Consider the following 144,179-nt stretch of genomic DNA (forward strand, 5'->3'; position numbering starts at 1 on the left):
GATCTTTCAGCAGCCTTGAAAAGAATAACTGCCAGGTGTGTGTGATAAGGCTGTGGTCCTTGGCAGCACTTTAGAGTAGTGTTCATGAGGAACTACTGGGGTAGTTCCTGGAAAAGCTGGATTTTATAGAGGGATTACAAGTATTTGTTCACCTAAATGAAGAGTGCTGCTGGTTCCCCTATGTCTTTCTAAAAACACAGTAAGAACATTGGGTTGAAAATGGCTGTCACTCAAAAGTATAAATTAGAAGGACTACAGGGTACTGCCAGTAAACTCTCTACCTCTTTTGCAGCTGTCTTTGAGTAATTATCCTGGTTACCAGATGGTTTAGTCAGGATTTGTTTCTCTTGATTGTTTTCAAAGAACTGTACACAAGTTGCAGTGAACAGTTATGTTAAAGGACAAAGAATTTGCACTTTACACAGAGAGTAAATTTTGAGTATCCATGAAAGCAAAAACATGAAAATTCTGCGAAGTAATTGGTAGGCAGAACCAGCTCAAATTTAGTTATCAGTTACTATCACAATGTGATCTTTGGGGTTTTTTTAACGAAAAATTGAGTATTTCTTTACATCATTAATGATTAAGTTGAAAAGTAAGCAATGACTGCAAAAGTTAGTCTAAGTTCCAGAGTTCATAGGATACACTTACTAAGGGGAATTTTTTCTATGTTTTTAGGTTAACCCAGAGAATCTGTGATATAGGAAGTAGAAACTATGTTGAATGAGTGCCACCAAGTGTCCTCCTGCAGAATATGAAAGCCCAGGTCTTTAGTGGGAGCAAAAACCAGACTGCACCATTAAATAATTTTGAATGAGACATCTCAGAGACAGAGAATTCTGTTAGAGTGAGAGGAGTTGCAATTTTTATTCCACTGAAGTGCAAGAGCAAACTCTGGAAAGCTGATAAAGGTGAATATGTGTGGTAGGGGCAGAACAAAAGGATAATCCTAGGTATCCATCCTGTTTGTCTCCCTGTTCCATTTTGCTTATCTTCTGGGTGAGTGATCAGCATTGACACTGGACTATCTGTGTCTGTGCTGCTCTGTGTCAGATGATGGTATGATACACCTTATCTCTCTTTGGCAGGGCTGGTACTTATCACAGGACCACCCAATAGGTAACATATGTTACAGATCTGGCTGTTAACAACTCCGTTTTAGCCCTTCTTCTGCTATTATTGTTCCCAATGCTGAACATATTAATAGCTGTCATGGGGGCAAGGCTGAGACTTGTGAGTATGAACATCAGAGATTCAACAGAAGAAATAAGCTAGGTGTTGTCAAAGGCCCGCCGAGACAGTTTCATCCTGAATTCCCTGTAGATTAAAAGTTCCTGAAGGATCTTTAGATTTTCTGTTCATACACAAGAGTGTGTCTAAAGAAGGAATATTTGTATCAGCCTTACAACTTTCTGAATTTCAGTTTGATTCAAGAAATAGATACTCAAGTGTGTTGAAATTCCAGTTGCATTTCTCTATGCTGTGTGTTGGGGCAAAAGAGTGATGCCAAACAGCCATTTTACATTGCACACAATAATAGCTGCTCCTTGCCATGCTGGAGTTCACTGCCTGAATTTCCACACTGCAGCCAGAAACCATGTCTAAAGCAGCTACACAAAGAGTTGTGGTAGGCAGAAAACTTAGTATCTCTCCTCAGAAATGTGAAGTGCCTTTTGTTCTGGTTAAACAGCAGAAGGGGAGTAGATTAGGACAAGGGTCTAGCCAAAGAGACTGTTTATTGAAGGGTTTTGGTAATGCACTTATTTGGACAGAAATAGTTTAGGTCACGAAATGTGCTGAAGCCTGCATACAGAAATTGAACTTTTTTTTCCTGGAATATATTTATTTATAGATACACTGATCAGTCACCCATTAAACTTGGAGGAGTGCCAGGGAGCAAAGACAACACCATATATTTTGGGGACTCTGGGCAGTGAGGAAGCACAGAGTCTCTGTTTAATGAGCAGCCCATTGTATGTCTCAGGACCTTTCCAGAGAAGTTAATGGGTGAACAGACTTCTGCTGGCACAATTTTTCCAATGTAGCACTCTTTGTTCTGCTCTATTTTATTTCACTATAAATTAACTTAAAATAGTGAGGTTTACCATTGTCTGAACATGCTGTGGAAAAACTCACCGTTGAAGCTCACCTTGAAACTCTCCTTTTTTGATGAAGAGTGGAACTGCAAAGTACAGAGACAGGCATCAACATATTGACCTTTATTTGAAAGGACTTTCACTATTTGTATAGGTGATAAATAGCTTGTGGTACCTATTTTGTCCAAAGGGGGCAACTCTCAAGTGATTTGCTCTCACTACATGTAAAATTTGTGCTGTTGATTTGGTATTTACCAGTATGCAGCGATATCTAAGCACCACTGTGTGATGTGCTGGATAACTAAACTGCCCTCTGTGTGTCAAGGCAAAGCTAGGTGCTAGATATATAACAACGAGGGGAGAAGTTCCTTTGGCTCAGATAAATGTCTAAGCTTTCGTTTAGTCAAAATTAATTTTCTATGCAGAACATTAAGTAATTAGTTTTCCTTTTCCTCTTGTGCCCTTCCCAAGCACAATAGACAAAGTTATCAGTATTCTTGCCAGTAATTCACCTATTATCTCAGTTTAAAAGTATTTCATTGTTTCATGGACAGTTTTTAATATGCTGGATAATGTTCCTGTCAGGCTGTGATATCTGGGCATGATCTCACCCTTCATTCAAGAGGAAAAATAAAAGCTTCTTCTCTGAAATGACCAACCTTACTACAGCTTTAAAAGCACTCTTTGGGGAGCTGAATAAAAGCAAATGGCAAACTAAAAAGTGTTGCTAAGGAACAAATCCAGATGCTTCCAGAACATACCAAAAAAAAAAAAAAAAAAAAAAAAAGGAAAGAAAGAAAAAGAAAAAGGTGCAGGGACACACCCACTAAATTGGACTAATGATTTCCAAAAGGAAGAGAGATATTCTATTATCCGATATTTCACTAAATAAGGAAATAGTAAGAAAATAAGAGCTTTGAGAGACAGTATAATTAATAAACATTAATAACATGAATGAGGTTGTTCTCCAGAGGAAAATATTTGCACAGGACCTGAATTTATAGTAAACATTCTACTTTAACAACGTCCATGGAAAATCACTTAAACAAGTTGCACAGTTGATTGGACACGTTGAGTTGGCGAGAGACAGGTGGAAACCCCACAGTAAAGGTGACGCAAGGAAAGTTGGTGCTGTCATGACAACTAATGTGTGATACGTGCAGACATGCCCTGCAAGGCAGTCCCACACTCCCAGCCATAGCAAAAGATGTTCTCAGCTTGCACTTTCCAGCTACTCAATAGTTGCAAGAGAAGGACCTCACAGCGGTGGTGTTCCCATGTAAGTTCTTAATGCACACAGCTTCAGGTGTTTGTTTTCTGTGTTGCCTATCAGCATTTCATGTCTCTACAGAGCTTAGCTGGTTGACAAGGCTCAGTTTTCCTTTGATTCTTAGTCTTCTAACAGTGTGGGGTTTCTCATTGCATGTATTAATGTATCTTAATATCTGGCTACAAAAGGTCAGAAGTTATACAAAACAGCTCATGAATAGCTGATGCCTAAATAAGTCTTATATTTTTTTTTAAAATGTGAAATCTTGTATGCATCAAAACTTGCTGCAAGAAACGTTACCTGTGAACAAGTAAATGGCCAAAGTACAGATCAGTGGGTACAATTTACCAGAGCAGAAAGCCATGGAATGCCTCTCAAAATGAGGTGGCCAGTATGTTTTTTGTCTTGGAAAGAAACTATGGTTACCTTAGGTTTTATTTGATTAAATAACATAGAAATATGTTGATTTTGTGGCTTTATTCTCTCAAGTTTCTTTTAATGCAATTATACCTCCATATGTCTTTGTAGAATATTTTTTCCCACGACAAATAGTATATGTATTTTATTACAGAGAATTACATTAAAAGGCAAAAATTATTTTAAATAATTACTTGACACAGAATGTAACAATGAAAATACTCCTCCTTTAACAATGAAAATACTTCCATTTCTAGCTAAAGGCAACAATAAAACACTGTTTATTTTGTTGAGGACAGCTTTACTAACACCATACTAATTGATGCTTAATCCAACTTAATTTGAATTATTTCTGCTAAAGGCATTTGGAATGGACTCTGGAATACTGGTTCATATGGAGGAAGATAGGTATTTCAACTTTTTTTCCTAAGGTGTATTGGACATCCCTTTGGCTATAGGGTGAAAAAATTTGTGTTCTTCAAAGAGCAGTTTCCTTTTATTAAAATCTGCAGTCAGAGAAACACAGCTTTCATTGTGCTTTCTCCTATCTGAGTCATGTTCTCAATGGGTGATTGATCAACACACTGTCAAGCCTGGACATGGTAAACTACAAAAGCAACATGATGAATGGAATTTAAAATGTGTTTCAAAATAGAGGTCCTTCTTTATGATCAAAATGAAAGAAAATATTCCATGAGCATCTCAGATCAAAAATAAAACTGCCAAGCTAAATATGACAAAGTTAGTTTAAGATTGTATTCTGCCATGTAGATATTGAAGAGAAAAATCAAACAGATCATGACAGACCAACAAATCAATTAAGCAATGTTACCTTTGGATCTCATCATTGCTCAAGCATCTTGAAAAGTCAAAAGAAAAGTTACGGTATTTGCCCATATTCCTGGACTAAAGTGTGTCTCCTGCCTCTCCTCCTATCATGTACCTCTAGTCCAGATCTCTGTGGATAGTGTCCTGAAGGAAGATGGCAGTTCTCCCTCCCTGAATGTGAGGTTTTTGATTACTGTGATTTCCTTGTATATTCAGTCTTCTTCAGTTTAATTACATTTTTCTTAATTTTTTAAGAAATGACACCTGGAGATATCACAATATTCTTCTTTCTTTAGATGCCTTTCTTTTTTCCCAGCTACTAACCTCATGTCTCATACTGCTTTACAAGGTAACACCTGCATTTACCTTCAGTCCTATGACTGTTCTTGCAGTTTTAGACTACAGGCTTTCTGGGATAATTCCTTTCTTAAAAAGTAAAGGGCATCATGATCTTGAGTAAGTGCTTAAACATAACAGCACAGTAAATAATGAATAATGAACAGGTTTTTTTTTTTTTTTTTAATCTGTAATAGAAAAGTTGGATTTTAATGTGACCGTTACTTGAAATAAGGATGACAACATTTTACAAAGTTACTGTCAGGAAGCTGCCATTAAGTAGTGGCCTGGTAGCAACACCTTGTGATCAATTCCCCAGGAGTGGCAGTTTCCAAGGTACCCCTGGCAGAATCTCAGTGCCGTTTTTCAGAATCCATCTTCTGGTTGATGAATGTTGGTGGCCTAACGCATGCTTCTCATCATCCAACATGTACATCTTGGATGTGCTCCTTGTTAGATTTTGTGGTTAATTATGTGTAACTCCTCAGCCAGACTGGGCAGGCCAGTGTGCTGCTGGAGTGGTGGAGAGCCCCAAGAACTCAGTGAGAGACCCTGCTCCATCCCCGTGTGGCTGTGTGTGTACACGGACACATTTCCCACTGAGGGATGGTCATCCCAGGAACGATCCAGGGTCACCCACTTGTGTTTGCCCGAGGGCTGAGCGTGCCCACGTGTGTGGCTGGCCCTGCCCTCTCACTGGCCATGCTGGGGCACACGGGTGGTGTCACCCTGACCTCCATCAGGCCACCAGCTCTGTCAGCCCTGGAGTTTCGTAAATCCTTTGCATCTCAACGGGTTGCTGTCAACAGGGAAAGTGACACAGCGCAGCAATTCCAAGATGTTTCAGATGTCTTCAAAATAGCATGTCTAAAAGCTAAAAAAACCAGATAATACCAATTTTTACTTTTTATTAGGAATTTTAGGTTGCACACATAAAGTTACTGGAAGCATGCTTTTGTAGTTTGGTTAATAATATCTTTTTTAATAAGTGGAGTTTTGAATGAACGGCAATTGTTTCCTTCAGTATCTTCTCACAGGAGGCTAGTCAGAGTTTGCATAGGCTAACTTAACTTTCCTGTGTCTCAAGAAGATAGATGCAAGGAAATCCTTTGATAAAGTTGAAATGCACGTTATTTTGTTTGGTGGATACTGTTGCCCCCTGGAGGCCATTTCTGGGTTTTCAAACTATTAGATTGAAACTTAAATTAAAACTTAGAAATGTTTCCTATGATAAACAAAATATTCCCTTTAGCAATTAAAAATATTGTGACTTTAATTAAAAGGGTTTATGAGCTTATCAGAGAAATAACTTATTTCTTACTATGCTAATTATTTTTCTACATTTGCTGTTTAGATTTACAAATTGCTAGAGAGTAAAATTTAATTGGTTTTTAAGGGAGATGAATATTTAATTTGAATACAGTACTTGGGAAAAATAAGGATTTTGTGAATATGTGTGTGTGTTTTTTAAACAGTGTAGATAATCAGCCTAGGGAGTATGAATGTCTCCACATGCACTGTAGACAGGATTGTATGCAATGCTCATAGAAGTTGCTCATTTTGCTCATGGAAGCTGCTTGTATTGGTTATATTGCTCATGGAAGTGCAAGGGAAAGGGATGTACAAGGTTGTGACTAAAGGCAGCACTGGCCTCACTCAGAGTTTGGAGGTGCTGTGTTGCACCTGGTTAGAAACAGAGCTAAAATCGAGGGCAGAGCTCAGAACTCTGTGTGGCCCCTGACAGCAAGGGCTGAGCTAATGGCCAGGTAACTCAAACCTCACATCCATCTCCTTCTCCTCAGCATGGTCTCCTGGAAAGGGAGCCCTGCAGGGCTTTGCTCTGGAGGCACATAGGGTGACCTGAAATGAGAGCGGAAACGAGATCCCTGCATTTGTGTGAAAAACATGTCCTCTTTTCCCTTCATTTCTGAAGAGTCTTTCAGCTTTTTGCAACGGTTTTGTGCACGGGTATCTGCAATTGAGATTCAGCCTAGACACCAATGAATGTCAGCCACTGACCACTGGAATAAAATCACAACTACAGACCCAGTTCCACTGTTAATAATTAATTGGATTGCTCATGCACAAATATTTTTTTTTCTGTGACTACAAGCCTGTTTCTAAATATTTAGTTCTTACTGGCATTTTTAAACATTGTCACTAATGGTAGGAATTAAGTGTTAAGTTATACATGTTAAATTGTTTCACTTTTGTAATTATTCCCTTGCCTATGCCTGTAATAGACTTTTTCTGCATAGGTGTTGTACCTGTCAGCTGGCGTTCTGATTTCTGCTGCTTTCCCTGCCTCCCAGAATAGTTTTGCTGTTCTGCACTCGGCTTCCTGCTCTGGTGAGCACCAGCATTTCAGGACATAGCCATGCTGGCAAGAAAATAACCCCATACTAGTGCAAAGAGGATCAGGTCTGTGAAGGGAGCAGAGTAAGGGCAGTGCCAGGTACTGCTTCTCCTGCATATTGTCTGACCCCGGTACTGCTGATGTGTCTGGTGGTTAATGAGCCATGCACCAGGACAGACTCCCTGTTCTAGACCCCTTCTTGGTATTTGGCTGTTTCTTGCCATCCTCACATCAATCCCATGTTGCTGGAAGTCTGGCAGCTTTCTGAACAGGCATATGGCAGGCATTTGTTTCTCCTTGCAAACTCGTTGTCTGCAGGCTGTAATTTCCCTCCTGATCCTGTTCTTTCTTTACTTCCTCTCCTCACCACTGCAAACTCGTTGTCTGCAGGCTGTAATTTCCCTCCTGATCCTGTTCTTTCTTTACTTCCTCTCCTCACCACTGGGTTCAGTACATTGTTTTATGCAAAATGTAATCTGGTCTGTTTGCACACAGCTTCATTAGCACTTCATGTAAGCTGAGTTACAGCCTTTAAAACTACTGAAAATCAAAGAAAGGGTGCCTGGTGAGGAGTGCAATATCTGGGCTTGAATTGGTTCTTTTCTGCCTGTAATGTCAGTATCACATGCAGTAGGTTCAAGTGTTATAATATAGGAGGGTAATATCAGTTGAAGTTATTACTGTTTTTTCTGGGCACACTTGTGAATAAAGGTTTCATAATAATCTGTGATGTCAGGAATTTGTAGCTGAAGCTTGATATTCTTCCTAATTAAAAGAATTAAATGTTCTGCTGGTGGAAATGTTCAGTCTGTGACATAGCTCAGCAGTGTTGATAAAGTGAAAATACTTAAATTTTGAGGATAATCTGATGATTTTAGTCTTATCAAATGAGATTACATTTATATGCCTCCACCTTGTTTTTACATATCTCTTGTGTATATTAAATTTAAATATTTATATGTAAACCAACATTAACAGTGTTCATTACTGTTCCTTCCAACATTCTAGCTTTAGAGATTAAGACATACAGAGAAATTAAGACAGAAAAGCATTGAGGATGCTCATGACAGTGAATGGAAAAGTCTTTACTTTCCTGCCTCTCCATAGGTTCCCTCTGTTTCTTCCTGCTGGCTCACAGCCTGTTTCTACATACCTAATCCCCCAGCCAGAATCCTTCTTATGTTGCTTTCAGTAGATATAAATATACATAAGCATAATTTAAAAAGTTGTCTCCAGTTCCTGAATGACCCTAGATGTCAGGTAAATGAAGTTGCCCCAGAGTTGCCTGCTGCACTCTTATTACAGAGGTGCTGGCACAGCCTGGGCAGGTGGGGACCCTGGCTGAGGCCACAGCCCAAGGGATCTGAGCAGCTCCAGGCTGAGGCAGAGAAGAACATCAGAGGAGGAGGAGGATGTTATATGGAAGGAAGGAGAGGGCTGCAGAGACTCTCACCCTGTGAACAAGCCAGTTCAGATGCAGGTGGCATGTGCAGTTCACACTTTTGAGAACATCTGGGACAGACCTGCCAAAATGGTCAGAATAGGTCTGATTGATGAACCTAAGATTGGGGTGTAAAGGGGCTTTTAAGGTGTTCATAATTAAGTTCCACCAGGCTGAAAATGGATGAAATATCCATTTACTATCCTTTTGAAAGGGAAAAGTATAAATCTATGCATTATTCACAGGCAGGAGGCTTAAAATGATGAACAAATGTTTTGGTTTCACCTGGGATACAGTTAATTTTCTTCTTAGTAGCTGTGGTTTGAATTCATTATGATACTAATGTTGATAACACACCTATGTTTTGGTTGTTGCTAAGTAGTGCTAACTCTAAGTCAAGGACAGCTGGCCTAAACTGAATGGCATGCCCAGTGTAAACTGGCTGGGAGCTGCTGATATCCGCTGGGAGATGGGCTGGACATCACTCAGCGGGTACCCGGTGAGCAACTGAGTTGTACATCACTTGAATTTTTGGGATTTTATTTATCTTTCTGTCTCTGTTGACTCCATTTTAAATACAGTTAGTGTTTTTATTATATTTTATTTCAATTATTAAACTTGCGTTCTTATGTAGGCCCACCTCCACTCCCCCACTGGTGTTTAGGGTGCAGTAAGCAAGTGGCCGTGTGGTACTTATTTGCCTACTGGGGTCAAACCATGGCCGGGAAAAATTATTATTTTTGCTTTCAAAATGTCATTTTTAACCTTGGTATGGTTGAGACTTTGGTAGTGAAGAAATAAAGACTGCATATGAAATGAGACCTCTTGAGAAAACAAAAGGACTCAGGCCTAGGACTTAAGCTAAAAGAAGGTGACCAAGGTCAGGGCAGATCAGCAGCACCATCTGAAAGATAAGTGTGCTCAGCTTGCTCTCCAGTGAAAGTGAACAGAGAGCCTTTACCACAGTATTTGACACACACAGAGTGCTTTCCCAGGAAAGCCTTTGAGAAATCTGAACAACCATTATGGGGAGGCTGAGGCACAGATGAAAAATGAGCTGTCTCCCCAGAAAGCAAACACAGTTTCAGAGATAAATAATACTGGTATGCTGACTTCTGCTCTGTACTTGTTCTGTTGGTTAAAAAGCTGGGGAGGGGGGAATGTAGATATTAAGGCCATATTTCTCTGGAGAAGAGAGGAACTTAAAATATCCACCTCTGTTTGGAAATATGCCTCTTTTTCCTGTTAAAACCTCCAGTTTTAGGTACAAGTCTTTAATGGTCACCACAAGAAAGGTTTAGGCTAACCATGACAGCTAATCCCACTTTCTGTTTCTCCTCTGACCACAAAATGCAAACCCTAAGAGGTTTGAGGCAACGATGAAGTGAGAGCTGCCCTGCCTGCATGCTGGGTATTTACAGCTACAGAAATATGAATAAAGCGTGCTCCAGAGGGGCGTTAATTGCCATCAGTTATGAATGCCACAGCAGGAAGGAGAACTAAAACCAGCGTGCAGCTTCTTTTGTTGGTGATGGAGGGCAAGCACAGCCACACGCAGAGGGCTTGTGGGAGAACGAGTTATTTGTAATTAACAGCAAGGAGGAGCTCTAAATTTAAGCAACTCTGTGGTGACCACAGTGCAGCCCAGGGGCTATCAGCACTGCCAGCATGGCCGGGGTTTGGCTTTGTCTGCTCTGGCAAATGGGTGGATAAATAGAAGATGGCACTGCTGCATGTGTGTGCATGAAGCAGCCAGCAAATTGGCAGGACTTCTAACACTTTTCTCCCCGTTAGAAGAGAAGTAGGAAAAAACCCATAATCAAATACAGTTACTGACACCTCTTGGTGTCGGGCATTGTGATGCACCAAGAGCCCCATCCTTAAGACCCCTGAAAATCAGTAGCTCAGTGTTCTTCCTTCTGGGCCTAAATTCCTGAGCTCAGTAAATCCCAAGCCTGTGCACAGCTGTTATGGTCTAAGTCAGTGTCACTGACTAAGGGAAAAAAACACACAAGACTTTTGGAAGGTCCCTTCATGTAAATTGCTTCGAATTAATTATTTACAGTTTACATTAGCAGCCACACTCTACACGACATCATTAAATTTTACAAGGCTGATGAACAGCTGCATCTTACACAATATTTTTTCATCTTTCCATGTAAGACACTAGTTCTTTCAAGGTTGTTCCCTAGGCAAGTAGCACTATTTTTTTCATTCAGCCACAGGGAAAGCTGCCATTTCTTCCCTGAAATAATATACCTCTCTTTACTGTGAAGTATTAACAGTATTTCTTAAAAGCTAGTTTACTTTGGCCTTACAGGTAAGGCGTGTAGGGGGGGAGCATGCTCTTGAAATAATTCAGCAGATGACTTTATTTCATAGTTATGGTTACAGCTTACAGTGCTAATGACTCATGGCATAGAAATCTTCTGTAGAATACCTGTTTTGGAGAAAACTCCCTTGCCTTCATTGTCATGTTAACATGGGAACTTAGGCAGCTGTTAGATCAAAGGCTCCAGGTGTTGCTCCTGCTTAGGGATTGGAGATGCTCTAAGCTTGGGTTGTGGTGTTGAAGTCAGTTTTGCTTACATGCAATCTGACACGACATGGGGAGAGCTGGTACCTGGGATCTGACTGGACCTCCAATACTTTCTATATAGAGGTGCTAAGGTAGACAGGATCTTCCACAATGGACTAGAAAGGACTCTATTCCATAGTCACACCCAGCTGAAGGTGAAGATCAGTGAGCACAGAAGTAAAATAAATTTTCCCTGTACTGCTAAGTGTGGAAATGTTAACTGGAATCCATATATCTGTGTGCCAATGACTGGAAAAAGCTGGCATAGCAGATGTACCTGGAGTAACTGTGTACCAGCCACACTTGGGCATCTGCCAGACTCTTAACCTCTCCCAGATTTAAAACTAAGAGACAAGGCCTGACAGTTCCTTCAATGTCTTGGAACACCTTCACAGCAGAAGTGATATGCCTGTACTTCCCTTCCCATTCTGGGCCCTCCTTCTTGAAGAGATCTGATGCAAGGACTTCCAAACCAGAGGAGAGATCAAAAAAGGGCAATGTGTCACTTGGGGGGAAGAATGATGGACAGGGAGAGACAGATGGGTGTCCTAGGGCACGGCTAGATGGCTTTTCCCAAACTGTCTTGCACAATTGTAATTTGTTTCTGACTTAAGGAACAACATCCAAGTGTGATTTGCTAATTGACAAATGGCAAGATATTATGTGTCTGCTCTTCTGATTTCTCTTCCTTAGAAGCAAGGATTCCTATAGGATACCCTCTGCTGCTCAGAAGAAAATAAACAATATTACCTGGGACAAAATGTAGCTTTCCTTTAGCTCTCTGTAGCACTTAGCTCATGGCAGTCAATGCCATTAGTCAGAGACTTCCACTTAAAGTGTCAAAAAATATTAATCATAATAAGGCATTCAATGTCTCTCCCCAGGTGTGCCTGGTCAGGATGCTGCTAAAGTCTTCTTGGGCAGGGATTATAGGGACAGAATGAGAAGGATGTTTTATTTGTGCTGTGGGTTAATTAGAAAACTTCTCACATAATTGGTGAATCTAATTAATTTGATTACTTTAGAAGAGAGTCCTGATTACACCTGGAAAAGAAAAGCCTGAAAGCAAATTATGGGTAATTTGATACAAGACCACTCAAGTTTATGGTTACATGGCAACTGCATGTTTTGCTGCCTTTTGAGTAAGAGTAGTGACTAAGACCTGGGCAGAGGGAGCAGCACAGAATGTCCATGGGTCAAAAATTGCCTTGTTCTGGTTTCTTGGGAGGAAGTCCTGATTATTTCAGGGAGTAAAAGAGAATGTTGCCATGGAAGGAGACTCACTGGTTGTTCCCTATTTTGTCTAAGCAAATTATGTCTAGAAATCATCTTTCCAATGATACTATTCATCAAACAGCTATTTGCCCTATGTCTAAACTCTATTATACAGTATTAATAAGCTTCTTTCTTAATTCTGTCTGTGGGTTTATAAATAACTAGATTTTGTCAGAGATGTTATACACATAAACTTACATGAGCTTGAAGTTTCTACAACTTTCAGCCACCCTTCTACACCTGTCCTTTGTGGAGATGTATTTCAAAAGCCATTTTCCCACCACTGGCTGAGCTGTGATATATGGGATGTCATAAGTAAAGCAAATAGATCCAAACTGATGCTTTGGTTCAATCAGCTGTTGGAGCTGGAGCTTATAGAAAATCCCTAGGGATGTGTGAACAGGCACATTGGTGAAACTACCAAAGAACAGAGCAATATGAAGAAAGTCTATATTTTAATATTACTTAGAGCTCTGGTAGTTGTCTCAAAGATTAGCCTGGCATGGGAACCGTTGTCTGAATTTAAAGAGAAGCCCTATCAAGCTAAACTGAGCTAAACACTTTTATTTTGCAGCATCTCCTTCCTTATAACACATTTACTAAACCTTGCATGTTAATATAATAAATATGCTGTTCCCTTAGCTTGCAAGCCCAGTCTGGGTTCTGGCAGCACAGGTTTGGGGAGCATGGTGTCCTGGGCATGTGCTGTCCCATGCCACTGCAACATGCAGCAGGGCATGGGCACAAGGCCTGGGATTCTCCATGGAGCTGGGAGGTTGTATGTGAGCATCTGGCTGCCTTCAGTGGTCAAACAAGGGTACTGTAGTGAAACAAAGGAAAAATGAAACCTCTTCTAGGATCTCTGTTAACACAACAGGGAATGTTTTCTTGTATAAAGTATTTTCTTTTGTCCGTGTTGACAATTATTGGCTTTTTGCCAAACTGATCTTGCATCTGCTACTGTAAATGTGTCAGGCACTGAATGAAAAGAAATCAAAGCTGCATTGACAGTACCTTTCATCACTGATGAGGAATCACACACAGAAATGGGAGGTAAGAGATTCAAGGCCACATTCTACTCCAGCTATGCAGAGACAATATGCTGAAGAACAATAAAGTGGGGCAGTTTGCTTAGAAAAGTCTCTCAGGGATGTGGGATTTTGGATATGTACCCCTAGATGTTTGGAAAGTAATAGCATTAAGTAATGGAGAAGAGAAGACACATACACTTCTGAAAAATGGCTTGTTTAGTGTCTGGTTTTCTTTATATCAGTCCAGGAAAGATATTGTGCAATACAGGTGATAGATATGTTGCTTTTACAATATCAAATGATGAAAAGTCAGTTCTTGCAAAACTCAAACTCAGGTTGGGTTGTGTAAGTGAACAGAATTGACAGTGTACATGATCTGATCATTAGTGGTAAGTTGTACGTGTGCTTCCATGTTTCTACAGTTTAGGGATTGGTAGCAGATTGTATCCTGCCCCATCAAACTTTCATGCAGTTGGTAGAGTTAGGTGGTGTGAGACAATTCTGTCAGGAAGATTTGGCAAGCAGAGTCACCAACTGCTCTGAACCTTGCCACATCAACCTGAGTGTTTGTGACACACAGAATTTTGATCTACAAAATCTGAAGTGTTCAGGTTTGCATGCAGACTGGCAGTCTTATCTTGCAGGCTTACCTTTATGCCATAGTTTAAGTCTTTAAGTAGGATCTCAATAAAATACAAATGTGAAGTCTTTGTGTAAGCATTATTAGTCTTCATTGGATATGTAATATATATATTAAATCTGAAGATATTCTGGCCACTTCAAACTGTCAAACCCATGCCAAAACTTACATCACACTATTTACTTGCTATAACTGTCCCATATAAACTGTAGTAATTCCACTTTAAATATATTATTTTCAATGCAGAACTAATATGACTGTAAGGCATGTTTGTTTGTATTTTTTTTTTTTTTCCTAATTCAATTGCTAAAGATCTGGCAGTTCTGTACCTACTAGCAGTACTGAAGTGTTTATAATCATGCCAAGCTGAACAGCCATAACATGCTCAGGAACACATCCAAAAAGAGCTAACACCAGCCTGCATATTTAATGGAGATTGTTTCTGTAAACAGAGAAAGAAATCAAGCATGCAAATGTTTGGGAACAAGTTTCTTAATTTATGGAACTCACTGCTGCCCAGTGGAAGTTGGTGAAGCTGTGACAGCTCATTCCCTGCAGCAGATCTGCCTTTTGGCTTCTGCAAATGTGTCTTTGTATGGGTAATGTGGCACAAACTGAATGTGCCCATCCACAGTGACTAATGTCCTCCCATGGGAATAGAACACCACTGTCAAAACCATAACTTTTGCAAAGTTACTGTGTGCTGCATAGGAACTGGTTTCTTTTTGGCAATGCAATACAATGATGCCACAGCATGCACTTATACTCTATTTCTTAAGAGTTTCTTCTTAAAGGCTCTCAAATTACATCAGTGGCAAAACTCCTATTGCCTGAGAACTATCTGGCCAAACCAGAATACATCTAAAAACTTCTGTATATATACTTTCAGATAAGAACATGAAATCACCTTTCAAGATGTTGCCATTGAAGACCCCAGCATGCCTTCAAGTCTTACTGATTCAGACCTCTAACAGGAACACTATTAAATACGTTCAGGAAAGATTTCAGTACTCATCTTCACATCTTTATATGGATTTACTGTTACTAATGGGTTTTCTGAAGCAGATAATTTTGCCAGCATGTGGAAATTAATTTGGCCCAAAAAGAAAAAGGAAAAGACCCATAGCTGTAAACCAGAACTACTTACAAACAATGAACTTGTAAAGGAAAAATGTTTGCCATCCCTTGTTCAAAACACAGTGTAACTTCTCTAAATTAATTTCTACTCATTTTATTGTCCCTGTTGGTTATGACATGAAGGAATAGAATCAAAGTAAGGCTTGAAAGACTTAAGTAAAGCATTAAAGCAGAGATAGTAAAGTGCTGGGACAGAATGCCTGGAGTTGTTGTGGAATTCCCATTACTGGTGTTTGATGTTTGCTTTATCTCTCCTAAAATAGAAAAAAACATTTGTAGACAATGACAGAGGTATTGATTTTGTCCTAAGAAAAATGAGTGGATGGCTTCTTGAAATTTCTTCCAGAGTCTAGCCATCTGTCCCTTAGATATTCTCTGTGATTACATTTTCTCAGGGTTTCTGCCTAACCTCTCCTATTTTATAAACTGTGTATAATAGAGGACTCAAATGTTGTTGTTGAATATTTGAGTGTAACAAGTTGTTTTTCATTTCTTTGATTTTCCAACTACATTTTTGTTGTTACATATTCCAAATAGCATGTGACCTTGTTAAACTGTGCTTCAGTAAACCATAATTTGGAATGAAGGATGTGGATTTGGATTCAGAGTTCAACAAAGAACAAACCAATCTCTTGCCGCTGTCCTGCCAAGGAAAGATGTGGTATATTTGAGCTGAGGGCCCTCAGAAGCCGCTCAGAGACCAGTGAGCCATCTCTCCAGCCACAAAGCATATGGGCTGGATCTTAGGGAGGGTATTAACCATGGAGTGATCTGGGAGGTCTTCATGCCTCAGCCTGGCTGATTAGCAGACTGCAAATCTTTACTCAGCAGATGAGCAAGTGAAATAATGGAAGACTAGTTCTTTTCATGTTAGGTAAGCAACATATTTCACTTTGCCCTTCAACCATGTTGCTTGAAGCCAAGTGGTTGAGTCATGAAGCCAAAGGAACCACTCTGGTCCCCTGTGACATTGAAAAGCTAAAACACATTTTCCAAAAATAGAATTTTGTGGAGACAGTGGGATGTCCTTTCTTGGAAAATTTTACAAAAATGTAGAATAGAGTAGAAATATAGAGTAGAATTTGAATTTTAGCGCACATATGCATGCATGTATGGACTATGTCTATGGCTAGGTAGGCCTATAGGCCAGACCTGAGTGCTGCAGCTCTTACAAAGATAATCCATTTACTTAATTTAGAATATGTGCCACAGATAAAGAAAAACACTTCGGGAGGACTTACAGATCTTGGTTGCACACGACCTTCTCTAAGCCTCAAATAGCATTAGCTCTGAATACAAAATGTCTGTGTGTTTTATCTCACTGCTAGCACAAGTGACAAGTGCCATTTCTGCAAGAAGCAGAGCAATTAGATTGCGACAAGGTTTTCCTTCTCCCATCAAAACTATAGTGGGTCAATCTGAAAAACCTGCTTCCTTGCCCACCCTTTGTGCTAGGAGCACACACTGATGCTGACAGATACTGGTTTAAGAGAATGGGTACCTTGGTCTAGGACAGGGGACCTAAGTGTTGGATTTCACATCACAGAACTGACCTTAAGAATCAGCTGTGAAAATAATACAACATTTAAAGTGAGGGAAAAGAAATATTTGAGTATCTAGTATTTGAGAAAACAAGTGTGGATTTGTGTGTGTGGGGGCAGGGTGTTCTTCCTGTTAGTGCAGGTCAGGATTCCCTTACAATTAAAGGCTGCCAGTCATGGTGTCCTGCCATAACCATGCTTTTTGTTTGCCTCCTCTCTCAAAAACAGGATTTGAGGAAGTAGAAAGACATGTGTGGATGTTTCAGGTTTTTGGGTTTTGCACAAGGTGCACCTGACGCAGTAACACTAAGCATCATTGATAGCAGTTTAAAGCTATCTGGTTTGTTGCTTTGTTCTGCCATTAACAAAATCTGAGAAGCACTCCAGAGCTGTGGCTTCAGCAACCAGCAGTGTGAGGCTGGCTGAGCTGTGTAAAAAGGGGGTTTGATTTTCAGTGGATGTCTCAGATACCAAGCCATTAGATCCCACCACAAAAGTAGCTGTGTAAAATGTTTGTGTATTGGCTGTGGCCTGACAGCAATGGGACCCCTCACTGAGTGGCTTGAAATATCCCACCTGGGCTAAGGCTTCTGTCTAACAAGCCTTCTTCCTCCACAGGATGGCAAGGCTCCTCTGTGTAAGAATGAGAAAGGGAAGAGTTATGTGGGAGTTTTCCCTTCAATGTTGCACTTGTACTTTTAGAAACTGGCATACATTTTCCTAGCAGGCTGCTGGCATGTAGGTTTACCACCAGAGGGGTAGGACAAGGAAAACAGCAAGGTCTAAGGCTTCTGATTACTTTTAGGGGTGTTGTTTGGCTTTAGGAAAAGAAAGACCTATAGTCAAACCCACAGCTGATGCCAGCTGGCAGACATCAATGATGGCAGCACTGGGAAGATGATTTACACTGTCTGGGCATCTGGCTCTGCAGAAGAGGAGTGTTTTGCATTGCAGAATATGACACAATTTAGAGCCTGCACACTCAAAAGTATTTTTAGTGTCAAGATTGCTGTTGGCCATTCTTCTCTTTTTGGTGTAATGTGCTTCCCACCTGTGACCTCTCCGAGCCATGCCAGGGGCAGAGATGTGCTTTGTAGACTTGGAAGTTGGTGACCACTACTGACTACCACATACATATATTTTTCAGCTAGTCTCACTATAAAAATCATGCCACAAATTCTTCCAATTTCACTCAAATCAGTGAAATCATGCAACCATGCTGCTTTTAAAAACAAGATGTTCTTAGGCATCTATGGCCATCTTAGGCCATATGTTTTGTTCAGAGGAGTTTCAGACCTGGCTGAAATCTTGCCCTGGTGTTTTTGTTATCTTTGCTTTATGGGATGTGTACTGTCAAACTAAGCTGTGAAAATGGGCCAAGCACCACACCTAGAAAAGCAATATCTGGGCACCCTCCTCAGCAAAGTGAGGGCATCACAGCCGCCTTTTGCTTCTGTGTGTGATTTGCAGGCAGACTGAACTTCCCCTTCTGAAGTTCAAATATGTTGCTCCTACACATGCACATGGCTTTTACAATCTTCACAGCCTAGAAGAGGCTAGGGGTTTGGTTTTTTGTTTGTTTGTTTGTTTGTTTGTTTGTTTCAGAAGAATCTTTAGCCACAGCAGATTTTTCCATTTTCTACAAGAAACACTACAGGACAAGAGTCAGTGTGAACAATGGCAGAAAAAACTAATAGGTTAATAGAGTCATAGAATAATTTAGGTCAGAAAAGACCTTTAAGATTATTGAGTAAAACCATTAACATAACATTGCCAAATAAACTCCTAGACCATGTTTCTATGCCCTATGTCTTCTAAATATCTCCAGGGAAGGTGACTCAATCACTTCCCCAGGCAGCCTGTTCCACTGCTTGACAACCTGTCTGCTGAAGACATTTTTACTAATATACAATCTAAACTTCCCCGGTGGAAATAGGGGCCATTTCCTCTTGCCCTGTCTCATTACCTGGAAGAAGAGACTACATCACTATACCCTCCTTCCAGGGAGTTGTAGAGAACAATAAGTCACCCCTGAACCTCCTTTTCTCCAGGCTAAACAAGCCCAGCTCACTCAGCTGGTCTTCACAGGACTTGTGCTCCAGATCCTACACTGGCTCTGTTGCCCCTCTCTTCTCAAGAAACTCATTGTCTTTCTTGTAATGAGGGGCCTAGAACTGAACACAGGATTCAAGGTGCAGCCTCACCAATGCTGAGGTCAGGGGAAAAGTCTCTGCCCTGTCCTGCTGGCCACACTGTTGCTGCCACAGGCCAGGATGACATCGCCTTCTTGGCCACCTGGGCACAGCTAGCTCGTGTTCAGCCACTGTTGAACATCACCACCAGATCCTTTTCCACTGGGCAGATTTCCAGACACTTCCTGAAGTCTGTGGCACTGCCGGGGGTTGCTGTGACTCAAGTGTAGGACTCGGTGCTTGGTCTTGTTGAACCTCAATCACTGGTCTTGGCCCATTGATCTGGCCTGTCCTCATCCTTTTGCAGATGCTTTCTACCCTCCAACAGATCCACACTCCCATCCAATTTGGTGTCATTTGAGAACTTACTAAGGGTGATCTCCTCACGCAGGTCAGGACTGGCCCTGATTGTGAGCCCCGGAGAACAGCACTAGTGAACATGCATCAGGTGGATGTAACTCCACTCACCAGTCTCTGGGTCTGGCCATACAAACAGTTCTTAACTCACCAAAGAGAGCACCTGCCCAAGTCATGGGAAGCCAGTTCCTCCAGGATAATATCTGGGAAATGGTGTGAAATGGTGTAAAATGTTTAGCTAATGTCCATGTGGACAACACTCACAGACTTTCCATCATCCACTAGGTAGGTCACCTTGTCACAGAAGGAGATCATGTTGGTCAATGAAGATCTGTGTTTCCTAGTTCTACCCTGACTGAGTCTCATCACCTGGTTCTCCTGTACTTATTGCATGATGGTACTCAGAACTGTCTGTTTAATAACATTTCCTGACACTGTGATCATTATGACAAGCCTATTGCTCCCTCAGTGCCTCTTCCCACATTTCTTATAGATGGGCACCACAATTTCTAATCTTCAGCAACCTCAGACCTCCTTGGCTGACCAGGACTGACTGACAGAAAAAAGCTCAGTGAAAGTTTCACCCACTATTATTTGGTGGATTCCTTCTGGTCCCACAGTCTTGTGTATGAAAATCATATAGCAGGTTGCTGAGCACTGTCCTTTGTATTATAGGGCTTAATTCTGCTCCCCATCCCTTTCTTCCAACTCAAAGGGTTGGGTACTTGGAGCACAACTGGCTTTTCTATTAAAGATTTAAGCAAAGAAGGCATTAAGCATCTCAGTCTTTTCCACATCCTTAGTCTCTATGTTTTTGCCCCGCATCCATTAAAGGATGGAGAGTTTCCTTAGCTCTCCTAGTGTTGTTGATGTATTTATAGAAACCATTTTCATTCCCTTTTACATCTACAGCCAGATAGAATTCTAGTTGGCCTTTGGCCCTTCTAATTTTCTTCCTGCAATATCTCACTGAAAAGCAGAAAAACTAAACTGACACTACAGAACCAACACCACATGAGTTCAGACAAGAAAATTCATCCACTCACACATCTTGTGTCTTACATAAGCTTAGAGCAGAAAAAACACATGCTCCTAGAGAACTCTCTGGTATAAGACTTCCTAACTACCAGCCAGGCTCAGAGGCTTGCCATGTTGGAGGTTGTTGCCTCTCTTTCTTCAGTAGACCTTTTAAGGACCTTCCATCCCTGGCTTTCCCTAATTGCTTTCTGCAACTTTATAATTCTCTTCCACAAAGCATCCTGTGGTGGTGAGTTTCTCCATTCCACGAAATGAGGGCTGAGTGAGGGGATGACATTCCTCAGCCTGCTGCAAGAGGATGGAAGCATAGAGAGGACAGGGAACCCCACTTCATGTCAGCACCAAGCACTGATGTGAAAATGAGAGATGTAAGGTGGAGTGGGATTTGTCTTGTGCCATGGAGTAGTGACATCTACTACTTAATAGATATTCTGCTAGCTTCCTTCCAGTTTAGAATGGTACAGAAGTCTGGTGCCAGGTCCTGGTCCTAGGTGAGTTGCTGACTTCTAGGATATTTGTAATATTGATCAGTTTTAGTCCAGCAGTAGCTAAAGGCCTTGGATTTGATCTGCATTGCTCAAATGCAGCAAAAAGACATCTCAGCTCACCACAGCTGGCCATCAGAACACTTAGTGAAAAAGAGCAGGCAGATTTCATTGGGTGCTGTAGATAGCCCCTACAATTCTTTACCTTTTCTGTATTTGCTGGATGCCTGGTTTGGTGCTAGACCATGCAGGTTTCACAAACACCTGTTAGATGACAACCAGAGAAATGAGGAGTACTAGTTACATTCTCAGCAACTTATGATACACTTTGAAGCACCCTCTGGCCTGAGACGAAGTACAGAGCTTTGTCTGATGTATCTGCCAAATTCATTTCTGCTCCTGATATGCCCAGAAGGTATGAGCTGAGTCAAAACTGAGACTTTTCTTGCCAGCACCAGACCCTCAGAAAGGCAACAGAAGTGTGTGTCTGCATGCTAGCCAACACACAGTGTCCCTGTGGAGGAGCTTAAAGGGGAGGGTGCCCAGATCACTGTCTTTGTTCTTTGCCTGCTCTGAGATGTTTCAAGTCTGAACCATTGCCTGACAGTGAAGAAAACAACTTCTTCCTCTGCTAGCCTCAGGGTGCTTTGAAGTAGGTTGCCAATTTTCCTACTAGTGATAGAAACCTAACTTTTTTTTTTTTTTTCTGTCAGTAGACAAGAATATGTTTGAATTATCACACACAAATGATAGTTTACAAATACAGATTACTTTTCTATAAGGACGGAAGCAATTTAGGATCTTAAGCTGCAATGGGCATCTAAAAGTGTGTTTCTCACAAGCACCTGTAGTGTCATTGATACTCTAGCTTTTCATATGCAAGTGTATTAGTCCTAAAAATGCTTTAAATTAATGCTTCTTATAAGCCATCTGCAAAAGCTGTGACATGCTGTAGGGGGAAAAAAAGCAAATAGTCTCTTTATACAGTAGGTACAAAAAAAGGATTTGTACCTTTTCAGAGTTTTAGATCAGAGTTGAAGAACTGCCAAGAGAGTTCTGCAGGCAGAAAAATCTTGTGGGAACAGGGGTGTAAATGGCCCAAGCTGTTGAAACAAGCCAAAACAAGATCATTTATTCCTAAATAATTACTTCAAATCAAGTTTGACATACATGCAATTGTGCCCATGGAGGGAGATAGTATAATGTATATAGTATAGAATAGGAAAACAAGACATCATGAGCAAAATTAATTCCTAGTATAGCTTCAGTTGAATTGGTAGATATTAGCCTGCAATGAATATGACTCATCATATAGAAATGGAAATTATATATGACTGCAATCCTTTCAATATATACAAAAAAGACCTTTTTCATATGTTAGTAATCACTTCCAATAATGATATTATTAAATGCCATATTTCCTAATGAGTTAGCTAGTGTGTTGTAAAAGCATTTATCTAAGAATTTTTTTGAAGTCTTAGGAGAGGTGTTGCAAAGAGGCACATCTGCTTATTACAATAGCATTTTCAAGTAATATCATAAACCATAGTAGGTTCTGAATTAATTTGAGAGAAAATGATTATTCTGCTAATATCCCAATAACAAACTACAGCTTCAAAATACAGCTGTCATGTCCCTAAAACTAAGATTCATGCTCTAACCTAGAATACATAGGCTTAACAGTGAATTCTGAAATAAAGTGTAGTACTACTAATAATGTAAAACTACTCAATCTAAACCAATAAACAGCTTCACAGAGGTAAAGATTATGAGGTGCATCTAGAGTATCAGAAGATTTCACACTGGTATTGCTGTCAAAGAAAACCAAAGGAGGGAAACATGTTATGATCAATAATCAAGAGAGGATGTTGTGCCAGATCCCTTTATGTGGGAATGGCACCTGGGGAGCAAATCTTCTTTTTCTGCCCAGCTAAGGTCTGTCCCAGTCAGCACATTGATCCAAAAGATACCTAAGAAGACGTGAAAGTGGTGGCTGAAACTTGCTAAGACAACTGGCTTAAACTTCTCTTTATATTTATGGGTATGTTTATGTTTATATGTTTGTGTTTATGTACTTTTTTTTAGTCCACTTCCTCTTACAGACAGCTTAGGGAGTGTATTGAAGTGAAATTAGGATAAAATTTGGATATTGTAACGAACTTTACAAGGAAGCCCTGGAGGGTAGGACACAGCTCATGCTTACCATTTGTCTCTACCAAGCACTGCTCATGATCTTTCCTATTGCTGCCAAGAGCTGTCAGGCCCACAGTATGACTACTAGGCAGACTAATAGCAGCATTGAGAAAATATGAGAAATATATAAGTACTCAGCATATGAAGGGAGGACAGTGAAAACTGGCTATTTTACTTTTTTTTTAGCCCCCTGTAAACACATAAAGTGTAAAGTGAATGTTTCCATTAAGGAAATAATAGTGAAGGAAATTCACTTCTTCAAGTGAAAGAAGTGTGAAAGAAATGCAGTCTAATTCTGCTTGGGGCAGCACCATCTTTCTTCCATGCTAGGCCTTCCTCCTTTTTGGACTTGCTGTGGCCAAGTGGCTGCAGTGTCACCCCTTGGACAGCCAAGGAAGGCAGAGAGGGTGTCTGGCAACCCCATGGGCAACTTGCCCTGACAGGCAGCTTTCCCCCGTGGTCCTGGCACAGGTCTGTGGGCTTTGGTGCCTGTCCTCTGCCATCCATCCTGTCACTGCTGAGGACACCTTGGCTCCTGCCCTCACCAGCCAGAGCCTTGCTCTGCCAGGACCAGGCGTTTCCCACTGCAACAACTGCAAAATGTCATCCAGCCTAGAAAAATTCCTAGGAGAAGGACATTTTCATGTCTGCTCCCCACAGCATATTTTTTCTGGAGAGATCAAAGAAGAAATCATCAACACTATTGGTTCTTGGCCTCTGAAAAGAGAGGCAGGTGATTTTCACAGACAGAGAAGGAATCTGTTTTTTTTGTAAATATTTGTTTTTACTAGAGGGATATTCTCAGTAAAGTCAGTGGTTCAGAACAGAGGTAAGAGTGGATAATTTCTTCATTTTTTCTGTGAGCTCACTGAGTGGTCTGTGGCTCACCAGAGACCCCAGGACAGTCTAGAAACATAGTTTTCCATATGTTTGTTTTCAAGTAAAGGATAAGGTCCTTGAGTTTGCTTGGGATGCACCGAGGCATGAAGAGTGTCACTTCAGTGCACGGTTGGCCAATTTGTCTTACTTTGCTCCTTTGAACAATAATTTGATCTATATATCCATAAAAGTTTTCCTGATTGTGTATGAATGTATGACTGATATACATAAAAGATGCAGTAAAGAACTGAAGATATTGAAAGGAAATCATATAAAACATTTTTGCATGAAACAGCTGTTTGTCAGGTCTCTTTAGCTTTATGCTAATTTCTGACAAGAAGCTTCAAATTTTTCAGTGCAAGAATATTGCTCTTTCAGCTATTATGTAAAACTTTTCTTTTAAGCCCAGGCATCAGCATTGCTCTCTTTTCTCTTCTTTCCGCATACATCTACATCAGACAGATTATACTCGTTCAGCAAGACACAGTCACTGCCTTTCAAACCTGTGCTATGTAGCATATTCTGCTTCTCTCTCATTTTTAATAAAACTTTTTTCTTCATCTACCTGTAGACCAGGAAAAGGACAATTTGGCTGCAAAATGACATGATCTGGGATCAAACAGGGTGGGGGAGAAGGGCTTGTGGAATGGGTAGAGCTTCACATTTGAGTTCACCTTTATCTTCCATCATTTGGGGTTTTCTGGGTTTAGCAGTAATTCAAGCAGCTCATTTTGACAGATTTAGAGTGTTTCATACTCTAATTGGAATCTCGTTGCTTAATTCAAACAGTTTCTCTGATCATGGCACTGAAAGGGAAGTCTTATGTTATACATAGCTTTGCATGAAAGAAAGGAAGTTTATGTGATTATGGTAATATTTCTTAAAATCCATCAGACAAAGAATAATTTAGGATTCATCTATTCATAACAGCAAAAGCTAATATTCTTTCCTACAAAAGATTTTCTGACATTAATATTTTCTTCTGAATTTATGCTATTTTTTCAGAGATTTTTTGGATTCCTTCACCATTACCATAGCCCAAACTTCTTTTTACTTTCTTTCTTTTTTTTTTTTTTTTTTTTTTTTTTTGGTCCTTTTTAATCTTTTCAAAATACTGTTTTTCCTTAAGTAAATAACACTGATTCCTTTAAGATGGCACCAGAGCTATCTTTCAGCTTTACAGTGGATTTATGTAAGTGTTTGAACAGAACATTCAATTCTGCTCTCTGTTTTGCAGCTAAACATTTTGATGATACAGAATAAATCACTTCCCTACAACTGAAGGTTTAGGATTTAAACAACTTTGCATATCCTTTCATAATTTGTAAATTTCTGTTAATGGTGCACGCCTATTTTGGCAATAGTGGAATAACATGTGTAAATGTCTGTTTATATATGTAATTTCTATTATTTCAGTAGGAGTGATTTTCCTTTTTTTCCTCCTCTGCTGATGATCCTCCTCTATTTCTTCAGCATCTTTCTTATCTAAAATGTTTCAAACCTCCCTAAATGTCATTTTGAACTGAGCTCACAAAAGGCTGGCAACAGCTTCAAATACTTAACTAGTTACTTGGGACCAAATCGTGTACTCCCTCGGCCTGACTTTGTTGAAAGCCATGCAGTTAAAAGAAGAAAAAAATTGGCATATAGCCCTGAGAGAATTGAAGAGTGACAACCATAGGAGCAGTGATTCAGATTAGTCTTTGTATTAAATTCACTGAAGCAATACATCTGGAATGTATTAAAACAATTTTGTTGTGTGATCTGTCAGCTCTGTGCTATTATTCTAGTCTTTAAAACCCTTTCCTCTAGGTTAAATTAGTTTTGTGATTGCAAAGTGACAGATGACAGGAGATGCTTTTCCTTTCCATCTTTGTCAGGGGAATCTGGCACATTTCATGTTAGGCTCAATACCTTTTAATTATTTTACTGTGGAGTTGAAAATATAGGAAAAATTGCTTGTAATAAAATTTGCAGATGACAACAGAAACAGGGAATTGCTTGAAAAATATGAGTATAGAGAAGGCAGGAAATTTCAGAATCAGGTCTTACTATTTGCCTTTTATTAATAATATAATATATATGAATAGTATCTCTGACCAGGGATGCCAGTGTATGTGTGTGTGTGTGTATGTGTATGTGTGTGCACACAAAGATAGAAATAAAAGTTCCCTTTTTTGTTAAACTTTGGTGACCTCTGGTGAGCTTCTTGCACACTCACTTCACCATAGAGCTCTTTGGCTGGAAGGGGGTTTGTCCTTTGGGTCAGAGAGGTGTTGGATGAGACCACCTGCTGAGGCCATTCTGTTCTACAGGTGTGTGCCACAACTTTCCTGTCAAACTTGGTAGTTTTGGAAACTTGGTTGGTTGGAGCTGGTTTTCTTTGTGGCCTGTTGAGTTTATGGCTGGGGAGCATTTCCTGGAGAGCTTTACAGGAAGTGACTTAGTGACCTTTTGGTTTATTCATTGTCACATGCAGACTGTGAGGAACAGAAACAAATAAGCATCATAGAATCAATTTGAAATGGTTTTGAGTTGCAGATCAAATAATAATAAAAATAGACCTTGAAATGTATGGACACTGGGCTACTCACTGTGAGAGACTTCTTTCTGCGCCCTTTAGTTTCACTTGGTCACTAGGTGTGTGTTTTTCAGTCTAACCTAAAGGGTGGGGGGAAAAGCTCAGCTCAAAACCCACAGTCTGACATGGAGAAGAGACACCTTTCCAAAATATAACAAAAGATCCCCACCAACATGAGAACTTGCTCTGCACATCATCATTCCTGTGATGACATCTAGAGCTTCATTTCTTCCCTTGTTGTCTTTACTCAGACAGGTAATCTAGTATTCCTACTCAGAGAGCCACAAAAGTGCCCATCTGAAATACAGGAAGAGGAAACAATTGATTAGGCTGATCATCACTTATCTAAAAGAGCACTGCTGCCAGCCCTTCATCTGAGGTTTGCATTGGCATCCTCAGACTCTGTCCCTGGCTGGTCAGCAGCTGGTGGTAGTGCAGAACTGTGGCTGTGCTGCATGGCTGTGCCAGGGCTGCTGCCACCTCAGTACAACAGGATCCCAGATCCTGTTCCCCAGCAGTGGCAGAAGGTGGTACCAGGTGTTCTTTGCCATTTCACCATTGTCTGGAGCATTTTCCCACGGGAGTGTCTTACGGCTGGCAGCTGCCCAGTGCCCTTCACACAACTTACCTAGGGTCAAAGCAGTTTCTCTAGGTGACAGGGGAATTATGATTATGGTCAGTCTAATGGGAACGGCCATGCAGAAGCAAGGGACCAGTGAGCATGCAGCAGGATCTGCAAGTTTTCTTCCTTGAAATTAGTAGGTCTGAACCAATCTTGTCCTGCTGCTGTCAGCTTCCCACAGCCAAGAGCAAGACTGGAAGGTACTTGCCTGTTAATTAGTGGTGAGAATAAAATTTTTTTGAAGTAAGGCATATTTATATATGGTTCCATGTTGCTAAGCACAGCTAAAGGAAAATAAATAATTCAGCCAAAGAATTGAATTTAATCTTACACAGGCAATGTTTTTACAAAATTAAAGACCTTTGTAAAATTGTGCTCTATCACATTGCTTCTACAAATGTAGTACTGCTTGCTAGGCTGAAAGGTGAGTCCTGTTGGTGACCTGAATGTTGCAGGCCCAGATTCCAGCTACTTTAAATTTCTTAGCTTGTGAGTGAAAGTGTGTTTCAAAGGCTTTTTTGCAAGAGATGAGTATAGTGTCTGTTGCCCTTCCCTTCCCTTCCACCCCACCTTTTGAAGTTACTGATTTCCTGGTGATCTCCAAAAGGTATGCAATAACATCTAGCCAGGACACAGGCATGCTGGCAGCAGGTGAGCTCCTTGGGTAAGAAGGAGCAAAGACTGGCTGCATTTACTGGAATAAATAAATTTTAAGGCATAAATGCTGCTTCCCTTCCAAGTATATGTCCCAGTTTGTAAGACATTTTCAGTGTATGATGTTTATGTTAGGTGAGGAGGGTGCAGAATTTGGGTGTTTTTTCCACAATTTTTTATTAATGTGTAGTAATCATCAGGTTCCTGCTGAGGTTTGGGGGTCAAGCAATGGAACATGCTGGCTTTGTGGGCCTGGCAGAGCACCACCACCAAATAATGCAGTTTTCAAGCAAAAGATGTAGGTACCACCAGTTTCACAGGTGTCTCAGAGTCCAGTTTTGGTGTGGCATCTGATATCTTCATTCCTTCTAGCTGCATTTCAAACACACTGGGACCTTTTCATTTTAGGGGAAAGAAAGAGGCCACCCTCAACCCAAGCAAACCTTGAGTGTATTTCTTTGTCCAGGCCTTGGCTTCCTTGTAATTAAATGACTCATAAAATTGCTCACATACAGTTCTGCAAACAAACACAGGAATGTGTCATATTATTAAATGTTGTTGGGTTTTGGTGTTTGGTTAGGTTTTTGTTTTTTTCTTTTATATAGCTGGCATGGAAAAAGCTGTGGGAGTTTTGGGAACAAACTGTGAGCTTTGTACTTGTGCTTGTATAGCAGGAGTTCTGGTTTGCATTAACTCGGGTACAATGTGACACTGGAGGGTGAATTTCTGAGACATGATTCAGTCTTTGCTTTTTCCTGTAATCTGACTTGTGTAGTACTCCAGCACCAACAAGAACCACTACTTGTTCTGCTTATTCCTTATAAGTAGAAACCACAAAAAGATGAGGAATGCCATGCACACTCCCTATGGCAGCTAGAGAGTGGACAGACAAAAAGGAAGCCACGGCTGACTGAAGAGTTTAAAAATAGTACCTCTCTGCTTCATGCCCCCGGGGAAGCAGTAATACCAGTGAATATACAATTCTTAAATACCCAAAGATATCCATGACAGATCCATAACAGAGTCAACAACACATTTACAGGAGAAAAAGAAGAAAAAAAAAAAAAGATTTTGTGCTCTAGTGCATTAGAAGTGTGCAAAAAATGAGGTGGCTCCTGAGTGCAATGTGTATACCTCATGCATAGAAACAGCCCAGTTTACTGGGCATTTACTGGCAATAGAGGATATCTTTCTGAAACAAAATGATATTGATAATCTAGGTTATGGGTAACTATGGGTATAAACATGCGTTGTTACTGAGGAAAATTAAGGAAATATTGACTCTAAATATGTATCTTTTGGAAAAAGGAACATCAAACCTAGCCAAACAGTCAATTTACATATGCTCCAAAGTAGAGGGAAAAACACCCCAAAGTGCTGCTCTTTAACAAGCTCAGTGAGCTTGTACCTCTCATGAATTTCTTCATGTATTCATGCTCCCCGCAGCTATCTCCTTGTTATCTGACAAGATAACAAGTTTTCTTGTTATCTTCTAGAACTATCACTGAAAACCAACATTATTAATTCTTGCCAGCTGGTCTCAGCCTCAGATTACTGGAGGTGGAACCTGATAAACCAGCCAGAGAGGTCTTTTGGCAACACTGGTGAAATCTGCACATAAATTAGAACAAGACATGAAGATACAGCTACAATGGTTGTGCAGCAAGAATGGAGAAACAAATCATTATTGAATTCAAGTATGAAATAATGACAAGAAATATTTGCCTATATGCATAAATCTGTAATATTTTTAAGGGGAAGTCTTCAAGCTGTTCAAGACAGCTATTAAAGTTCTCTGCTACCTGTTCTGCTGCTCAGCCGTGCAATTACAGTCTTGCTGTTGCTGAAACTGGCACAATTTCTCTTTATTAAAGCAGGAAGTAGAAAGAACAGATATTGATGTTAATGCAGCCACTGGCAGGTGGCAGTGGAACAGGACATTGTCATTGAACAATTCTTTGCAAATTTTTTCCTATCTTTTTCTGTCGTTGCAGAAATGTGTTGCATTTCTAACATGGCAGAGGCACAGGGAGCCTGGCACTCAGCTGAATGAATTTCTGACACGTGGAGTGTTCTACATGGGCAGTGTGGCTGCAGGTGCATGGCAATGGCATTCCCCCATAAGCACTTTGACACAGTTAAGCAAGACCTAACAGTTTCTTGACGTGACATTTAAAGGCATTTGAAATGGTGGATAGACAAGGGGAGTTAATGATCTCTGCACATTTACACTGGACTGGTCATCCAGGGACTATTTACATTTGAAATAATGAATTTTAATGGACAGTAGTGTAATGCTTTTCCCAGCTGCCACTTGTTTCCTCTCTTCTCTGGTTATCAAGAATGTGCACACCTCCACTGCCTCAGGGAAGCAGTCATTATACTCCATGCAGAGTTAATTATATGCCAAGGAACCCAGTGGGTCTTTGTCTCAATTATCACATACATGACAGAAAAGAATAAAATACTTATTTGGACATAGATGCATAGCTCTAGTTTGGCTTCAGGGAGCTCTGAGTGATTGGAGGACTGTTCTCAGGATTTGTCTTACATCTCTCTGACTGTTTTTTAAACAGGAATCTATTTTTATTTCTTCTTCTACATGCCTTATAGTCTTCAAGTTTTCTTGTGTCTGCCCTCACTAAACTTCAGGCTGGTAATTACAACTGCTTGCTTAATGTTTCCCTATATTATTCAATCCATATGTCACCCTCACTCCCTTCTAGGCATGCGTGGGGTGTAGTCTGTATCTTTCCGCATGCAATCCCTCATTGCTGTGATCACTTAAAAGACAAGGGGACACCGAGTCTCAGAAGTCTTTGTTAATCACCCACAGCTGACTATTCACCATATAAATAAATGATGATTCCTCTTCACATGCAACATTGCTTCACAGCAAGGAGCAGAGTGTGTCCTCTGTAACACGCAGGCACAGCCACAGCCGGGGCAGAGTACAGAGTGCCAGGAATGGCCAGACAAGTGCTCCACTCCAACCGTGTTCAGGCATTGCCACCTCCTGGCAGGGCTGGGGTGAGGACACACTTGGTGCACGACCTGGCTGTGCAGGCCAGGCTGCTTGGCAAACTGGCAGGGCTGACTGTGTCGATTTAAAGGGTGAAAATTATGGGTATTTCTCACTGTCTGATTAAAAACTCTCTTTTTGCACAGTGTTAGAAGCAACGACTAGGGCTTCTAAGATGTTTGGGTGTGTCTTTATGGAAAAAGCCACATGCTTTCCATACTTCAAAGTCACACTCCCTGATTTTGTAAATTTGATTCCTGACCAAAGGTGTAAATACACCTTTGCGTATAGAAAGGTTATAATACACCAGTTTTCCTCCAGTGAAAAACCCTCTTAGCATGTTAACACCTAGTCCTTCATTTCCACCAGCCTCCCAGACTAAATACTGCAGTTTTCTGCCCCCCAACTCTGTCATGACAATCATCTGTAAGGTTACACCACCAAGTGGCATTTCTGAGACAAGTCAATCTAAAGATAGACTACCAGATCCAGGTAGCCAAAAGAGAAGTCCCTTCATGGCAGTGGATGGTGCAGCCCCACAAGTGGGAAGGTGCAGCAATCAGGCCAGAGCTGCTATGCAGGAAAGCATCCAAAAAGGACAGTCAGTCAGTCACTGACTGATCCCTCACAAAGGTAAGTAGCTGCTTGAAGAGTTGTCTACCGTTCCACCTTTCTTTTTTATTATTCAAATTCACATTCACACTCATCTATTCTTAGCTTTCCTGAGAGTCTGAGCATGCAAAAAAAGCTATATGAAAGACTAAGATGTTGCTGTTTTTATTTTAGAATTCCTAGAGCAGCTGTCTGCATCTGAGGGAGGCTCCATGTCATATATTGTGACCTAAATCCTGCAAAGCTGACATCTGTAAGGCAGAAATTCTTGGCTAGCTGATACACTGCACTGACTCCTGGCATCTCTAACCTTCCAGATTCAGCACACTATTGTTGTAAATCACTTTGAAAAGACTTAGGTGCAACAACAATGTGCATATTTTGGGAATTTCCTGCTGTTCCTGAATAGCTCCAAAAGCAGCCCAAGCTTCAGTGTCCTGTCCTGGTGGGTACCTTTCACTGTCAGGAGAAAATCTCAGTCTTCCACAACAATCACAGAAAATCAATACATATACCCACTGCAACAGCACCAGGATTTTTTACAGAGCATGTAATTATGAAAGGATTCTTGTTAAGACAGCATATTTTGTAAAAGTATCTTTAATTAAAATTTTAAAACCTAATCCATTTATTTCATGATACTTTATATTCTCATTGTAAACTTTTATTATGTAATAGTGAAGTTAAAAATAATCAAGTAACTCCAGAAAGTGATGTTGACATTCACTCAGAAGAGAAGAAATAATCCTCCAGGTTTGTGGTATCAGACATCACTTTTAAAGAGAGTGAGAGATAGAGATCAATATATCTCTCATTCTGGAAAACTGAGAACCGTCACTCGCTGGTTCATAGAGATTTGTGCAATTTGTTTATAACTAATATCCCCATAACTGTACTAATTGCACATGTAGAGATAATAAGTTCTCTGCAACATAACTAAAGTGACAAACACCTGTGTATAACTATGGCTAACTTCTGCATGAGCTGGTCTTATAGAAAAATGTTTCTTAAAAACAAAATAAAAATTAAATCATCTTCAAGGTAAGTCATGTTTGCTCACATTTGAAATACAGTCTACTATTCTCAGTATCTTCCAATAGCCTGTGATGCCTTGCACTGGATAGCCAAGACTAAACTACCAAAAGGCACCAGATATTATTTAACAAATAGACTGTAAACTTAGTAAAAAAGAAAAAAAAATCAGTAGCTTCTACATTTGTTTATAGTCCTGTCTTCTATGAAAATTATTTCACCCTTTCTCAGTTTAATTGCTCACACAATTTAATTACTAGAAGGAAAAAAAAAAACCAAACCACTGCATCTCTAAGAATACTCTGTTCACACAAAAATTAAACACATATACTCTAACCAGCCAATACCATAAATATATCTAGCTCTAAATCTTATTCTTTATATTCTTCTTAAATCTCTATATCTAGCAGACAAAATGTAAGCAGATTCCTGAGATGTATGCAAATGACAATAAAATAGCTGCTTGCGAGTAATAAGTGATAGAAATGTTGCTACTGATAATATTTCAAATGAGGTTGAGCAAGAAAAGCATAAGGGTAAAAAAAGAATCAGAAATTGATTACCTCATTTGTTATTAATCTACTATACTTCTAATATGCACACTACATTACAGAAGAGTGATAAGACAAATGCCTTTTCCTGAGATGCCCACAGAGATTTGTCCCACATGACAAATACTAAGATTTTGTAGCAGGTAATCTTGTTGTCTGTATGCCCACTATAAAATATTTGAACTAGATGTGAAATTTAACTTTAGAGGTGAAAAGGTGTGGCGGAATTCTCACATGCTTTTTAAAGAAAGGTTTGAAGAAAAGATAGAAATGATTGCTGTTCAAAACAGAACAGAAGAAGATATGGTATACCCAAATAGATACATAGAAGAAATATGTCTGGAGAAGAATGGAAGAGCACAGAGAAAGGTAAGTGCTGCTCCATTATAGGTGTATTTTCAGGAATTCAATGCTGGAGCTTATGTTAAAATATAGAATCATCTTACAGGCAGGTATGTTTTCTTCTAAGATGAGATCAAGTTTCCAGTTTTCACTAGGGAAAAAAAACTCCCTGAGGAACAGCTGGGCTGAGGAACAAAAGAAAATATGAGAAACAAAAGAAGATGGCCACATTTAGAAGATGTGATGATATTAGAAAGTCAGAACTCCCAATTCCCCTCTGCTTACTTTACTACTAGGAATAATATGATTTGGTGTAAAGGGGTTTGGTGATAAAATCAAACACACTGTCAGTCAAAGCATCTGACACACTTGTACAGTGAATTTGCTTCATAGTGGGAAATGTTTATGCTATTCTTCCTTGAGGAAAGGGAAAGCTGGAACAACTAAATACATGTAAAGGTTAAGAATGTTGATGAGAATTTAAATTCCAATCTGCATTCCAATATAGGAGAGAGAGAGGGCTCAGAGTCATTAAATAGAGTTTACAGGACTGCAAAATATAATGCAAATAAAGCTGTAAATAAAATGAAATGGAATGTAGCAGAAATACAAGCATTTTATCCTTGCTGTGCACTTTGAGACTGTTGCACTTCCAAAACTCTTTCGGGGCTGGATTTTGTGCAGAAGGTAAGAAAAAACAACCTTACAGATGCAAGGCTCAGCTCTGAGCTTTGCAAGTTGAAAATGGAAGTACAAAAATTGAGGTTGCTTGGTTTTGGAAAATGAGCTGCTTCTCAGAGGGTGCTGGCTGGAGACGAGGAAGCTGCTGTTCTCCACACTGTTAGTGGGAAATGTCGTAGTAGTAGTTACGTAATCTCATCTCGACTGCAGCAAATCCTGGCCGGTCGTCAACGCTGTGGGAAGATGACAAGTGTCACTGCATAGCAAGGACAGACCTGTCAAGGTTCATGGGCCTTACAGCCCTCCAGACTCTACCTCAGTGACAGTTCACGTAAAGATGCTCACAATATTTTAAAAATGACACTACAAAATTAATACCAAGGGATAAATACTACTACAGAGCATCCAGTCCATGGATTTACTATCATGCCTGTTACTTTGTGGTTGGTGAAGGTACTAGCAGAAAGAAATGGTGAATCCGCTCCATTTCATTTTCTACTTCATTTACTTTGGTAATAATCTGGAGAAAAGAATATTTGCTGTGTAATATCTGCCTTATAATGGGTAGTACCATCAGACAGAAGCATGAAGAGGCACCTACCTGCACACTATATGACTGTATCATCTTTCTTTTATATCTGCAATTGTTTCTTTATTTGGAGAATATGATTAAACTGACAACAAACCCTTACAATTTTACATGACATATTGAGATAGTTACTCTGCCTAACCTGAACCTTCTTTTTAAAATTTATTTTCTTTCTAATAATAAAGATACTTTAGTACAAAAAAAAAATAATCAGCATGCTTTATGATATGTTTGTTAATAACAACAAAACCTCACCCCTTTCACTGTAGAACTGTTACAGTATTCCTTGAGTCAAACCAAAAGGCAGGAATTACTTTTTGGTTTTATGTTCTTTCCAAAATATGAGGTTTAATGAGGCTAACAAAGAAGCAAGGTACCTAAAAATGAAGTACTAGTGCTCCTTAATGTAGAACTTTTGGCAAATTTTTTCTCCAAATGGTGAACAGGAAGAATAAGTGATATTACAGTAATTTTGGGTGCTTTCTGGAGACTTCCTACAGTAACTTCAGTGGAATAGTTTAAAATAATAAATCATAGAAGAGTTCTAATATACTAATTCAAAAAAAAACAAACAGGAAGGCTTTATTTTTTTCTATATTTCATAATTCTAATTTCTAAATGGTTATAAAACAGAAAAAAATGTTTCTGATGTATCAGGTATGACCTGAAAAAATGGTTTGCCTCTCACTGATAAGATGTCAGTGTGGGATCCAGTTTGAATATATTCTGTTATTAGAGATAAACAACTCAAAACAATTAAATATTGAGAAATCGAATAAACATTTTGGCAATATGAGTTTGAAATTTCAGTAAAACTAAAGCCTTGGAAATAAAAATTAAATGAATTGCAATTCAAAATGAAACAAAAATTTTTGCTTACTTTCAAACATTGTTTTCAAAATTCATTAGACTGACCTTTTTGTGTACTTATTTTTATGCTACCTGTATTTTGTATATAACTGTTCTGGCAAACTCTGTTCTACAAAACTGGGTTTTTGTAGTACACTCTATAACTCAGTTTTCACCTGAAAGTGCAATTGAATACTGAGCTTGGAGTACAGTTGTAAGCTAAACCCCAGCTGAAAAGATGCATTTTGAAGCAACCCCTACTCAGCCCCATACTGGCTATGATTCCTGTAAATGAAAATGTACTTCTATCAAAAGAGCATCCCATCACACTCACTTGTATGTCCAACACAATTTCATTAGACTGTAGACTTCTGTTGGGCAGACTTCAGGTCGTTCCATTCGTTCTCCCCTTTCAATCATCTGTGCAACTTCACCACCTTTCATTCCCTGGAACAGAGTGACCAGAACAGTCATCCAAGTTGCAAATGATTACAGCACACATGATAGCACAAATTGAACAGAGGTCTGGAACTGATTTTTGGGCTATCCTTCGACTCATTTGTTGCATTAGTTAGGACAAGATACTGGTTCAAATCTGCTCTGAATTTTTAAAGAAAAAACATAGCCAAATAAAACCACTCACCTTATATGGTTTTTGTCCATAAGAGAAAGCTTCCCACATTAAAACCCCAAAGCTCCAGACATCACTCTTGCTAGAAAATTTGTAGAAATTCATGCATTCTGGAGCATACCATTTGACTGGCCATTTTCCATGACTTTGTGCCTAAAATATGTCATAACAGAAAGGAATAAAAGCAGACTAGATACAATGATAAGTAGTAAACAACATCTGAATGCACATAATTAACATTAACTTAGATCTACACACATTTGCACTAAGTATCATAACATTTCTGATGCAGTTAACATTAGAGAAAATGGGTAACAGCTTCTTCAAAAGTGTCACAAAATTGTTCTAATCTTCCACATTCAAAATAATGCATTGAAATGAAATCTTTGGTGAATAAAAGTGTAGCTAAATGACTTAGAGTCACACTTTCAGTGGCATTTAATTTAAAGTTGCTCTTTGGAATCAGTTTTTTCCATTTGGATCTCACCAAGGCTAAGAGACATGTCCAGATGGTTGAAGTGGGTGCTCTACTTCAAAGCACAGTGACTTTCTTGTGGCAAACTGCAGTTTACCTAAATTATGCCATAATGCTGCTTTGTGACCATTCAGCTGTCAAGCTATACCAGCGCAGTGCTAGGTCTAGTGACAGGATGCTACTGCATCCTGTGGAGTTGTAAAGAAAATAGACTTTGATACTAATTCTGGAGGCCCTGAGGCTGGGATTGACCAGCTAGGGCAGGCTAGTGGCAGTGATTTAGGATAAATTTTCTGGCAGCAGTGACTACTGTTCCTACACAGGAAGGTCATCATAATGGAGCATGGGCTTGCTTCTCCTCTGCAGTGTTTCAGGGGTTGTATTTTTAATTTCAAAGAGCTAATAAAAGAGAATAAGGAAAAGGAAGATGTAATTTGAATCACAAGAGTGTTATATTAGGAAAACAAATACAGACATGATAACTTTGTATCCCACCTTTTATGTTATTAGATATTGCAATTATTTTAATCACTTGAGGTGTACAGAGGTCCAAAGAATTTAAAACCCAAATAAACAAATTTTGCTTAGGTTAATTTCTTATTTAACAATGGTATTATTTCAAAAACCTCCCTTGATTCTGTTCTGTAAGACAGTGTATTAGTGCTAGGCTACATTTTACTTGGATGTGATGAGAACTGTTTTGCAAAAAAAGCATTTTTCCTCATGTAGATAAGGTAGTATTTCATTTCCACAATAACTTTCATTCTTCTAATTACAAGTTTATAAAAAATAAATGAAAGTAGACAACTGGAAGGGGGAACAGCCTCTTTCTTCCCTACATGTTTCTTAATGTTGATCACATATTTTGAATTTGGTAATCTAATATCAGATTATAAAATAATGAATGGTACATAAAATTTCTAATTTTCAACTGCATTTGAACTGAAAATATCCTTATTAAGTTATGATACTACACAATTTTCATGTTGTATTCAGACCTTACCTTGTAATAATTTTCATCAGCACTAAGAGCTTTAGAAAGTCCAAAGTCACTAATTTTGGCATAATGTTGTGTGACTAACAGCACATTTCTTGCAGCCAAATCCCTATGAACAAAATTATTCTCCTCCAGATATTTCATCCCCATGGAAACCTGATGCACCAGCTCTGTTATATTCTTCTCTGTGACATGTCTGAAAATCAAAATTGAATTTTAAAGAGGTCAGTAGTTCATTTTCATGCAAAATATATAAATCTTTACTCTAAACTTGTCCACATTACACTGGAAACCTGATTCACTTACATTTAGCTAAGCTTCAGTTTGAAAAGGCAATCTAGGCTCTTGTCCTGAGAAGATGATGTGTGATCACATCAATAAAGGAGAAGTTGAAGGATATGTGAAAAGTCTTTCATTTATTCAAAATACTCTATTTTGGCAGAAATATTTGACATTTGGAGACATCTTCCAGTGAAGAATAACTACAATCATTAATTACTACATCAATAACATATCAATTATAATTGTCCTTAAAGAAAAAAAATAAAAGAAAGGAACTTTTCCATTCTTATGGAATTAAATCAAAGTTTACATACCTATTTTTTTGCAAAAATTTGTTCAATGGCCCAAGTTCAGCCATTTCCATTACTAACATCCAGGCCTCAGCTTCACATATACCTATCATTCGGACAATGTATGGGTTATCCAGTTGCTGCATTACATTTGCTTCTCTCAGTAACTCATCCTTTATAGCTGGATCATTACTCTCATTCTTCAGAATTTTTACAGCCACAGGTTTGGCACCCCTGCAAAAGAGAATCCAGTTCTGGATCTAGTTGCTGAAAAATCTGTGCACCAACGAACACAATCTTCAATAGATATTTCCATTCACATAGTATAAATTGTAACAAAAGACAGAATTGACACTCAGATGAGAAAAAAACAGCCCTAACACTAACATCTCTCTATCAAATACTCAGAAGACAGCTAAGCAAAAGAGCGATAATGAAAAGAATCTGTGAAATTTACAGATTGTCATAAAAATACCTAAAGAAGCCTGGAAAAAAAAGATACTGGATAAAATTTTCTTGTCCACTCTGGCTAGGACAGCATAAAGCTCTTCTGGCAAGAAAAGCTATAGAGCTTTCTAAGCACTAGGGTTTTTAGTAGGGTGAGACTGGAATATGCAGCACTGCCAGGTGCCAAGGCAGGGCCCTGAAACCCTGAGAATCTAAAGCTTACTTTTGCAGCCTTCCATTCATACAGCAAACTGACAGAGTGACTGATGAGACCAACATAGCTCAGGTGTGAAACACTATTAAAATATACATAAGCTGAGATCAGAGCCCTTCACATTCCTACATCCTATATTGGAAAAACAGAAATACTTTCTGCCTCTGAAAACCTCAGTTAAAGAAATGCCTCCAACTTCAAGAGATGAGAGTGTGTACATAATCAATCCATGCACATACAGCATGCTGATAACATTTCACTATGAAAATGCATGAAGACTCAAGTATAAACAGGGTCTGTTCCTACTGACATGACATGATGGAAAATGTTACAACACGTTCTGTCTTCTTGAAATCAACATTCCAGCTCCAGGAAATGTATTTATCACACTTCAGGTAAAACTCTCTTTGCTATAGGTAAACTGTCCATGGCACTCTCCAGGTTTTCTGACAGATATGTTGTGCAGATGGGAAATACTGTGTAGCATTAGAACTTTTGCAAGCTATGAAGCAAGGCAGTGGGATTCCCACTCTACTAATCCCATCAGGAGAGGAAATAGTCATAAACAGTACTTTCCACTTTATGACAAAAATGAGTGTGTAAGTGTACATACAAAGAGAGAAACTGGTGAATTTAGCTCAAATTAGTTATAGTCTGTCACCCCAAATGACACGCAAAAACTACTGCTACTTGAAAGGATAAACACAAGAGCTTTTACATATTGGATTCCATGACAATAGAAGGCAACACTCACTTTTTCATCTTATAGAATCCTTTCTTTACAGTACCAAAGTTGCCAGAGCCAAGTTCACCTTCCTCCAAAGTCAACAATTTCCTGTCAAGAGTGACATTTTTTGGTTTAATTTCATCTGGATCAGCATATGGACTTTCATAGACCTCAGTATCCATGGGTAAGGCCTCTCTCTGATCACCTGCAGTTCAAACAATGAAAAAATTAGACGATTTCAAACATGTTTGCTGCCACAGATAATATAATCATCTTTTCTATGTTCAAGACCATCAGTGAGTTTGACTTGCAAGGGCACTATAAAGAAACCATATGCAGTCCATCTATATGCATTTTAGAGTTGACAAAAAGGCAGTGGCATTCCCCTGGTGACATGCTGTAACTACTGAACATTTGTGCAGGGTGAAACCTTGACAAAAGGAGGGTTAAAGTTTGGCCCTTCTCCTTGGTACTTTCCATTAGTTACCTCACACAATTCTTTACCCAGAATGCTGCCTTATAAGTACTCCTTTCTTAGGCATCCAACTTGTGACTGTCAACTATCTGCATTATGCTTGCCACTGTGGATGCAAGAGGGCACAATTTTTTGTGACATGTAAGGATTTAGTTTTTAGAATCCAGGTAATAATACTACAATGCAAAATGGAAAAAGGGGTTTCTGCTAAATGATTTTTGTTATAGATGGTGACACCTGTTATCTTCAGCTCCTAGGCTTCAGTTATGATAGTGGCTATACCAATGCATGACAGAATGTGAAATATATGCAAGAAAAAAGAAATAAGGATTGAGAAAATGCTCTTCCATAAGGAAGAAAATTGCATTAATGATATATATTACTCTGCCTACCTTTTTCTGCTCCTGCAAGACCTCTGTTCCTTTGCAACACATATGGATTAAAAGGTGCTTCTTCTGGTGGGTGGCCGATAGCTGATTGAAGCTGTAGCACACAAATAAAGATTTTCCATTTAACAATGCATAGGTAAGTTAAAAGCACTTCCCTCCCCCCAGGAATTTTGGCATAAAGTTTGCAAGAGACACAGAGGTGAGAATCAGAAAGAGAGGGGTCTAAAAAAGGTTATTCCATTGTGGAGGTTATTGTTAGAGGAGGCCAAAAGCACAGAAAGATATTACAAATATTTCAGAGCATTAGATAAGAAAGAATTAACTGTAGTGGGTCATGCACAAATCTTATTCTGCAGATATTAAATTTACATGCTCTTTTCAAATTTGCCATGTAACACAAGTAGTCAGAAGGATTTCTCTTTAATCTGTTGTTCCTCTTTCTTCAAGTTATCTCTCCCCCTATCTAGGCCTTGAGAAATTACTTGCACAAATGAAAACAAAAAACAATTTCCTGTTTCTCTTGTGAATATTCCAGGGGTGCTCTATTTTAAAGAAGTGGAAACAACTGTAGTAAAAAGTTTCTACAATAATAGGCTTGTGTAACATCAGGGACAAACATCATGGACCAGATATTAGCCTTGTCTGTCTGCTCTGAGGAGGGACAAGATTACTTAATTAATCATCTGGTTCAAATACAATTCCTCTGCCTTTACTCTTGACAGATAAATAATATGGTGTGCACAAACCATATCAACCATTTTGTCTTCTGGAGCTCCTTGCCTGGCACAATAAAGTACAGATGAGAGAAACTACTGATCTGGTCACTTCTGTTTGTGAGCTGTTGGGAACATGGAATTACAGAACCTATTTCTGCATGCTAATTTCTTTTCAAGCAAACAGAAACAAACCTCTAGTGGAAGCTGTCCCTGACCATGTCAAAGGAATTGGAATAAAATAACCCTTAAGGTCCTTTCCAACAGTTCTATGATTTTGTGAAATTTCCTATAGTGAACATCCTATAGGATGTAATAGAAGCTTTATCATTTGGAAACTGCATTTAGTAGGGAAAACATCTGACCTGGAAACTACAGACTTTGAAATCATAAGTCATCTGCCCAGTTTGATGAAACAGAAAAGGCTTCACTACATAGATTTTACTGCAAACCATGTGTAGGAAGCCAGTTTTCAGCAATATTCTGGCCTAGCAGTATGAGCACATTGACATCAGGCACAGTAAGGGTAATATTTCTGACTTGGAGCAGTGTTAAAAGGCAATTTGCTGTCAAGGCAAGCCACAAAACCCCAAGACAGTTCTGAGATATGTTAAGTAACAAGCTGATCTACCATTCTCCAGGCAAATGAAGGTATAAAGAAAGATCCTTAGATTTGTTTTTCTAGACTGATTCACCCCGACAGCTTTCCAAGACCTGTGTCACTCTATTTCACACAGGCAATTCACTAACCCCAAACTGGCCAAATGTAATTAATGTACAAATTTAATTAATTTTGCACACCTCAAGAATCCGTTCACCAGTGGAGAACAGCTGGTAAAAACATATCTCTGGCCAAGACATAGCTGAGTCTTCAAATTAGACACATGAGATATTACTGCTCTTTGCAATTCAAGAACAAAAACAACAACAGCAAAAAAATCCAAAAGGATTGTATGCATTTGCTCTGCATAAAAAACATTTAAAACACACCACTTCCATGCTTGTAAATAAAGCACTGCAGCTGTGAACTGAAAATCACACAGTGACACCAGATATAACAAAGTGGGTTCTTTTTCTCAGAGAGCTGCTCATCTTCAAGAAGAGTCATAGCGTCTTATTTATCATTACTTAGCTTGGTTAATACATATAGAATTATTTCTAATTGTTGCAGATTGATTAAATAACTTAGTAATGTCTTTTACATTAATATTGCTACTTTTGTTTTTATTGAACTATCATTTAAATGGAGAGTCCTTTCTGCCTTATCCTTTTAAAACAGCAAGTACAATTCTGCAGATCTTTTTTGGACAAAAGGATCTTTGTCTTAATACATCTAAGGTATAGCATAACTGATTACTTTTTGCATTCTTACAAGAAACAGCGAATGGGCAAGATGACCATGGATTGATTCAACCAATAAAATGGAGTACAAGAAAAGAGTCCTCTAGAGGAGCCTTTTAAAAATGTGACTTTTACAGTGACCATTATAATTTTATAGTAAATAGTAAGATTCTCATGAAGGGAAGTTGTACAGCAAGTGCGATATTCTTTCAGGTTAATAACTGATTTGAAAAAAATACATAAAGTCATCTTATTTTATTAAAAACGAATAGCTAGATACTGCACGACAAACATTTCATTAGCCATGAGAGGAGAGGAGCTCTGACTATTGCATCTCAGTTGCCACGAGGTGGCAGAATTTCACTTAAATTGTCCAAATTGACAATTTTAGACTAGTAACACAGACTGAAAAATTGTGATCTGGATCTGAAAATATAATCCAAATATTTATAATATTATGATATTATAATATAAATATATATTTATATATTTATATAATATAAATCCAAATAGTGCATTTGTGAAATAAAAAAAGTCCCAACTGCGAGTAATTATAAAATGAAAAATAAAATAAATATGTTTTTTATGTTTTACTGTCTGGAAGTTTTTGACATCATAGAAGTAATTGTGTAATTGACCAGATCTAAAGTAAACTGTGCTTATTTGGGTTAATGAATAGTTCAGAGCACAACTTTTGTCTAGAGTCTAAAATCTGGAAATATGATGTGGGTCTCAGTATTCCAGGTAAAGACCATGTAAATAGGATCAAATCAGGTTTCTGAAATTATTTTCCTAAATGATTGGTTTTACTCTGCCACTATGCTTCGATCTCTACTCTGTGTATGTTACCTAGAAGGCAGGAAATAGGTATTTGATAGCAGAAAGTGACCAGAGCAAGACACAGGTTTTACCAGGTTAACAGAGAGCAGTGAGACCAAAAATATGTCTACAGGGTTTAGACCCCACACCCATTTTTCTGAATCAGCCCAAAATGTATGATAGTTTGGCATTGTATTTCAGATGGCTGAGAGCAGACTGTGAGACTGTGTCTCTATTTGTATATAACACACATTGAAAAAGAGGTATGAGTCCTGTAGGGATACACAGCTGACAATTGCTGTTGGTACCTCAGCATAAAAGAGAAGTGAAGCTGTAGGAAAATAATATTTGTTATTTATCTGGTTTATCAAATACAGTATATATCAAACATAGATTTTCACTCTGAACAGTAGCATACTTCTAGGGCTTTTCATGCCTGCTCATTTTTGTTGAAGAGCAACTGGAAATAAATCAATAAACATACAGGCTCATGGATTGAATAGGAGCATATATATTATTCTCAGCATGCAAACAAACTCACAGCTACATGCTTCAGAACTACATCAATTACTGGACAGCACCATTTTCTGGCCATGCAAAAGCATTTTCACTAGGACAGGGAAGGGATCCTCTTGGCTCCCTGGCATCTGGCCAATTTTCCCATTCTGCTTGCTCTTGTGACATCTTACACTTGCCTAAATGGAAGTGAATGCATAAGGAGATTGGTGCACATAGGCTATGTAAGTATGTATTTTGTTGTTTTTATTGTTCCCTAAATGTGTTCAGTAATGACATAATTGTGTAAACAAGACAATTTTCTGATTAGAAAGGAAAGTAGAAATATAATTTTGTTCTGAGTGGTTTTGAAAAATATTTTATCGCATTCTATTTGCAGAAATATTGAGATCTGCATTATTTTGGTATGCCAGAAATAAAATAAAAAATAATCCCTCTATTTTTAAAACCCCTTCAAGCCCATTGCTTCAGTAATAAAATCAAGCCCATAATTATGCAGATGATTAGGATAGATGCAGAAAGCTTACAAAATCTTAACAATCTAATTGTTAGTAGTCAAGACAGCAAGCGAAAAGAGGGGGAGAAGAGAGTGAAATTAGTCATTTAAGTATTTTTAGCTCAGTCAAAAACCTAAAAAAAGTATATGAGGCACCTTTTTGCTGCCAGCCTTTGGGAAGGTGTACGATTTGAGTCTTGAGATAATTCCACCTCCTGACCAACTCTAGAAACCACAATGTCAAAGAGGAACAGTAAATGTGTCATGAAAATAGCTAAAGGTATTTCACAAAAAAAAGACACTCTAAAAGAAGAAAACACTCCCAAACTTTCTGTGCCTTCAAGTACACACATATGACGCATCAAAAAAACGTAGTACAGGAAATATTAGTACTAAATTTTATTTTGTCTGTATTACTGTCAAGCTATCCTGAACCTGTAGACATACCTTAAGACAGTTTTTAAATTCAAATTCACTGCCCTTTGTCCAGATCTGTATTTATAGAGTATGCTGTATGATTCTCCTGCCTCTGTCACTGAACTTTAGTCCCCCTCCCCCAGCCCCCAAATGTATTTAGAAATGAGTGGATAACTTTCGTGTCTGGAAGTATGGCTAATGTATCAAGCAAAATTTGAAGGACACCTTGGTCATACAACAGTGTGGGTAATGAAGCAGAAATCATGCTAGGTAATATTAATTCCAAACAAAAAGGAACAGGCTTTATACATATACACTTATGTTCTGTGTAAAGACACCTTTAAAAGATACTCAAATATATTTTACAAGAACACCTTAATTAAATGTGATAAACTAGCATTTTTAGCGGCCACTGAGAGATCATACATGACTATTAAAAACTGAGATGGAGCACTTATTCTTCAAATATTTAGTCTGATCCTGAGGCTAAAACAACAATCTGAACCACATTCTTGGTTACTTTAAACAGCCTTTGTACTTAGATGTTCTGAACTTTTTAATAAGAAGCCCATTTGGACTTCATATTTTCTGAAAGGGTATCTTTTAAATTTATAGGATAGGGATTGGTATATTCCCTAGTTTTCTTTTAAAAAGAAAATGTGTGATTTAATATTAAAAAGTATCTTTTGTTTCAAGACACCAAGGACAGCGATGTGGTCCCTGTTGCTACTGGAGCAGAAATCTTTTTTGTGCTTGACATTCTTCATAGCTGTGATGCATGAAAATTCCATATATTGCATATTGAAAAAGGTTACTGAGTCAGCTATTTTCTTTTTCTTCATGAAATTGTCTTTCCATATTGGGAATAAAGGAAACCTGAAGTACTACTTAGTTACAGTTTTGCAATAGATAAATCCTCTAAGAGGCCAAGCACTCCTTTGCACAAGCTGAGCATGATTCTCATTATACTTTTTCAACAAGAGTATCTCCTAGCACTTGGGAAAGCAACCACCTGTAGTTATGGTCTACTGCTTAACTCACATATTTGTATTAGACCTACAAATGCACGTTGAGATGAATTCCTCATCAGGCACAGCAACTAGTTACAGTTAGGCTGTACTCATAAAGTTTAGATCTCTTATTACCACCTAAAAGACTGTAACTAAACAAAATACTGAGAAAGGTTAAGAGGAGAATTTGGGAAATAGCCAGAATTTGGCAGTTTCATTAAAATGTCATCAGCTGGAGAATTGAACTAAAGACTCATCTCAAAAGCTCCTCTGCCAGTTTAAATATATATTGGGATGAAATTGATTGCAGGGAGAAAAAAGTAATTTACAAAATGGAAGGGGTCAAAATCACCTTAAATCTAGCCATAGAGCCTCATGTGAAAGGCAAGAAACATCCTAGTCAATGCATGTTCTGGGAGAAGCAAGAACAATATTCTTCATGGAAAATTATCTTCAATACAGACATTTAGCAAAAAGTTCTTTCTTTTGCAGAGGAATCATATTAGTATCGTCCATATTACATTAAACTTTGTTACTCCAAATTTGTCCATGGAACAATAGCAGATATTAGACGAATCTGATATAGATTTACATCCCTGATGTAAATTTTACTCCAAGCTCTTATAATTAATATTTTACAGATAAATCCTTTGGACAGTCTGCCTTGCATATCATTCAGCAGTTGTTTGTACATTTCATGTACCTTCTTAAATTCAAAACAACTTCAGATTTGGGCATTCTATTCCACTAAGACTTTAGAATAGCACTGCTGTATTTTAGGCTGCAATATATATATATAAATGAAAAATATATTGAAAAATTGGTGTGGATGGAAGCACTAGTATTAGACTGTTGCTTAGAATTGACCATTATGTTTTGTTCCTCTGCTTTCTCTCTTTTGCTTCTTTATTCTAATCCTTTCTCACAAGTCATGATCATCCCTGTTGTCTTGCTCTGGATTATCTCCTGCTGGACAACATTCTTCTGTGCAGTGTCAAAAACAGGTGAAAATCTTTCAGCTGAGACCTTGCCAGACTCAAACAAAATGGAAACACATTGATGTTTCCCTTTCCTCTACCAGCATGGTGGTTGCTTATTCTTGTTCCCATCCTGATTCACTGCAGGCATAACATCCTCTGAAAAGCTGTGTCTGCTCGATATTCTGTGATTTATATCTGATTATTAAAAGTGCAATATCTTTACTAGTTTCTACTGAGCCTTATCCCTTTTATTTTTTTCCAGGATACTTCCCAAATTCATCGCAATTATTTTGATAACAAATTCAAAAATTCCCTATTCCATTTTCCATATTTTGGCAATGGTTTTAATAGATAAAAAGCCCTATGCATTATACTAGAAATGTCAGGAACTCCTAAATGTTAATTACCATGGTGTAAATAATATGAGATATATTGCACATCTTCCATATAATATTCTGTTTGTATTATGTATGTTAGTGATTGTACTCCTTCTCTTTAAGCTGGCTTTAATTTTGATTTCGTGCAATATGAATAATTGTATTTCAGAAATATTAAAAATCTTCATGAGTTACTGCTTTTGCACACAAGTATTAATGCATGAGAACCTGGCAATATTAAGTGAAATTTTTGAGCTCCATAAGTAATATTAGTTATTTAAAATTTTCCATTTTCTATATTTATATTACAAGCAAGAAATTTAGCAGGCTCATTTTTAAAAAGTCACAAAACCCCACAAAATTCAGATTTCAATTCTGAAAAATTCAAAATATCAAGTATATTTAATATTGAAACAATGTTTTAGTACACTCTTTGCAAAACATGCACTTTCACTTAGCTTTGATGACCTTCTTTTTAGTTATCATGACAAGTCCTAAGCAGGAGTTAAATTTACACTTATAGTGTGTATTTTTCTGTGGATATTATGAAACATACACAGTATTCCCACACTGAATGTGTTTACCATATCTCTACAACTGCATGTATACCAGATGATACACATGTGTTCTTGTGTGCTTAAACTTCATGGACATTCTTGTAAATGGCACAGAGCCAAGCCTCAAGGCAGTATTTTATTATTTAATTATTTTATTAAAATATTATTAATAATTAATAAGTAATAGATTTGAAAATATTTTAATTAAAAAGAGACTGATTTTGGTTTTTTAATTTCCAATTCTTTATAAAGGTACCTGATTTTCAGAAGTGAAGATATGAGACTGGTTACTCACAGGCCTGCTAGGAGTCAATTTTATTTAAATAGAGGTAATTTCTTACTTGAATAATTTTTTTTCTATAGTATGGGACTGCATCAAGATAATGATCTAAATGATTAAGTTATGCAGGGAAATGACTGAAATTAACTCCATATTCAGATGAAATCAACTACCTTGAACAAGACAGTATTATTTGATTCTGTAAATGTATCACACCTCAGATGGCTTCTGCAGACAATGGACTTTGAGAACTCAGGTAATTATGTTAACAGGGGGACTTGCTCACTCTGCATGGAGTGGAGGAAAGAATCACCCCTAAAGCAGTGCATAAGAAATGAAACCCTTGTGCAAAGTCTGCTGTTAACTGCACAGACCAAATATTAAAATAAATTGTACTTCCATTTCTGCTTCAGTCAGAAGATTCTCGAAGTGAACAACATAAGCAATGTGGTACCTTTCCTCCTAGTGTTGATACAACATTATAGAATATGACCATCAATGAGGCATCTTGCCTATGGAAAATACTGTTTTATCACAAACATTATATGTGTAAAGTGGTTCACAAAATTAAATTATGACTAGCACATCCAAAACACTGATGAAAGAAATACCATGATAGAATATGTTGTTTCTTTTCAAATCACTGTTTATAACCCAAGAAAAGTAAACTCACAGATTAAATAATACCCAATAATTAGAATTTCCAGAACAGTATGTGACTGTAATCCTCCTCAAATGAATGCTATTGCTATACCACCACATTCACTTACCTTCGGAAGCGTTACAGAAGAATGATGAGTATTAAAACCAAGATTATCTGCAAAGGAATCAAATGTAAAATGATACTGAGCATGGTGAGAAATTTTTGTAAGAACACAGAATTTTACAGAGGGGACCCACTGTGTAGTTTTTAGATCACATTACAGTGTTTCTCTTGGACTATTTGCTTTTGTCTCTTACATGCAGCAGACTCTGCAACTTCTGGCCACAGAGACAAAAGTAAGTGCAGAGCCTAAACAATTCAAAGGAGAATGAAAATAATGGTGGAAAAAAGCATATAGTGATTCAAACGAGTGGAAAAAGTAAAAACTTCAGGGTGGAACTTGATGATCTTAGTGTCTTTTCTAACCTAAATGGTTCTATGATTATATTTGATTATTCTATATCCTCTCACCATGGCACTGGCATCCAGTTAGAATGACAGAAGGTGGCCTTAGAGAGAGAAAATCAGTTCTGGAAGAGCACAAGTTGGACATAGATCAGTCAGATGCATCTCTTTTCCCTCTTCAATCAGGGAGGACAACGTCTCTTCAGTGTGACATGACATTAAAGAAGAAACAGGACAAAAAGCACACTGACACTTTCCCCCACCTCTTTTCCTTTCCCACAGGTTATCAAGGATTGTCTCTCTGACCCCATTTTCAGTGCTGGGTGCAGCCAGTGCCTTGTTCTGCCCTGCTCCCCCAACATGGTAACTGCACGACTCACTGCACCTGAATTCCTGAATTCCTGCAGCATCACTGCTGCTGTGCCTGCTTCAGCTTGGAGTAAGGATCACTGCAGCAGTGCTGGGAAGACTTTTTCATGTTTGTGCTCCAAGTAACACACACTGCCACTTTGATCAGCAGAGCACATTTCCGATCTAACAATAATTTAGATCCAGCAATAATTTGATTTGGTAGCCCTAAGCTACAGGATCTGCCTCCATCATGCAGTCTGGCAGATGCTACCTTGTTTGAAAATGTGGAAAATCTGCACCCACATATATGGTAAGTGTAAAAAAATTCACACATGTTTATCAATTATCATGTCTTTTAACACATATAAAAACAATAGGAATAACTCACCATTTTCTGAGCCATGTTGTGGACAAGGAATGGTAAGAACCCTTAATAATCCATCTGGTTTGTATGAATAATGCTCAACTAACTAGCAGAATGAGAGTGGAGGGAAAAAAAAGAAATAATAAGAGAAAAAGATATGAAAATATGAGGGTGGTATTTTTATATATATATTGTCTCTTTAGAAATGTGTGTGTATGTACAACAGTTGATATATATTACAACAAATGACCTTGGAATACAACAGATCTTTACTGCACATATTATTTACTTTATTTCTATTTAGTAGGGGTGCATGTTTCTGAAGTAATCTTGTGGATAAATGTGCAATGTGATCCAGGAATGGATTTATAAGGGTCAGTATTCCCCTGCCCTGGTTCTACTATTAAACAGCTTTGTAGCTCTGAGGAAATAACGTATTTTTATGTCCTTGAGTTCCCACTCTCTCTGTCCTTTTTAAATTTTTTTTGGGATTAAATACAGTGCAAGAATTTCCCTAATTTGCAATGCTTTCTTTGCACCTCAGAATTGCAATGGGATGTGTACAGTTAATAAATGTAGCACCAGCAGTTGCGGCCATTTGTGCTCCTGGATTGTCCTCTCCACATCATTTTTTGCAGGTTTGTTACTGTTATTTTCAGTATTTTCCATTTCAGTATAAAGGATAAGGTCTGTAAGAGTTGCAAACATGTTCACAAAAACTTTAAGATAACAGAGCTGCTTTTCAATTTTCAGTGCCACCAGGAAAGAAATACAAAAATCCAAAGAATTAATATATGCAAGTAAAGATTCATATTTTAGATCTGTGACTCACTTAACTAATTTTAATAGATTTTTAAGCAAGAGGACACAAGAGATTTCTTCTGGGATTTCAATTCCCTTAGTATTTTCAATTTACACAGTCATTTCACCAGTATTCAATTTTAGTATCAGCTATAGACTACTTAATTGCTTAATCTTTACCAGAGTTCAGAAATATTTTGGTGGTAAGCCTCAGCAAACCATGCTTTAGCAGACTTAAAGGTAGAGAATTTCAAAGCCAAAGACTGCATTATCTGTGTAATATCTTAAACCATCCTCTTTTTGCTTGCTAGAATTCTACAGGTTGCCATCATAAAGGACATTAGCAAAAGACTAAACCAAGCATATCCATTGTTTAAAATGGCTACTTGCAAATACGAACAGACTTTTATTGTAGACTATGTTCAGCTAATGATATAATAACTAATAATAATCACAGTTTGAACTTGGTCAAGCTGCAACATCACATTTAAAAATTATTAAACTCTCTACACTTACATAGCTTTCTACATTAACATATATTTTCTTCATGTAGAGAAACCACAAAATGTTGGAAACATTTTGGCAGGCAAACAACCTGCCAAAACATGTTAGTTTTAGCCAAAGACTATTGTCACAAGGCAAAATAAAACAACATTGGTCAATTGGTCAGTTATATGGAAATGTGATGACAGATATCCACATGACATAAATTTAACAGACCTGCCAAAGGGTGTCAAATCTTTTTCCATCTGGTATGGAGAGCTTTCCTGTCTTGTCTCTGTCAATACGATAGTGCAGTACTTTTCCATCATTCAGCAGGCACAGGGCATAGGAACCATTGCTGTCCCTTTCTCGGATACTGTAGAAACAAGAAAGACTTTCAGGATTTACTAGGAGTGCGTATTCTCTTTTAATCATTCTTTCCCTAAACCTTTTGAATTAAAACCAAAAGAAAATTATTACTGCAACTTCTGACAATATTTTGTTAAGCCTTTCTTTTATTTCTTAGTGTAATTAACTTTTAGGTAAATTGACTTAAATTTCTCTTTTTTTTTCTTCCAAAAAGACAACAGATTAAAACAAAAAATCAATGATGTAAGGCACTGTTAAACAGCTACAGAACACTGTACACTGCATAAAGCACTCTTTGGGCAAATATGTATTTTAAAGATTCTGCAGTACTGTCTTACCTCTCTAGTGTATTTTTATTTTGAAATAGAGAATGACAGCAAGAACAGAAGATTAAATACTAAAAGAATGTAATGTGAAAGAGTAAAATTTTTGTGTTTGAAATATCTTGCTGTGTGGCTGGGAATTTAAAGAAAATAGTATATTTCTGTAATCATTATTTGTTATGATTTCAGGGAAGACATTAATATTTTGTTGCAGATTTCAAATAAAACTCATATGAAACTTCATATGGTACTGAAGTGTATATATCTTATTTAAACCTCACCATGGAGAGAAGTCCAAATGTAATATAAAAACTTTGTCTACAATTCACAGGTAGGATGATCTCCTCCTTCCAGGAGACCTGCGAGTTTCCTCTGAGATGCCTATAAAGCATGACAGAATTGTTACACATGTACTCAGGGCTAGCTGACACTGAGATCAGCATATTCTGGTTTCAGAACTCAGAGTAGACAGGAATTTGTTACTAGCTCCATCATAGCTGGTGCAACTTTTCTGAGTTTAGAAAGAAGGCTTTTTCTTCCAGTCAGGTTCTCATGCTCACTGACAGCTGACAGTGTGACAGCAATAGAGTTAGAATAAAATTGACTGGCTTTTTTTCTTTTTATGTAATGAAAATCCTATATTCTGGAGCACTAAAACATTCCTTGTTCTGATATGCACAGAAATCTACTTACTCTCCCTCGAATTTTTGAACAGCCTTGAAAAGAAATATAGCAGTAAACTCTCACTAAGGTATTAAGAAACTCTGCTAGTGCAACACTGGTATTTGCTATTATATCTCAGGAGATTTCAGAGGCAAGTATTAAATTATTCTCCTCAGCTGACTCTCTCAAGGCTGAAGTAAAACCGTGTTTTGTCTGAATTACTTCTGCAGCTTTTTCTTTCAAGTAGCATGATTTTTGTTGCCTAAGATGTGAACAGGACGCTGGCTAAAAGAAAAGGGAAGTAGGGTCAGTTTTTTGTTTTCTGAAACCAAAGTAACTTGTGTAAGTCCCTGTGGTTTCTTCATGGCATAGAGGTGTTTTCTCAGCATGCTGATTTCCTGTGCTGACTGACCAGTGAAGAGTATCAGGCTTTGCTAAAATCAAGAGTGACTTTTACTTTGTCTTCTTCTGACCTGCTCAAAGCAAATAAAGCTTAGAAAAATATTTTCAGAGTAGAGGGCATTGTTTCTAAAACACAAGTGGCAATTCATTACAATCAGGCTTCTGTTCAGAATAGCACAAGTAATAAAAATGCAATGAATTGCTTCTCAGTAACAAATATCCTTCATGCTTCACAGGAAGAAATGGAGAACTGAATACAATTCAGTTCTACTGAAACTGGTTCTCATTTGCAAGAGTTGTTACTCTCATGAGAGGCACTACAAACATTTTTTGAGAGCACAGGCACCCACGGGAGGGGAGAGCTCTGATTTCTGAAGGCTGTGGCAAAGACCCAAACAGCTCAATCACTCTTCAGTGCAGGATTTAGGTGGAGTTCAGGTTTATATGGTTGTAATTGCATTTTGGAGCTTTTCTCTCCCCTAGCCAAATAGCTACACAACTCTGGAGCCATCTGCAGCTCACAGCCATGTTAACTTTTGTCAGACATCTCTACCACTGCACATCCTGAAAACACTACCATTCCATGATCAGTCAGGGTCCAGCAGGACCCTTTTGCCCTTAGGGTTATGGAGCAGGTGGGTTTTAAGCTGCAGTCAGTCAACTCCAGCACAACCTAGATCCCTATAAAAGACAAAATCAGGAGGTACACAGTCTGGATCCCCACAAAACATGAAACCAGAAGATAATACAATCTTTCAAAATATGTCTGAAATGCAGAAGTGTCAAGTGCATTGAATTGACAGTGGGAAGTCTTAGTTTTGGCAAACTGAACCCATACTGGGTGACATGGACTGCCCCAAGGCACATTTCACAATTTCACTTTGGTTTTGCAGACTGTGGTAATGGCTGTCTAGGTTAGGCTAAGCCTCCAGATCTGCAGCTGGATAGCAGTATCCAGTTTTATGTCAATGGTTGCTGTAAAAAATAGAATGAAAGGCAAATGCTGTTCAAACAAAAAGGTTGTAAATTGAAACCTCTTTGAATGGACAGAAAAGTCTCACATCTTCTTGATGGTGCTGCCTTTATTACCCAGAGCCTTCACATGGCTCTCTCTCTGGGAGCTCTCTTCATATATGGAACTTTCCTTCTATGGAGAGTAACAGTTTTCAGAATGTTGAGAAAAGAATTCAAAACTCCAAATGCACTCTCTGCTTTAAGGTGCTCTGAAATTAAGCACAGTATTTACTGTTCTTCAATAAAAACTGCTAAATAAAAAGGTCTTCATAGAAAAATTTTGGCAAGGAAATAAACTGGAAGTGAGGTATCACCTGGTCTTCCATTTCATGCTCTTGCAGAGAATTGCAAATGTACAGAAGAAAAACATAACAAACACCTGTAAATAAACAACACTGTTGTTTCATCCACTGAATTAATCATAAATATGAACAACTTCATTGAGAACATATTTGAGTACATAGCATATTAAAGAAGTGCCAAGGTACCTAGATTTTTTGTGACATACATCTTTAATACAGCAGACTAGGGAATGTAGAAATTAAAACTGTGACCTGGTGCAATGGAGGGAATTTTTAGGTGTTGATTTTATATTTCATGCAGTGTGTGTTTGAGTACTTTTTGTGGTTTTGGGAGTGCAACCTAGACAGCAACAATTAGCAATTTGGACCACTATTACAGACAGTGTAAATAGCTATCATTTCCTTCCTTTGGTATTTTCAAAAAAAACAATGTCCCATTTTTTTCTGTTTCCATCTGAAAACCCAAATGATCTGATCCATCTCTTTCTAAAGAAAAATATCCCTGAGGGTCAAAGAAATAAATTGCTATTACAATATGCCTCATTGACTGTGTAGAAAAAAACAGAATTCACAGCATTCTTCAGTGGAGAATTATAAAGAAAATAAACAAACAAGATGCTTGCTTTAGGAATGGTGTGAAATTTTTCTTGCTTCTGAATCCAAAGGCACGCTAAATTTTATTCTTGGCATTGCTTTGCCTTCTTTGCAATTACAGATTTTTTGGTGCCAGAGATATTGATGTTCCCCATGATGGATTTCCCCATGATGACGTTCCTCCTGATGAAGCTCCAGCCATTCCCTGCTTGTCTTGCCCTCTCTATTCATGACTATCTCCCTGGTAATGCTATTAACAACATGACTACTCATCATGACTTCAAAGATCTGCTGCACATTGCATATGTTCCAAGTTTGCAGGTAGTAATAAATGAACCTGGTGCCATCTGTAAAAGAATTATAGAGAGGACAAAAGGGATTGACTGCTGTCTTCAATTGCTTCATTTCTTCTCCCCTGTTCACTAACACATTAAAAGCTGTTTCAGAAATGTCAGAACACTACAGGATTTAGGAGATAGCTCAGCTTCACACTGTTACTATCTACAATGGAACTTAAAAATTCATCTCCTAGTAAGTCTGCTGCGCAGTTACAAAATGCTTTTGTAAGAATGATTGCATCAAATTAGTCTATTTAGCTGACTTCACCCTGTCAGCAAAATACACCATGCTCCACCAAACCCCTAACAGCTCTGCAGTAAACCTGCACCTGAAATAGGGGATCTTCTGAGTACAGCTATCTCAGTTTGGTCACAGCTTTTCTTCACAGCTCAGACTCTGCTGCTGAAGTGCCCAGTGCAGAACTCATCTCGAGAGGCCACAGCCCTGCTGCATTGGTCTGCAAGTGGCACCCACACGTACCTAACAAAAGATCAGTAAACAGCTCTCCCAAAGCGTCATGGGCATAATTTCAGCACCTCCAGAAACACAGTTCATTGTCTGTGTATTGTCATTTATCTTGAAAAACTTTTATGGTCATCTAAGCCTAGCACTCCTTGACACTTTCAAGAGGACCATCATTAATTAATATCCCTGAATTAAGGTCACAATTAATAGGATTGTTTTCATCTATGATCTATGATGTCAACAATGTCCAGTCCATTTTATGGATAGAAATTTAATACTGATAGAATTATCTAAAGAATTCTCTACATGGTCAGGAAAATTGCCTAGCTCATTATGCAGTCTGCAGCAAACTCCTAGAAGGCAGCAATATTAGTGTAAATATATATTGCTACATATACAAGAAACAGAAAATTTTGGTCAGACAAAAGACAAGAATACTCTTATAGATAACTGCACTTCAACGTTTATTATTTTGAAATACAGTTGCTAGTATTAAGTATTATGACACTTAAGAGACAGTTTAGTTTCTAGTTGTGATGGCCATGATGTGGCATATTACTGTGACTCATTATAATAGTCTAAACTAGATTAGTTCTCTTTAATATTCCCATTGTACTGAAGATACTCATATGACACTGAAATAGTTTTCTACTTTCCTTTTACACAACTGTTCATATTTTATGTGAGCTACATACAGCTATGAACACATGTAAAAAGTTTATATAGACTAAACTGCTAATTTGCAGTGCGTTCACTCACAATTTCCCTAATATTGAAAATTTTAGTTTAACAGTATTTCTGAATATTCTTTTAACTCCTGGTTTATTTATGTAAGATCACATGCTCGTATAACTTAAGTGGTCATTACTGATGGCAAGATATGCTAACCCTTACCACATGCCAGAGGTGTTTCTTATGTGAAACTACAGAGGAAACTAACGCTTCTGCTGTTTGCTTTTAGCAAAGTGATAACTTATTTTTCAAATCTTCCACACATCTATGCATGAACTCACATAGATATCAACAATATTAGAAATATTTAATGATGCATTATTAATAAAAATATTATTACAGTATTAATAAAAGTATTACCAAGTTTATCTATGATCAGTGTTCCCTACCAGGAAAAATGTAATAAACCCCAGAAGTCTGGTCAAGAACCATCACCCAATAGAGAATGTAAAAGTGTTAGTGTAGTTAAATGGGCCTTCAGATATAAAGTGGGGATTTTGGTGCATGCCTAGAGTGGCAATCTTACATAAACATCCTTCACGGGAGAGGTAGAAAATACTTCCCATTTCATGTCATGGTGTCTGTGTTTGGTTCTGAAAACAAACTCTCTAGCATTCACATACATACTTTACTGACTTTTAAGCCATGAAAGAAAGTTTAAAAATACCTTTGAAAATTCCCTGGTAAAAGATACATTTAGCTCAGAATTTTTCCTTGGATGCATTGTAGTATTATATTTATGGTGATATTCATGATATTGTGAATTGCAGTCAGGAAGATTTTCCACTATTTCCATATTTAAACCATTGAAAATAATTCTAGATTTGATAATCTTGTATTGCTGCACAGCAGTGCTAAAGAAATCTACATGTTGGTTGTATTATTACACAGACTGCTGTACTGGATTTTGTTTTAAGGTAGGTAGGTCAGATGGATAATAAATTTCTGGTGTAATGAAGTTTTGGAGAGCCTTGTTAAAAATATACTAAAATATTATATCGTTCTAATATTTATTATTTTCTCCATAACAAACAATATGGTTCACTTTTGGACTTGTTAAATAACCTCAGAAGTACCTAATCTCTTCAAAAATCTAGCTCCTCTCTTTGTTCCCAGGTTCCAATTCCAACCTCAACAGGCAAATATCTCTTAGACTTACATGTCTGAAAGTTTTACTTTTCAGTCAGCTACAGGGTTTGATTATTTTGACCAGTATTAGAAAAACACTAATTCACAGTCACAACTTCAAAGCCTTCAATCCACAGATATACAGAATATTCTGACAAGCACTGCTGCTGGGTAGGTAAACTATGTGATGCCTGTGCCTGAAACGTAAAACAGTGTAAAGCACACTCACACTCAACAGTTTTGCTGCTGCTGCTTCAGTTAGCCAGAAATGAGTGGTTTATTTCTCAACACCTGCTGAGCAAGCCCATGTTAGGCAACCCACTGCAGAAAGCAATAAACCTCTCTGAATTAGGCAGTTCTTTTCTTATTTGTGATGAGCCTCTAAGTCTGTGGGTCTGAGAGCTAGAAGGGCTCAGGAATGTAGAATAAATGATTTCAACACAAATTAACAACCCATTATTTCTCTTGCTGAACTGGCTACTGAACTGTGGGGTAGATTAAGTCTCTCCCTGTGTCTTCGCTGAGACCCTAGGAGCAAGTGGCAGCTGAGTGGCTACTACATTCCAAAATTGCCAGATAGGAAGTCTGTGCAAGAGCAATTAATACATCAGAAAGCATCCTACAGATCCAGAAGTAAACAGTCTTGTCCTTAATAAGAGGCACCCAAGATCAACATACTAGCAATTAATATTATTTAAGCTCCAGTGGAAGTTCTCATGGTTTAAACAGAGCCTTAAAATTAGAATTTTCTACTCTGTGGGTTTCTCTTCCCAATATGAAAGTAGCCACCTGAATTCCATCAAAACTATATAAAATATGGATCCATTGACATATCCAGTCCTGTGGGATAAGGTCTGAATGCTCCCCCACAACTCATTGAGCATGTCACTGCAAAGAGCATCAGAAATGTCTCCTATCAAGGAGGATCTTGATAGGAAATCTTCAAGGAACACAGGAAAATTCTGGAAAATATTTCCAGTCAAAACAATAGGACTGCTTATAGAAGATTTAAACGAGGCCACTGTTTATAATAAAGGCTGAAAATGTCAAATTTCTTAACTAATTTCACTCCCTTACTCCAAAACCTATCTCTGTTGTTAAGAAATGCTAGCTAGTAGATCCTTTTCCTTGAAGAAAAACTATATTCCTTCCCCCTGTGTCCCCCCTCCCCTCCTTGTCCCAAAGAGAAGTACTTTGGCCACAGAGTTTGTGCCTGAGGCAAACTGGAAAAGCTGCCAGTTTTAATACATCAGCAATATCATGACTCAGCTAATACAAAGTTGGTTTGGTAAGGTGATAGAAAGCAAAAAAGCAATATAATTTTAGGTATAATATTGTCCTTAAAAGAAAGGATTGCATTTTGTTTCCATTATGGACCTTCTATGTAAAAAATAGAAAAAGAGACTAGCAAAATCACAGGGCAAGAAAAAGGACAGATTGTGTGGTGATGCTGGGCTGGTAATTAGTAACAGCAACTTTTGGACTACCTCTAAAAAAAGCCAGAGAAGGCTGAGTGTTAAAGAAAACTACACAGGTAGGTGATGAAATTTCCCTCAGAAATTATACAATTCTACGTGATCCTTACTTGGCCTTACTTGGCCTTGACTTTTAAGCCTAAGTTTTCAAATTTTTTATCATTATATAAATACTTTCTGTGTGGAGGTAGGAATGACAAAAGACAGCTCTGTTAAAACACTGGTATTTTTCAAATGAGGATTCTCCAAACAAACCCCTGTCTCTAGTCCCTTATGGCTGTCAGTCACTATCCTAATGCCACATTTGTGCTTGGAAAACAAAAGATCATTAGGCTTGGTAAATGGAGAGGGTAAGAAGCAGACACAAAACGGTGCTGTCAAGGTAGAAGTGATCATTTTATTGCTTAACTACAAAACAAAGCACTACCCCTGTCCCTGGGAGACTTGACAGATACAGATCCCAACAGCTGCTAACATAGAGACTTTGTCTCTAATTGTTTAATACTACCAGTTTAATAAGCCTGTGTATTGGGTGCAGGTGGTCAGGCTTTGACAGTGGGGCTGCAAAGGCCAGGGGGTGCCCTGGGCTGGTCACAACTGCTGCCAGCAGGCCCTAGTGGACACCTCTGCAGGTGTTCTAGGCTTTTGTTAGAGTTTTGCATCTTTAGTTAAGTGAGGGAAGGAGGCATAATGGAAATTATGCTGAAATGGGTGCCCTCATTGTGGATGAATCACGTTTTTGGGCATAGTCTCATTTGACATTATTCAAAAGAGTGTACAGTAACACTGGAGGCAAACAGCAACACCACAGAAAAATAAACTCACAGAAATTTTCCATTGTTTTTGGACCCAATGAGGATACGGTGCTCTGACTCCTCCCGAGAGATCCTCCCGTGGAACCACGGCATCTTCTCGTGGGCTGTAGTGGCAATCAGCTTTTCCAGCTGAGGCTTCTGACTAATGATAGCTTGTTCAAGAGCATGCCCCTAGAGAGCAGTAAAAACACAGTGAAACAGTCAAACTACCTTCTGCAATAAAAAGATGACAGGTAGACTCTCAGTCTTTTGGGACTGCTCTTGGGACATTCAAAATCTGCACATATTTTTTGTGTGTGACAGCCTGTTTGCTATAAAGATTTTAAACATCACAAAACTAGGGTTCCTCCTTTACCTCTGAGAAAAAGAAGGAAAATTAACCAGTAAGTAAAACCACTGATATTTCAGTATTTAACCTTAAAATAAAGTCATATTGTTATGCTAAAGAAGTTAGTGTCTGAGATTTCAAACGTACCTCCAAATACATATCTTATGGCAGTGTACTGAAATAAACTACATGTACTTTGCACTGTTACAGCCTGTCTATGTCAAAGACATCAATGCAAATTTTCCCAGACAGTACAGTCCCCATTTTAGAGTCAATTATTCAGAGTAATATTAACTTAGACATTTCTAACCTTGTCTACAACCTACCACTTCTAAATTGGGCTCAGAATCTGAGGGCAACCCCCACTAGTTTCACCAGCGTTTAACCAGAGTTCGTCAGCTTCCCTCTAGATTGAGCTCAGACCCATCAGAAAAGACACTGAACCTCAGAAGTTATAGAAAATGTTGTGTAAGTTTCAGGTTTTCCCAGTTTGGGGGTTGCTCCATATATTTTACAGAGCAAAATTCATAGGGTTACTTGCTAGCAGCAAAAGAGATTAGAAACCCTGAGTATCTTCATCAGTTCTAAAGGTAACATGACATCTCAAGGTGAAATAATATTCCCTTTGCAGCCTCCTACACTAGTGTTTCCATGTTAAGACTGGCTTCTTCATAGTCATTCTCAGGAAAAAATCCAACATGTTGTCCTCCACGTGGAAAATTCCTGCTTGACCCTTGCAGCACTGAAGATGTATAGGAAGTATTCCACAGTGCAGAAACTGTTCTCTTTCAGGAACAATTTCTGTTTTGGACATAACTTAAATTAGCAACACAGAAAAAAAGACCAACTAAGAGAGTAAGATGTAAAAAAAGTCATCATGCCACCATGCCTGCCTGCATATCAATCAATAAAAATCAGAATTAAAAGCGATGAGACAATCAATTTCTGTATCTTGTTCATTACATGTATTAATTTTTGGTCCAAATCTGATGACATATGTTAGTGCAGAGGTAGATAAGATTATGCTAGACCAGGACATTGTAGAAATTCTAAGTGCTTAAATTTCAGGAAAACTACGCTTATTGCCAAGTTACTGCATGGACTGGGGAGAAAAACCCCTTACTGTTAAATTTCAAACAGCTATGATTTCACTGTGACGAAGTACTACCTAGCAGCAGCAACAGCTGGAAACAAACACTGCAATCTCTTTTTCTCCTAGCTCAAAAATTACTTTATGGTGAGATCCAGTCTGGTTTTACCTGCAAATTCCAAGTCTGCTTGACATATTCTCTGATGAGGTTCTCTTTCAAATCTTCAAAGGGTCCTGTTTTGGGTTCAACGCCTGGTGGCCGGTTGAAAGGTTTTCTCAGCAGACAGATAAGGCCATCCGCTTCCCCTGAGTGATAATTAATGAGTTCAGCAGGACTGGCATGCGACTTGCCTCCCGCAATAGCATAGGAGCCACTCAGCTCCCTCTCAATTGTATAGTGGTGAACCTTCCTTCCGTGGGCCAAGGAGAGGGTGAAGCCGCCCAGGTAATTCCGGCTCTGGCGGAGCAGGTATAGTCCGTCACTTGCTCCTCCCTGCATTAGGTACTCCTCAGCATCTTCACGTGTGATATTACCAAAGAAGTAAGGCAAATGGTTAGCAGGGTTTGATGTGTTGGAAGCCATGGCTTTTTCTTTTCCAAGTAGCAAACCTAGAATACTGTATCTGAAAATACAAAGAGACGTGAATGTCAGTAGAAAAAAGAGGATAAACCAATAAGATAGCAGTTCACCTGCAGTGCGTTTGCAGAATCACAGAATGATTTAGTCTGGAATACACCTTTAAAATCATTGAGTCCAAACTTGAACCAATCACCACCTTGTCAACAAGACCATGGCACCGAGTGCTCTGTCCACTTGTTTCTTGAACACCTCCAGGGATGGTAACTCCATCACCTCCCTTGGCAGGGCATTATGATGTCTAACAGCCCTTTCTGTGAATAAATTCACCTGACATCAAACTTGAAAATCACCTGAAGCTATGCCTCTTGGCATAACTTGAGGTAATTTTAGTAATGCATTTGTTGGTGATATGTATGTTGACAATTAAAAAATAATTTTAAAGTGAAAATCCATTTTTATCTTGTTAGAAGTTGTTTTTCTAAATCCCAGCAGCTCTGTTTTCCTGTTTCCCAGCACCTTGGCTAGAAGTGGACAAAGTGATCAGAAGTTCAGTTCATTGTGAAACACATAGGAGTTAAAATATGAGCTCTTCACAATAAAATGAAGCATTATTTTGGGAAGCCATGCAGCAATCTGTGGAATCAGCATTAAACAGTTCAGGCTGTATGGAACAGGGTTAATACCACATTTGTCTTGTAGCTGGCTAAATTGTGCAGCTGAGTTACATGAAGAAAAGTGCGGAAGACTTTATGGATAACCATGTAGAAAGGGAGGAGTTCCTAATGCAATGGTCTGAGGAATGGGAGTCTTAATGTAGGGCCTTTTAGCAGACAGCACTTCAGAATGACACCTTCCCTGGCTGTCCTGAAACAGGCAGAGGTGTTTGTGCCTACTGCTTAATTCGTGTTTGATCCATCAGTGCTGATTTGCTGCCCCTTGTGCTCATGTCAAAAACCAGTAGAGAGATACCTGTGCTGTGCTGTGAATACATAAAGGGTTGATGTGGGGAAGGAAAGAGGGAGAGGAACACAAAGTCAAATCAACAAGGCTCACACAGTATAGAAATCTAGACAGGGTACAGTCATGTCAAACCACATGCTGTGCAGATCTTCCGGTCTTCTTCCACCATCCCAGATAAGGGCAATGTCAAAATTGTAAAGATATTGCACCCACAAAATAGAGCTTTGTGTAGCATATTATTTATTGTTCCTCTGACCTGCAACTAAAAGTTACCGGTTTAAATTCCAATACTAATCTAGTAACATAATTTTCACCTGTTAATTGCAACAAAGTTATAATTGAAGACACAGAAGGCAGTCCTTAGTTATCCACTGCCAAACATTAATTCTGTATGCAAAATGACCATTCTGACTGTACCAGACAAAGCTTTCTTCAAATGGAATAGATTCATTGAGTAACTTAATGCAGGGCCGGAGGATTGCAATCAATAATACAATGCCCATTTGGAGGCCAGTTAATAGTATTGTAACCCAGGGTCAGGATTGGGGTCAATATTATTTAGGATTTTCATTGAGCTGGTGGACAGCGGGGAGAGCACAACCTCAGCAAATTCACAAATAATACAAAATGGCACAGTGGCTAAACATCACAGGGCTGTGATACAATTCAAGGAGACCTGGAAAAGTTAAGGAATTTTAATGAAAGTAATTTAATGAAGCTCAACAAAAGGAAACATCTCATGAAGCAGACTTTGCCCATTTTAAAACATGTGCCTTCCTGGCTAGGTGGTGTCTAACACCCTTGTGATGTCACCATGGAAGGAAGGTCTGTGACCAGGATGTTTTTCAGCAGGGTCTGTCTGCCCACATTTGTCCAGGGCCCCTGTAGGTGTGCACACAGGGCATGCAGGCTCCATCAGAACTCTTGTCTTGCTCTGCCAGCTTTAGCATAGGGCACAGCAGCAGGTCTGGGCACTGCACAAAGGCAGTCCCTGCCAGTGCTTCCCTTCCCCTGCCCAGCTGCACAGGGTTTCACAGGAGCCTGTCCTGGGACAGTGGGTGCAAGAATGCCAGTGCATTGGTAGCTGGGAACACTCCCAGAAAATTCTTCTTTCTTCCCTGACCACTGCCCCCAGGTACTCTGTGCTAAGCTGGTGGTGACTGCGGGAGTCTATGGGGGCTTAGGGTTGTGGATATACAAGCTCTTCTCCCCAGCCCTCCTGACATCTTGCCAGAGCCTGTAATATGCAACACAGATCTCAGCCTGAGTACTTGGGAGATGTGGAGAAGATCAGAGCTTTCTTCCTGCTCTCCATCCCTGCCCTCCAGTGGGGTGCAGGGATAGGGGCACAGACCAGCTGAGCCTCACATCCCACTGTCCTGTCCCAGGCCTCAGCTGCTGCTTCCATGCCTTCAAGGAGAGCCCGCAGGAGGCTCTTGCATCATCTCCCCTCTCCCATAGCCTTCTGATGCCCCCCTGACTTTTCTACTCCTAGCACAAAGCAAACCATCACTCTGTATGTCTCTCTTGACAGAACATGGCATCGGGCACCTAGGAAGGCACAAGGAGAACAACTCTGCTGCAAGGGACAGTGGCATGGGACAGACACCCCAGGCAGAGCTGGAGTCAGCCTCTTCCTATGCACGAGATTATGAGAGGAAAAGGCTTCGTGTAGCACTGAGGAAGTTTAAATTGAACACCAGCACATATTTCTCCACTGAGGAAGTTATCAAGTATTGGAACAGGCTGCTCAGGGAAGTGTTTAAATCACCATCCCTGAGGGGATTTAAAGACCTGCAGAATGGTGGTTAGGGTCATGGTTTTGTAGTGGATTGAGTAGTGATAGGCTTACTATTGGATTTGATAATCTTAAGGACCTTTTCCAACTTGGAATATTTCTATGACTATTTGATTCTATTATTCTGGAAGTCATTACAAATATGGATGTTTTGAATGTTCTAGTTCCTGTTTCCTTCACTCCTGCTTGCTTGTTTCCTCCACACACCCACATGTAATTTTTTTTTTTTTTTTACTCCACTATGCACCACACATTCTGGTTGGTTAGGAGATGAATATACATCACCCAACTTCTAGCAAAATTGTGCTGGAAGGCAGGCTCTAAGTCTTCAATACCACTTTCAGGAAAGATGGAAGAAAACAGATTTACTATTAGGTTTTTAGTAAGGAAAGAATTTGGATGCATGAATGATCAACACTGGCTCTTCACCAGCAATGTACAACTTGCAGAAAAGGAAGAAATAATCCCATATTGTGCCTCATGCCAAGAATGGTACTGCACTGCCTGCTCAAAACACCTCAGTAATACATACTGAACATGTATCAAGCAGAAAAATATCACCACAATCTTCATCTGTAGAAATTTATTTTAATTAATGTAATTCATTAAAGTTAATTTTTGCCATGCTTCTAGTTTCAGACTTAAAAAAGATAAAAAACTTCAGAATGAAAATAACAGCTAATAAAAGTGGGGTGGGAGACAAGGTTAGAGGGGGTGAACACATCATCCCTGTCTACAAAAAAACTTTAGGACTACTGAAATTTAAATTCACTTTGACTATAATGTGTTTCAAATCAGGCTATTCTCCAGAGTATTTTTTGTCTCTTATTAATCTCAATGTTTTCTACAAACTCTTCAGGAACAAAAAGTTCTTAAAAGGCAGAAGGGCAGGGGGAAATCCACTGGTTTCAATTTAGATGAAATGTCAGTGATGGCACTGGTGAGGGACTGTTTGTTAAATCTTCAGAATGAGGAGGTCTGGTGTATAACAGGTTTCCAAAACAAGAAGAATATTTCTCAGTTATGAAAAGAACAGCAGCAGGATTCTGATGATCTCTAATATTTTACAAATTATTTATTTATATCTGTTTCAGAAAACAATGGCCTGATTTACTTTCACAAAATATGTTACCGTTGGTCTATTTCAGGCCAGGTTTTCTACCCCACTTTCCAATATGTGAAGAATATTTAGTGTTTAGCAATGGTAGGAAATATTTGGAGTGATGCAGCATCTCCTGGGCATGCATAGAGGCAAATAATCACAAAAAAACTTTAGATAATGATTAAAAACTACTTAACAATTTTGGAAGAATGTCTGAATTTGGGATGGCTATTCTCTTCATTTGGAATTTCAAAATCTTGCCTTTGTTTTGGGAGTGCAATACCCTTCTGGGATCAGTAAAGGAATAGAAGAAAATGCTTGAATTCAGAGTTTTCTCCTCCTCTAAGTTTTTCCAGGTGCACAAAGAGTGCAGTGTTTTCAAGCCAGTGCAGTTACAAACATGAAGCTGTGAAATGGAGATTTGACCCCTAAGGTTGAATGTAAGGCTTCACCCTCCTGAGTGCTGAAGGAAGTGTGGCTGGCTACCCAAGAGAGGCACTTGAGCATAACAGCCACAGAGGGTCTTAAGTGCAACTCTCCCCTTGGTCGCTAAATATGACTTTTAAGGAAGCTACAAATGCATGCAAATATCAGGCGTATCCTACGTGAAAGAAAAATATTACACAAACACATAAGAAAATTAAGTACTCACTTCCTCTCAGGCAGCTTCCTCATCAGCTCTGCAGGGTACTTCTGCCATAGCACAAGAGTTTAGTACCTCACACATTTCATGCATACTAGGAAGCAAAACATTCTCTCAGAACAGATGAGCAAAATGAAGGAAAACTCACCTGGAAGGTGTTAGAAAAAAAATCTCTGCTAACCACACTGCAAAACTTAGCTTAATTCTATTTAATCTAATATTTAGACAAGAACAAAGGGAGAATAATTACTATATTGAAAAGTTTGCTTAGCAAATATTATAATATTACTAAGGTACTATCTCCCTTCTAACATTAAAAAAAATATAAATAGGAATATGAATTTTTCTAAAAAGACCAAACAGTATAATGGTGAGAGACTTAGGAATTTCTGATTGATTAGTTTATTCCTTCATGGATAAGATGACTGAAATGTGACAAAGATCAAAAGCCATGTAGTGGTGAAATAGTGTGCCAAAAAAATGCTCCTTATTTAGGCAGCTATTTTTTCACCTTTTCTTGTTTTCCAAAGTAGTATTCTGTGAGCAGGGTATGAAAATAAAGAAGTAAGGTTTAAAGTAAATGTCTTGCATGCATACATACATATAAGGCACACTAGACAGTGTCAAATGATGAAAATATGCTTATTGAAACAATTTGTTCTAGAACTGGGTGATATTTTAAGTACCACTTGAAGTTTAAGAACTTCAACAGTTCTCTAATTATACCCTGGAAAACATTAATAAAAAAAGAATAATATGAATGTACAGTTTTCTGAAGATCCTATTTAATTAGGATTCTTGGAATCAAGATGTGTGCCTCTGAGAAAAGCAGCACAAGTTTTTTAAGATTCTTCACCATATTTTCAACTTATGTAACTCATCTGAAAACTAGAAGAAATTCAGTATGCATAGAATCATAAATACACTTTTGATGGTGACTTGATATACTATATTAAATATTTTTATAGTTTCATGGTTTCAGGAGAACCTTAAAGGTATACTCCAAACTAATGCACACTTTGAAATAATTGGCACTGAAGTATTATAAATCCATTGCAACTACCTCACTTTTAAAAAACTAAATCTGAAGAAGTTTAACAAAGAAAATGGATTTGAATTACTGTTCTATTCTTATTTTTGCATCCTTAAAATCACGTTCCAGTGTGTGTAGATAGCTGAACGATGGTCTTAATTTGATCATCAGATTACCTCTACATGCCTCCTTTACCTTTTTGTATAAACATGAAAATTTAATTTCTATCTACACCTTAGGAAAGGAGTTTTTATGAGCAAATTACGCAGAAACAAAGGAAGAAAACAGCAAGTGTCTAAAAGGAAGTCAAGGCAGGGAAATACAACAGAATATAATTTTATAAAGTAATTCAAACAAATTAGAGTTTGATCAGGGCACTAGAGTGAATTTACTGACCTACTGAGAAACATTTGAAATCCGGTGTAGTTCAACTGGTAATACTGGTGATTTTGCAACTTTTGTAGATATCTTCAAACAAAGTCCCACTCATCACACTGAAGGGGATGTGTCTAGAAGGAAAAAGTGACACTTATATTTCCTTGAGTTCTGGCATTCCTCAGGGAAGTGCCCTTGCTGAGTACTGATGCTCAGGGCACTGTGTCTCAGTCTGCACCTGCTGTGCTCCAATCAGCTTACAGCCTGCAGCAACATTTCCATCACTCATGCTTGGGCCTCCTTCTCCATGTGTTTTCTCCAGCTTCTCCATGAAAAGTTTTCCTCATACAACCAAACACTCATCTCTGAGCTCTGCAACATTTTACTAACAATCTAAGCTATACTGCTCTGCTTTTTGACTTGTACTTCAGACTCTAAAAATGCCTTTTTCATCTTCAAAGACTTTGCTGTTATTCCACAGATGCTCCTTCCCAGTGCTGACAGATACAGAAAGCATGTGCTAGTTTTTAGCAAGTTTCATATTGTTATATGTTCATATTGTCAATTCATTCTGACAATAATGCTAGCAAGTACATGTTGTCAAATTTTTATTATTTCTTCAACACTGGGCTCTTTCCTTAGAACCTCTATGGTGTCAAGTTCCATATTTTACTTTAACAGTTCGGTTTCAGAAGCATTTTCTTTCTTTCAGATATTTTTGCTTTTTATTTTATATTGTGATGCTTTTAGGGTGACAACGGTGTTTCTGCTAAGGTTTTTAAATACTGCAATGTATTCTTTTACAGAAACATAGCTCAATTAAAATCTGTCTGGGAAAAATAGGGAACATGGTAGCTTTGGACCAGAACACTTGTCTGATGGGAAATTCAAAACCTGGATCTAAAAATATGATCACTGAGCTTTAGGATTGTCCAGTTTGTTAATTAACAGGTTAATGTTTTATCATTATTATGAAAGTTAGTGGCCTAGCTAGCCTCTTTCTCAGCTTAAGACGAAAGAGTTTTTGCCCTCATTCATGTAAATCCTCAGCATTTTGGCCATATCAGAACAAGCATGTGCCTACTAAACAGGTGGCATTGGTATTTCATCTACTACCAACTATATTAAGGAGTCATTCATAAAATGAACTAAAAAGGAATATCACAAACACACCTAAAAGCCTCAGGAGCTTCAAAAAATTGGATTTTATAAAATATTTTCCTATAGATTTACTTTCTGGAGTCATCTTAATCAATACTGCGGACAGATAGATATTTTTTTTTTCTCTATTGAAACATCCCAGAAATGCCCTCATTTACTCAAAATTGCATCTGACATTCTGATATCATCAGACTACTCCAGGCACTCTAGCTGCTGAAATATTTCCTGAGGAAAAACTACTTGACCTGTCAACACAATTACTGCCCTATTACAAGGCAAACAGATGCTTAGAAAAAGTACCAGAGCATTCATGTTCTCTTTAGGGCTTTTCTATAAAAGCTTCTGACCTGAGCTCATGAAGGAGCATTCATCACTAAAAAAAACATTCTTCACTGATGCTAGGAATCTATTGTTTCTCTTATACACCTTTCTTTTGGGATTCTCATGTCTTTGGTAATCTTTTCATATGCCATAGTTTTCCTCTAATGAAGTTTTTCTGCTTTGGTCTTTTATAAAGCTCAGCATGCTACTGTGAAAGAATTAAAAAAAAAAAAAATAGGTGTTTATGGATTGCAGTAATTCTTTCCCTGGAAGTAAAAAATCCTATGATTTTCACACATATTAAAAATAGAAAAAAACCAACCAAAAAACCCCAAACAATTTTTTCTCCTTTTAAATTCCCTTATATCTATTTCCACTCTTACACTGTCACAAATACAAACACTGCCTCTCGCCAAACATGTCTCTCATCAAATCAAGAATTTCAGACATAAAATGGGTGGCATCATTTCTATGGGGACAAAATACTCAACTGTGATTTGTCCCTATTAAACCACCGTATAAATAATGGAACCACTGGGATGAGGTAAATCTGCAGGAAAGCATTTCAGATACTGCAGGCAGATCCCTGTCTAATCTCCCATTTTCCTGCTGTGATAAGATGTGAGCAAACTTCTTTGGGCACAGACATATCTTCACTAAGATCAGCTGTGCCACTGTAGTGACTGCAGAATAGTACAGGTATAATTGTACAATTGCAGGTATAATTGTATCTTCCAAATGCTGGTGGAGGGGGGAATAAAAAAGAAAAAGGAAAAAAAAAAAGCCTGTGTTGGGATGCAGTTACAAAAGTCTTACTCAGAGAGCCCCAACTATCTCCCTTCAGGAGCTACTGAGACATACATAAATGTATATACATACACACACACACACACACGTATATATACATATATGCATTGTTCCTTTATGGTTTTGTTTCAAACATGTATTTACTTCCCAGAATTACAGTAAAAAGTAAAACTCCTTTGCATGCCATAGATCACACTATGATTGCATGGAGAGAGCTGTGAAATGAGCGTACAAAGTCAGTGAAAATACATGAAGAGCAAAACAAAAAAATTATAATCTTTCTTGCAAGAAATCACTGAAACCACTAAAAAGAGATTGAACAGCTTAGCCAATGGCCTGCATATTTTCAGGGTCCAAGTTACAGTGACATTAAATATGACAGTGTAGCATGTTGCCAAGTGGAATACATTTTCATTTTTACAAAAGAGTTTTCACAGAGACAGCAATAACAAAACTGTTATGGACAAGACAGTGATGGCACAGTAAAACAAAACACATCTAACTATCACTAAATTTTCTCCCAGTCCCAAAATCTTCTTTCAAGGTTCACCATGGTCTATTATTTTTCACAATTCAGAAAGAAGTAGCCAGAAAAAGATCTATCAGAGTGCTACACCAAAAACATTGATTCAAAACATTCATCTTTTTCCAGGAAGTCAAAACCTGGAATATCTGTCCAATTTCCAAACACACACAAAAGAGTGCCTTGGGCAGAGAGCTGATGATACTGTAAATTTTCTTTACCATAAGATCTGAGAAAGGCTGGCTTCCAGAAGGACCAGCATCCAATTGTGGATGGATCCACAAGCCATAACTTTGTTTTTCCTTCCTTCTGACATTTCTATCAAATTTGCTGGCAAGACATCTCAGAACTAAAGATCATGAATTATAGAAGCAAGTTGCTATAACCAAATGGAAAGTGAATGAAAAGCTTCATCCATTAAAAAAAAAAAATCCAGGAGAAATTCAACATTATTACAACAGCCTCAAAGTTTTATAGCCTTACAGGACTAAGACAAAATGCCACATTTCATTCAAAGTTTCAGATAAACATCACTGCGGTTCCACAAGATAGGTTTATTTTACATTCCAACAAGTGTCTTCATTAGACTTTTTAAAAATCAGTAATTGTGGCAGGCTGGCATTTCCAAAGTTATTATGCAGGGATTAACTCCTCTTCTTTGTTCAGGTCTGTCTCTACTCAGTTCCAAGTCTAGAGGCTATGGATATATAAATTGTCTCAGTTTCTCAGCCATGAATATTAGCCTTCACTTACTGTTAAGCAAGAACACTTGGACCCCATTACACTTCATTCCTTATCTGAAATTTATTGGTCCATCTTTGTAATTGCTAAAACCTTTGCTGAACAGATGCCTCAATGGACTGGCTCCATGAGTCAGAGTGGTAAAATGAGGCAGGTTCCTCTTTCAGACCAAGGTTATTTTGCCATCTGAAACAGTCTGCAGTATTCTTCTTTATATAGAAAGCACAGAAATTACTGTAGGAACAAAAACAACTTGCCTGTCATACTCCTAGAATAGGCAAGCTTCTATAAAACTGGGCAAGCCTTCCCAGTGCTACATTCTAGAGTCTATAAAAACCATGCCATGTTTTCTTATTTTTTGAAAAGCTTCTGCTAGGAGCACAGGCCAGGTAAATGTTCTGCCACAGACACACTGTAAGCACCATCTCTTAATGGAAATTACACTCACAAAGAATTGACACCCACAGAGGTATGGGAAAAAAGGTCAAGCATTTCTGTTTTTTGAAAGGAAGATGTGATACTAGCTCACATAGCCAGGCTGACAACAGTAAAAATCTTTCTTAAAATCTATCTAATAATTAGAAATATAGAAGCATAGCATTGTTCAGGTTAGAAGGAACCTGAAAGATCACTTACTTCCAAACCCCCTGTTACAGGAAGAAATACGTTCCCCCTGACCAAGTTTCTCAGAACCCCATCCAGTCTGGCCTTGAAGACTGCCAGGGGCATTTACAAGTTCTCTGGGCAACCAGTTCAAGTGCCTCAACACTCCTGCAGTAAAGCATTCTTTATTTAACAGAGTTTTTGTTAGGAAAGGAATGCTTTTCTTGAAAAATACTATAATCCAACAATTGCACCAGCTCTTCCTGACTATGTTTTATGAGGACACAGGTATCATAAAAGACAGACTGCTTTGCAAAACAGACTCTTCATTAGTGCATCAGCCATTTAGAAAAGACTAAGTCTGTATCTCTCCCCATATCAGCCTTTATCATCAGAACAAGCAGCACAGAAAAAACTTCTCATTGATATAAAGACAGAACAGTCTCTTAACAGGCAGGAACTAATTTTAACCAGCAAACAAACTGAAACCTACCCTCTCCTCTCATATAAAACATAGAATGTTCCAGAAACACTATACACAGAGAGAGATATGTGCCCACTCTTCCCATCCTAAAAAGTAAGCCCATTAGCAACCCCTGGACCAACTGAATACTCTTGATAAGGCAAATTTATCACTCTGGGTAGCAAGAGGATGCACCTGGCCTCAGTGTGTTCTGGGCCAATAGGCAGTATTTCCCTGTCTCTTGCATGACAAACTGCCAGGCTGGAAAAAGGGGCCTCTTTTTTGATGGTGTCCTGTTCTCTGCACAGCATCAGCAGCTCCATCTCTAAATGGTCCACTGGTGATTGCCTCTATGGATAATTGCTATGTCAGGATATCAAAAAGCCACTTCCATTTGATGAAACTTGTCTCTTGAGAGTCGGAGGTAAGTGGATTTTACACTAGCAACATCATGGCCTCAACACACTGCTGCTCCCAAGTGAACACAGCTCTGCATCCTTTTCAGAAAGCATGTTCCAGTGGTTTTGAGTTCACTCATCCCATACTGGGGGGTTTCCCCTGCACTTTTGTGCATAGAAGTACCTGCAGAGCAGATCTTTGATGCATTTACTGGATGATGACAGTCACACAGTTATTCCCTGCACCTGAGGCAGCATGAGATTTCTTGCCAACTGCACCTGATAACTGAGGATGGAAAAGACACTCACAGCTTCCCTTAATGACCACCTCAATTCTGGGGTGTCAGAACTGTTCAGAGCAGTGCTCTGATACTTATCTTAAGTAAGTGATAATTTTCACTTCACAGCAGCAAGATGCTCGCTGATTCAAAAGATAGCTAATCTGGTTATCCAACCTGGAAAAATAATCTTTACTTAAACATCCTACTTGCTTTAGTAACTCCTGAGCAAAACACTGTGGAATTCATATGAATTCTATGAAATGCAGCAGTGACATTTATAAATTTATGCCAAAGTTGACAGTACTAGTGCTGCTTCCTTTGCTCAATATTCCACATATTTCAGATATTGAGCTACTGGGTCTAGCAAAAAGTGTCCCTGAATCTCCCAGTGCAATTGGAGATAAATGATCTTTATGGTCCTTCCAATCCAAATCTTTCTGTGATTCTATGGTATCAAACCTTGACAAAATTTTAGGTTTGTGGGGTTTTTTTGCATGGATTTATCTTCTTGATTCAATTTATCAAATTTGGTCTCTTTCCCACATTAAGAATTTACCCATAAGCAACTGCTTATTAAACACATATCAGCTACCTTTCCTATGTTCCCTCCAAACAAAATAGCAAAAAGATTTTTTTTCAGCTGAAGCTTTTCTGTAATTCACTTTACAAGAATTTTTAGGGGGGAAAGGATTGTCTTTATAGCATATTTCTAACCTCAGGTTTTGAATCAAAATGAAGAAAATCATTCAAGTAAAATCATTCATTTCAAGTAACTCTATCAAAAAATCAAGAAATAAGTTTTGTAAAACAAAGGTAAATATTGTTTTAAACTGAGCCAATTTTGAAATTAATACTAGAACTTTTAAAAGCAGAACTACACACTCAGGGGTCAGCAGCAACACACATTTTAGCATTTAGATCAGCATGTTCTCAGTCACACAGGCTTTAGCTAAGACACATACTGTCTCTATATGTTCTGGATTCTATTTCTTTTATGGTCTTAGAAGTTTTGTGGTTTCTTCCTCTTTTTCCCCCCACTCATTTACTTCATTTTTTTTATACAATCGGGGAAAATAAGAGAATGTCCCTCCAAGAGGGTAGGGATGGTCTGTGGGCGATGCATGAAATGGTGACACCTTACTCATTTTACTGAATCTGTTGCTTAAGATAAGGATTTATGACATTAAAATATTTCAGCAATTTTCTGATTCCTTGGTACATACACTACTCTACCACTTTCTGAAAGTGTTTTCTCTAGTTGCCTCTAATCACGATTGTGTTTCCTGTCAATTTCAGCTCCACCCCTAGCCTAGATATTGCCTCAGGGATTTACACAGCTGGACTTCCACACTACCATGCCAGAAGTCCTGCTTCTTTATCAAAGCTTTTAGCACCTCATATCTTCTGCTCAGTGGTGAATTTCACCACTGATTTTTTCAGTGGTGAAAAATTCCTTCTGCTGCCTCTTTCCATTTTTAAAGAAGGCAAAGTTGTTGGAATTTTTACTGGACATTTTTTCCACTCAAGCACCTGAAAATCCATATCTGTTTGGAGGAACACTATCACAAAGCAAATGAGAGCAAAACTGGAGAAATGATTGAGTAGTCCTAGCTTGTCAACCAACATATTCTAACATCAGTTTACTACAAACCGAATGATAATGGAACTGGACAAACCATCTGTAATCATACTCCTGTATCCTGGTCATTTAGGTTCTAATACATATAAATTTTTAATTATTTACTCTGGTACCTGGTACAAAGGGAAGCAGCATTTTGCAAATAATGGAATCAAAGGGTAGCTTGGGTTGCAGGGACCTTAAAGATCATCTAGATTCAATCCCCCTGTCACAGGCAGAAACACCTTTCACTGGACCAGGTTTTCTCAGAGCCCCATCCTGGGGGTCCAGCCCCAGCCTGGCCTTGAACACTTGTGGGATGGGACATCCACAACATCCCTGGGCAAACTCTCCCAGTGCCTCACCACCCTCACTGTAAACAATTTCTTCCTAATATGTAATCTAAACCAACAGAGTTTTAAGCCATTCTACCTTGTCCTGTCACTATATGCTCTTATAAATTGTCTATCTATCTTTTTTTTTTTGGGTTTCCTTCAGGTACTGCAAGGCTGCAATTAGGTAATCTGGAATGCTTCTCTCTTCCAGGCTGAGCATTCCCAACTCTCTCAGACTTTTCTCATAGGAAAGGTGCTGCATCCTTCCAATCACCTTGGTGACCTCCTCTGGACTTGCTCCAATAGTTCCATGTCCTCCCTGTGCTGGGACCGCAGGGCTGATGCAGGGTTCCAGGTGGGCTCTCACCAGAGCAGAGCAGAGGGGCAGAATCCCCTCCCTCCCCTGCTGCCCACACTGCTCTGGATGCAGCCCAGGACACGTTTGGCTTTCTGGGCTGGGAGTGCCCATGGCTGGGTCATGTCCAGCCTCTCACCACCAGCACCCCCAAATCCTTCTCACAGGGCTGCTCTCCATCTCCCAGCCTGTGTCAGTACTGAGGGCTGCCCCGACCCAGTGCAGCACCTTTAACCTTGTTAAATCTCCTCAGGTTCCTATGGCCTCACTTCTCGAGCTTATCCAGGTCCCTCTGGATGGTATCCCATCTTTCAGGTGTGTCAACTGCACCTCTCAGCTCGGTGTTACCTAAAAATTTCTTGAGCATGCACTTGGTCCCTTTATCTGCCATTAATGAAGATATTAAATAACACTGGTCGCAATATATATATACTGAAGTCACTTCATAACATTAGGATCCCTGTAAGTCTCAAAAGTATTTTTATATTTTCTTTCATTTTTAGAAGAGCAACTCTTAAGAAATATCATTAATCATCATATGTAAAGGCACCGGAGGTTATAACCTAATTTCAAATTTGGAATGCATACACAAACTACAAAATTGTATTTTATTTCTTTGAGGCAGGCAATGTTTCCATGTCAAGCATCATATTTATTTATTAATTATCATTTGCTACAGCAAATCCTGGAATTTTTCCTTTTTGGTTCAGGGTCATACAGCTCCTTCACACTTCCTGCATTTGTAATGCTGATGTTTTCCAATCACCTCAACATGCAATGAAGAAGTCAGTAGGAAATGTTTTCTTCTGCTTAACTGTATGCCTTCACATTACCCTATATAGTGAAATTAAAAGGTAAACAATATCCACTATGTACCCTTGCTACTGGAATCTTAAACTACAATGCAAATACTAAGCAAGGGCTTTGTGATTAAATGATTTTACCATGCCTTAAATAAATATTAATAATTGTGTATTGTACTATCTTACACCATACAAAAGATTAGGGAAGGATACTGCAAAGCCCAAAGTTTCTTTTTCTCAAGAGTGGCTGAAAGGCTTAAATCCAACTCCAGAAATTAATAATGTTTTTCTGAAAAAGTAGTACAGATATTAAGAACACGTTTTTGTAAAAGCATTTCTAGAAATGCCAGCTGAGACATGTAGTGAGCTGCCCTCTCCTCCCCCACCAAGATTTTCTTCTTTCGTCAAATGCAAGCAAAACTACTGTTAAATTGAACTACAAAATTGTTTCTCTACAATGAATTGGTATTTTACATTTTCTTAAATTAGAAATTAAGAAGTTGATACTGTAAATCATTGCAAGATGAAAAGTTTTCATTCTTACGACTGAACCTTACTACTGACACCCACAAACACCTGCAAGCCCATCTTCATCTTGAGTGGTATAAGCACTCTTGCCCCACTGGAGCAACTCAAGCACACATTTACATTCAAGCAAAAAAGAGGTAGTTTGTAGAAGCAGCTAGTGGTTTATTTCGAGCACAACATAACAGATTAGAAGACTCATTTGGAATGATTTTTCTGTGACTATTACTCACATTTATAGATAACTCTTGCATTCCTTGTAATTATGATATAAACCCTGACAAGTTCCCTTTTTCAGCTGTGCTATTCTAGACCTAAACACATGCAACTGAAGGCAGATTCTGGCACAGTTTGTGTAATGTGTACACAAGAGATCCTGGTGTACTGGCTCAAAGGTTTGTAAATCTGGAAAAAGGACAACACTACCTAGAATTTTCAGATGCAAACAGATTTCTTACTCTTATAGTATTCACATCAACAGTGGCATTGGACTCATTGTCTTCTGCTAAATATTGAGTCTTGAAAAAGGATTAAGAAAAAAGAAGTGTAATTTGCAAAAAAGGAGAAAATTATCATTGAGAGACTATGACTTCTGAACACAACATATATTTCAGAAGTGATTTCTCCTGCTTCCAATACTTCTGTCCTATTTGATCCAGAAGAAAATATGGGAGACTAAGGAAATTACTCTAGATTATTTTTTTTTGGCCATTGGTATCTTCCAACGTGTTTAAGACAAGCTTATAATTTCACCATAAGTCTTTGAAACTGTTATTTTGTGCTCAACATAAACTGCTAGCTAATTCTAAAAATAAATTTGCTTTTATCTTCCTGTGGCTTTGGATCTAATTCTGCTCTTGTATCAAATTGCAACAATGTGCAAAAGGGAAAGCTGCACAGTTCACCCTTGCTTTGACAGAGTGTTAATATTTTTTAACTGAAAAAACCCCTTGAATGTGTCAACTATATTTATCATGGTATTTTGTAGTGATTTTTAAGTGATTGTGAAAACCAAAATAATGCTATACTTTTATCTATTTCAGCCATTTAAAAAAATACATCTGATTTCAAACTCTTTAGTTAACATATACATATCTATGACTATAATCTTGCTCGCTCATGAGATAACTGTCACAACATAAAGAACATTCAAACTTCCTTATTTATCTCTCAGTGCTCAACAGAGGGATGAAGAAAAAAAAAAAAAAAAGAAGTCACAGTTCCGCTAACGGGACTGCCTCAGTCTACACTGCTACACTGTATGGCCTCCAAGCCTGTAAAAATACAGAGCTTTGCATGCTGAAACTACATGCATCTGTACTGGATGGCTGTGTCCATGGATTACTCCATGGATCCAACCCAAGGACTCAGGAGATCTATGCTTTTGTGGATAAAAAGAGCAAGAAAGAAACCAAATGGAAAAGAACATTAAAAAAATCCTATAAACTGTTAATGCCCTAAAGAAGAATAATTTCATTTTAAATTTACGTTAAATAATTGTTTTACAATAAATATATCATGTAACTTGGCCAGACTCATACTCCACTTGCCACTCTTCTAAGGGATTGTTTCATCTAACAAAAATCTTGTTTACTTTGTCCAAGAAAACATCACATAACATCATTTCAAACTAATCTAGACAGCTACAACATAAAATGCATGCAGTACAGTGCTACCAAAGATATGAATAATGCCAGCAGAACACAAAACTAAGAGAAATTTCTCTGGCACCCAGACTTGAAGAATCGACCACTAGTGATACAATAACCACAGCTGTTTTCTTGGAAACAAAATAGGGAAGTTTGGTAAAAGAACCCGCTTTTTTAAAGATTTTTTTTTTTTTCCAGGCATAAATCTTTCACGGGCTATGCACCATTCAGACAGCAGTCCTAGTTCTGTGTATATTTGGGTCTGTTTGAGACCTGCCACCACAGTAACGTCTCGCAACAAAGCAAAATCAATTTTCTTTCGCGCTTGAGTTTTAGATTTAAATTCTTGGGACGCCGGGCTAGCGGTATTTTCTGAAGCACGGCAATTCAGACAGCTTTCAGGCTGGTGGCGCGTTTCCAGCCGCCCGCTCCCACCCCGCCACGGCCGCTCCTCTCTGCCGCCGCTCCTTGCGACCCTCCCGTGTCCCGGTGCCTCAGCATCCCTCCCACCGCTGCTGAGCGCTCCGGCTCTCCTTTCTGCCGGCGTCCCCGGCACCCCAAACCCCGCGGCGGGGACAGCAGCGTCCCCGGCCCCGGCCCGTCCGCATCCCCGTCCGCATCCCCGTCCGCATCCCCGTCCGCATCCCCCTCCGCATCCCCGTCCGCATCCCCGTCCGCATCCCCGTCCGCATCCCCCTCCGCATCCCCGTCCGCATCCCCCGGCCGCGGCGGGGAAGGAGCGGCGGCTCCGGGCCGGCCCCGCTCCGGTCCCCGCGCTGCTCACCGCTGCTGCTCGGGGTCACTCGGCTCCCGCCGCCGCCTCCTTCCGGGGGCAGCCCTCGGGCGGGCGGCTCTGCTGTGCCGAGCCGTGCCGGGCTGCGGCCGGAGCGGCGCCGGACCCTCCCTCAGCGCCGCCGGATTCGCCGCTTCCTCGTTTTCGCTCGCAGCCGCGGCCACTTCCTCAGCGCGGTGTGGGCGAGCTCTGCCTCCTCTCCAGCCGCCGTGCCCCCGGACTCTTTCGGATGCAGCGCTGCAGCCCCCGGAGCCGCTGGCGTCCGTCTCCTCCGGACCCCCGGCACCGCTGCTCGGGACCCGTGATGTGCGTCCCTTGGTGCCTCCTGACCGGGCTGTCCCCGGGACCCCGCTGTGCTGCTCTCCTTCGGACCCCTGCCTTGGGCTCCTGGTAGCGCCAGTGTCGCCCCACGGGCATCTGGCTTTGGAAGATGGATGTGTCGATGCTCAGCACCACGCTGGGGACAGAGGGTGGAAAAGCGTCAAGTGCGGCTTGTCGAAAGGGAATAAACGAATGTGTGCATATTGGTGCACATGCCAGATGCCAGTTGGTGAATTTATTGAAGTTTTTTGGTGCTTTGTGTGTACTGAGAAAAGGACTCCCTGAGGGTCTCCTTTTGGAGCAGCTAAAGGGCCAACCATAGCACAGTATCACCCTTCCTGCTGTATTTCACACAAAAATTCCTCCCATAGTTTCATCACACATTTGTAGCAGCTCCAGGTGAGAAAGAGACTCCAGCATCCCAGACACTTAGCCTGAAGGAAAATCCCTCTTCAAGGCCTCCTCCACACCCTGTGTGATGGAATTAATTCCTGTGGAAGCTGAGACCACAGCCAAAAAGCGCCATTATCCTTCAACCACGACTGCCTGGGGACAAACCACTCCTGGTGCAGGTCACACAGGACTGGGTGGCATGAGGCACCTTGGGTTAGGCCAGACTGGGCAGGTCTCCTTCAGCAGTGACTGTGCTGCATGACACCATGTGGTGTCCCGTGATGGGCGGTCCGTGCAACAGGAAAAATCCACTTCCTTCTTCCCCATAATAAATTGGTGTTAGCACTATTGTGGGGTACAGGCATTATTTTCAGCCAAAACACTGTCTCTCTTATTGCAAAATAGACTGTATACCCACCTGATATTCAACAGAGCTGCCAAAGTACAAATCTCTCATATTTCATGCCATTTAAAAAGGTCTCTGGTTTTGGTTTATTTCAGTGGGACTTTTGGCAATTGCTGTAATGGCAGTGCATTTTTTATTGGCAGTGTCTGCATGTTAAAAAAAGAGAATAACTTAGAAAATTCTTAAACCTGTTTTCATGGTATTCTTTTCCTATCAACATCCAAGTGTGAGCAGATCTGCAGGAAAAGCTTTTGGAAAGTCATTATTGGATTATGAACTGTTTTTAAAGGGGAAGTCGTACTTTAAATTGGTGAAAAAACATCACCACTACTGCAATTGTACTGGACCTTGCTGGGAAGGAATTAACTTTCATTACAGCAGCCAATATGGTGCGGTATCTTTGATTTTGGCTAAAAGAGTATTGATACCACACTAATAATTTGTCTGTCCCTGTACACTACTTGCACAATGTCAAGGCTTTCTCCACTTTTCACTTTACCCCTGTCCCCAGCGTGTAAGCTAGAGGTGCACAAGAAGTTGGGAAGGGACGGAGCTGGGATAGTTGCCTGCAAGTGAACAAAGATCTTATCATGATTAGCACTCAAAACTGGGTATAGATGAGAGAGGGTGGAAGGATGTGGGCTTCTTTCAAGCTGGCCACCAATCTGGTATTTGCTGGTTGTTTCTGCACTTGTGAGAGGTGGTGGGTGACCAGCTCTGCATCATTTGTTGTGGTTGTGATCTTGTTGTTTTCCCCTTCACCTATTAAATTGTATTTATCTTGACACATGGCCTTTCTTGATTTCCCTTCTCTGTAGTCAGTCCTGCTGGGCAGGGGGAACTGAGCATTTGGCTGTGTGGGTGCTTGGCTGATGGCCCAGGTCAGCTTATGGCACCAGTGGAGGGGAAATCCAGTAAGTGAAGCAAAGAACTTTTTAGGCTGTTCACAGTTTCTTTTTTCTCTCATTTAATATGAGATTTAATACAAATAGCTGACTTCTGTGATACTGATTTTTGGTAAGGTGCTCACAACAGTGGGGTATCTTATTTAATGTGTTACATGTAATGTTTTATATTAGTATATCCTAACATATATATTATCATTCTGCAGCTTTCCTGTGATGTGTCACCAGTTCTATTTAAGGCCAACAACCAATAAAGTAAAATAATTCCTGCTTTTTTTCTGGAAATATTTAATAAGTATAAATCTGGATTTTTTTCGTAAGATTCAGTAAATTTGTGGATTTTCCTACCCAACATGAATATATACAGGAGACGTTAATAATTTTTATATGATGTCCAAATAGTTGTGCAGTATAATAACTGCAACATTTAACTCCAAACCTTTTGGGAGTGTCTGAGAGAGTTTTAATGCTTTCACTATGGCAATATATTTTGAAAGACCTCTGCTTTCAGTGGTCATGATTGTTTGCTTAAATGATTTATCAGAATATTCTCAAACCTCATTTCTTTACTATACTGCTCCTAGGATCAGTAAAATTTATAAGAAAAAATTATACAATTTAATCTCTCCAAAATTTGCAAATTTGAATTAAGTGCCTATTCTGTTGCCTTCCCACTACATCTGTTTCCTTCTGTCTTCATTGTTACAGGGACTGGATGGTTTGGGGAAAATACGGGTTTGTATACATGTTGGAATAAGACTTTCTTCAGTGAAGCTGCCATACTGAGGCATTATTTTTTATTTCATTCTCCAGGATGGAGTTTTTATGTTGGTTTCTGTCCTAAAGTGTAGACAACTTTTGCAGATGCTGTTTGCCCTGCTAGAATTCTGCTTGAGCACAAGGGGTAGTACTGTGGCTTACCCTTTAGGTTGAAGGTGGGCATTTTCTGAAGTGCCATCTGCATTTCTGTAGTAGGGAACACCTAAGTTAAACTGATACTTTGTTGTCTGATTAAATGTAAAATTCCCTAAAACAAGAGATACAATGTCACTGACAGACAATTTTATTTGAGGTTTAAATTCTCAACAGGTGACCATACCTACAGCTAAAAATAAAGAGTCTTTATGATAGAAGAAATTACTGTGAGTAAGTTGGGACTGTACATCTCTACAAAAAGAATGCAGAAGTGATGCATTTTGCTTAAGGCATATAAAATTTCTTCACAGATCATTGAATTCAGTCATGGTTTGAGTAAAAAATATATGCTATTTGGGAGTTATTTATTATCTACTTCATTTTAATTTTGATGGAATCAGTGATTCCATGTTAGCACAATAGCAGTAAACAACATTTAGAGAAAATTAAGAGTCAATAGCCTGAAAGCAATGTTGTGACACAAAACCAAATGTCATGGAATGGTTTGGATTGGAAATGACCTTAAAGATCATTTCAACCCTCTGCTACAGGCAGAGCCACCTTTTAGTACAGATGTCCTGTATTAGAGTCAAAAAAACTGAACTGGATCAGGAGCTTCGAAAAGTAAGAACCATAATCTCAAATATTTTGGCCTCCTTCTGTTATCCAAGGAGTTGTAAATATCCCTATTTTATGTAAGGACCAGGTCTGAAAAATTTCATAGATTTTAAATACCAGGTATATGTGTTCCATACAATTTTCACTTATAGATCAACTTAAGTGGAAAACATTAGTGGCAATCCCTAGGAGAAACTCAGAACACATAAACAGAAATAAACTGGGGGAGATGTCCAACAAATTAATTGAATTACCTGCTCATTTTAAGAATCTATAAATTATGACAGTTTTGGTTACACACTAATTTACTGCTTTGACCAAAAATGTCAGTAGCTATATGAATGTCTTTGCTATATGAAATGAAGAGTGAAAAGAAAATTCAGGGCTGTGAAGATATTTTCTTTATCAGTGTATAGTAATTGTAATTTTATCTGTATTGTTTTATATCTAGATAAATATAAATATTTTAATAATATATTTTTTTGCATGCAATAGCAACATTTATCACCTTTCCCCTCTATTTTTACCTCAAAACAAGAACTGTGTCACACTTTAAAGTGTTGATAGTTTTGCTTACCAGTGAATAAGTGTAGTTGTAGGATGTAATTTTTACACATTAGAGACCGTGATATGAGGAGGTATGTGTCTAAATTTAAAATTTTATGTGGGGCAATGCCAGCTAAGATTGTAGATTAGTTGAGAAAAGATGTGTTTTGAGCCCAGATGGCTTTACAAAATATGTATTTACATTGAAACAAAGATTTGGGCAGTCTGGTCTTTATGACTTCCTCTGCTGCTTGCCCATGATTAGTTACTGGTTCTAGTTTTTTTTTTTTTTAAATAGAAATTATGTGTCTAAATGAATTTAAATGAATATTAAAATATGTGTCTAAATGAATTTAAATGAATATTAAAAATGGTGCATTGCATGAAAACATTGGCTGAAAAAAGGAAAAGCATATACAATAGCAAGTTATGAATGGACAAAAAACCAGGGCTTTTTTAAAAGTAAATCTTTCTGTAAAATTAATACCTAATTTTAGCACAGAAAATAACTATGGGCAACAAGGAGATGATAAACTGATTTTTAAGAGGATTTTAGCAAAATTCTTAAGAAGAATTTATTAGCATTAGCAATCTCTGCTTTGAATGAAAACCACCATGAAGGTGAAAAAAAATGAGGGAGGATACTTAATCATCTTTTAACTGTCAGAGACTAAGCAACTATGGGAAGAGTCTGTTTCAGCACCATTTCCAAGGCACTTCAATCTGCAAAATGCTGAGTATGTCCATAGCCGCTGACAACCATCTTGGACTGTCACAGTTAGCTAAAATAACAGTGTTTGGAGCCCATATGCATTGGCATTTCAGCATCTCCAATTTAATTCTAAGGCTATTATCCATTCATATGGATAATAAAAACAGCTGCATTTATACTGAATCTAGGACATTAGTAAATAGAGACAAATAAGTGAAATTTTAAGGTCCTTAAGAGATACAGAAATTAAAATAGTAAAAAATATTCCCATTGTAAGCCTACAAGAGACACACAAAACTCCTGATTTTTTAGTTTCACCTGAAACATGGTTGGACTAAGTATAACCTTTAAATAATACAAATTACTTCACTAGTTTTATGTATATATATATATATATATATATATATATATATATATATATATATATATATGTATATATATATATATGCATACTTACAAATAGAAGCCCATTCAGTGCTAATCTCAAGGAACAGTGAGGAGACATGAAGGAAAGACACACTGCAAGAATCAGCTTGGAAGCTTGGATGCAGCTGTAGTTTTGTTCTCTGTGTAAGACTTGTCAGCTGTTTCCTACAGAGCCAGTCACTCTGTGCACCATGGTCAAGGGTCTTGAATTTGCTTAAATGCAGTGCTGGCACAAGCTGCATCTGTGCATTTATGCTTTCGTCTATTAAACACTTCTAGAAAATGAATTATCTGTCACCCATAATGCTCAGAACTAGTAATCTGAGATGGACCTACACTGCTTTCTGAAGAAGAAGAAAGAGCAAATAGCAAGAAATGCTCCTCGTTGTGGAGACACACAATATGTCATTTTGTGAAGCCAGTTTATAATTGTCTCAGTATCTGATTGATGCACAAAAGGCAGATGTACTATTTCTGGATTGTGCCAACTCTGGAAGAGCTATGAAGCATTTCCACATCACTGCACCTGAGCTAATGAGTCCTGCCAGAGCTGAGCTGACCTTGCATCCCAGTCATAAATATCTTCCAGCTGAACAGCGTGGGCACCTCCAATCCAGGATTCACTGTCAAATGAATCAGGCTACAAAATATGATAAAATAATATTCCAAAATATTGACTATCTGCTAACATGACCGAAATTCCTGCCTTTACAGAAATAAATATTCAGTTAATATCAGAGTGTCATGAATAATTTAGTTTTAACTTTTTTGCTGCTGCAAGTTATCTGGGGTCTTCTTGATGAGACAATGTAGTCTAAGGAATGTCTTGAATTTGCACAAATGGCACTTTTCAGTCTTCCAGGATATTTTATTTTCTGAGACTTGATTTAGCAATGATGTAACTTTTCCACAGTCTGTGTCTGAATAAAAACTGGACTAGAGTGTGTAAAAAAAAAAAATCTGAACTCTTCCAAAAGCTTTGAATGCCACTTTGAATACGGGAAGCTGAAAGATCTCTTTTATCTTCCCCAAATAAGAACATGGGAAAAATAATCTCAACCAAATTTCCGTCAAAGTTCACCTGAGTGCACACACAAAAGCATTTGTAGCTCCTTGTGAACTGAGACCATTTGAGACCTCATAGTTTTGAAACAGAAAGCAGAAGTTACCTTGATTTTAATCTTATTTACATTGAAGTTATACAACGGTGATTTCTCTATGTCTGGCAGACTTCTTAATTGATGCTGTCAACGTTTCCTTTATGCCTACATTATATGTTGTTTCCAGATATTTTCATAGTTAAACAAAATTCTTAAGTAGCTGCACAGAGAAATGGAATGAACAAACCTTATATGAAAAAGGAACATTTTTCTAGATTATTTTTCCAATGTAGACATGTGCTTGTGACAAAGAGAAAAAAACAATAGTTAAAAAATCAGCACTTGGGGTGTTTACTGTATTGCAGGTATTCCTCATTGGGGTGGAAATAGAAGCACTAAACTATGCCTTTCAACATTAATCACATATGAATAATATCTTTCCAAAGACTTGCAATCACAACACCTCTAACAGCAAGTGAAGGCTAAAGAAATAAAGCATGCTATACATGAAGCATCAAAAGCTTTTTTTTTTAGTTTATTTTCTTATTTTTTTAAAATGTATATCTAAATGTGTGATGCAGCAGACAAAAATAATTCAAATAAAACAGTTAACAGTTTAACAGTAAAATTTGGAGTTTTTGAAACAATAGATTTCCTTTGCCTCTCTGCATCTGTGAAGCAAGATGTTTTTCTTCAGGGCATTTTTATTGAGCAAAAAAAAATCTATTTTCTGTATACAAAATATTTCAAATGTAAATCGTGAAGGTCCATGTGTGAATTCTGTACATATTGCCATGTTATAATGGGGGAAATCAGACTTTGTGTTTGACAACAGGTAAACTATGGGAAAAGTTTGGAGGGAGATATGTTCAAAAGACTCCAGGTGGCTCCAGACACCCAAATAACACTCAGATCTGGTCTGGAGTGTTGGAGTCTCACTGGAATACCTGGAGAGCTGATGCTTGTTTCCTAGTCCCTACCTAGCCTGATTAATTTCTTTGCCAAACCAAACTATGTATCTGACCCCTACATGATGTGTTTGCAAGGATGGAAGACATGCACTATGGAAACAGAAATAATTGAATTTCACCAAGATTTTAGAAAGACACTGTAAATAGATACCATTGCCCTAGATTGTATTCAGTTATTCTTCCATCTTGCAGTATTTCAAATAATTTAAAGGCAGCTCCACAGTGGTTGCACTTTTTATCAATTTCACTAGTGATACAAGAAAAAAAGATATAAAAAGATGCTGATGGATGAAAGAGATTGTGATTGCAAGACTATTGTTTAGAGAAATATTTACGCTGTAGCAACTTTCTTTGGACTCTAGCTTGCAGAGGCATTTCCATTGCATTTGTGAGATGTCTTGTATTCTTGGTGGGGACTGTACACTTTTTCAGGTACAGTCACTTTTAGGCCTTCCAAAATCCATCTAGAAAAAATATTCTGGTTACTTTCCTCCACGCACCACTTATTTTTATAGAATACCACTTTATCTTTATTACTTATTTGCTTCTATTTGTGGGCTGCAGTAGTCACAGCCAAAGTGTAATTGCTTCTCAACTTATTCATACACTATAGCTTGAAAAATGGATCAGTGGAAACTGAGACAGGTGGTCCTAGTTGACTTTTGCATCTCAGGAGACAAGTTTCATTTCCATTAGTTGGGCATTTCAGGGAATTCAGGGCAACCTGAAGGCACCTTCTTGTTTCTCCATGTGCTAAATGTGTTAAGAGAAACAGTGAGCTAGTGAGGTGATTTTGATTACATGGAATAAGCATTTTTTAATGAGATTTTAGTCAACTTTGAGGCTGACCCTGTATTTTAAAGCTGTTATTGCTTTAGTTTACAACATTTATATTATATACAATTTTTATTTTTGACATTTCTGTCAATATATCTTGTCTTATTTGTGTTTCAATGCTTAGAAATCTGTGATAAGCATGGTTTTGAACTTACTAGGATCTCAGTTTTGTGTATGGCAGTGGTAGACCCATGATCATAGGGAGAAAACATTTACTACCTGTGATGCCCTACATCCACCTGTGTAGGTTTGGAATTCCCAGCGTGCTTCTCTCTCTCTCTCTCTCTTTCCCTCTTCCAATCTCTCCACAATGTATGTTCTCCTTTTGTCATTTTTGTGCTCTTGTAAGATGAACAATTTTTTTTTCAGTAAAGTAAATGTCAGTGAAAGGGCAGCAAATTTTGAACAACTTGGCCATACATAAATACAGGCTGCAAGTATTACTACCTTTGAATTTCTATCTCCTCAGTAGCACCATATGCTGCATTAGACCAACAAAGGCAATATAATTTTGTTTTGAATACAATAGATTACAGAAAAAATATTATGTCAGAGCATTTATTTTTAATTGTACCAAGTCAATGAATAGCTGTGTGAGTCAACACAGGCAGGCAGCACAAAACCATGGCAGAAATGCAAAGAGTGAGATTATTTCCTCACTAGTGGGAGGATCCTGGAGCAACCCCGGGAGGTGTTGAGAGACACTCAAGCAGGAACAGAGGCACTGCTGGGCTCAGCCCACCCTAATGACCTTGTTTGTGCCCATTTATAAAGGACTCATGCACCTGTAGTTTACCACCCTGCTGTGACCTCTACCTTCTCCTTTTTAATGGTTTCTTTATGGAGCTTTGATCTTCTCTTTCCCAAGACAGGCAGCTCAAGCATGTTAATGAGGGGTCCTTCAAGTCTCACCAAACACCACTGTTACTTCTACACAGAAATTCTACTTCTCAAAACAGACAAAGTATGAACTAGGCATAAAATATGGCATTTGCCACATTATTATTTTCGAGGTTTTGGCATTCCCAGCTGCAAGGTTACTTGAGATAATTTACCATCCTCCTCACCATTCTTTTGCTTTCAAGCCCTTCTTACCAACAACATCTTATTCAGAAATTCAGCAATACTTCATAGTGGTACTCCACAAAGTAAGTTTCTGATTTCTTTCTTCCATTTATTATTATTGGTATAACATCATGGAAGTACATGACAAGTCAGAGAATTATAAGGCAAATCTCCAGCCCCGTGGATGTAAAAACAAACATGACAAATAATAACATTAATGTATGTAGATAGAAACATTCATACAATAAAAAGAAAAAAGGCAAGATATTTTGCCTGAGGAACAGTATGCCTTGACATGCATGTAGAAATAATACAATAAAAGACCACTGGGGTCACAGAATTAAATATTTGAAGCTAAGAAATGTAGAACTGAAGATCCTATGCAGTGTTTTAAGTCATTCTGCTTGACTGCATTTGTCTTCTGAAATTGCATGGCCCGTAAGCTGTCTTTTCCAGGACCCCTGACTCATAGCATAGATATGGTGGACTTGCTCTGGTGGTCAATCAGGTTGAATAGACATGAATTTTGCTGAAGAAATTCATTTGGTTGTTTTAGCTGGACATTATTTGATGAATGGGGATTTTGTGTGGGAAAGAGGTGCCATACATTAAATACACACAGACTTTTTAAAGGACAGTAATTCTGCATTGAGTAACTGTGGTTACTCCGCACTACAGCTGAGAGTGTCTTTCTGGGTGTTAGTTTACTGCTCTTTCAGAGAGGAAAGCCCTTCCTCCATCTGCCTCTCCTCGCTGCCTGTGCTGGGGGCTGTCAGTGGCTGCCTGCACAGGGGTTAGGAGCACAGCTGATGTCGTGTCAACCTGGATTATAGCCTACTGCACTGCACATTTTGATGGTAGATGAGCATTAATTAAAAAAAATCCAAAATACTGGCTTATGAAATAACTGCCAATGACCTCATGAAGTGAATGAAGCAGAAGTCTTGCAAAAAATTGTGTTTATACAACTAGAGATTGTGTACAATACAGCACACACATAGTGGATTTATAGTGGTTTACATATGACTTTAGTCTTGAATCTTATCTTTTGAGATCATAGCTTTGTAACTGTAATGCATAACTTAGCCAGACTAATATGAAAAAAACCATTAAATTTCTCACAAAATATCCCATAATATTTACTGGGTCTTTATTTCACTGTACAAAATACTACAATTCATCACTAAGAGCTGAATAACAAAAAATATCCTTTATTCTAGCATTCTGAGGGGGAAAAAAAGCTGCTTCTGATAAAGTTTAAATGAAATTATGAAAGATCCAATTTTATGCAGACAATGAAGCATGCAAAAAATTATTGTTAAAGGCCATGGTCTGATGAAGTTATGAACAACTGACATCAGGGCTTTCTGGAAAGGTCATGAACCTCAGTGCTATACAGTGCTACAACTCCATCTACAGCATTTGCTTTTTTCTATGTTTTGTTTATATTCTTTTTTTGCAGTGGGTATAATATATTCAGAGATTATTTCAGGACTTGAATGTGAGAAGGAGGACAAACTAAGTCAGTCTTTAATATGACTTTTTTTTTCATATGTTCTTCTGTGTTTCATAAATGTTCTTGAAACCTCTCCTTGTAAATTTAAGGGCCTACAAGAAAATTTGTGAACCATGAGATCGGCTGAACTGTATCTTCCCAGGAGTTCAAGCTGAAGAGAGGCAATATATACATCAGGTAAATAAGAGTAACATGAAATGGATGGCTGATGACTGGTGGTTTATATAGAAGTCTACTTGAAAAATGTACAGTGTCTGCAGAATTCATTACCTTCACAAAAGGTATTTAAGTGATACCCCATTTGTTAGTTTTGAAGAAAATAGAGAATGATGGATAGAGGGATCCGCACGTACTGGACACTAACAACAATTGAGCTGAGTTTTACCAGGGGCACGTTTTTTGAATATGCTGAATATTCAGATATAACATGCTGAAATACTGAATATGCTGAATATAAGCTGAAAAGATGCCTTTTCTGTGAACAGGCTAAGTATCTTTATCCCATACAGTCAGTTACTAGTAGCTACTGCTGTGTCTGTCCACAGTTTCTCTCCTTTTGATTTGTTTTCCTAATGCATGGCAGTGCTTCATCACTTAATAGGTACTTGGATGTAAAATGGCAAGTGGATGAAATAAACCTTGGGGCCTAAAACTACTTTTGGAATGCATACTTCAGTCAATATGTAATGGCTGCATATAATATTTAGTTACACAAATAACTAAGTAATAACTAAATAACTAAAAGTAATTTAGAAAAATAAAATATCAATGAAGAAAAGTCAGCTGGTGTGGTGAGGAGGACTCCCCTAACGTCATTTTGACCTCATCATAAGCGTTACTCAGTCACTGAAAGGGACAATGGCATCAATCTGCCTTCTCAAAGTGCATGTGTTCTTCAGCTAAACTCTGGTGTGACAAAAGGATCACCTTAAAAATGTGTGTGAGGCAGAGAGCTGTATGACACAGCAGCACAATACATCACAATAAATCTCTGTCTGCTGCTGTTTTATCTTTAAAATATGTCAGCTGAACTAAAAAAGTAGTTTGGACAAAAAAGAACACAAAAAACCATAGGGTGGCACCAGCTTCCCTAACAGCAGTGACAGCTTCTACAGTCCTCATCTCATAGAGAGGTGTGGTTGAGAACATAGTTATACAGAGCTTCAGGCTTTTGCTTACATGGCAATAGAGCTCTTGGCATTGCCATTTTTCTGCACAGAGTATTTATCCAGTTATGCCTGAATATGAATTGTGTTTAGGAAAAAATTGTGGCTGAAGTGAAACTGGAAGGCTGGAAAGGATGGAAAACAGTATTAGATTTCAAAACATATAACGGATTGGAGAAAACAGTTTAGGAAAACTAATTCAATATTTGACATAAAGAAATACCAGAAACTATGCGTAAGAATGAATATCAATGCCACAAATGAGGAAGAGTCAGATAAAGATAAGTGTTGCTCTGAAAATAATCAAGATGTTACATTTTATAACAGCCTCAGTGTGAGTTAAAAATATCATGATACTACTAAACACATTTTACTGGAATTTAGGAGAATAATCATCAAGGCATCTGGAATACTTCTACTCTAAACAGCATTACTACCACTGTGGCTGGAGTGCAATTTTCATTTGTGAGCATATTTATTTCCAGAAATATGTAAAGACACTCTGTCTAGAGCAAAGTAGTTTAGAGGCAGTCCAGTCAACAGAATTTGTGAGAGATCCAGGAGCTGTGACCTGTGGGGCTATTAGCATGAACAAAAGACTGAACTAAAGACAATTACCTTTGTGTAACAGAAGGAGTATGAAAAAGGAAAAGGAACAATCTATTCAGTCTGTCTGAAAAAATAGCTAGGATGAGAAATAATATGCTTAAGCTACAGCCAAAAATCTGCAGGATAGAAATAAGGAAAAACATTCTAATAAGGAGGTCAGTGAGTAAGTGCAATAAATAATATGGGCAGGTTGTGGAATCATTGTCTCTTAAAGTTTACAGAACAATTCTCTGGCATATACCTCATCCAATCCTCCTCTGGAACACAAGCTTGACATGGAAGATGTCTCATTCTTCCCTCCAGGTTTCATTTTCTAGTATTAAGTTTTACTTCTGCAGTGAATTTAATAGAGATCCATAATAAATTTCTTTTTTATTTCCAGCAGGCAGCTTATAGCACTCCTAGTTCCAGCCATAGGCAAGTGTTCACAATCCTTACCTGTTTCCTGATTGCACATGCAGTAAGTTTTTGGCCTTTTTTGCTAAAGAGATGTAAAGAGTTTATTTTGACACTGCATCTGCTTTCTTGGATGTCTAAGCTAGGAGGTGTGTCAACAAAAACAGAGATTCAGAAGGCTCTGCAAGAATTAACTTGACAAGCTCATATTCTCTCTCTACTTTTTTTCTCTTAATGTTTATTTTCTAACATGAATAGGAAGACTGCTCAGGCAGGAGAGCTGGCTTCAATTGAATAAATGGATATTCCACACCATGTATTGCCATGCTGACTAGGGAGGAGATTGATATGAGGGCTGCTGCTCAGGGGCTGGCCAGCCTTTGGTTGGTTGGTGCTGAATAATTATTTTCAGTTGCACCACTTGTCTTGTTTGGCTTTTATCACTCTTTCTTAGTTATTTCCCTTTTCACTAAAGTATAATTCATATTAGCTTTAGTATTTGTATTATTTCTATTATTATTTTATGTTCATTATTAAACTGGTTTTATCATAACTCACTGGGTTTCTCACTTTTACCCTTTTGATTCTCTTCCCCCATATCTTTTATGGGGAGTGACTGAGCAGATGAGCATGGGTTTCAGTCGCTAGGTGGGATTAAACTACCACACTGAGTATTGCTGTTTCTCATTTACAGGGAAAGATTCTTATTCAGAATATTGTCATAGACAACATGATAGCCAAAGTAATTTGAAATAATCAGCAAAGTGCCAGGTGAAGTGTAAGATCCAGGGCAGTATTATGGAGTGTAATATCTTAGTGAATTAATAAGAAATACTTGCATATATTATCCATAGAAAAGAATCAAAATATCCTCAATTCTCATTTCCCAAGTGTAACCTCAGTTGCAGTTTCACCTCCTGGTTTACAATTCCTTTTATAATACTCACTTTGGCAAATTTATTTTTGTTCAGTTCATCCCACTATGGTTACATGCCACAGCACCTACCAAGGTAATTTCCTTTATCTTGGGACCTACTGCTTCTGATGCAGTATTGTAACTAGCATTTCACACTCTGTAGAGATTAATACAATATCCAACTGCCACCTAGAAGGCAGCTTTTACAAATGTAAAATTGTTGCTATTTAACTCTTGTATTAGTCCACTGCTTCATATTGTACTCCACAAATTATCTCCTCTGTGAGCATAAAGCATATTCTGCTGTATCCATTAGCCTTTTATCAACATTCCTTCAGGGAGATATGTTGATGGCTACTATGCAGAAAATGCTTGAAATGAGGACTAAAAATTCTCAATTCTAAGGGTTATTTCTTTTTTCATCTGGGTTAAAATATGTTTATAATCAGATTAAAGTACTTTTATAATCAGATGTCTGTAACTGTTGCATGCATACACACATTTTATAATACTGTCATCAATGAAGTACTACTGCACAATGGAATTTCCATCTTTCCTCACTCTCAGTGTGGAAGCATTTGTCTGAAATATTTTTTTGGCCCCTTTGTATAATTCCTTGTGGGGGAGGTGAGCATAAACTACTATTCAAGCAGAGGACACCATATTGAGATTTCTGGGGAGAAACTTCAATGTATTACTTGCAGCACTTTTTCCAGTTACAGCATTTTGTAATGGCTGTTTAGTCAAAATGTATCAATATTGCTATAAAGCATGACCACTGAAAATACTGTCCATTTACTTAATCCACACCTTATCATAGTGGGCTGGCCAAAATGAATTTGCTAACAAAAACTCTATTCAGAGCATGATAATTTAGGTTCTAATGTCCAGAAAAGCAGAAGTAATCCTTCTAAAATAAAAAACGCTTCCTAGCAAATTATATCTCAATGTTGAGAAAAACTCAGCATGATGAACCCTTAGTAAGCTTGAGCAGGAGTAGGATATCAGACTGGATATCAATAAGAACTTCCCATTCACCTTAAAAGGCACAGGAGTCCATTGTAGGACCTCCTCTCCTTTCCCTGCTCCATGTGCCTGCACTTTTCTTAGCAGCATCACAGAGACAGATTTTTTTTTCACTGTGTTTCCAATGTCCATTTGATATCATTTAAGTAATGTGAAAACCTTTGGCTGTCAGAGTGGTTGTGGAATCTGTTACTGCATTTGATGTCTTGCAGGAACAGCATTTTCCTCTGGTGCTTCAGGGGGATTATCAGATATCTCAGCAATGTGTTATTTGAGTAAATTGCTGTGGCTTGAGTGCTAGGTAGCAGATTATATGGTGCCATACCTCCATTCTGCCATGCCAGGTGCGTGCACTGGGAGACAGCTCACGTGTTGGGCTCACAGGGCTATTGCAACCTGCTCTGTTTAGTGTGTTGGACCTCAGTTCCTCACTCAGAGTTAGATAAATACAATACTAAATGAGAGGTAAGTAGTTTGCAATCTCACTGTATGCAAGCCTCAACAGAGGAAACTTCCAATGCTCCAGGCCTCACTGCCTCCAAATTGTTCCTGATGCTGTAGGACTTAATAGCCTGTTTAAAAATTCATATTTCTCCTTTTTTTTTTCTCAATTACAAGACTTCTTCTCATGCCTCTTGATTTTGGCTCCAGTGCTGATGACATACATCCTGAAAAAACTCAGCTTTTGACCTGATTAAGTGCAAGTGTGCCCAGGGATAATTTCATATGCTCCTGAAATCCTGGTTCCTGGTGCACTGCTGTCATGTTCCACTGTGGGGAACTGTGAGTTCTTTTAAAATGTCTAGAAGAAAATTAGGTCAAACAAGACAAAATAAAGTGGACTTAAAAAAAAAAAAAAAAAAAAAAGACAGGAAGGAAGGAAGGAAATAGGAAAGGAGTGGAGGTAGAGACAGTGAAGGAAGGAAAGCCAAAATCCAGGCTGGGGCTGAGGCCAAAAGTCTCCAAAATCATAAAAGACAACTCTCAGAATGCCCCAGTCACCAAGCCTCAAAAGCCAGAAGCACAAAGCCAAAAAGCAAGTTTCAAAATTCCCCAGAGCTTGTGCTGCAGCTCCTTTTATGCCCCTTCACCCCTCCCAAGGTGTTCCTGCTGATGGGAGACCATTGGCCCAACCCAAGTCTCCACCAGTGGATGCAGTGGAAACTCTAAATTTGATTGCAGAGCCTTTCCAGAGGATACCTGGTGTTCTTGGTGGTCTCCTGCTGTCTGCCCATGCCATGTGAGATATGAAACAGCTGCCAGGCAAAGCCTCCCCAGGCACCAGGTTTCTTCTACTTGCTTCCTGCATGTGGCACATGTGCACCTCTCCTCCACATGCCTCTGACAACCTGTGTTGAGACAAATCAACACTAAATTGGCTTCTCACAACTGTGCAGTGAGATTATCTTGGCTTCTATAAATTGTCCCAGAGCACCACTATTCCACTAACAAGCCTACCAGTCTTGTATACACAGCAGCAGAAATCATGTTTGGTAAACCAGGCTGATAAACAATCTATAAAAATTTAATCACTCACATTATCCTGCAGTTCCTGTATCAGCAGAGTCCTTTAATATACTGTTCCTGCTTGGTTTTTTGGCTTCTCTTCTTAAGTTACACATCTAACAATGCAAAGTTTCTCTCAGTCATTCTTTAGATAGGTGATATAGAATATAGTCTGTTCTGAACGTTAACATGGAGGAAAAAATGAGGTTTTCCAAAAATCTGGATGATAGTCCCTGTAAATGGTACACCACAGTGGAGAGTTACAATTTCATACTGAACATTGATATATACACTGAATATTCAAAATAAATATTAAATGGAATAATTTTGTTTCAATTTTACAAATTGACACACTTTTATCCTTTGAAAAAGAAAAGGTTTTTTTCCACTCTTACACACCTATTTTAGAAAAACTTTAATTTCATTACCTATATATATTGTGTTATAAAATTTATGTTCCACATTGAATCTATAATATAATTTTGTAATGTAGGTAGAGGAAGCTGTGTCTTATATTTTTGTTTTGGATTAATTCTCATTTTTACTTGGCTTTTCTGTAAAATTATTAGACTCATGGTTCTGTATATGTTTAAATCATCAAAATTATGTAAGGTAAATTTGTACATAGATGTTTATGTATGATCTACTTTTTAATTACATTTCTTGATTTTCATTTGCAAGACGAAACATATTTTTTAAAATTTTAGTTAGTTCATACCAGAAAGGAAATTCATGTTCTGCATCAAGAGGGGTTTTTTTTGAGAAAATTATTTATCTACCAGAGACTCAATGAAAAATATTAATTATAATAATTACAATATATAACTATATAATTATATATAATGATATATAATTATATATAATATATGTATAATTATATAAAAATATAGTTATATACTTATATATATATATATATAATTACAAAAATATGATATATCACTAATAATTATTTTGTACAAGTAGTCTAGAATGTCTGTGCACTTCCACAATGCATGTATGTTTGTGTGTGTATATGTGTATGTTTACGTGGGTGTGATTGCATCCTAAATTAGCAGCAGAAATTAGAAGAAAAATACTCCACAGTAGGAGTTCATGTGGCTCTCTGGCTAGAAAATCAGAAGACAAAGCAGGAAGAAGCCTGAAAAGTAGATTCTGAAGCAAATTTATTATGACATTTTCTCTCTCATTGTTAGGTAGGTCACTTGGATGGGCAAGCACAGGCCTTATGATTTTGTTTATGCATTTCTGTATCACTTAAGGGGAAAAAAACTTTAGCTAAGAATAGTCTTGTGTTATATGATTGCAGGAAAACCTTCTATATTGCCACTTAACTGTTTTATGCTGACTCCTTACTTTTCCATTGACTTTGTACTTTAAATGCAGCTACTTACGAAATGAGAACTACTACAAGGAGGGTTTCTATCATGAAAGTAGTAACTAAGATAGAGGGGAAATCACTAAGCCTCTTCTACCTAGCAAACAGTGTGACAGGAAAGATTTCGAAGAGATCTATAAAAGATGAAGCTGCATAGAGTGAGCAAGGGCATCAGTTGAAGTTGAGAGGACATGCTCAAAACAAAGGCATTTTTCTTCACAAAGTGTGGTGGAACTCTGGAGGTGTAGGAGGGTCTGATACTTATTGCTGTAGACTTCAAAAAGTTGGTGCAAGATTAAGAGCAAAATGGCCATGCTTATAAAAGAGAATTCTCTGAAGCATTTTTAAGGCAACAATCTTTCTATTTGAAGACACCATGTCTGAATCAGGACATCTCTGAGACTCAAGTAGTTGGCTGTCAAGAAACTTTCATCAGGTTTACCCTTTTCATAAGGCCCTTTTCTTTCTTTGTAATTTGTGTTTAGACATTGTTGTAATCAAGATTTTAAAACAGTGTCTGTATGGTATTGTATATTCCTCTTTTTAAAAAATATAAACTGCCATCTAAATTATTTTTAATACCAGAGGGAAACCAGAAAGTCTCAGAATCATTTTCTTCTAGGAAGAGAACTTGTAAATGATAAGGGAGCTTGTAAGTGAAGACATACAGCCTGAGATTTTTGAAAAACAGAAGAGAAATATGGCTTTTACATAAAAGCCAGAGCTTCTTGCAGCACTCCAAGTGGGGTCTCACCAGAGCAGAGGGGCAGAATCCCCTCCCTCCCCTGCTGCCCACGCTGCTTTGGATGCAGCCCAGGACACTTTTGGCTTTCTGGAGTGCCATGGCTGGGTCATGTCCAGCCTCCCACCCACCAGCACCCCCAAATCCTCCCCAGGGCTGCTCTCCCTCAGCCTGGATTGATACTGGGGGTTGCCTTGATGCAGGTGCAGCTCCTGGAACTTGGTCTTGTTAAATCTCCTAAGGTTGCCATGGCTAAATGAGCTTCATCCCTCTGGATGGCATCCGGACCTTGTGTCACCAAGCACCACTCAGCTTGTTGTCATCCAAAAGTTTTCTCAGGGTGTACTTGATCCCTTTGTCTATGTAATTGATGAGTTTATTAAATAACACTGGTCCAAAGGAATTCCTAAGAAACACCATTTGTTATTGATGCCTATTGGCTCAACTCTGAGCCATTGACCACTACCCTCTGCTTGCCACCTCCAACCATTTTCTAATCCATCTAGCAGGCCATTCATCAAATCCATCTGCCTCCAATTTAGAGATACAGATGTTATGGAGGACTGTGTCAAAGTCTTTACTGAAGTCCAGATAAATGGCATCAGTAGTCATTTCTGTGGTCACTGGTGGAGTCATGCCATCACAGAAAGCCACTGGGTTTGTCAGTCAGGACTTGCCCTTGATGAGGCTATGCTGGCTGTCCTGAATCACCTCCCTGGCTTCCATGTGACACAGCTTCTAGAAGCATCTATCCATGGTCTTCCCAGGCATTGCGGTGAGGCTGATACTTTGGTAGTGTCCAAGGTTATCTTTTCTACCCTTTTAAAATCTTTGTTTCCCCATTTCCAGTGACCTGCAGCTTTTCCTGACTGCCAAGACTTTTCAAATACCATGAAGAGTGGTTTGGCAACTACATCAGGTAATTTTTCTCAGAACTCTGGGGTGCATTTCATTTGGTCCCGTAGTCCCATGCACATTCAAGTTCCTCAAGTGATCATATGCCAGATGTTTACTTAGAGTGGGAGAGACTTGCTCCCTTATCCCCCATCCTGCTGTCCATCCACTTGAGAGGTGTGTGAGGAGAGAGTGCCATTGAAGACAGGGTCTTGTCAACAAAAAGTTGTTGAATACCTCAACCCAGTCCTTTTCCCTGGTTACCAGTTTTCCAACACTTTTTATCAGGCAGGTTCACCTTCTTTGACTTTCCTTTTCTGGTTAGCATACCTGTAGAAGTTACACACTCTTTGTGTCTTGTGCTGGCCTCAGTCCCAGCTTCTCCTTGGTCTTCCTTATCCTGTCCCTACACAGCTGAACTTCATCTCTACACTCCTCACAGGTCACTAGTCCTACCTTCAACTGCCTCTGCACTTGATTAATTCCCTTGAGTTTGACCAGCAGCTCCCTACTCAGTCACGCTGGTCTCTTGTCATCCTTGCACGATTTCTTCCGTCTGGGGATTGCCAGCTCTTGTGCTCCATGGAAGGTGTCCATAAATATCTGCCCGCTCTGCTCTGTTCCCTTGATCCTCTGGGCAGCCTCCCAGGGGATCCTACTGACTCACCTCCTTGAGCAGCTACAAGTCTGCTTTCCTAAAGTTCAGAAGCCTAACTTGATGACTTACTGACCCATGTTCCTCAGGACTGAAAACGCGACAATTGCCTGGTCGCTGCAGCCCGAGCTGCCTCGTCTTGATGTCCCTGGTTCACTCCCTTGCCTTGGTGACCATCAGCTCCAGTATCACATCCTCTCTAGCAGGGCTATTACCAGGCTCAAGAAGTTTTCCTGGAGTCTCCTGGATTGCCTGCAACTTACTGTGCCACTTTCCCAGCAGATGTCAGGGTGGTTGAAGTGCCCCAGCAGGGCAGGAGACAGTGAGTGTAATGCCTCCTGCAAAAAGAAGACTTTGTCTGTAGGCTCCCCTTGATCAGGGACATGAGTTTGCCTCTGCAATATCTTGCACACAGGTTGTCATGGAATGGTAATGATAATAAGAAAAGCTGTGCTTTTTTCTTGATTTTAAGACTGTTTTATTTGGCTTTTTCATTCACTGTAATTTCATTGGGAGCCTGTGCATCATGTTAACTATGCATAAAGGAGAACATAGGAATAGGAGGAAAATTTGCAAAGGGTTTTTTTTTGGAATTTTTCTCCTCTAAAATAGACCATGATGGGCTTTTAGCACAGAAATTTCAGATTATGAATAGGGGAGGGGTTATGTGTTGCTTTAAGTAGTTGTTGGAGTAGTTAGGTGTTTTTGTACATCACTTTACAGTCTTCAGCTGAAAACAATATTTTAATATCTCATTTTCCTGATCTCTGAAGTGTTATTTAATACCTAGCAGACAAAAAGAACACAGAAGAAAATGTTTATGTGAGTTATAATACTAAAAGAAAATCTGAAATAAAGAAGTTTTAAAGCAAGGAAGTCTATCAATAAATTGTATTATTGTTTTACCATTTGGACAGACTTTTTCCCCTGCCAGCATTCTGTAGAAACCCTGGTTTGTCACTGCTTTTATTGGCTTTTTTATCCACTGTAATTTAATTGGGGAGCCTGTGTATTATATCTTCTCTTGATGCTCATATCATAAAGTCTGTATGTTATGAAAAAAATAATTATTTCTTTTTTCCCTGACAATTCCAGTTTAAAATCACTGTTTTCTCCCCTTATATTGCACCTGAAGTGTTCAGTTGTGTTCACATCCTACTTTCAGTCTTTGATGCTGTTGGCAGTAGTATTCAGACTAGAATGTTCTAATGTAGTCTAGGTTCTAGACTAGATTAATCTTCAAAAGCAGTTTTTTATGGCAGGGTAGGTTGACTATTCAGATTCAGCATCAGATATGCAGCATTACATACTTCAAAATCATAATGCATAAAGCCATTAAATAATGTATTCTAAAGAAGTGAAAGGATCCTTACCCACGGTGTGCTGATGTTTCAATCTTCTTTCTTGTTTTACTTTTCTCTATGCACAGATTCAAATGGTATTGTCTGTACTGCTGTGTTTTTTGCCACCATCATCACCACCATTTGACACAAGATTTTTAATTTACTTGACACCAATGTCAGACTATTGCTTCTCATTCTCAAATAAGCCAGAAGAATGACTTTCAAGCTGTGGGGGAAAGGACTCATGATATCTTTGATTATTTGGTAAAAAACATGAATGTGAAGGAATTCAGTGTGGTTCAAGATGAATGAATGAAGGGTTCCTTTCATATTTCTATATTATAAAATTATAGATAAATTATTAATGTTCATCACTGATAAAAATTAAGAGACATATTCAAAGCATCAAACTGATACAATCACTGCACACAAATCTTCTCTTGTCCATGACCATCGGAATGGATGTGTCAAAATCCTGTGACTTCCCACTGGCACCTCAAGCTCTCAGCTGATCTTGATTTCCATTTCTACTCTTCCCTGCTCTCCCAGTGGCCAGGGAGGCCACTGCCGGTCCTGCTCTCATTTGCCCACCTTTGCAGCATCCCTGCCCTTTCAGAGCACCTGCTCTTTGCTTCTCCTTTGATTAAAAGGAGAATTGCATGCACATATCGAGTACTGACTTTATTAGAGCTCTTTGAAACCTTACTCTGTGCAACCATCTGTCAGAAAAGACGTGTTTGTCAAAGGCCAAATCTGCTGTCAGGAACTGCCAATCAAAAAATATATTAAAAGAAGAAGCCAAGCTCTGCTTCATTAATGCCAATTTTCTTGACTTCTTGAAATATTACAACAGAGACTTCTCAAGAAAAACGAAATATTTAATTCCACAATACAATAATAGAATATTCCAGTGACTTTATAATTAATTTTATAATTAATATAATTATAAAGAATTCATAATTTTTACTTGTCTGTAGAATGGTTCCTATTTCGTGGAGTTCTTTTTTTCATGTTGAGCAAGGAGGAAAAAAATAAAAAGAAGAAAATTAAAAAATGAAATGATAGAAATTCTAGAAAGAGGGTTATCTAGTATAGAGATATTACAGGAATCGTCAAAGAGATTTGTCAATATGTTTCCATGAGTATTTTGATTAAGCAAAAAGGAGTTTTTGGAATCCAAATCTATCATTTTAGCATTGGTAGAACTGAGCACAAAAAATATTATTTTTCAAGGTGTATCACATAAAGAGGAATGAAATTCTATAACAAAGTATGAAAGCAAAGATGCTGCTGTTTTCCATGCCCTGACACCAAAAGATGTGTTTTGGTTTAGGAATGGTTTTTCCCACAATTTGAACTACTCCAAACCATGTACAGTTCTGTCACTTCCCAATCCCTACATGCCCCTGCAGTGGGATAGAGAGAATTGGAGACATGAAAGGTAAAGCTCATGGGCTGAGGTAAGTTTGATTTACTGGAAACAGCAATGAAATGAGACAATGAACAACAAAAACAATGACAGAGTGTACAAAAAAAAAAAAAAAAGGTGAACAGTTCACATGTGGTTGCTTACTGTGGAACACCTGACAATAGGGAGAATACCCAATTGCTCCCTCTGCTACACTACATGACCCAGAAGGGATCTCTTCCTCTGTTACCAAAAAGTGATGTGAGGTTGTAATAATCCCTGGGTCTTCCTGGCTACTCCAAAAATTAGCTTTATCCTAGCTGGAACCATTACAATGTGGGATGAGGAAAAGAGGCATAAAAATTCCTGGAAGTATTCTGTCATCAGTGACCATGAAAATCTATCAAAGTATTTTGTGATTGTAAAATTTGCTCCCATGTGAAGGAAGAAAGACATCTGCTGAAGAATTAGTGTCCAGATGGCTACTCCAAGAGTTAACAAGATGGCTTAATCAAATGCTAAAGGTGAAGGATGCTAGAGCCAGAACTGGATTTAATTCATATGCTTTCACAAGGCTGCCAATGACTAGCTTGTAGAAGGTCCGCTTGCTTAAAGAACATAAAAATATATCTGGTTAAAATTCAGCAATATATAACTCAAGAACATAGTTAGATGAATGCCAAGAAAGTCACCTTTGTGGTTAAGTCAAAACCAAAATCATATGTGAACACGAATGTCACAGAATCACAGAACAGCCTGAGTTGCAAGGGACCTTAAAGTTCATCCAGTTTCAGGGACATGGGCAGGGACACCTCCCACTAGTCCAGGTTGCTCAGAGTCCTGTCCAACCTGACCTTGAACACTTCCAAAACTTCCCTGTGCAACCTGTTCTTGTGCCTCACCATGCTCACAGTAAAGAATTTCTTCTTCGCATGTAATCTAAACCTACCCAGTTTTAAACCATTCTTCCTTCTCCTATCAGTAGGTGCTCTTGCAAATAGCTAGATACTCATTCCAAGCCTTTTATGACTATTTGCTCTCCATCCTTCCTGTAAGTTCACGCAGGTGCTGGAAGGCTACAACTGGGTCACCCTGAAGACATCTCTTTTCCAGGTTCAACATCTGCAATTCTGCAAGCCTTTCTTCATAGGAAAGGTTCTCCATCCCTCTGGTTATCTTGGTGATCTCCTCTGGGCTCATTCCAACTGGTCCATGTCCTTTCTGTGGTGGGGATCTCAGGGCTGGATGCAGTACTCCCAGTGGAATCTCTCTTGACCTCCTGATTTTGCTGCTTTTGATGCAGCCTAGGATGCAACTGGTTTTCTATTTATCTGTCTTGGTTTCATGCAACTTAAACTCTCTTGGATAGAATCAAATAACTACAATGTCCCTAACCTCTGCCAGGGCCTTCGCCAATCTGTGGATCAATGGTAGACTAAACTAACCTTGACTAGTTCCATGCCTTTCATCTAGTGCATTTTAAAGCTTATGGAAGGAATGCCAATAAACTCTATGAAATTCCTAGATGTCAGAGAAGAGATCTCCAGAAAAGATAACTTAAATCTTACAAAAAACAGTGAGCAGGTTATAAAAGTAAAGAGTAGGTCCAAATTATTTTATGCACATATGCAAAAGCAAAGACATAAAAGCATTCATCAGTATTTAACTAGATAGTGGGAGATACAGAGTATGAAAAGATGTACCACAGCCTTGCTCAAGGGTTTTGCTCAAAGCAAAAGAGTACTTTTTAGTATGTTTCCTCTGTTTCCTAAATATAATGTGCTGGGAAGAAATTCTGGGACCTGTAGTTATTATTTTATCTATTTTCAGCAAAAGACTCCCACCAATATTTCCAGGATGTCAGTGGAGAGATGCTGGTTGCCATGGCCAAGCAAGGATCAGGAATATAATGGTGACTGAGGGATCTTTGTCTTAGCAGGCAATGTTTTATCACTGGGTACAGTGTCCTGAAATGTCATCATCAGTGTGTTAGGCAGATGGAGGAGATGGAGGAGAAACAGGAGCATTTTCACAATCTGCAGTGGCACAGCCATTGATCCAGGGTCAGAGACAAGAATATTTTTGTCAAGACACATTCTTCACAAATGTTTATCCAGATGGAACAGCGGATTCAATGTAAATCCCTTTCTCTTCTCCTAATCAGAAGTGGAAGTAAAAGTTCAGTGTTCTATAGTAGTTGTTTTGTCTTTTGAGGGGTTTTTGGCTGTAGGTGTTACATACAGCAGAAGGAAAATGTTGAGAATCAGTAGCAGGCTTTTGTGCATGGAAATGGGCAGAAATTCACTTCCTCAGGATTTAAGTAATTAGCTCTTCAGCTTCCCCTCAGTGAACAGAAAGAAGGCTGGGGAGTAACTGTAACAGAGCTTTTAATCATTAACAGCAACAGCAAGCAAAACACTCATGATATATGGAAGTAAATAAAATCAATTCATTTCCCTTTTTGGGTTAGTAAAATGTTACTTCACTGTGTTTCTCTTTGGCTGGCTTTCCTCTTTAACATGACTCAGTAACTCAGGTAAGCCAATGATGGATTTGTTCCATCATATATTTATGACTTCTCTTTAACATTTTCTTTAGAATGAAGAGACTTTTTTTTCCTTTTACATCTTGATTTGTAGTTGACCTGTTTTTTAAAAACAAAGAAGTTTTCCAAAATGTCACCAGTTTCTAAATAGCACTTTGGCAACTTGATGCCTTGCTTAAAGAGAGCTGTTTCAGAGAGATAAATTTACTTTTTTTTGTCTGGATTTTTAAAAATTTTTTGTTTGTATGTTCTTTAATGTGGGGAGCAAATGTCATTTACCTTCTTCCACCAGTTTACAGATTCCATCACATATCATTTTGAACTATTAGTCATTACAAGATGATAGAACTGTTTTGAAATAGAAGGTAAATCAATCTGTAAAATATTTTCTTCATTTTATTTTTTAGAGTTAATAATTTGCCATTTTCTGTGAACATAATCCTTTCTGGTTCTGTAGGATACCAGCAGGACTTAAATGTCCAGATTATTTATACTCAGCATGACATAACTGAGGTGATATGGGGTGAGAAATATCCTAACTATCTTGCCACTTGAACAATTTGATCTTTATAATCAATACTTTGGAGAATTCAAAGATTCTTTGAATCTTTTTCTAACCATTTATAATGTTTACTCCAACTCAGACATGTAATAGGAATAGCTATAAAAAGAGATGTGCAAAACAACTGACTGAATCTGAAGGATGCCTTTTGCAGGTGTTTGGTTAAGATTTCCCAGTAGCAGCAGGAGAGGTCCATTTTATTGTGGTCACAGACCGCACCTGAAAGGGGGCAGATACCATTAAATACCACATGGGAGCCTGAGAATTGTCCAGTAATTGGAAGTGGGCAAAGAGCAGAGTTCTTCAGAATGTTCACAATTCATTGGAGGAATTGGGCTGATGCACTTTAAGACTATGTTAACTTTCAGCTCAGAAAGAATATTCACCTTCAGTAACCTCAGATGATGAGATGAAAACCGAAAAGCACAGTTTGTGCTTCAAACTCATATCTGACTTTTCAAGACTGACTGAAGAAGTCTAAATGTTTTCTGCAAAAATATGCAAATAACACTGAAAGTCAGAGTAATACATTTATGGATTTATTATTTGTTCATATGAATTTAGCTTAAATAGAGAGTGCAGTATGATAGTGAGTTCTGACGCACAAGTAGCAGCTGTTTTAAATGAAAATGTCCCATGCAAAGCAATAAGTTGAATGTTTCTTCATCATCATTATCATTGTCATCATCATTTCTGAAATCCTGTTCTTCCTGAGGGTTTCTGATGTTCCATACTCATAAGTAGGCTTAGTATAAGAAGATCATGGTGGTGGGCTTTGGTACCATCTATCTTAAAATACTCAAATTTATTTCTTGATGTATTTTAGCCATCTCCTATGCAGGGTTGGTTTTGGTTTTGTTTTTGTTTGATTTTTAAAATTGATTTAATTTTTAGGGTGATTTTGTTTCTTATGTTCCTTATTTTGGTTGTGTTTACTGGGCAAATTTCCAAACCCTTAGGAAATGTTAGCTTATGTGGGTTTCAATTCCTAAAAGTGTTCACATGTGATCACTTTCAGAAGCACATGGTTGGCAGCAGCCCACTGGCTTCCAATTTAATTACATCAGCCATGTTGCACTGCTTGAAGCAGAAAAAGACTTAGCATTAATTTTCTTATTTTGTGCCATCCTCTCAGATGATGAAAAGACTGGAAAATCTGTACTAATTGAATTTTCTGGACAAATTTTAAAAATTGAATTGACTATCCTTTTAAAATGTGGGACTTTAGCATTGGTTGGGCTGTGGAAATTGAAAATATAACTGAACAGTATCCAATCTCTCCAATAAATACAGTCAGTGTGATGTGGCCAGTAATCGGCACAGATTCAATGATCATTGCAGCTGAAATTCTCCAAAAAATCAGGCAGCAGCATGTGTTTAATGAATGAGCAAGACACTGGGAATTTGTCCAGATCCTTTAATTTCAATATCTCTGTCTGCCCTGAATTTTGAAATGGAGGTAGGGAACTGACAAAGTAGCCATGAATACAAGTAAGTGGGGTTTTTTGTACAGTATTTTGAGCACAGTATGCTCTATTTACTACCTGAATGTACTACACATAGTACCAGTGACACTATGGTATTGTTAGATACAAAGAATAAATATCTGGCTGATATATCAATTTCTGTTATGAGGACTGTTATCCAAAATCAAAAATCTGTTTTCAAGCTTTAAATGTACATCTTAAGAAAATAAATTTATTTATATATTTACATTTAGCTACATACAGACACATATGTATACAGAGAAAAATAAATGCATAATTTTAAAATGCACTATAATTGAACTGCAAAATCGCATAGATATGAAAAATTATTTTTACTCCATTTGAGATGTCTAACCATTACAATACATGAATGTGAAAAATAAGTTTGTTCTGAAAAACAATTAAACTGGTGGAACACAGAGTACAAATCTGCTTGGTGATATGTTATGTTCACCTAAAACTGTAATTCAGACAATTATAGAGAAATTCTAGTTACAGTAAAACAAATGCACCCTATATCATCCTGCAGATTTCACTGCAGTGTAATCAAAAAAGACCTCTACCAGGGTCTTTTCAAAGTATTTCTTTATCATCTGTTAAAACTGTGGTAATCTTTGACTTAATGCACTTTTGATACATTCTGTTAGAGGCAGGATGACCTTTACCATATCATTCAAGTCAAAGATGCTATTTTAACTTTGTTTCTGCACTCTTTGTCCCTCAAAGGGCTACAGATACAGTAGTTTTCATTTCCCATTTCTATTCAATTTTCTGGTTGCCCTTTATCACATGTCCTCCTGTTCAGCACATTAAACTGGTCTTTCTGGGAGCTGGATCCTGAAACTCTACCCTGTTTGAAGCAATTTAGTCTGTCCAGCAGCCCTCTTTCCTTTTCCCATTATGCAGAAAGTTGGTTGTATTTAATAGCTTCTGACTATTTCTGTTCATATATGCTTAAAATCCTTACACATGTAAACAAAGTGGATGAAAAAAAATTAATGTAAAAAAATATTTTCACTAATATAGACACTTTATGATTAAGCTTTATCCATCACTTGCAGTATTAGAAGTGGGGCATATTTACAGAAAACTCTTGTGATATTCTGTCAATGAAAAGAGCTCTGATATGATTGCTGGTTTAACTTGCTCCACTTAAAGTACCTTGTTATGTGAAAAGGCAATTTAAAGATAGATAAAATGAAAAAAGCACTCTGATAAATTACAGACCTGATTCATTTTCTTGGCTTTGTTTATTCCTGGTTTGAAAGGCCAGAATTATCACAGCAGGACAATAAGTGAAAGGAGCACTGGAAGAGCAAATGAGTACATCATTAGCTGAAATTTACTATTTTTCAGATAGGATGCAAAATACAAAGCAGAAAAAAAAAGAAAAACCTAAAACAACAAAAACCCCATAATCCAAACCAAACCTACTGCATTAATGTAGGCAATACCTCTTAAAGACAAGAAATCAGTGGAAGTCTTTCTTGTAAAACACGTACTCGATTTCACAATCTGAGTTTTTGGGTCATCTGTTTTGACATCAGCAATATGTCAGCAGTATATGCCATAAATGATCTTTTGAATTATTAACTGTTCTTTTCCCTGTTTCTGTTCTGCACCACCCAAGGAAATGCAGAACAGAGCACAGAATATCAGTTAATTCAGTTGAAGTTTCTAGCGCTGCCTAAATTTTAAGCAACAAATGTAATATTGTCTTTAGCCACACATATTGGATTTCACACAGGAGTGCTTAAAAATGCCAGAAAAAAAAAAGTGTCCTGGATAATAATAGTTTAAAAATACTACTAAAAATACCACTGGAGTCCTAGAGTCCTATATTTGGCCTCAGTCCACATCTTGTATTCTGTGTGGTGAGGAGAGGAAGTCACAGTGCTAACTTAGTCTCTCATAGGCTTCTCATAGGTGATAAAACATCCTGGAGATGGTTAAAAGCTGGACAGCAAAGTCACCAGTGTCCCATTTGAAGCCCAAAAGATCCAGCACAGGCATCATAAAGGGCCTAAAGCAGGAAAATTGGATGGACAAGTGACCCAGTCAGCCCTGCTGCTCAGAAGGGTAAGTTGGAAGTGAGGTGTGACATCAGCACGTGTCACCCTGGTGACACCATTGTCTATTCTGAGGTCAGGCACCAGCTCGGCACCTTTTTTGTGAACTGTGCATTCTGCAAGGCTTCCAAATACCTTACATGTGTCCAGCTGCTGAGGGAGACTCCACTTGGCACAGACCTGGCACTGACAGGTGCTGTGAAATGTATTCTAGCCATTTTTGTGTCCCACCTTACAAAGTGCTAGACCAAAACCAGATGGGGAACATCTTTTCCCTCCCACATTGCCTGTATATATGATAGACCTATTATGACATATGATATGCTTCAGTTTTATACTCAGGCTATTCAGTCAAACAGATATTTCCTGAAAACAGAGTTTGAAGAATCAGATTTTGATTTGCTGTGTTGACTTGAAAGGAGGTATTTGTGAAATATGGTTTGAAGGAACTACTGCAGTGGGAAATGCCAGGACACTGAGCCAGGGCAGAGTGCTAGTGATTTGTTGCACATGGACCTTTGTTTTCACTTTCTTAGCTTTATGATTAACCATAATGTTATTACTGTAGAATGTTTCTGGTTAATTTGCATAATTATTAAAAAATGGGAAAAAATCATTATTTACTGGAAAAATCTTAGTACATTTACATGCTACAAATCCTGGTGATAGAATGGTGGCCTGGTGTCAAAAAATACCCTATTCAGGAGAGGTGGACAGTGATATGCCCTTAAGTTTTTTCTAGATCTCATTTAATCTTCCTAGAAAATACATCTCTAAAGCATTTCACACTTATTTTAATTAGGACATTTTTATTTTATCATTTCTGCTAGCCATTCAAATTTGTTTTTCTATAACTTTCACAAACATTTACCAGAATAATGCTCTAGTACATTATTCCTATGAGATTTCAGAATACTGGAATTTCTATGAAACTACCAGACACTTCAATGTTTTCAAGAGGCAAGAAATATTTCTGATATAGCTGTGTAGCACACCATTTTTTCATATAGAACAGTACAAGAAATTTATGTAATTTTTAGCAATTCATTTCTGTATTTGTCTGATTAAAAGTATTTTTCTTCATTGTGTTCCTGGTGAATCACTCATTTGTCTCATAGATTTCTAAGACAGTGTCAGTACTTTTGTTTATGAGTATAAAAAGTATAAATTTAAACAAAAAACACAAACCACAAACTTTTTTTAAACCACTAGAAATTAGATTTAGTCTTAATGATACAGAAAGTTTGATGAAAAAAATAGATTCTATACAGATCTATTTTGCCTTTTCAATATGAATTACACTTTTGGGTAATGTTTTATTTTTTTTTTAAACTATTTATGTCATACATCCTATAGGATAATTTTGTTGCTGGAATAAATAATTTTAACATTGGTTTCAACAGAGCTGCAATTTAACTGTTTATAACATTTTTTAATCCTTTGTTAGAGAGGTAGAACCAATATTAGTATCTTCCCAAATATAACTTGGCAATCAAAAAAAATATATATCCCTTAGGCTTACTCTTGTTCAGGGTGAGATATTTTCAAATAGATTTTTTCTTACCACTGAAGCACCAAGAGACACAAAAGGTTATCATTATTGGCTAGACAGGCACTGATGGATTGCTGAAAATGGAACAGACAGAGAAGTTTCACTCTGTGAACTCTAATAAGTTGTAATCTGAGACATGGTATAAACTTCCCTTCACAGCTTTCTTTAGGGATTGATAAGAGGGGAATCAATTCTGGTGACTGTAGCCTCTCTCAGTGTAGCTTTCTGTGCTGAATTTCCAGACAGACAGAGGAACATCAAAAGAGCACTCAAAAAAATGATATTGGTAATCTCATTGAGAGGCTTCCTATTCCTGATTCTTGAGGTAAATGCCTGGATGCTGTGCTTCTGGAAATTCCTTTAGCAGAAAAGTTAGAACAACTGTTGAGCAATGTCCAGCAAAACCTGCATAAAAAGACTACAGTGCAAATGAAAGTGACCATGTTTATCATGCTGAAGCCAGCTCTTCTGGGCAGAACAGGACTGCACTCACATGCTGGGGCCAGTTTTCTCTGTTGTGAAAGAGTTATCTCATTTTTTCATAGCATGAGGAATCACAAAAGGCATTAATGTTTAAATTCGTATCATCCTGAAAGACTAAGAGGCTGGGAGGGGAATATCTGAGAATCCTGTGCTACTCTCATACTGAGGGTACAAGAAGTTCAGAGTATTTAATTGTAGAAGCTGTTATGAATCTTTGTTTTCAGCTGCTAAAGTGCTCTGTGAAGAGCTCAGGCCATTTGTGATGAAGTTTATTTCCTTTGTAGTGGGGCAATAGTGAAGACCTCATCAGAACTTTATATCATATAAAGGCTTCACTAAAGTACTGATTGATGCAGTACTTTTGGGAAATGTACATTGTGCATGACTTTTGCAGACTTTTGAGTGTTGACGATGCAGGGGAGTGCTGTGGATTACACAAATCTATACAAAATTGAGCAAAAAAGGCAAGGCTAGTAAGTGCAGAATAACCCTATAACTAATAAGGTGAGGCCAAAACATGACCACATGTAATGCCTTGGTGAAAGATGCTGACTCATTCAAGACTTAAATGTAGTTAGCAACATTTTTTGTTTATTTTTGTTTCTTTTTACATTGTTGTTGTTTTTGTTTGTTTGTTTGAATTTTTGTTTGGTTTTTTTTGTTGTTGTTGTTGTTGTTGTGGAGAGGGAGTTTTTTGATACTTTATAAAATGGTAAGCAAAAAATGTGCCTTTAGACTAGGCTATTTGTGCCAATATTTTTCCATGTTACAGCCTCATGAGGATGAGGTTGGAAATTCTTGCTGACAAGAACTCACACGTGCTCAAACTCCTGAACTGAGCTCTAAATTTTATTGTGTGGAACAAGAGCAGTACCAGCACCTCCTGACTATGACAAGGTCTCCAGATCCAACATTACTGGGTTAATATTTATTTTAAAAACGTAAACAAAAAATCATGAGATTACTGGATTCATTATGAAGAGAGAATTGTAAAACTATCCAGGTAATCTTTTGCCAATAGAAATTTAGTGAGTTTGGGGTTATTTTGTGGTGATTGAAGATCAGAAGATAATGGTGGAGCTTTTTAAAGTAATGATATATGCCCAAAATTAACAGAAAAAAAAGCCACATAAAGGCATATGGCATTTAGTCAGATTCATCAAACCAAACAGGCATTTATATTTAAAATTTTGCTTTAATTGAAGTAAAAAATTGCAGACTTACATGGAGCAGCTTCTCTCTTTTGCTAAAAGGTACATAAAGAACTAAAATGAAATATTTTAAACTATTCTTATTTCTTGCTTTCTCTGGTAGCTCTCCTCCCTAGGGAGAAGCCTTTGTGTTTAACTAGAACAGATTAAGAATCCACCTCTAAGCAAATAATTTACATGCATAGTGTTTCCAGACAAAATTTGATTTAATCAAATGTTTGCCTGATTCCAATTTGCATTCATCAACACAGTTCTTTCTGAATTATATAAGGAGTATTTTATAAAATGAAATATTTAATGTCCACGCAGCAATGAATTAGAGTTTATCTGTGAGGTATCAACAAATTTAGCAAGGGAAGAGCATTTCCTAGATTTAGTAAGATTGTGTTACTCGCAGAATAATGAAGTGGTAGCAGTTAATGCAAGTGTATTCTCTCTGTCTATGCCAGTATAAATGATTTGGGAAGAATATACCTGCATTCATCCTTGTTCCAACACTGCAGCAGCCTTACAGGATAATGAGGGCTCATTTATTTAGGACCATCTTACTCAGAAAGTTTCTAAGTCTCAACTCTGCTAATTAGTACATCTTGAAGTTCAATTTTGATGAAGGCAAGCTATCCCCCACTGAGTGGGGCTTAAGTTTGCTTTACCTCCTACAAAACAGTTTCACTTTATTCTGAGAAATCCAATCTTTCAGCAAGTTCTATTACAGGGAAAAAAAAAGTCACTAGACAAGTTCTGTCTAGTAAAGTGGGATTTTCAGGAAAATTATTTTCTTAGGTTCATTTATATACCTGAATGACTCCCTCAGAATGAATGCAGTAGTTTTAGTGGTTGCATGGCTACACAGCAAGTAAACCCCTTACTTACAGCAAGCCCTGTGGGCTCTTTGGACAGTTCTGCAGGCAGGATACATCTGTGCAGCACAGGACCCCAGCACGAGCAGAGGTCTCAGGTGTGCAAGCATAGTGTCACTGAAGGTGTTGCACTGCACATTTCAGCAGATTGAATTACTTTGAGACAACTGATGAGCCAAGGTAGTGGTACTGGTTTTAATTTTGGAGCTAGCTCACCTAGCACAGGCTCAAGTTTCTCTGTACCTTCCACACATACAACATATTCTAAATGACCCAGGGCTTAAAAACAGAAGTCATACACTCACCATCCAATTCTACCACCTCTCTTCAATAAAAATGTTCAAACAACTCAAATTTTGATTTAAGAGGTGCCTAGCTGGTTGTCTGCACAAAGACTCTCATGACCTCAATAACAGTCCAGGTCTTTTGAGGCTTTTAAAGCTCTGAGCAAAGACATATTTTTGTATACTTATAAGAACAAGTATTACAATAAGAGTGGCAGAGAAAGGGCAGAATCAACCTGCATATGTGGTAAAAATTGTTAATTTTTATTTTTAAAACACTCATTTTCTTAAATAAATAGGGTTTGGTTACTTTCAAAATGTTGCAGGATAACATTTTTTATTTCTTTCAGGGAAAGCAAATTCTGTCTATTCCTACATGCTGTGCAGTATAATGGCACGCAGCCCACACAGTGGGTAATTTGAATGAGCAGCAGGCCTTCAAATTACTCTAAAAGGGCTGTTATATTTCAAGAGGGAACATTTTTATTACAATCACATTCTTGATATCCCACAGGATGCATATTCATTTTTTCTTCTCTATTGATATTAGACCAACAGGCAACTAGCTGGAATAAATGGGCGTCTTGAAATAACTGTGAACAGTTTACAAATACAGGTACCTCTGATTTTTGATGCTGTATATTTTGTACTGAGGGAAAGAGTATTTTATACTCAGGAAGTGTACCATGAATTACATGTAGGAAGCCTCATCACATACAATCAATGATTCACAGTTTCATTCAGAGTAGACAGCTACCAATGGCATTATTCATCCCAGTGAGCAGGGATTTATGTAATGGGGCTTTCCAAAAGTATTAACACAGCAGTGAAGGGAGGTGCAGCTCAATATTTTCTATTAGTAATTGACCTTTTTGCATGCTCTGGACTTTGATACAGCCTTAGCTTCTTCTCTCTGTCTCTGGAAAAAGACCTGCCCTTTTTCCTGTAGTTATGCAAGAATTCAAGCAGATGGTAGACCTACATCCACATCTTTAATCTATGTTTGCTTTCTCATCCCATTAACTCCCTCCTTCCTCATCCTCATTGTCTCTTTCCATTTCAAAGCTACAGAAGCTGTAGTTCATTATAATGAACTGCAGTTCATTAGTGGTGCTCTCACAACCATGGATATTCTTTTGTAAAGACCTCCCACCCAAATAAAGTGAGATAAAAGACTAGGAATTTCACAGTGTTCAAATTATAGCTTGCAAGAGATCTATCACCTAAAAAAGAAGACAAACAGACCTTGTGATTCATAAAAATACACTCAATTTAATGCACTATACTCAGGGTAGTGTAATTTTCTAGGCATATTTTTACTCTTTCTATGTGTATTTATTGTTAACTGATATGCAGCACACATGTATTCAAGAGAGATTTACATAACTTGTGGGAAGGGCTAGTGACCAGAAAGCACTCTAGGACTTAGCAAAGTCCATTAACCCTGCTACCAGTGACATAGGTGAGATTGGACATGTGAATTCACCTCTGCTCTACCCACTAAAGTACAGTGACATCTATCTGTCCTTGGGTTATGATTTGCTATGCAATTGGGAAAGTTTTTATGCCCTTCTTATTGTTTATGTTTCAGGGTAAGTGAAGAACATGCAAACTCTGCCTATAATCTATGCAAACGAGCACTATTCTAAAAATTGAAGGTCTATAGGTTCAGTTACTTGGCATACTTATTGTAAGGGTAAATAACATCTGTCAATGAATGGAATTCATTCCAAATGAATAGCATCTCTGTCAAGATCATTAGGGATGCCTTTTCCTGATGCATTGCCTAGCATTGTTACAAAACTGGATTGAAATTTTGTAATAGCACTAACATTTTGCTTTACATTCTCTAAGACAGTCCATAAACAATGAGGAAAAAAATAGTAAATATTTTAATTATTTATTTGCTTCATTGTGCTACTTAATATTGCTTGATCAAGCTACTTAAGTCTATTGTGGTTTTCCACTGTGGCAATTCCATGTTTCTATGTGGCTAACAAATTTACTCAAGATTGTGTAGTAATAAGAACATGCAGAGCGTTCAAAAAAGAAACTGTGTTTGCAAGGAGGATAAATGGCTCTGACCTGCTGGCTTCTGCAGGGAGTCCACAGTGACATGATGAACATAGAGCAATGGCAAAGAAAGATCATCAGGTGTCATTGACGCCATGACATTTTATATGGCTCTACAGATAATGCATAAATGTATAGATACCTGCAAAGGCAGGTGTGGACATTTCACAGAGAAATATGTAGTATAGATCATGAAGAAAACTGAAAAGTCAGCAAAAAATAAAAGGCAGATAGAAATATTTCCATTATTTATGTGGAACCCCATAGAAAATTTAGCAATAAGGTGACAAGGGGGAATCTGATAGTAATATTGTTAACAGGGTTTTAAATTCCCATTATTTACACAGTTTTCATAACTGAAAATGAATGCAATCTTTTCCTTGACTTTGGTTGGCAAGTGAAGATTCTTAGAGGGGAAGGGGTGTATAGCACGAGGTGACACAGGTTTCTGCCATTGCTAATACAAACCTTCTTGATCAATGCCAGGAGGAGGAGTAGTCTGCTCAGCTTTCACTCTGGCAAGTGTTAGCTGAGCAAGCTGCCCTGCAGAAGCAGTAAAGAACACAACACACTTTCTGCACAGATTGTCAGAGCTGCTGTCCTAGCCTGCATGTTCTAGTCACCTGGGAGTTGTAACACACTTGGTAATCATGCTGGAACACAGACAGGTGGCTGTGGCACTCAACATCTCTCTTTCAGCCTTGACAGGTAAAAACTGATTTCCCTTGAACAGGTAAAGGGCACAGTTTCTTCTAGCTGAGTGGGGGTAACCTGTGAAATCACCAGCTATTCTTGGCAAGCTGATGGACCATTGCTTGTTAAAACATTTCTAGAGACACACAGGATCTCTGTAACAGCAGCAATACTGATAAGAGTGTTGATTCAATAGTTTAGAGGGCTGACACAGTGGGACAGGGAAAGTGAAGCACATCAGTGCATCACTCTATTACATGACAATGAAAAAGAAATAGACATGTTCTTAAACTTGCTTCATATCAGATGTCTTACTCAGGGTCTAGTTTCTGATTGATATTGATTTCAGAAGGTTTGTTCAGTGTGTCAAACACTGCTGTAGTATTTGACATTTCATGACATGAGCAAAGCTACCCACTTGGTGATCAAGCAGTGAAAGACCACAGGGCTCAACTTAGCAGATGCCACTGGCAGATATATGACTCTACTTCCCCCTGTGAATATCCTCAAGAAAGAGTTGAGTAACACCTCTGTTAGTTTATTGGAAACCATGAGCAACAGAGTTAAGATCAATGAATGACAGGTATTTAATGTCATTCATTTGTGTTTATGAAGTCAAAAGTTTCTTAACCTTCCTCCTTCAATGAATTTTGCTTCAGATGCCTGGCTGCTTATGGGTCAAGCATACTGTGGGGTTTGGTGCGAGTAGTGATCAGTAAATGTAAATACTATTCTTAACAAACAAATTTATATCCAGTATATTGTGCCATGAGTGCTTATGCATACTAATAAAGACAGAAATACTCTGGTAGTATATAAAGCATAAAGGATTCTTAACCCGAATTTAGAGATTTCACCAACTTCTAATAACATTCCTAATAACAGTGAATATGTTTTATGGATTTCTAACAAAGCTTAGTTGCTGTTTTATCCTCAAATAAGTTGAATGTGACCATCTTTATGCTTAGAACAAAGAAATTTTCTGTTCCTCTGGTTATTATAAATGCCATCAATTTTTTTTTAAACCATCATGTTAAATACTGAGCAGTGCTACACTCTCTTACCCTTTCACAGAAAATCAGCTTAAAAGCAATTGGCTATCAATTTTCAGTGACAATTATACTCTCCCCTGCATAGCCCAGAAAGATACTAGAGAGTGCAGTCAATGATCTATCTCTTTCAATCACCTTTATGATATTTGACATCTCAGAAACCAGTGAGGTTTGTAACTTCTGTTTCCCTGTAAATCAGCAGCAAATCTATTTCTCTCTAGTGATCAGAAGCAAGTTCTGGAGCTGTGACCCTCATACAGACAATGAGGCAAAAATGTCTTCTTGCTCCATTCCTTTCAGCAGGAATCAGGTTAAAACTTAGACAATCTCCACAGTCAGTAATGGAGACTGCAAGTCAGAGAGGTGTATAATGGCAACTCCATTCATCCTGTCAAAGTGTGAGTGAGAAAGACTGGCTGAAAGCCTCTGAAAACTAGCAGAGAAGAAAATAGCACTCTGAAATCTGACAATATTTTCTCCAAACTACCAATAGTCTATAAAGAATGACGTTGTGCAGTTTTGCTGGATTAGCTGCTTTTGTTGCAAGCTAAGATCTAGGCAGGATTTTATTGCAACAATAATTTTTAAATTTATATGTAACTTTTGTGTGCAACACAAAGTTTCCTTGCAAAAAACTCCAAAAAACCTAAAGACCCATGAAAAAACAAAACCAAAACAAACAAACAAAAATCCTACAAGTCCACAGGTAGCAAAAGCATGTTCCATCTATCTGACAACGGGGCCTGAAAATAATACAGCATAAGATGCCCCTCTCCAGAAGAATTGCCTTCTCTAGCACACAGAGCACACTCATTCTAAGGTGAAACTTTGACATTTAAACATATTGGGTAAGGACACATCTTTCAAATCCAGCCAAATCAAGAGGTAGCCCAGAGTTCCTTCAATATAAATGCGAGCCTTGATTATACCCAAGAGAAATTTAGTCCCATCATCTCATGGTCTGGATGGAGACAACTTACAGCCTATACATATATATGTTTTAATCACATTTGATTTATAAATAAGATGTAATTCTACCATAGGGCATCACCTGCACCTCCAGTACATTGTATATTGGCTGTGATACACTTAGATGAACAGCAAAAGTACAGTAAATAATCCAATTGTTATAATTTTTAAATCATATGCATTAGATAATTGATAACTTTCTTTCCTGAGCTTACAGATTCTAAGCAACATACAGGCACTAAAAATACTATGAAAGTTTTATGCTTAATTTACAAAATGGTTGGAATTGCCTCATATTCAGATGCAGTGCACAAATACAAAATACGATGTTTATGATAAACTGTCCTACTGCCATATCATGGCCGGAGCATGATTCTAATTACTGCACCAAATACAGGGCATTAAAAGATCCACTGCTGACAATCAGCTGTCCTGGAGAATCACTCCTAATAATAATTTTTTCTGAAGACTATTTTTTCCCTGTTGGACAAAATTCCAGTAAATATTTCTAATGCTAAAATCTTTTGCAATGTCCTCCACATGGATTATGTAGACAACAGATTATCTATTTTTTTTAGTACACTAAATACCACATAGAAAGATACCAAAGTATTAAATATTTACACTATTTGCCATTTTGAAGGATGGTTGGAAAGAAGACCTAAATCTCTTTATGACATTGCACAACTAAGACATTAACTTCTCAAGCATGCAGGAGAAAAAGGATATATTTTAGCCAGTTTGTGGTTTACTGAAAACATTCCAGACAAACATGTTAAAAGGAGGAAAACCATCCTAGAAAAAAAAAAAAAATTGAGCTTAGTTCTTGCTCTCCACTGGCTCCTCTTCATCAAGATTTTGTTCTATCTTGCAGAGAGAAAATTTACATGTGAGCCAGTGTTTTACATCTTAAACTTTTCCAGGGAAACTGAAGACTCTTTCATTTTACTATGCAGTATATAGGCCATGGATTGAATTTTGACTTAAAAGCTGTACTTTCAGTACTAATGCAGGTTTTTGCTAAATGTGAATTCAAGCTTTAGGCAGCTCATATTTTGCTAACTAAGCAGATCTCTTGTTCCTTAAATGCTCTCTAGCTCGGATGCAGCACAGAAACCTGACAATCATGTAACTTGCCTACGACTTTTCTTCCTGAGGGAAGCTTGTAACAGAAATACTCTGGCAGAGCTTTGTGCCCTTGCCTTCTGCACTTTCCCTTCTATGCAGTAATAGGTGATGCACACTGTGTTTTATAGAGTGGAGCTCTCTGGTGCCACTGGGAGAAGGGAAGACCTTCACTGCTGAAGCTGTGCTGATGTTCACGTGCATCAGCATCCAGAGCAATGCAACCTCCCTGCAGCTTAGGGTAGGAAAATATTTACCCAGCTGTGCCTCTGTGTGGCAAGCACATTTCTCTCTCTCAGGATTTTTCATAGAGGTGCATAGAGAGAAATGAAAGAGAAAACAATTTCTATTTCTGCTCCTTGTTTTCCCATGTGGAATGTGTTTGGAGAATTGTTTACCTGGGGTGATTGCTTGGTTGGATTCTGGTGAGGATTGTTGGAGCCTGGTGGCAAATCCAACCCACCTGGGGCTTGACTTGAGATAGAGGGGGTCACGAGTTTTGTTAGAGTCAGAGAAAGTAGTATGTAGTTTTAGTATCCTCCTTTTATATAGTATATTAAAGTATTTTAACATAGCTATAATAAAGAAATCATTCAACCTTCTGAATTGAGCCAGGCATCGTCATTTCTTCCCATGGATTCGCCTGCATTTACAATACCTCTGCTGACCTGGGTGTAGTTCTATGGGATTCTCTGCTAGGATACCATGTGAATAATACTATTAGGTGAGGCATGCCTGAGATTTTCGAAGTCTGTCTTTCCTGGCACACCTGAAAAATGCCATTTAAAGCAGAAATTTTACAAAACCCTCACTCTGGGTGGTAACTGCCTTGTTAGTTTTTAGCAGAGATAGGGAAATCCCACGCAAAGCTCTTTTACAGTAAATTATAGCGTGACAATTCAGTATTGTGCTTCTGATCAGTAAAATATCATGGTGTTTTTGGTGGAATAGAGCCTAGGTGGAAATGTATAAATTTTTTGACATTTTGTTTCTCAATGAGGTACATATCTGCAACCTGTACATGAAGAATTTCAGTTTCTTGGATAGGTAAGGAAAGAATGAAGACAGACTATACCTGTTGGATACCTATACTTTTATTTGAAATAAATTCAGTTTTGGAAAGAATCAGCATTTTGAAAAAGTATGTTTTTTCAAAGTTTGAATATCCACCCTACTAGAATAAGATGCAAGAACTAGATTTCCCCGGACTTGTAATATGAACTGAGTGATTGAAAGATGTGGCAAGTCAAGACTCTAAAACTTTACAGATGATTGCACTGTTTTTAAGGAAAACTGAAAGATGTATTCACAATAAAGTTGGACTCAGAGAGGACTGAGATCTGTAAACCTTTGAAAATTATTGAGAAGCCATATTCTTTGTAAATACAAGAACACTTTGACTTATTAAATAAATGGGTCTGGATTCTGAACCCATGATACCATGGGCTAAGTCAGTAAAAATCACAGGCAAAATCCCTGAGCAATATTGTAAATTTTATAGCTTGACCTTTGCTGTGTTGCAGTAATTATAGAAGGATTTTTAATTTATAGTACAATTTTTTTTTCTTTTTGAGATATTAATTAGCTAATTTTCCATGCACACAGGATTAAGATATTGCTGAGAAGCTGTGACAAAGCCAAATGCAGGGCTTTGCTGTCAGGCTCTGGGAGCAGGCCTGCAGCACATGGTTTGTTCCACAGTTTGCTGCCTGGGAGCCTGTGGAAACAGGGCTCGGGATTAATCTGTAGCAGAACTGCACATTAATGCAAATTATTTCCTCAGGCCATATTTTGCAGGTCATCATAACACATAGAGGAGAAAAATCTTCATTTCTGTGTTCAACAAAAGCGTTAACAAACAAATGAACCTTTCTTAAAAGCAATCAAAACAAATCAATTTTAAAAAAGCAAACAAAATACATTTTAAATGCCACCAAAGGTGCCATTTAAAAATTATCACACCAGCTGTAAGAAGCTAGCTGCTCAACTGGTCAGTCACAGCAAGCATAAAAACTGAATTCTTTCCTTGCTGCTGTGACAGGTTCTGGGTGCCACCAGCCCTGCACAGGGCAAAGCTCCTCAAGATGGGCATGGAGCCCTTTTATGTCACAACTCAGCTACATCTTGGCAGATGGCTTAGAAGAACTATAATCCCTGCTGTTTGCTTTTAAAGATAGCATCTCACAGGTCACATAGCATTCTGATCCACCAGGACCACCAAGTCCAATTCTGAACATACTTTTTGTGGGATTGAACTCCCTGTCCTGGTGTTTAAAGCAGCACTCTTAACCAGCTGAGCAGATCTAGAATCCCCTTCCCTGGGGATTCATCAGATTCATGAGAGACCCTGTACTTATGCTTCCCTTCTGCAGTGACAATTCAAAGAGCTTCAGTGGACCTCACTTCCAGCCTAGAAAGAAAAATGTTAGAAGTTGATTTAAAAATAAACAGCTAAAGGAGACACTGGTTTTTTCATTTAGATTTTTCACAAAAAAAATAAAAGACCAACCAAAAAATAAACAACAAATAAAAACCCCGCCAAAACCCAAAAAACAGAATCAACCAACCAAAAGGAAAAAAAAACCCAATAAAACTCCTGAAAAAACCCAAAACAACAACAAAAACATCCACACCATAAAAATGGAGAAAACCTCTTAATTTATCTTTGTCCATAAGCCTCAGGAATCCTGCTTTACAATGCTGTCAGGAAAAAAAAGTCTGATCTGTTTCAGATGAGTGAAATTCTGAGGTCCTATTTTAGACAAAAGCTATTTTTAAAGGTGTATTTTTCTTTCTACTGGTTTGCTTTTTGGTTTTGGTTATTTGATTTTTTGGGGGGAGGTTTGATTTTTTTTGTGAATACCTTTGAGACCTAAGGGATTAAATTTCCAAGTAATAAAAATCAGCACAGCTCCATTGATCTGAATAAGGCAACGTTGTTTTGTGCCCTAGGGATTAGCCTCACCAAAGGCTTTGTAAGCTTTTTTTTATGTTAAAGAGACAGGCTGTTCTCTGCTTCAGTGCTGAAAGAAATGGAGAATTGTGAGCTCAGGTTAATGTAATCTACAGCTTTAAATGATAAAACTGCAGGGTGTTTGGAGGCTTTAGAGACTGATTGTAAAAATCTACTACACTGGTTGAGAGAGCCAGAACGTTACAGTTTATGTGTCTATATGCCTATAGATATATATATTCCACAATTATTCAGTAGGTGGCAGCTAAAAGCCTAGATGAGCTTTGCAGTCGCCATTTAGGCAGCAGCGCGGGCAGAGGCTGGAGCCGGTGCGCCCGTGGAGGCACAAGGAGGGAGGCTGCGGTCCAGGAGCATCATCCGCCACCCAGGTACCGGGGAGCAGGCGGGAGGGGAGGCAGCGCCGGGAGCACCGGGAAGCTGCAGGCACAGGAGCCGCAGCCCCCGGGATAAAACACGGGCTCCTTTCTGGAGGGGGGAGCCCAGGGCAGAGAGGGAGAAGAGCTGGTGCAATGACAGGCAGAAAGTGAAGAGCGTTTGAAGCTTTCTGTTCCTACACAGGTACATTTCTTTCCATTGTTTGTTTTGTTTTGTTTTGTTTTGTTTTGTTTTGTTTTGTTTTGTTTTCTATGCTACCTTGCACAATAGGCATAGCTTTGCACTAGGTCTTCCTTTCCTTCAGCCAAAATCCACAATGCTCACTCGGGCAGAAATTCCTCTGAAGTCGGTAGAGTTTTGCGTGAGTTACAACTGCAAGATACTCTCTAAGCTAATATCTTATGTAGAGAACATGGCATGCTGTAAACTGGGGCTAGCAAGGAAGTCAGATTCTGGTCATAGACACACTGGCTAATTAACTATCATTTTTCCGTGTCCTGGGATGCTAATAATGACCTTTTTTTCAAGCTGCCTTTTATTAAAACTCGATGTGCTGAATTTTGCCCTAGTTTATAGGACTGCCACTGCAGGGATTTAAGGAGATATTAATTTTTTATTTCTTTTAAATGAAAGCTACATCTTAAATGATATAAGAATATAAAAATGCAGAGTCTGAATAAAATAACACAAGGTGTTTCTTTTGCCAAGACAAATACAACTTTGCAGCATCCCACTGACAGGATATTTTTTTTTTCAGTAGATTGTCCATCTTCCAACTGAATGAAAGAAAATAAATCATATAAGACCATTCTCAAGTGCCTGAGAGCTGCTGAATTCAGATTTGATAACACTTTATCCCTTTCTGTCTTCCCTATGAAATGTGGGATGCTCTGTATGCTGCACCACTCAGACACAGAAGCGTGAGCACAGAATGGAGCAACAAAATTGGATGCATTTTAATTTGAAGAATTTTCTGAATGTGCTGTTCTCATGAGTACCTAGTGAGTGAACACATATATGCCTGTTTATAAATACAGCTGTGTAAGCTGTGTACAGCCATGTACACCCCCACTCCTTCTGAGGCAAACGAGGTTGACGAAACTGATTACCGTTGTATACTTGCCAAGCTTTATAGTTTACCATTATCTAGAATGTTTGCAGGTCTCAACATATTTAATTCTAGCTTTTAGAGGGCTGTCTTAACTTGCCCCGCTCCTTGTTCCCTTTTTTACTTTTCTGACTAATGGACTTCACTTATGATGAGGAGCTGCTCTCTGGGGCCTCATCTGTCCTTACTAAATGCAGTAGTGCCCAGTTCAGGCAGAATGGGTTTTGTGCCATTGTTCTGGAGCTATGAAATGCGATATTCCTCCAGGCTTCATGCTTTCTCTCACACCACACGCAGCATATCTGAGGCTCCTGCATGAAGAACGTGGAACAAGTTCAACCACACAGCTGCAAATCAATGGTCCCATGGATCTGGAGGAATGATTGTGATGTACAGCTATTTATCTTTATTCCTGGTAAGAGAGGAGAATGAACTGCTATAAATGAGCTGTGAATACACTTAGGCTGGAAGACTGCAAACCATTAGAGCATCGAGGTTCTGAAATTACATTCTAGTTGAAGTAATGTATAGAAAACCTTTTAAATACCTTTTAGCTGTAACTTGATGGAAGGGATTATGTGAAATGGCTGTCTGCAAAGGCAAAGCTCTGAATTTTATAATCCATAAAGAACCTTTCAGTGCTGAATACCATTTTTACTTTTCTCTGGAAGTTGCCTGCTCTAAGGTATCCTTTTGCAAGCGAGTGAAGATCTTTGGAAATACAGTTTTCCATATATCTCACGTCAGTCAGATGAAAGCATATTTCTGCACTGTGCTGCACAATTGTTTATACCAGCAGACTCACAAGCACTGATGAACCTCAGGCTGAGTAATATCACTTTCTCACAGTGCAGAGCAGAGTTCTTTGGAAGTTGATTGGAGTTCAGAGGCTCCTTCTGGCCAAGTGGTCATGATTATATTACACCAGCATTGCAGTCTCTGTAGTACCAATAAAAAAAGCAGACTCTATATAATCTGATACTGCTGTTCCTGAAGTTGTTACTAGCACTATTTCTAGTTTCCTTTGAGGATAACCTGATAACTGTTTTCTGGATTTCTCTTGTGCTAACCAACACAGCTGCCCATGTAGAGATCCCAGCATGTGTGTAAAGTCAGACTTGCACTTTCATTGTATCAGAATACATGCTATTGCTCCCACAATTCAGATATTTTTTAAATAAATGTGCAATAAACCATATTCTGGTCCAAGGATATGCCTACAGAAAGACTGCATTCAATTTCATATTCCCCTTTTCTCTCATTCTTTATGTTTATAAACTTATTTTTTCTTATTATTTTCTTTTTTTTTTATGGTTTTGATTAATTTTCTACATTGGATTGCATTCAATGCATAGTGTTTCTCAGTAATTCTTCTGTAATACATAATGAGCTGCATTTGGATGTGCCCTCTCCCACTCTTAGTATGAGTATCAGGACATTTGTACATGTAAGCTGAAATAGTATTCACTGTGGGACATTTTGTTTGGTATCTAAACTGATTCCAAATGTTTATTAATTTCCCCTTAATATTTTATATTGCTAGGACTATTTGAGCAATAACCAATATTAAATAGAGGAAGGAAAATGGCAATTTTATAAAATATGGATATTAGCAATATTAATTCCCTATTAAAATGACCAATTTCCAAAAATACACTAGGAGAGAATATTTCTGGAAATTTGGTATTTTAACTTTAAATACAGATGTTCCCAAGTATCAGCAAACAGATACTTTCACTGCACTTTTATTGTGGCATTAAAATTAAAACATGCATTAAATTATCTCACCTTACTGCTAGAAGAGACTGCCTGAGTGTCAATGCAGTTGTACATAATAATTGAACTAGAAAATACTCTAATTTGCCTTTTTGAGAAAAGACATATTGATTAATTTTCAACCACAAAGTATTGATAACAGATTAATTCTTGAGATGGGTATCAAAGAAATACAAGAAAATGTGAAAAAATGTGTGTCAAGTCTGTGTGTCAAATGCATTTTTGACTCACACTGAGGTCAGAAGCACCTCCTCTTGATGAAATAACTTTAAGTTGAATGCTAATCTTCTCTGTCTGAGATTAAAATTAGTCTCTCTGGCTGTGCAGGTCTGCAATATGCTATGGCAGGAACATCCAGTCAGCATCAGCCTGACTGCAGTAATGAAATTGGTTTTCATTACCTGGAAAAGTGTCTCAAAAGTGAAGTTATGTCAGCCTTTCAGTTTCCTCATTCAAAATATGTATATATTAAAGAAACCATATGAAAAGGGCAAATCCATTCCTGGACTGGAATTGTTTCTTTCCCAAGATGCCCAGTAGTTCTTACTTATAATTAATCTGAAGCTAAGAAAAGAACACTTGCCCTTTTTAAAGTTTTACTTATTTATTTTTGTATTCTTCCCTGAAAATTTAGCTGACAAATTTTGTCTCTTCTGAAAGAGTTAATTACTTAAACAATCAAATATTAACTTCTATCACTAACTAAAATATTGCAGTTAGCCCAAATAAATAACATCACCACTTTTCCAGTCTGTATATGCAAAGCTTACAATGTGTTACTCAGTATGTTTTAATCTTCAGAATATAATTTTTATATATTTTTTTAATACTACAAGGAAAAGAAACATGTATCTAGAAAAAACTACTCTTAAGGCTAAATTTGCTTGTCTTCAGAATTGAAAGTACTGCAAGTTGGAGTATTGAACATTTATAAACAATCAGAAAGCTGCTTTTACTATAAAGTACTCCACAGTTATAATTTAATTGTTGGTTTACAGAATATTCTGATCTACAGAAAAACTTGCAGTGGAAGAACAGGCTTCTTACTAGTGTCTGGAAACATGTCAACAACTGTACTGCATTGTTTAATTAATTATCAGGGATCATTTTGGATCCCAAAACCCACTGCATTAACCTATTCCCAAGTAATTGCTCAACAAACAATAAGTAGCAAAATGTTCTGTTTAAGCCATTGCTTTGAATGAAATGTTATTTGGGCTGTGAAAGAGCATCAGAAATATTCCAGTGGTCAGGATAGCAATCTAGCTAACCTTCCCAGCCAAGCAAGGAAAATTAATGACAGGAGTTATATCATAAAAAGAAGTCACAAGCACTTAACATTTAATAATTTTGGATCTACAGAAGATTTACATAAGTGGTCTCAAGTTACACTAAAATTATGGAATTGAGAATTATAGGGAAAGGCAAAATGGCCACCAGTTTCAGTGTTTCTTCTGCTGAATGGAAAACAGTCTTCCATGAATGCATTATTCTTCTGTGTAAATACACATATTTACATGGAAATAGCTTGTTGCCTATCCTGCGATTTGTATCTCGTAATACTGAGATCCGTAAGTCAGAACCTATTTTTTTCCAGCTGGAGAAGGAAAGTTCACGACAGCATGTAAAGTCATTGCTCAATACCAAAAATTATTCTACTATTAGAAACCAGAGGGGTTTAAAATTCATACTGAGTCTCTGATCCTCCATTTGCAGGAGTGACAAATTCTGGTTTCTAATCATATTGCTGTGTCCAATGGCTTTATATCTTACTTGCTGAAAGGCACACATACAAGGCTTTAAGTTGAGTTGATCTTTCCATCTTTACACTGTTAAGTTAAATCTATTGAAAATTGAGGGAAAACTACTGCATTTGGTTAGTTAATTTGGGAAGAAAACTTTAAAAAAATAATTTCCAAAGGGAGATGACTAGAATGTTTGTTTTTTCGACATTTTTATTTCTATGTGTGCATTAATGAATACCTAACTACATGTATGGAAAGTGTTCTGAGTAATTTCTCTCTGATTTTTGATGATAAGCACTTAGAGATTAAGGCACTAGTCAACCAAAATACTCAAATAGATAAAGCAAGGAAGTATCTGACATGCCTAAAGTAAAGCCTAAATTTAGACAGGAACTGTCAATAAATTCTTCCTTTGAAATGTTAATATTAACTAAGCCACTAAATAGAAAGTAACAACCAGTAGGAAACCTATGAACCCTGGATAAGCTTAGAATATAATAAATAAAGCTTAGAATAAGCTTTCTGTTTCTACATGAAAGTGAGGTTTTTTTAAATATGGTAAGTGTATTCACCTGTCCATCCTGGGTAAATTTAGCATAATATTTCTTATATTAGATGAAAGTAAGGTGGGTTTTTTTCACATGTATGTGTGTTCAATGAAGCTGAATCTTGTTTTACAGTACTGGTTCATTAGTACATAACTTACAAAAGGGTTAGTTCTGGGGCAACAGAGCTCTCAGGCAACAACAGAGCAAAAAATTTCATTGTATCCCTTTGTGTAAAGTCCTTTGTTAGATCAGGTCCAGCACCTTCTGCATTTTCTGCACATGAATCCTCATCAGGGAAGGGAATGAACAGATCCTTCTGCGCCATTCATTCTTCTGCCACCAGTCCTGCTTTCTTCAACAAGCAATGTCACTTTAGTTAAGCCTAGTTCCAAAAATCCTTGCTATCTGTTGTTCTTACAGGAAACATTTTCTATTTGTCTCCCCTTTCTTTTTTCCAGTTCTTTCCTGCCTAGGAAAACTATTTTTGCCACAACATCTGCTGGCCTTATGTTAGCCAAAGAACAAGTAAAGATTTTTCTTACAGTGACAACTATGCATGAGGCATTTATTTCCTTTACCAAGGTTTTCATAGGGCTTCAAACAGTTTTGAAAAGGCATTGTTTTAGGAATGAGACTTTCAACATATGTGTGATGGCAATATGACAATTTGCTAAAGCAGAGCACAGCACCTGTGACTACAGGACAGCAGAGAGGCTGGCTTCTAGCTCCTTTATGTAAAGATGCTCTTAAGATAATGGTCTCCTGTAAATACAGAAAAAAAAACTGCAACAGATTTATCTGAAAACCTCCTGTCCTTTCTATTTCTCAACTATGGATCATGAAGGAAACCCACAAAACCTCTTAGAGAACCCTCTGAAAGACTTTATAATGTTAATTTCAGTTTAAAGATTCTTAATTATTAATTTTACAAATTAAAATGTTTTCAACATTGTAGAGAACCAAGCTATAAAATGAAATCTATTTTGGTTTAAATAAATTGAATTTTCAGTTTGAATTTTTTGCTTTCTATGAGTATATCAAATAATAAAAATGTCTGATTCTGCTCCTTTCAGATAATCAAACAAATTTTACAATAAGGAAAATGTGTCAGATAAAATCGGCAGGTTTATAACACAGTACTTTTCATGAAAAAGATGCCATTTTTCTAATGAAATCTCTCTGGTCATCTTTCTATAGCTGGAAAGAAAAGATATAAATGCTTTTCTCTCCAACTGCAGTTAAGAACAACATAAATAAAATGCTGCGAAAAAAGAAGTCATGATTTAGACTAGCTGATCATCAAGAAGCAGATTTTCAAAGAACATTTTGTTTCACATGGGAATAAAAAAGCTCTTTCCATTTGGATGAGGACCTCATGTTGTAGGAAAAAGCTGTTTTAACAGTTATCATTTGGTCATCAAATGTGTTCAACTTTCCATTGACTTGAGAAGACCAAAGAGGACAAGTGAAGGAATAGAATTTTTGATAAAGAATGTCTTATATTAAAAGATTAAGGCATTGCAGTAGGAAAGTCCCCATTCTTAAAGTGTATATTCATTAGCAGATAGCAGTGAAAATACTCCCTGAGAAATGTCATTTTATATGCACAAAAAGAAAAAGTTCCTTGCAGAGCTCTCTTCCCCTCTTTTATATAAATAATATGGCATTTTCTACCCTTGATATTGGGCAATGGATATTGATCTTACAGTCCTGCTGAAGTCCATCTTATCTACAGCTACATTCTTCACCTTGCACCTTGTATCTTTGTATAGTGGTGTCATCACTGGAGAGCCTCATGGACTGTCAACTTAAATTGAGGCAAGGTTTTGGACTAAATGCATCGCCTGTACTTTACTCTTTTTTTCACAATAAATGACAATATAAACAGAGACATCTCCTTAGAGCTGAAAAATAAAAAAGAAAAAAGATCCATGATTGACACAAGATGGTTTTACCTGAGGAAAAATAAATTCAGGAAATTAATACACAGTATCTGACATCTCAGTAGGACATCATGAGACCTTAAGAAACTGGATCAGTTCAGAAGCAATCAAAGCCTCTGACTTCAGAAAGCAAAGGCAACATCGCAATCTTTTGTAAAATGAATGCTACACTAAAAGATATAATCTTGTAAGAAAATATCAACTAAACTTACAATTTGTGTCATTTCATGGTAGTCAAAAATGCAAACATGGTGAAAATCTTTTGCAACCAAACCCAAGACTGGAAACATTAGAGATATGTTAATTTCTATGCTTATTTTCAAATGAAAACTGAAAGAGTTCACCAGCTGTGAGATTCTAATCTCATATTGCTCTAAGGGTAGATATTCAAGTAGATTAGTTTTCAGAAGTTATTTCTCAGCCTTCCTATACCTTTTGACTCTTATATGCTATCTATAGCCTAAATACCAACACAACAGGCAGATCCAAAAGACATTTGACAAAAAAGTTAGACTATGAAAAACCCAATTAAAGATAAGAGAGAACTCTGGAGATCTGGTGGCTAAGTACAGGATCAGTGACATTGATTTAGTAAATGATAATATACTGACATGTAATTAATTAATCAGCCAAAGAACATTAGGAGTTGAAACTATAAAAAGCATAATCTGTAACATAAAGTATTTTATTTAAACATTTAAAATGCATATTTTTCCCAATATATAATAAAATAAGTGATTTTGTGTTATAATTACTCAGACCTTGAACTGTATCCTTCTGTCAGAAGAATTTTGCAATTCTTTCACCTGGAATATCAGAAATATCTAGGGAGAGCATGCAGGCTAACATAAAGGTCTGCAGCTGAGCTTGGGGGCAGTGTTTTGCCCCAGTGAATAACCCATCAAGCTCACCTGCAGCAGCTGAACTAGAGCAGCTCCAGCCTTGTGCTAGCAGAGTGTCTGCAGAAAACATAGCTAAGTCAGCAGAGATACAAACCCACTGTTTTGCTGACCTTTGCAATCAGACATTTCAAAATGAATGTATAATTGCTTTGGCTTTTCAAGTAAGGGCAGTGTTGATAAACTAACACTTTAGATGACGATAATAAGTTTTCACTGTTGTGGTTTGTGAAAGTAGAAAAAGCAGCAGATGAGGCTTCATTACAGAATAAGTCCATTCTAACATGTAAAAAGCAACTATTTTCTTTTCTGTGTAGATTATGAAAGACTGGTTTTCTGAATCCGAAATTATCTTGTACATCTGAATATTCAGACTTCTTTAATTTTTCCATATTCTCACTGGACATAATGCTGCAAGCTGATTAAATAATTCCATACTTTATTTTGTCCTCCTGTGTTTTTCAGTTAACACATTTTAAGACAAAAAAATATCAGTAAGGTAATAGGGTGGTATGAAAAGCATTGACAAATGAACACTTGTGTGCAAATGCACCACATTCATACAGAATGATTGTCACTGTAGGAGATCCTGTGACCAGATCAACATACAGAACACAAAAAATTATGAAAAAACATTTGGGGAATTCTTCTCCAATGTGATCATAAAGACTTGCATGAGGATTTTTGGCGGAGGTGGTGGTGGTGGTTTTGATGGTCTGTCTGGTTTGGGCACCCCCAGCCGGGGAAACACCGATAAACCAGAGCGAGTGCAGGTGAGGGCACCGAGGTGTCCAAAGCTGTGCAGGCTGAGGGACCAGGGCCAGCTCAGCCTGAGGAAGGCAAAGTTCAAGGGACAGCAAAGTGCAGCCCTCAGTGCCTGCAGAAAATCCATCAAAAGGTGGAGCTGCACTCTTTGCAACAGTAGATGCTGGGAGGAGAGACAACAAGGGTTGAGTACCTTAGATTAGGTACAGGAGGGAAATATCATCTTGATGGTAATTTTGCATTGGAGTTTGTTTCCCAGAGAGACTGTGGGAAAGACTGGGCATTTTCACATCTATACAGGAAAGAACAACCTTCTGTGGTGCCATGGCTGACCCAGCTGTGATGAGCAGTCTGGACAAGAAACCTACTAAACCTACTCAGGTCTCTGCCATCTAGAATTATCCTTTGATACTATGGTAATTTCTAAAGAATATCTGCAGAATCTCCCTACACATTAGATCTACTATTCTTACCACTGTGAAGTTTCCCTGTTGTCTAATGTGAATCCCTTCTACAATGAAAGCACATAACCTCTTTTATCCACAACACTCTCTGTCTTTGCAGCAACTTGCTGTGTTTTGAAGATTGTTACCATGCTTTTTCAGGACCCCTTCGAATTTTTCCATATGCTTAATACTTCAGGCAATTAAGTGCCCCATTTCAAGTTCTATCTTTTGAGATACCATATGTGTCATTTTTCTTGGAGATTTCTGAGTATGTTTAGAGTATAGAGTATAATAGAGCAGGAGTACACCCAGCTAGCTTTTAAAATTTTATTTCCCTAGTCCATATTTCACTGATCTTTTTAGTAAAAGTCTTCATAGTACATTTTTTCTCTAGTCCTGTAGTTCGTAGGCTTCATACAGTATGACTGTGCAATGCTTAAGCTGCTTCTGAAGAGGAATTCACAGACATTGCTCTCTTGCCTCTTTACTTACAAGAAATTATTAAACTATAATTCTTATGGTAACTCATTCTGTGCAGTCATCCACAACTGTAAGCTCTAAGACTGTTCCAAATTTGCATGTCTGCAGTTCTTACATACAGATTTATTCTCAGTGGAACAGCATTATGCTAGCTTCTTCTCCTCATTTTTTTTCCAGCTATGTTTTTTCCTTTTTTAACATAATGAGCTGCTCACTCATTTTCTTTGTCCCTCAGAGGCTTTTACATCTTCTATAAACACATACATGAGCATTTTTTCTGAGGCAACCTTTTCTTTCCATTCCTTTAATTCTGCTGTCAGAGAAACAATTTTGCTTCAGTGCCTCAGGATGAACACTCTTATTTATCAATCTTTCCTATAGTTAAACAAGCCTCTCAGAGTGACAGTGAATGTAGCACAGGAGAGATTGAAGGGGTGAAGCTGCCTCCTGCCTGAAGCCAGGCTGGGTAGACAGAGCTGTGGCAGCTCTGCACTTTGCCTTGGGATCGGCATCCCCAGTTGCACTGATTATTCTGCCTATGGCAGATGAGGAAGTGCAACTCCTTCATCCAACAAATTATGTAAGGACAGATGTTTTCAGCTTACTCAGACATTAGAATTAGGACACTATAGGATGCCCTGTACAAGAAAGATAACTACGTCAGGATATGCTTGAACAACAAATTGAAGACACTAGTGCAGCTTGCATTGCTGTAGCTTAAAGCTAACTGGCATAATGAGCAACAGCATCAAAATGCAGAAACAGAAAATTTGGCATGAGCTTGAGCCTGGAAAAGATCATGGGAGGTCCACTAAGTTCCACACCTCTATAGCATCAGTATTGTCTTGCTGCTAGACGGGTAAAAGGTAACATAAAATCACCCCCTGCAATGCAGTGACTCCTTCTGCTGCATTGAAGAAATAGCTTGGAGGCTTGCTTTCAAAAGGAATGAAATTCTTAGGGTTGTTCTAGATTTATTGCTACCCAGGCAAAATTACAACAGGCAAATTTAATCACTTGGCGCCATTAAAGCACTTGGGCAACATTCCCTACAATGACTGCCCATTTTTTTCAGAACAAATACAGATGTAGCAAATTTTGCATTTTTTTCCACATGTACCCCTTATATATATCAACTTGGTCTGAAAAGTCACAATACCCTATGCTTTCTTCAATTTTTAGGGTTCGTTTTTAAAGTGATTATTTGCTTAAATCTCACTAAATATAAAAAGACTGTGTATACTGATGTGCTGCGTACCTACTGAGCTCTACTGATGGGAGGACAAATTAAACTTCACTTTATTTAAATTAATTATAAAACATATAATGCTTGTAAACATGTGAATATTTTACCATTTAGATTATTTTAAATTATTTCCATATTTGTGGTCGTACTATATACACACAGATGAGTTTTGTCAAGGGGAACTGACTGTGGGAACCACAGAATTTTGTGACCTTTGACACATGTCCTTGCCAACCTCAGCAATACAAGCCACTAAAAATGTTATGGATATGTCTGCAGAGCCCCTCTGATAGGTATAGGCAATCTCATGTCAAATATCATCTGCTGCAGGACCAAAATTGGAATAAAAAGTCAGACAGAATGTGAGCAATCTGAGTTTATCAAAATGTACTCTTTGACTTGAAATGCCAGAGGCAAAACACACTGAAGTGTGTTTTAACTCCTGTGGAGTTAAAAACAAAGGTCAATAAATGCTATTGCTGAATAATCCACAAATACATCTTAGTTGTCATTTAGAACTGTGGTCCAGTCATAGTGGGGATAAATTCCTTAACTACTTTTGAGCTGGAATATTCAGAGTAATTGACTGTCATACGCCTGAACAGTGATCAGTTGAGACTATTATTTTATACCTATTTAAGATACAGAAGAATAATTCCCTTTTTACAAATTGTTCAGGTCAAGGCCTTGTTGGAACTCCCAGATGCAACTTTTTAGTTTGGTGAATATTAGTCCAGTAGGAAGAATACTGAAAAACACATTGTTAATTGAAAATCAGCCATGAAGCCTCAAAGATGGTATTTTGGTACCAGTCCAAACTGGGTGCAAACCTAATTTACCACTGAAATAAATAATTCTGTAACCCCGAGAAAGACTTATGGAATTAGTACAACTAGTAGGCTGTTATTTATATTACATTTATTTCTCTTACTGTGAAAGTTATCACAGCATGCACTAAACACTTGTACCTGTATTAATGTCTGTCTCCTTGTTTTTGTTGATTTCTCTCCTAGGTTTTCCCCCTAGCTGAGCAAGTGACACACAGAGAAACATGCCTGAGCAAAGCAACGATTATAGGGTAGTTGTGTTTGGAGCTGGAGGAGTGGGGAAAAGCTCTTTGGTCTTAAGATTTGTGAAGGGCACTTTCAGAGAGAGCTACATCCCTACCATTGAAGACACCTACCGGCAGGTGATCAGCTGTGATAAGAGCATATGCACTTTGCAGATCACTGACACTACAGGGAGCCATCAATTTCCAGCCATGCAACGTCTCTCTATTTCTAAAGGACATGCTTTTATTTTGGTTTACTCGATCACCAGCCGACAGTCCTTGGAGGAGCTCAAGCCAATCTACGAACAAATATGTCAGATTAAAGGAGACATAGAAAGCATTCCAATAATGCTGGTGGGGAACAAAAATGATGAGAACCAAAATCGAGAGGTAGAAAGCAGTGAAGGAGAAGCCATGGCTAAGAAGTGGAAATGTGCCTTCATGGAGACCTCTGCCAAGACAAACCACAATGTGAAAGAGTTATTCCAAGAATTGCTAAACCTGGAGAAACGCAGGACTGTGAGTTTGCAAATTGATGGCAAAAAAAGCAAGCAGCAGAAAAGGAAGGAGAAGCTGAAAGGAAAATGTGTGGTGATGTGAAATTGCACTGTCAAGAATCAGCTGTGAAGTCTCATCTGACAATACACATGTAAACCCATAGACAGCAAACAACCATGCAAGATCCTATTTATTAGTATCTGTTTTAAAATAAATACTTGGAAATTGGAAAAATGAGGTACTGTGATTGCTATGAAGAAAACAGAAAAATAATAATATGTGTAGTCTCACAATCGATTAAAGGAAATCAGGAAGAAAACAAAAGATGTCCCAGAATACTTTATTTTGTAATTTATATAAAAGAATTATCATCATTCACATATTATGAAATATCTGGAAAATCAATTTAATAATATCTGCATTTGCATATAATTGCAAAAGAAAACAATGTATAATATCAGAAGAAAAACAAAGAAATGTTAGTGAAGAAACCTAGAACATACAAATACGTGCTGGATGGTGTTAACCATTTCCTTCAAGAAAGCTGTGGATGAACAATTCTATACAATTTTAGTTACTGACTGGTGGGAGAATGTGCATTAGACAGTCTTGGATCACCTGAATAAATGACCTATTGCACAGTGAAAGGAAGTGTGGGGATAGCTGTTAAAAGGGACAGATATTGTCTCTATTCCTCGAGCATGATACTTTCTAGAGTGATGCAGTGTTTTAACTGAAGGTTGTGGAAAAGCCAACCCCTGTAAGAGAGTTCGAGATCATCTTTTCTGGGCTCATTGTTTCAAGGATGACATGGCCCAAATATATTTCAGAAGAACAGACATTTATTTGTGGAGAAAGCCAGATGGAATGGTGTACATATAAAACCAGAAAGCTTCCCCACAGAGAACTGACTGTGTAGTCGCCTATGAAAGCCTCTGTGGGAGAGATTTGGTTCTAATGCTGCTGCCAATTAAATGAACACATGGTGTGGTTAGTGAATGAATGGAATGCATTTTGAACTGGTGGTACCCTTGGGGCGGGGTTGGCATAATATAAAAATTATCATATTAGCTGACTGATACTTCTTTATGTTACTATAGTCCAGTTAGTTTATGCTCATGCCCTATGAGATCTATTGCCTTTGTACTGTCTGAAGTATTTTATATTTGCCATTTAAACTCATGATTTGAACTGCTGTGACTATTTATAGAACCAAATATATATCTGAAGTTAGTGCCCACAAGAGTCACTAAAATGAGGGGGTTTTGGGATAAGCACTATAGAATCTGGAATATTCTGCAGTCAGGATTGTGTTATAATGCAATACAAAGTTTGTAATAGAAAACACATTATCTAAAACATCCTGTCAGGGCGAACTGCTCTTCTCAAAACCTTTGAAAGGGGTAAAAGAGTAAAAATTGTGAGTTTTCCTGGATGTCAATCCAAAACTTTTTAAAAAACTAATATGAATGACTGAAGTATGTATCCTAGTGATGACAAAGGCCATCTAAGGTAAAATAAGCACATACAATTTTTAAAGGACACATTAAAATTGTGCAAGTCTCAATTTGTACCTTATGAACTACTTTGAACCAATAAAAAAAAGTCTACCATATTTTTAGTAAATGTTTATGTCAAGAAACATGGGAAAATGAAGTCAAGTACTATGATTATTAGCCTGCATGTTAGTGCGTTATAAATATCTTCCAGGGATATTCAAATGCAGTCTTTGCATTAAAATTTGCTACCTTGTTCCTTTCAAAGCTATTGTTTGCTTATCTTCCACCTTTCTAGCAAATGTGCAGATATTTCAGAGTAGAAATGTAGAGTAATAGCATACACAAGAATTGCTACTAGCACTGTCTAGAAAGGAGCACAACTTCTTTCATGCAGTCAGAAGAAATGCTGGCACCAGTAGAACTGAATGTGAAACTCTTACTGATTTCAAAGAGACTTTTTTTCTTGTGTTTATTTTATTGCATTAAGACAAAACTGAAAAGGACATGGAAAAACTAATGCTCTTCATTAACAGTAAATTCCAAGCTCTTACACAACATTCTTTCTTCATAAATCTTAAAGCACTTTGCAAAAATGACAACACCATTTTCTTAACTTCTCAGGTGGTGAAAGTGAGGCACAGAGAGAGGAAACAAATGCACATAGATTGTCCAGCAGGACAGTGACAGACCAAGGAACAAAAGCAGATTTCCTCTGTCACAGGCCAGTGCTCATTCTGTGTTTTGTCAGACTGTCTCTTCACATTCTTAAATAGCTCCTGAAACACATAAAGAAGTCTGGTTTGACCTATACAGCCAAGTGCATCTTTCTTGACAGTCTGTCAATAGATCAAAAGATATTTCCAGATCAGGGATGCAAAACACTTAAAAGCACTATGTTTATTAAGACTTTTATAAATATTTATACATTTACTCTTTGTAAAAAAAAATTGCTGATGATGCTCAACATCACAGCAATGGATTCCATAGATGAAGCTGGAAAATCAGAAAAATAATCAACCTTAAGGCATAATGGGTCACTTACAGAGGTCAAAAGCAGAGGGGTTGTCCTCAGATACTAACACACGAGTGCCAAAGGTCATCATGTGTGGCACATGCCTTAGCAGCCAGCATAGAATTATGACAGAATCTCAATGAGAAAAATAAAAGCTATATATAGAACCTTTTAACATTATTGCTTGAACTCGAGGAATTATTTACATAGTAAAATATCTTGCAGAAGTACAATATAGGGGATCTAAATTACTTAAAATGTACTGACTGCAAAGATATTGCAGGCTGAAATTTAGCTCTGGACTTTTGGTTTTTTTTGAATGTGCCTCATAGCAAGAATAGAATAATTGTATAGCAAAGATGGAAATAAGTAGCTGCCAGTGTTAGGCTTGAGGACCGTATTCCTTTAGTTCCCAGCTGACTCCTCACCTGCTACGTAATAAGCCATGAAGTATTTCATGGACTTGCATGTATCAAAGCAAGGCCAGAACAGAAGCAATATTACTCAAGGACCACAGTCTCAAAAGAGAGCATATTTTATACCCTTGCATTGCCATCCCTGTTTCTACTATTAGATTTTACATACCTTGCATACATGTGAGCTGGTTTAAAGGTTTGTTTTGCTATTACATATAGAATTATTTTTTTTTAATACTGAAAAATATAAGGTAGAACAAAAAAATATAGAGCTTTATTACATTTTGTGTTTTATTTGGGAATGTGGTATGACTGTAATAACCTGTTTAAAATGTATATGCAAAATACTTAAAACATGTAAGTTCTACAGTGAATTTTAGCACCCAGAAAACACAATTTAGCCAAAAAAAATCTTTAAAATGCATGACTTTTATATATAGATATGAAATATTAAGGTATATTGTTGTCATGAAAATGTGTAGTTGCAATTTATTTAGTAAATATTTTGTTTTAAAACTGAATAAGAAGTCATTTGTGTCTACTAGTTTCCATGTTTGTGGTGATGTTCTAAGCATTCAAAATAAAGTTTTAAATCTTAACACAAGTTTGGAAGAAGTCTTGGTGGTGCCTGAATTTTGTTTGATTCATATTATATATTTTTTGAAAGTGCAAAGAGAATTGCAAACAGACTCTAACATGCTAGGTAATGTCCTAAAGTTTTCAGCTACACAAATCAGTTCTGAGAGAATTGGAGCAATATTACCTTACCTAATATTTCTATTATACCCTGGCAAACTCACAAAGAAATTCACTTCCATAAAAAAAAAAAAAAACAAACCAAACAAAACCAAACCCAGCTTATCATTGGGTGCTCCTTTTGGCCAACAAGAAGCAAAATAATTCTGGAAGCTAGTCTATATTTTATTATTTGCTTTAAAATAATGGCAGATAGGATGTGTTCTTGTAAAAAAAAATGGTACTCAATGTATGGATCCTGCTATTTCTGCTAATTTCTAAAAAAATTCCTGATGTTCTTTCAAAACTTTCTACTATTGCATTCTAAATACTACCTGTTGCAAAAAATGTCAAAAATAATAGTTTATAACTTGCAATTCAGAAGATTCAGCCACAGTTGTTCAGTTAAATAACTATTTCCATATGCAAACAATAATTCATATTCAACAGAGGAAGGGATCAACAAACAATGTTGAGTAAACAGACAGAATGATAGGCATTTGAACCAGTGATGAAGTATTGAGCATTGAATGCAAATTTCATGTCACTCTGAAGTAATTGCATGTGTCAGCACACACAGCTTTTTATTTTTAGTAAAGAGTTCTTATGAATTCTTCTTATTTTTTTTTCTTTCAATATGATATCAGTTACTGCTCTTGGTCGTGATTCTGACAGTCTATGGTCAAGCAGTGGGTGTGCCAATTAATTGTCCTGGTTTTCACACAATACAGTCGCTAATTACTTTATAAATGTTATCATAATCCACAGAAGCATCAGAAACATTACAAAATTCTCTTGCTTTTAATATTTTTCCCATTAGTTACTACTCCTGTCTCCCAATGGAAAATATTTTAATCTTTAACTCATATCCTCATTCAAATTTGTGAATGCCTGTCACGCTTATTTCAGTGACATCTTTCACCCACCTTTGAAGCACACGTTCCAATTAATCCACAAATTTATTTCATGTAGTAAAGTGTGTCTAAATTTTAACTCCACTAAAACTGCAAAGAGAGGGAGAGGTGAGCTTTGAAAATACATACTGGATGTTCCTTGTGAAGGATGCAGACTCTTCTGTAAATTAACAAGATGTATGTGAAGTTTAAAGAAAGCACTAAAAATCTTCTGTTTCATATAATTTATCTTGGTTGAGTACGCTATTTCATAATGGGTCACAGGGGTCCCACTGAAATCATAATGAAACTGAAGTCGGAAGGAGGAGTTGTTATTCAGTCTGATATATTTATTTCACACCCAAATGGCAACAAGTGGCCCACGATGGATCCTACAAGAGCATCTCTATTCCTGGGTTCTCAGATCGTAACACAGTTGGCAAGGGGAAGGGGCAAGGCAGGGGTGCAGCACCACAATCCACCCCTGTGGGGACCCTGGGGGCATCCCCTAGGTTAGGGACACACAAGAAGCTTCACTCAAAGCTGTTAAAACCCCATTTTCCTTTTCCTATGTCTGTTCCCATGTCCCTGAGCCACTCCCTCCCTATTCCTGACTGGCCCAGATCTTTGTACTGCCCCAAGAGCAGGGTGACCCCAGGGCCCCGGGCAGCGAGTGGGACTCTCCACGGGTGTGTGCCTGGGATAGGAACATCTCACAGTGAAGCTGGATTAAACATCTGTGGATACCATGCAAAGGCCCTTTCTGCCTCTTCACCCTGGACTTTACTAGCAGAAATTCAGGCTGTAACACACCCCAAAACTAAAATCAGCTTCTCAGCCTCTACATCTGGTCCTCCTAGAGCTGTAGATAAATGGCATCTGTCACATGGAAATTACCACTGTGTTTGTATCAATTTCAGTAAAGAAAGCAACAAATAAAGAAGCAGAATTGGTGTTCTTCCATAAGACATATCTGGCAAATATTTTTTTTAATATGTAAGAGGATAAAGATTGCTCTATGTTATCTTTCAAAGAGATGGGATGGCCATTGAGGGGCCATTCACCCCAGTGTATATCTGCTTTGCTGCAACTTCTGTTCAGTGTTATTATAAAGATACTTTACCTTTTGAATTTGCCTTCCTTCTTTACTGGCTCAGATCTTGCTGCTGACCAGGATATTCCTAAAAAATTATTCTTGGCCTATTTATTAATTTTTAATTACAATAAAATAATGCTGCATGCTTAGGCACATGAATTTCATTCCAGATTTTTCCTGTAGGCCAGATGTCTCCTGAGTAGTGGGGTCATTGTAACAAAATAGAAGAAAGCAGGAGAATTGTAATTTGGGAGGGGAGGTAGGCACAAAGAAAATGGAAATACCAGAAAATTTTGCATTTTACAGAACTTACATTTTCTCTGAAAATTCTGAGATCAGCAAGGACTCCTAAAAGTATTTTCAAAAGGAAAGGCAATATTGAGCAGTCATGCTGAGCTGCACTATGAACATGGCTCTTTGGAACATCACAACAGTGGTTTCCACAAGGACAGCAATTGCTTCTCCCTCAGTGATCTCATCAAATGAAGTTACAACCCAACTGGAACAAAGTCTAATATAAGGGAAACAAGGGAAAGAAAGGTAGTTCTACAGAAACTTGTCCGAAAGTATCCAAATAATGGTATCTTTATATTTAGCTCAAGGAAGTGCATGTTCATATGCCAGCAATGGTAAAACTTTGTGTTAGAATACAGAGACAGAATTACAGGCAGTGGTTTTCTGGGGATGCTGAATGCAGAGAAAAGGTGAATGTGTTTAGTTTCAGGGGCAGTATTTTAGAGGTTGAAAGAAACAAGGAAAAAACCAGTAACGTATCCTTGGAATTATCCTAATGATAAAATCCATTAGGTCACAAGTGAATCACTCAGAGCAAGTAGCAATCAATATGAACCTTAGAAAAATATTGGGGTAAAAGAAAAAGTCTTAAATTTTGTCCTTTCTTTTTACTGCCATAACCATATTTGTCTGTAGTGCTGTCCTATTTCTTTTCAAACTGAAATCTGAATCTAAAGCTGCTTAATTCTGTAAGTTTGACCTACACCTAATTGTTTCATCACCTTTTTGTTTGCCTAGTGAAAAAAACTGAATACCATTTTGCAAAAACATCAAGTTACCCCACTGTGGTAGAGTACAATTTAGATTTGTTTTTTAGTTACTAGAAAACAGTTCAAAATAATATATTAATAAAGTAATAAGATTGGTCAGTAGGCAACCACTGTTAAATCCTTCCCATGAAAGGAAAAAATTCTATCAGTTACATAACGACACATAAGGTGTGCCCAGATTGTAGATCAGGAAAATACCATAAAAGCCAGAAGGATGCAAATTCAGAATTTTATTATGGTGGGATGGGGGGGCTGGCAGGCTGGAGGGAGGGTGGGGCTTGGACCAGGGAAGTGCATATCTGCCTCTTTTCCCTGTCTCTCCGTGCCCTGGAAAGAGTAGTCAGCCACACTGCCTTTTCAACAGCCAAAGCACCCACTTTTCTGCTAGAAAAGATGAATAGAGCAGAGAGAAAAATCAAATGAGCACCATTTGTGGCATAAATAAGTGATGCTTGTATAATGTTGGCAAGTATGGTGATGTGCGGGGATTCAAAAATTATGAGTCAAAAGTAATATTAAACTTCTGCATTATGGATGGCCTCATTGCCTGTGTATTAAGACATAGTTCTTCGTCTCTCAGAAGTTACCATATATAAACATTTTTGGGTCCATTTTGTTACACAGCACCACTTTTAATTATTTATGGAAGTCAAATTATTTAATTGAAAATAATCAGTTTTAGTCAAGAAAACATATAATTCTGTACTATGTAAATGTAGGAGATAATGTATTGTTAAATGCAAGCTAGTAGTAAAAACTGTATTCTATTTACTATTATGATTTTTTAACATGTCAGTTGTTAACATGTCAGTTGTTGCTTCTTCAGAAGCTTGAAAGTGCTTCTGGGTCCTAATATAAGCTAGGTTAGGAAAATAAACTTTCATATCAACATTATTTCCAGCAAGAGATTTTTAAATTACATTCAGTGTCAATTATAATTTCTAATTCAACAGAAATTTTCAACAGTCATTTGTAGAGACAGTATTAGTCATCTTTTTCTCCCACAAATATGGTTTATGGTTTGAAATGTCATAAGGTATTTTAGAACACCAAAGAGCTATTTTGGAGCACCAGCCAGAAGTCTGAATAGTAACAGGTTTAGTGTGTATTTTAACTTTCAAACACATGGAAATATGTGCAAGTTCAAATTTTTCTAAATGCGAGGGACCAAACTTATTCTTGGATTAGTTTGTAATAAATTTGTCTTGAAGTTTCCAGTTTGTTTTCAACAACAGTGTATTTGGTGTGGTCACAATGCAAGAGGCAAATAAACCTGTAAGTTACAATAGGAGACTCCTAGGAAATGTTTTCCTTTTCTGTTTTCTAACTCAAACTTTTTTTGAACTGTGGCAAAATGACTAATACCCATGCATCCAAATTCCTCTTATATACAACTGCAGCAACTTTTTTTTGTTCTTGGAGTTGCAGGTAACTTACAAAGCATATATAGTGAAAACTGCATTTCTCTATGTCCTTTAATATTGTTTTATGAAATAAGTTCAATTTTTCAAAATCTATAATCTCTTCCAAAATTACAGCATAGGGTGAAAATCTGTTCCCTTTGGATACATCAGGCCTTATTCCCATGGTTCTCATGCTCAAGTTTTATTTAGTTTCTAAAATATGGCATTATTTATGTATTCTTTGCAGAAGATTTTCTTCAAATAAAAAAAAATCAAAGATGAAAGGCCATGTTAGATTAAAGCTTCCTTGAGTGCTCATTTGAAGATAGCTTTGCTGAGAAAAAAAATTGAGCTCTTATCTCAATCTCAAAAGGAACAACAACAGAAACCTATTGACTTCTGCTTTCATTGGCATGATTGGCTTTGCATATGGAAAGTAAGACTAAAATAATAAAATGTCTTAATTGCACCATGATGTGAGAAAGGAAGAATGGTAAAAGTTCCCTGATGGAGATGGTGGGGTTTTTACTGATTTTTCTTTTAATCCATCATGTGTGGGAAAAGAGGAAATATTCCCATTAGAATTGTAATGCAAATTGTAAATTATAAATATTTGAGAATATTTAAGTAGAGATAAGTAAAGTAGTCTCTGTCTTAGATTTGCTCATTGATTGGACATGGGCACTTACTGACCAATAGCTCACTTTGTCTTTGATGAAGACTGCCTATTAAAAAAAAAATAATAGGTACCACTCCTCTTCTCTTATCCTATGACTTTGTACAGGATTATAAATAGAAAACCCTCAAATTAGTGGGAACAGGTCAGCTTTCCATATATTTGGAATATCATATTTCCAACTAGCACATGTAGAACTCCTCAGATGTACTGGGGAAGTTTGCAGTGTTTTTGACATATCCATAGAGCTGGCTTTTGAATGAAGGACAAATGAAGGAACCTGAATGGGTGTTCTTTCTGGGAATAACAGTGGCCAATGGCCTTTGGTAAAAATATATATCAAATGTCTTCTCTTCAGTTTATTCCTTTTCATAATAAGAATATCAGACAGGCAATTTCTGTCACTATAGTTGAATGAGGTAAAATAGCATAAATACTTTTATTAGACTTTTACAGAATGACTAATAAGAAAATTTGTACTATTTATCACCCAGGGAAAATATGACACAAAGTCTTGGTGTTGATTTACAAACTAGTGAATGGTCAGATGTAATTCAGCTTTTCTGTCTCAGTGTAATGCTTTCTCTCCAGTGCAGGCAACAGTTGGAGTGCTGTGCCCAGTTCTGATCTCCAAGGTACCAGAGAGATATGGAGCTCCTGAGCGGGTCTAGTGAATAGCAAAGAAGGTGATTAAGGGTCTGGAGCATCACTCATGAGGACAGGCTGAG

General features: G+C 37.9%; 2 protein-coding genes across 4 annotated transcripts; one reads left to right on the forward strand and one right to left on the reverse strand.

Annotated features, from left to right (window-relative positions):
- Positions 1 to 34,104: 34,104 nt before the first annotated feature.
- SYK (spleen associated tyrosine kinase) lies at positions 34,105 to 79,259 on the reverse strand. Of its 2 annotated transcripts, XM_077790254.1 has the most exons (15): positions 67,717 to 67,824; positions 66,297 to 66,381; positions 61,374 to 61,827; positions 59,797 to 59,957; positions 51,403 to 51,541; positions 49,906 to 49,987; positions 48,829 to 48,875; positions 44,594 to 44,662; positions 40,556 to 40,646; positions 39,716 to 39,893; positions 38,325 to 38,534; positions 37,735 to 37,924; positions 36,269 to 36,409; positions 35,960 to 36,072; positions 34,105 to 34,420 (listed from the first exon to the last, which is right to left on the reverse strand). In XM_077790254.1, the coding sequence occupies exons 2-15, from the start codon at positions 66,317 to 66,319 to the stop codon at positions 34,348 to 34,350; spliced, it is 1,971 nt and encodes a 656-aa protein (XP_077646380.1). In that variant the 5' UTR covers positions 66,320 to 66,381; positions 67,717 to 67,824; the 3' UTR covers positions 34,105 to 34,347. The 2 variants fall into 2 exon arrangements, with proteins under 2 accessions (XP_077646380.1, XP_021386081.1); XM_021530406.3 differs by lacking the exons at positions 66,297 to 66,381; positions 67,717 to 67,824 and adding an exon at positions 79,063 to 79,259.
- A 42,504-nt stretch (positions 79,260 to 121,763) lies between these two features.
- On the forward strand, positions 121,764 to 138,188 carry DIRAS2 (DIRAS family GTPase 2). 2 transcript variants are annotated; one of them, XM_021530408.3, is made up of 2 exons: positions 121,764 to 122,145; positions 134,122 to 138,188. In XM_021530408.3, exon 2 carries the CDS (start codon positions 134,160 to 134,162, stop codon positions 134,757 to 134,759), a length of 600 nt encoding a protein of 199 aa, XP_021386083.1. In that variant the 5' UTR covers positions 121,764 to 122,145; positions 134,122 to 134,159; the 3' UTR covers positions 134,760 to 138,188. The 2 variants fall into 2 exon arrangements, with proteins under 2 accessions (XP_021386083.1, XP_021386084.1); XM_021530409.3 differs by lacking the exon at positions 121,764 to 122,145 and adding an exon at positions 122,154 to 122,335.
- Positions 138,189 to 144,179: the final 5,991 nt, after the last annotated feature.

This window comes from Lonchura striata, chromosome Z, assembly GCF_046129695.1.
Source record: "Lonchura striata isolate bLonStr1 chromosome Z, bLonStr1.mat, whole genome shotgun sequence".
In the NCBI taxonomy this organism is placed as follows: Eukaryota; Metazoa; Chordata; class Aves; order Passeriformes; family Estrildidae; genus Lonchura; species Lonchura striata.

Excerpts from the sequence above, each read along its gene's own strand:
- SYK (XM_077790254.1), bottom strand. The coding sequence starts at position 66,319 with ATGAGGAAGCTGCCTGAGAGGAA. Across the intron at positions 61,828-66,296 it reads AGGAAGCTGCCTGAGAGGAA|ATACAGTATTCTAGGTTTGC; the intron begins GTGAGTACTTAA and ends TTGTATTTTCAG. Across the intron at positions 39,894-40,555 it reads TCTTGCAGGAGCAGAAAAAG|GTGATCAGAGAGAGGCCTTA; the intron begins GTAGGCAGAGTA and ends TTTGAACTGCAG.
- DIRAS2 (XM_021530408.3), top strand. The coding sequence starts at position 134,160 with ATGCCTGAGCAAAGCAACGATTATAGGGTAGTTGTGTTTGGAGCTGGA.